The sequence below is a fragment of the Ruditapes philippinarum genome, unplaced genomic scaffold, assembly GCF_026571515.1.
Source record: "Ruditapes philippinarum isolate M1 unplaced genomic scaffold, ASM2657151v2 ctg108_1_1_1_1, whole genome shotgun sequence".
In the NCBI taxonomy this organism is placed as follows: Eukaryota; Metazoa; Mollusca; class Bivalvia; order Venerida; family Veneridae; genus Ruditapes; species Ruditapes philippinarum.
Genome location: NW_026855637.1, coordinates 234,208 through 378,386, shown reverse-complemented (window position 1 = coordinate 378,386; position 144,179 = coordinate 234,208). Strand labels below are relative to the sequence as shown.

The window sequence follows — 144,179 nt, the reverse complement described above, 5'->3', positions numbered from 1 at the left end:
CACATCATCGTATCTGGAGGACGATGCAGTCTACAGTTTCCATACAGTGCAAACGCTATACATGTATTACAAACAAACAAACGAACGAACGAACGAACAAACGAACGAACGAACGAACGAACTTACAAAGAAAGAGATCAAGCACAATACATTTTTTTTACATCTGCAACACATTTTTTTTCTTCAAATTGCTGTAATAAACCAAATTTTCAATGAAAAAGAACGAAAGGTGTGTGTTTGTGTGTGTGTGCGTGCGTGTGCGTGCGTGCTTTGGCGCGCGCGCGTGTGTGTGTGTGTGCGTGCGTGTGCTTGAGAAAAATCTTAACATGTTACTATGATACTAATAAAAGCGAAATCGATCATTGTTTTCAAGTAGTTTTCTTGTAGTTTGCAACATTATTCGAACTAAACATATATAGGATCAAAACAAAAGCATATCATTTTTTTGCTAAACTTTTTCAAATTTTAAGGAAAAGCGTTGAAAACAACAGGAATCCAGGCATAGCATTTGCAGCATATCATAAAGGCGACTTGGTGTTTGATATGTGGGGAGGGTACGCCGATTTTGAAGCACAAAGCCCCTGGAAGAATGACACTATTACGCTAGGATATTCTGCAAGCAAAGGTGTTGCCGCAATAGTTGTAGCTAAAATGGTAGAAATGTAAGCATGCATATTAACTAACGCAAACAATTCAGTAGAACTACAATAAATCAGGTTTTACGCAGTGAAATGACGACGGACATTTTAATTATCGCTGTGCATAAAGTACAAATTTTGTAAAGGAGGTAATTATATTTGATTGAATAATGCTAATATTTTGCTAGTAAAAATAAATGTCATTCCGAGACAAAATTCAATAAAAGGATACATTCAAAGCGTTAACATTATTTTTATATACGATTGCAGGGGATATTTAGACTATAATCGCCCAATAGCGCATTACTGGCCAGAGTTCGCTCAACAAGGGAAAGAAAACATCACTGTAGAAATGCTAATGAGTCATCAGGTAAGTTGGTATCGAACCCTTTACCTGTTGAATTTGTGCAATGGAGTAGCCCCGCCCTGAATTCGGAACCGCTCATTCAAAGTTTAAGCGATCCTGTCCCTAAAGCCTCTATCACATCAGCCCTACGGCAGTTGTAGGAACGAATTCTGACAAAAATGGCTGTGTTTCGTGCGGGAGCCGCAAGACATTTGTACGGATTTTTTAAGATCGCAAGGTTGCCGCAACGTCGCAGACAGATTTTTCAACATGCACATTATTTCTGCGTTTTTTGACAGCTATTGGACGCCTCAAGACTGTCGTAATATAATCTTTCGACAGACGCACGATTTCTAGAGGTTCTCATGTAAAAATGTTTTGCGTTTGTCTTGCGAAGACTGCAGGTTTGCCGCACGAGCATCCTGCGGCTACCATGGCCGTAATCAAATGACATTAGGTGATATATCCACAAATCTGTCTAGATTGACTGCGAAATTGCCTGCGACCTTTCTATGGCACATATTTCTCTGCAAATCGTGCGAACCAAATTTCTTGTGGTTGATGTGATACAGGCTTTAGACATTCATGGTTAACTATCGATTTTAGGGAAGATACGTTTTCAATGTTATAATAAATAAAAAATCTAACGACTAAATTTCAACCTACTAGAACCGAAAATGTTTAGCATTCACCATGCACCAGTATAGGGTCAGACCATCTCACACATCCATACAGTCTGACCAGGCTCTATACTGTTTTTAGCTCATTTTAAGTTGTTTTTTTAGGTTGAAAACCCATTAATTTTGAATGGACTGTTCCAATTCAAAACCGTGCAAATTAATTACAAACAATCAACAGGCTAATGAGTAAATCAATGATGTTTGAATAATTAAAAAAATAATACATACTTTTTCTACCTAAAATACAATAAAATTATGAAGTGCTAATTTTACGGATAAAAGTTCCTATTATGTTAGTGACAAATACGGTATTACATACGGAAGAGCAGGACTATTTTTCTCCCTTGGTTCCTATCTTAGCTTTGCATTGCGTTGTATTTTAGAAACGGGAGCTGATATGTTACTAAGGATGTGGCCTTTTTATGTAAAAGTGATGTTTTCATCCGTCATTCATGAAAGCTAAACTGTTGTTGGTAAAATAACTAATAGAAGTTAAATTTAGTAAATTGTTTAATATTAGAATTTGTATGTGAATAGTAAAAGGAAAACTTTGTTGCAGTAGCTTTCTAAGGCGATGTTTTATGACACGAAAAACGTTTGAAAATAGTTCTCGCTAGACTTGTCTGCTGGAAAATGACCAGTTACTAATAAACAGAAAAAAAGACTTTACAAACACATCGTGTTGCACTTAAAAGGGTTATACATGCATAACTCTGATTTTCATAAATAATTTGGATGTCTCACTTTAATTGTAAAGGCAGGACTGGCAATTATTGACGAGTCTATACATTTGAGAGATATAAAAGAAAACCCAGAGAAAGTTGAACGAATATTAGCACGACAAAAAACATCCTGGCCAGCAGGTAATGCTAAAAATTTCTCATTAAGCCTAAAAATGATATCATATTTATTTTCCAAAAGCTTTCATTTTGGTGTCCCCGTTATATTTTCCAAAACAAGTTTACTTATTGGCCATATATTTGAGCCAATTTTAGTTCCTTTTCAGTTTTGGTTATAAGTACAGTTATAGCGAATAAGTACTTTTTTATGGCAGTCAAAGTACCACTATTTGCTATTTTATTGCAAAGTAGTTCACATTCAATGCTATTTTTCTCATGTGAGAAACATTTCGCATTTTCAAATTTTACTTAACTTTATACATTTCAGCCCTTTTTATTCTAGCTCACATCTCCCCATCATTGTATACAAAATAAAAATTTATCACACACCCGTGTCGATTTTGCGACTCCGTAAAAATGGTATTGCACGGCCGTGCATATATTTTGACGTGACGTCACTAGCGTTAACAAACATAGTGTAAAGACGCGCTAAATCAATGAAAAATGACTCTTATTTCACTTTAAACGGTCTTTATTTTGGGTATGTGATAAATAGAATATTAAATTCGTGTAAGTTCATTATTGAATTTATTGCACTCAATAAATTCAGTATTGAACTTACACTCATTCAATATCCTCTATATAATTTAAAGAGTTTAAAATAATAATAAAGAATGTATACTCCTCATGTTTTTGAAAAATGCTAAGACTTAAAGAACAAAAACAATAATATTATTTTTACTTTAAGTCAAATCTAAAATTTTAAAGAAAGAACATGTTAAAGATTATGATTAGATGATTAGTACCCATACAAATATTATAAAAATATCATAATGTTATAATTTTGACGAAATTTGAATAAGATAATTTGATTCATCTTCATCTATTTTTGTTCGAAATATACTTGTAATAATTAATGTATTGATAAATTATAAATACATTTCATGTTACTTTGCAGGCCAAGCTTTAGGTTATCATACGGTGTCATACGGCCCATATGTGGACACTTTGGTAAGGAAAGCAGATCCAAAAGGCCGAGAAATAACTAAAATATTTAAAGAAGATATTGCAGATATACACGGTACAAATACCAAGTATTTTTTAAATCTAAATACAAAAGAAATCGTTATTTTATATTCTTAAGTTTCATGAATATAGAGCTTACATGATCTATCTTACTCATAAAAAACGGAACTAAATATTGGAATGTTTTTAAAATATATGTACACAGGAACGTAAGTTAATTTGAATTGCACATGTCCTGTCATAACAAGCCTTCTTTTGCTTTCTTAAAATAACAGAGCAACTTACTAAACGATACGATCGAATCATACATCGGTCTAATGCATTCACAGATACGCTGGCATTAAATAGGGCACATCTTACATGCATTCTTTCCATCTACAGGTCTTGACATGTGGATGAATACTCCAAACGACCAGTTTTACCGAGCTGCACGAATCAATCAAGATCCAATTTGGAAATTCTTATTGAAAGCATTTATGGTACCTAAATATGCCAAGATGTTTACCAACTTAATTTTGTTTCCAAAATCAGTGTTTGCACGTTCTACACAGACTGTGGTGGAACTTGCTGAAGTAAGTAAAGCATGCTTTATTCTGACTAAAGATGTCAGACAAGTCATCATCTATGCCTTAGAAAAAAAAAGAAGAAAAAAACAATAAGTAGACATTTGGAATATAATTTTCCGCATTAACATTAAATCCTACGTTTTTAGTACTTAATTATGTTGATTCTAAATTATCTATCTTAAAAGAGTAAGCCACGCCATTTCTGTTTTCATGTAATATCTTGAAAGCATGTACACGCTGGTTTCCAGACGGTTAAAATAGAAACTGGTCCGCTTTCATGAAGTTCAAGGCGAAAGCGGCCACTGATTGGCTGATTGAAGAGTCATAAGTAGGTGACCTCCTCTCAGTCACCGTCAAATCTGCACGTAAACATACTATTAGGAAGACCTTTAGTCTTAATTTTGTGCATGTTTTAATTCTTTTATTGTATGATTTTTTTTTTCATGTACCAATAAAATTGAAGTTATTCGTTTATACAGTAGGGTGAACGTGTCAGTTTACACGCAAAACGCACGTTGCACGCTATACGAACGCACGTTACACGCTATACGAACGCACGTTATACGCACGCAAAACGAAACGAAATACGCAGACGCACGCAAAACGATATACGCTAAACGAAATACGCTAAACGATATACGCACGCTAAAACGCACGCAAAATGAAAACGTTTCTAAACCTTTATTAAAACATCGTAATAATTTTAAGTTTTTAACAACTTTAGTTAGATGTAGATCGTTAAGCGATAAATTTTGATTATCATATAGATCTATATGGTAGCTAGAAATGTATTTTAAACGAGTTTATGTAAGAACTGAAATGCACTCAATCTAGCACCGAAATTAATTATTGTCACAGCCTCAACAAATGATTTTTAGAAATATTTATAAGCTATCATGCGCTAATATCGAAAGTAAAATAGTTAGGGTAACGTGTTCCTTTTTATTCGCAATCGGATAAAGAACTATCCCTTGCATTCACTACGTAATCTCTACGTATTAGTCCAACATGGCCGACTTTGAAAAATGCATTGCAATGTTTCATAAACATACAGTGCTAACAATTAAATTCAGATGGATTTATGAGGAAAATCTATATATTAAGTGAGGCTGCATCATAAACAATCGAACTATATAATATTGAGTGTAAAATTAAGGAATTAACTATTTTGACAGAAGTCACGAAAACAGATTAAAAACACTGGATTCTACAACGGATAACATTAAGGGAAATGGATAACATTAGAGGAAAAGCGTCCAGAATCAAGAATGATTAAATTGCTGGCACAATACGTAGATTTAAGTTGATGTCCTGTATGTTTCATTAGGACACCACAATATTTACTGTCTTGTCGCCAGTAAAAGCTTCTCAAAACGAAAGTGAAAGTAGAAATAAACAGTGAAATCACTAAAAAAAGGTAAAATTTCTAGGGCATTACAATATATGAGTATAGATCTATATAAATATTAAGAACGCAATTTTATTTTAGGTCTGAAACTGTAATCAAGAGGAAAAAGATGAGGAAAATAAGGAAACTGGATAAGTTATTGGATTTACAAAGACAGCACAACAGAAAATAATCTTTCATATCACTTAAAATTGAAATTTATTGACATGCGCTTAATATGTAATATGAAATTAGGCAATTAATGCCTAATTTGAAACTAGGCAAAGCCTATGAACGGGGAAGTTGTTAAAAAATCCTTTCATTCTTTCCGTTTTAAAGGTGTCATTCGGTATTACATGCACTGCTTGACCGTTTTAACTCGGAACACTCGACGATAATTATTAATATGAAAAGTTGAGAATTGTTCCGTTATCTGAATACCCCGCCTTTTATCATTGAGTTAGATTGTAAATGTCGGCGCCAACCTAGAACTGACACTGAAAATTTCATTCATAGGTATAGAATTCTATATTTTTTTTAATTGTTTTTTAATTGAATTTTCTTTTAAATAAACACGTGTAGTCTATAGCCGGGCAAGCCAAGGCCCGAAGCGGGCCCAGACTTTGACTTCCCAGTATAAACGGGGAAGTCATTAAAAAATCCTTCATTATTTTCGTTTTAAAGGTGTCATTCGTTTTACATGCCCGCTTCCGTTTTCACACTCGGAACACTCGACAATTATTATTGATACGAAAAGTTGAGATTTGTTCCATTATCGGAATACCCCGCCTATTATCATTGAGTTTCATTGTAAATGGCGGCGCCCGACTAGAACTGACACTGAACATTTCATTGATAGGTATAGAATTCTATATATTATATTTCTAATTGTTTTTTATTTGATTTTCTTTTAAATATACACGTGTAGTCTATAGCTGGGCAAGCCAAAGCCCGGATCCGCTTCGCGGGCCTGGTCTTTGACTTCCCCGTATTAATATGCTTATCACACACCGGTGACGATTTTGCCACTCAGTAAATATGGTTACAGTATTGCACATCCATGCATATAATTTGACGTGACGTCATTAGCGTTATACAAAGATTGTGTAAAGACGCGCTAAATGTTAGCGTTATACTATAGGCGCGTTAATGAAAAACTACTCTTATTTCACTTTAAACGGTCTTTATTTTGTGTATGTGATACAGTAGGGTTAACGTTTCAGTTTACACGCAAAACGCACGTTCCGGAAAAATTGCACACACGTTACATGCTAAACAAACGCACATTACACGCACGCTTTATGAAACGAAATAGGCAGACGCACGCAAAACGAAATACGCTAAACGATATATGCATGCTAAAACGCACGCAAAATATCCTTATAAAATATCCTTATCATATAAATTTTTAACAACTTTAGCTAGATAGTTTAGTGATTTGATTAAATGATTAGCTAGCCATTCATGTATTTTTAAACGGGTTTATGTTAACTAAACTTATCTTATGTCCCAGGTTAGAGCTGTAATGATATCAATCAGCGAATGCACTCAACCTGGCACAATATTATTTTTTGTCAGGCAGCCTAAACAAATGATTATTGAAATTATAAGCCATCAAGCGCGCTAATACATGCATTAAAAAATTATTTAACAGGGTCGTCTTTATGCACATTTCTGAAAAAATAACTTTGCTGTAACCAGGAATGTCTTAGATAGATAATAATTACTGTACTTCGACACCGCTTCTGGCCTAAACAAAATAAAACAAAATGGTAGTAACTTTAGCAAATCAGCGATCAAATTATCAAATCATTTACATACAGGCGAACGAAATTAATACATGACCTTTTTAAACAAAGGAAAACATACATTGCAGACCGGCAGCCCAACATATTTTCCAGACAAGGCTAAATCTATATGTTTCAGGACTTTACACCTCCTGGACGTTTCGGCCCTGACAGTTTCCACCTCAATTTTTAACCACCTTTTTTCAATTTTATAAATATATATAATAAATACCATGCATTATGGGTTATAATATATTCTAACATGACCCGCATTTACCCTATTGAACATAGAAGAACAGAAAGTGTGTGTTACTTATGCAATAGATGCACAGTTTGACATTCTATATTTAGACATGTGACGTAATCATTATACACGTGACGTAACCACAAAAAATCTGACGACTGCTGAAAAATAAGTACGGAAACAAATCTGAGGTGCAATTTGCTTAACTATCAAGTATCAAGTATCAGCAACATTTATTTGTTGATGTCGTGATAGAATCGAAATAATATATCCAAATCAGTGATTTTATCGCTTGATAACAACACTGGTTTGTCATTTGAATGTGCATCATTATAATTCTTCGCATCCGAACATTGCATCCAAACAGTGATGTTATTGAGCGATAAAATCACTGTTTGGGATATATTATTTCTTAAATATATATATTATATAACATACTTGCAAACATGATTGATATAAAAAAGATTTTCGGTGATAATACGTATAATGAAATTTATTTATAAGGCATTATAGAAAATTAGCCATTATTTCTTAATTTTCAATGAAATTTGTTGGGATTTTCTTATATAAGTCAATTTGATTTAGGTATAACTTAATATAATAATACTATGTTGCTTATTTAACTTTGATTCATTTACCATGAGGTTATAATCAGGTAATGTTACTCCCATTTTTAATGAATTTAAGTGTGTAAGTTTGTATAGTTATACATCATAGGAAATAAGCCATAATTTTTTGAATATTCAATGTAATTTATTGAGATATTCTTATTTTAATCAATTAGATATGCTTGTTAATTAATATAATAGATTTATGTTGCAACTTATAATTCTGTTTCATTTCCTAGGCTGTTATAATAAAGGTAAAAAATCCCCATTTTGTAGTGAATTGGTGTTTTCTATCTTAAAACAGTAAGGTATCTTTAGGAAAAATTTGCAATAACTCTTATTATTTTTGTACTGAAATTTGGTGGGACTTCCCTTACTTTAGTTAATTAGATATCGTTGTTAATTAATATGATAGATTAATGTTCCTTTTGTAGCTTTGTTTAATTTCCAAGGCTCTTATAATTAGGTAAAATTTTCATATTTTGTAGTGCTTTAGTGCATTATCTTGGACATTTAGGCATCTTAGGAGTTTTGCCATAATTCTCATATTTTGTAAATGAAATTTGTTAGGACTACCTTATTTTATCAAATAAGATATGTTTGTTAATTAATATAATAGATTTATGTTATATAAAAAAAAATCTGTATCATTTCCTATGAGGTTAAGTTTAAAGGTAAAATCACCTTGGTGTATCAACATTTTATGTGGCACTTTTCTTTAATAATTTGGGGTCCACATAGAATTTACTTTAACATTATTTGACATTCTTTATTATTGAAATCTTCTTTTTTTTAAGTCATCTATTTAAAGCTTTTAATTAAATAAAGTTAATTTGGATTTGACATTACTTTTCACAGGGATCTTGTATTATGCTCTTTTTAATGAACTGACCTACCTATGAAGCATAAATTGACATTGTAGGAAAAAAAATTAAAATTACAATCAATTGAAATTGTTACAGGTCCCAAAAGAATATACTAGTATGCAAAATGGTTTTTTGTAAATTTATATAAATACATAGGTGATATTAAGTATATTATAGTTAGAATTTTATCAGTTAGGAGGTTTATAAACTTACTTGAGGGAAGTTAAACAAGTGACTTGGGACTACAGCAATACCTATTCTTACTCAGCTGAGAAAAATCTTCAAAGAATTATATGGTTATATATGGATAAGTTATATACTTTTAAGTTAGCAAAAGGCGACACAGGCTCATCTCGGGTATCTCAAAGGGGTATTATGTTAAGTAATGATTACGGATTGAATAAACCTAAAAAGTGATTTTAAAATAATATACAGAGTAAAAATCAAGAAAGCTTTATATGTTTATCAAAGTGGGTTATTTTTTTTTATGGACCTCATATAAAGATTAAGATATATTTGAGCCCGCGTCACGATAAAACCAACATAATGAGTTTGCGACCAGCATGGATCCAGACCAGCCTGCGCATCTGTTCGGCTATCTGGTGTTACATGTATACGGTTTGTAAGTGAACAGTAAAAGCCCAGCTGGCCACATACAAAATATAGTAGTCTATGCCTTGATTATGAGCTGACCGAAATGGGGGAATTTTGTAAACTTTAAGGGTGGCTTAGCCTGTCCGTTGTGATTACATGTCTAAAAAAGCGCAACATGGTATAATTTTAGCCACCATAGAATTTTTTATCTAGAAAAATATCTAGCTATTTTTTTATTTGTACAAAATATAGAAATTGTAACAATGTATAATTAAGTAAATGTTTCACTATACATGTACAAATAATGAAACTACTAAAAACAAATGTCCGTACAGCTGCAGTACGGTATTTAGAGGGTCACGGGTTCGAGTCCATGTCAGAATGCACTTTTTTCTCACCCTGTGACTGACAAACATTTGTATAGCCAGCTAGAATTAATTCACAATGCTAAGTAACCCTGGGAAATTCGAAGAAATATTTGCATATACAGTGAGGTTTATAACTATTCAGTATTTAAACAACAAAAACGTGTAAGCGGCCGAAATAGCTCAGAGGAACTCAAGAGCCGCCGAATCGTATTCCGAGTGTCAGGGGTTCGAGTTCCTGCCCAGGCTGTTTACATATCGATATAAATCTGTCAGAAAAAATAGGAAGGAACTGTCTAAAAATAATTATCACCCTAATATTCATTCGTCGATAGGATTCCGGACAGTCTTTGATGAAAAGTCAGAAGTATGAACTTGTTAAAGGAGGGTGGGGTGCTAGTCTGATTACTACTGCGATGTTACAAATTAACTTTAAACTTTAATGTAAAATATCACAATAATACTTCTTTATATAATATTTCTATTCTTTGACAGGGACAAAGAACATCTCTTACATGTTAAAGAAACAACAAATTTACATAATAGTATCTATCTAAGAATATTCCTTTAATTACTTGTCAATAGTAACAGACGCAAAACACGTACTTTTTAATAAGCGATTAGACGAACGCAGACGCACGCTAAACGTTTCTGGGAATAAGAAACGCACGCTTTCAAGACGCACGATATAAACGAAAAACGATACACGAAAAACGATAAATGTTAAACGCTTGTAAACGATGCACGCTTGAGAAAGCGTTTCAGCAAACGCACGTTGCACGCTATACGCACGCACGTTACACGAAAAACGGACGCACGAAAAACGCTATTTTTGACAACCGAAACGTTCACCCTACTGTACCGGACGAGATATCCGGAACACTCTGAACACTTCGATGATAGGTTGGACATAACCAGTTCATTCGTATCTAATTAACGGTACAAAATACCTGCATTTACTCATTTACGAAGTCTAAGAAAGATCTGGTTTATGTATTGAAAATTTTATGCTTGTTATTAAATAATTAGGGCTTTGACACCTAATTTCATATAATACCATACACCAAAAACCATATCCCAGCAAACACCCGACGTTGACACAACGTTGGATCAACGTTGAAAATTGGTCGCGACGTCGGCGACCTTCACACAACGTCAAACCAACGTTGAAACCCCGACGTCTAACAAACGTTTCATTTTGACGTCGACTCGACGTCGGATTTTGGTCGGTAATCTGATAATCAAAACAACAACAGTGTCACGTGGGTGGCTACCGTACGATATTCGATAGGTGGCGCTCGGTAAACAAATAGCCGCAGATCAGTATAATATATATTTGCACTATATTTTCTTTTTAATAATAACTTATTTCCTCGAATTAGTCAAAGAAGTGTTTAAATAATTGACAATGAAGTTGTAATCATTTTTGTGGGCTTCATTTTATAGTGGTAAATAATCTAGTAAATTCGAATTGGAGTTTTATCGGATTTGAAATTCAATTGTATTGGCGGACAAAAACGACAGATTAACAGACAAAGTTGTGTATTCCAAACAAATAGAAAAGGTAGGCAAACGTGATATATTGTTTTAATGCTTATTTACCGCATGTTTGCATGTATTCGACGGTTAATTGATCATTGTAAAGTTTGACTCGTAAAACTTAAAGTCACATGATTTCGCGAGATAAATAATTTCGTTTCCTCGTTAGAGCACTTTATTATTTGCTTTAGAACAAGGACTAAATCAATGGTATGAAATAAACTAGCAATTGAAATCAATGAAGGTTAAATGCAGTACGTTAATTAGACTCTCATTATTCAAATGCTGGCATATAAAATTTCCTCTTATTTCTTATCAACAAGAATTTCCCTTATATACACATGTATCAGATAACTGTAGGGTCTCAAGCACAGTTTGATTTTGATGTTTGTGAAGTTCTTAACTACAGGTTGTTAAATTGAAGTATTTTACCCATGCATTATGAGCATACCACGTGTTTCTTATATTATGATAATGATTCATGGCATTTAATACATGTAAATGATACAACTTTGGTAAGATATATCTAAAACCACATTGTTTTCGACTACTTATCTTTTCATTAATGTAATCAGACAACATATTATCAGTCAGTAAACACATTATCAAGGTTATAAATCAATAAAAATAACAGTTTGTTAATTAGCCTGCTTATCAAATATAGTGAAACAAGTTATATGCTCATATCATAAAACGTTTGTACCCTCAGCCAGTCTGTCCTTTATACTCTTAGCAGATCGGATCATGCTGGGCAGAGATTATATCTATAAAAATGACAGTAACATGTGAATTTCTTTGATGTTGTAGCATTTGTATAACTTATAATAAATATAAAAAATATAATTTTCATATTAAATTTTGCGCAGGCAAAAATCATAATATCTGACTAAATTTTCAGGTCATACTTAATGAAAATAATTAATTAATTAAACATTTTATCAGGTTGTTTTCGTAAACGTGCTTTGATAATCATAATATTGTTTTGTCTTTCAGTAAATATCAGAGATTGTGAAAATTATGATAATTCAACAACTGTCGAAAGTTCAGAGGAGGAAGATGAAATTATTAAGAGGAAAAGAAAAACACACACAAGATTTGTGACAGGTATATTCAAAATATTACATTGATCACGAAGCCATTTTTATCAAAATCAATGGATATATAGATACATGAAACTACATGGTTTAAACTAAATTCTAACACTCACGTGATTTTGTCACTATAGACAAAGAAGGAAAAACACTAGTGTTAAACTGCCAATAAACACCCGTTAGGGACTACTTGTATATGCGCTGTTATGTTTTCACCCTCGATTGTATAGTTTACAAAGCATTTTAAAGCAACAATTAAAAGCATTTTTATTTAAATTTTCAGTTCGTATAATGTTTTCTTTTCATACAATACCGAAATAATATCTCACATACACTAACGCCACATATTAGATCCATATCAGCTAATAAATATTTTGACAAAACGGCGCCAATCCGTAAGCAGCGTAATGACGTCATCCTAAGTAAACAACTCATTCATAAACAAGCTGACGTTATTTTCATACATACAAGAATGATAAATGCGGCACTGATGTAAACACAATACGACGTAAGTTTTTAATGTTGAAAACTTGATAAAATAACGTGTTTTTTCTTATTATTTCTTTTGTTTAATACTTTCTCTATCTTCGCAACCGTAGGATGCGAAAATCGAACAGCGTTATACGAAAATCGGCACCGGAAGTTATTTCCGCTTGAAAAATAACATTAGTGATTTTCCTTATTTTATAGTGTTAGAATCGAAATAAGATCGGCCTGAGAGGTGTATATCGGCTATTTAACACCGGTTTTGTCGTTTTGATGCGACAAAATTAACCACTCAGGCCTACGGCCTTCGTAGTCAATTCCTACGCATCAAAACTCCAAACCGGTGTTAAATAGCCGATATACACCTCTCAGGCCGATGTTATTTCTTAAGTAAATAAAAAAAATTAGCCTCTTTTGTTAAGGTAGTTGGATAGTTTTGTCAGAATTTCATTTAATTGTAATATATAAAATGGATTTATTTCTTGCAATTGTAACTGATTATTTGATTAATTTTTAAATTTCAGATAGTATGAATGATGATATCTCAGGTTGGAGACGGTAAAGGTTCAGATTATGATATGCTTAAACTTTAAAGTATGCCCCAGATCGCCATAGTGGAGGTGGACGAAAGAAGAATGCTAATTACGATATATGAACATTGCTATTTGTAGTAATATCAAAATATTCACAATATTGTTCCATTTAACATTGAGATAAAAAGTACAAAGAAAAATATACAAAGAAAAAAAAACAATCAGTGAGTTGGATAGATGATTGAAAAATCTCAACATCAGGATGATCGGTTCAGTCGGAAATAAGACTTTGTGCTATAAGAAAAGCATGCATGAATGTTAACCATAAAAAATGTCAGTGTTAATGTTTATGAAGAATTTTGTATATCTAAAACATGATTATTTGATACATGAAGCGTTATTTACGTACATACTGTCAAGTTTAATAGTTTCGAAATACATTATGTTAATGTTACATTTGTTATAGTACCACATTTATTGTTTTGTACATGTTTTGTTTGTTTGTTTGTTTCATTTTACGCCTTTTTCCAACAGTATTTCAGTCATATAGGCGGGTAGTTTCCTAACCATCGTAATTCGTGTATTGAAAATAAATTGTTAAAATTATTTAAAGAATGCTTATTTGTTTACCCTACTAATAAGCTTAAAATGAAAAAAAAATCATATTCCAAAAAGTTTGAAATGAGGTTAAATCATAGTCAGATAAGGTTGGATTATGGTCAGATAATGGTCAGAAAAGGTTGGATAATGGTCAGATAATGGTCAGAAAAGGTTTGATTATGGTCTAGATAATGGTCAGAAAAGGTTGGATTATGCCCAAATAATGGTCAGAAAAGGTTGGATTATGGTCAGATAAGGTTGGATAAGGGTCATTTTATGACGTTGTATAGACGTCGGATTCTGACGTCTAAAAAACTTTCAAATCCAACCTTCTGCCAACGTTTACCAAACGTCAGGGTCTAACGTCAGTACAACGTTGGTACAACGTCTTTTGTTTGCTGGGATACAGTCGTACAAATGGCTTAATATATATTCCAGTTTAAGATAGTGTCACTTAAAGCAGATAGAAAACTGCTTAATAGAATTTATTGGAACTTTGCATAGTATTATATTATAAGGTAATAGAATAAATTTAGCTTAACCGAGCTCAACGATCTCGGTTTTGAGTTAAATCCCCTTTAATTTGACAATTTTGCTTATTTCAGGGGCAGGTAATTCACAATCAAGTTATACAACGCTTTATTTTTCTGTTTTTTATACAGCCCATTTCTGTTCGAGTTACAAACTTACAAACAACAACAACGAGGAAAAAAATAAAGTCGGTGACACGCACTATGTTTTTTTCTTTAAACTATTTTTGTTATCAAATTTAAGATCAAGTAAGTGAATTTAATACTCTGTCATTTGTGTGTCTATCTAGCCATCAAAATGTTCCCCTTTGAGTAATAGTTAGACGCTAAAAAGAAAAACAAAATGTTTAAATAACTAAGAGAGAACGTACAGTGAAATAGATACGATTCGGATAACTTTCAATGTAAAAAATAAGTATCTTTACAAAGAGAATATTGTTATGAAAATGACAAACAAGTTTTAAATTACACTAAAGCACATTTGAAATGTTTAAGGTAAAATGTATTAACAAGAGCTGTCTGTCAGTCAGGGCACTCGACTATTACATGTATAAGTACATGCATTTGCCTCAAACATTAGGGAGTTAACAAAATTTATCTGCGAACAACAGGCCGAAGAAGACTTTTTTTTAAAAATCATTTCAAGATGCTTACCTTTTGCTTTTATTAAAGTTGATCGACCGATACTTTGGGAATGAAGAAACCAGCACTGAAAAATTAAAACAAACAAATAATCACAAAACAACAACATAAACAAAACAAAACAAAATTAAAACAACAACATCATTTGCATGATGCGTTTCGGATTATGTCTTGTAAAACATGTTCGATATTTTAAGACAATGTCTAGCACATGAATATGTCAGTAAAGATAAAGGTCAATGCCATTGAAAAAATATTGCTTGAAACAAAAAGTTCGCTGGATTGTGGAACAGGCACATTTACCACAATGAAGGATACCATATTTTGTTCGCTTTTTGCAAATTGCGTAACACCATATTCGTTCGTTATTTTTTATAAGTTGCTAACGCCATTTTCGCTGTTTATAAGTTGCAGCTACCATAGTCGTTGCTTACCGTTGCTGACACCACATGCGCCGTTTATAAGATGGTAACACTATATTTGTTGTTTATATAGTGCTAACATCATATAAGCTTGCTTGTTATAGGTTGCTAACACTATGTTTGCTCTTTTAAATACGTTGTTTTCATTATTTTTGTCCGCGATTTTAAAGTTTCTTACACAATATTCGCTGTTTAAAAGATGTTAACAACATATTCGTTGTTTATTGATTATTAACATCATATTCGCTTGGCTTCCTTGTTATACTCGTATAACTTGTTTTCACAATATTTGCTGTGTATATGTTGATAACACCATGTTCGCTGTTAATAGGTTGCTGCCACCCTTTCTGGCAACATAATCACGGAAAATATGTAAGCAAAAGATAAGTACCGAATCTATCGAAAATAATGTTATTTCATATTCGTTAAATTTCAGGCCATATAAGTGCGGACTTTCTCTTTTATTCCCCTCTGACAAACGGGACATATCTCTAAAGGATTGGCACATGTCATGCATAATTCAAGGTGTGCGCATGGTAAGAATAAAGCATTGACAGTATTCGTGTGACATTTCATGCAATAAACTATACTTCTAAGCCGTCGATTTTCTTCTAAAAGTGATTCTGAAAAGCAAGCATTACATTTTAGGTGTTTATGTCATATAAGAAATAAATACAATCAGGCAGAAATTTTCATTTTGCAAGAAAATTCGTTCAATAAATATTATGATATTTCACAATTAATATCAAATTAACAAGTAACGTATTGTTATATTTCCTAATTGATATGAAATAAACAGCAACCCTCATGTTTCAATGTTGTATTTTGGTAATTACACTAGCTACAATTTGTTAAGTTTTAGAAAAATATTAAAGTTAATCATCACTTTAATCATAAAGAAAATATTAATTAAGATACGCCAAAAATATTGAACTTAAGAAATCAACCAGTCGCACTTGATGATTGTTCATTGTTTCTTTCTAGAATTTCTTCTATCAAATCTATTAACTTCTCCAAAGTAGGTCCATTTTGGCCTGCAATTATAAAAAAAATACAATATGTGGATAACCTTGAAAGTGCTTCGTTAAATCTGATTAAAAGACGCTTTGTATCAGTAAACATCATGCTCTTGAAGAAAATTCAGGTTTTTTTCAAATTTTTAAAACAAAAACCATAATAACACCACACCTTCATCTGACAATGTATGAATAGCTTCTTGTATAACATCCTCGCCATAACCCATTTCAAGACACTCCTCTATATGTTGACTATCCTTAGTACTTCTTGCCATCAGCACCGTACCTCTTTTCAATGAAAAATTTAAGATACTTTATACAATCTGAGGTGTTCATAACGCAATTAAACATAATCGCGAAAGTAGCATAATTATTTGCTTTTCTGAGTGTCCATATTTATGTCCAAAGTTGGGATGTAGCCCAAACATTGATTGAATGAATAAGGTTCAGATATGTTTTCGTGCGAATGTGACAATTTTTCAATTCTATAACACACACATATTTCTAAGCAGGTGAGTTTCACGTGACATTTCCTTCAAAAATGTTTCATTTCTCATCACGTTTAAATAACGCAAAAACAATAACTCTATAATTAGAGATTAACAAAAATACCGGACGTGATATTCGGAAACACTCTGAACACTTCGATGATAGGTTGGAAATGACCATTTCATTCGTATCTAATTAACGGTACAAAATACATACATTTACTCATTTACGAAGTCAAAGAAAGATCTGGTTTATATATTGAAAATTTTATGCTTGTTATTAAATAATTAGGGCTTTGACACCTGATTTCATACAAAACCATACACCAAAAACCATATACAGTCGTACAAATGACTAAATATATTCCTGTTTAAGATAATGTCACTTAAAGATCCTGTATGTTGTAATTCATGATGTAACAAGACTTAAGTGACATTTTATATATGTGTATTATTATTCTTCTAAAACAATTCCAAACATCCAAGAATATGTTAAATATGTACTGCAAATGTTAATACGCATTATAAGTAATCATTTACATGTATGAATTCATTTTTTTATTGAAAAATGTGGCTTGAAAATAAATTTGTAGTTACCTCCCTTTATTTAATGAAATGTAAATTTGATAATCTCTTCACAAAAATGCTGATTGGAGTTACAGGATTTTTTCATTTACTGTTTGTAAAGTCAGGATTAGTGCTATTATAGAGTAAAATTGTAACCGAAAATGTCAAAACTACTTAATGCAGAAATTTCTTAAACACATTATATATACGATACACTACTTTTAAATGTTTCGTTGAACTTAAATTTATGGATTTTTAAGCTTTCCTCTGTCACTGATGATTAAATCCAGATTGAACAGAACATGATATCAGCAATAATTAGAACACTGTATGATTCTTTACGTTAACTTTCAAAACTAGATTTTTTACAAATTTCCTTTGGATATCGATCGATTCTCAACCACACACAAAAATGCATACTTTGCTTGATTTAAGTAATGCTGATAAGGTAAAACATTTTATACCACTCAAATAAAATACGGTCATTTATAAAATTATTGTAATTATAGCACACTACTGTCGTAAACATTAACTCTAATTTATTTACCTATTGTAATCTTTTTTTTTAAATATTTGTCATGTAAAAAAAACCATGTCAAACAGACGAAATTGCAACCGATTATGGTATTATCAAATACTTGCATAGATAAAAGCTATAAATCATTTGAACAACTTGGCGCTCTTTCAAGAAAATAAAAATATATTTACAGATAGATATTTACGTAGCTAGGTGGCAAGTTGTTAGGTGGCTAACATTAAGCAGCGCTGAAATGTTTTCAAGGTTATGAAATGAAGGCGTATGCTAGGGCTGCATATGGAGATTTTGCAGCATTTGTATTCAATTTATAATTAAGACTTTAGAATAAGATCATAGACAAGTTTCAAACAAAAACCTAATTTTCAGGTTTTCTCCCCTCGAATTTGAAAGTACTGTTTATTTCAAATGCAGAACATTCATAAGACTAAAGTTAAAGACTTATTGCATTTCTTCTTTTCCGAAGCTGACTTCCTTTTGAGTAACTGTTCAAAATTTCAATTAATTGGTAATGCAAGTAATCCTTATTGTATCCATTTTATTTTCCTTTGTTAGTGATCATGTGACATTTGTTTTTATTGACATTAGGATATCGCTTATCGTTAAGCCCTTGACTAAAAAGTGTCTTTCATTATTTAAATGACATAATTATCATTTCGAAAAATGCTAGGTATCGCCGCCCAGTCGCGAATTCGATTTTTGTCCGTGAAATAGACTCCTTCCTGAACAAAAGTTTTTTCTTCCCCCTCGGGAGCCTACATATTTCGTACATGAACATAGTATATCAATTCTTTATATAGGTAACTCGACAAAATGTCGGATGGCGGGTCCCGTAGGCGCCCCTTTTTGAGGTCTTTAGTCGTCCATTTTATCATGCGGTATTAAATTCTCTATTCTGATTGATTTAGGACTGATGGTGAACGGATAGGAATGAACATATCTGGTTACAAATGAAACGGCGACAAAACACGATGTTCAGGACAAATGTTTTCTATTCCAATCATATTATTTTTTCTAATTTAGCTTTAATTTACTTCACGACATAGACTAATAATATCTGTCATATTTTGCGGTTCGGATCGGAATATCCGTCCCGAGGTGACCCGCCCATTGGGCGGTAACGAGGCTTGCCGAGTTACCGCCCATGGGCGGGTGACCGAGGGACGGATATTCCGATCCGGACCGCAAACATATGTCAGATATTTTTTCTTGCATATTCTACCATATTCCATTATACTTTAAATTCTTTATCTTTATTTTCAATGAAAATTAATATCATTACAACCATAACTACTTTCTTACAACGGCGTATGAATTACAACTTCATTCATAACGGTAAAATGACGTCATCCTAATCGTGCCATTGTACAGCACGCGACTCATCTGGAACCCCCCATGCCAGATGAAATTTCCGGCATGGGTAAAACTCACGGAAACGCCAGTCTGATATGCAAGAAAAAGAGTTATGTCCTTCGGGCTGAAGCCTTTGTAATTCTTATTCACTTAGCAGGCTGATTAACACTTCCTGGTCAAACTCTGGCGTATTAAATACTTACTTTTCATATCTCAATGACGATGTCAATACTACGGTATGAATACTTGCTGTCAAAGAATAGCATGTCCATGAACAACTGGCCTTTGGATCAAATCCATCCTTTCCCCTGAACATCAGTTATTACAAATCATTTCCTTTCCGTTTTATCAAAATGCCAAAATCGCATCATCATATACGGTATATGATATAAATGTAGTTCTATACAATGAAAAAAGCAAATTATAGACAAATATTCAGCCTTTTATGTGTAAATTCAAATAAAGACCTCGAACGCAATAGAACGTATACACAGAACAAATATGATATTTGAGTCTAACCTACGCTAAAAACATATCTTGTAAACAAACAGTATTTAATGCTGAAAGTTATTGAGTAAGTTTAGTAATAGAAAGAGCATCGAAACAAGAGGCTATCTGATTTGTATGAGGGGACGTAGCCGCCGAGTTTTTATCAGATTGCCGAGTGTTTTGATGTTCTTTCTTTTTTGTATCCTAGTCAAACATAAAACCACACATCCTGTTGTCATAATATTAAACCCCAGAAAAAGTAACAAATGAACGAGCATCTGAATATGATATTTCCATCGCTTTCCCTTTCTCTGTCGTCACAATAAGTAAACTCCAGCTAAAATGAGCCAAACAATGGGCATGCCCTGGAGTGAGGGTAACTAAAACCTGCACTCCAGTTAACGCATTGTGCGGGTATATGTATACGAATTTATTTTGACACATTTTCAACAGAAAGGTCCCCAAACTATGATAAAATTCCAAGATATCGAGTAAAGGTTCACCTAAATCAAAAAATGGTAAACAGGACATTATTAATATAATGATTGTATACTTATCGTAATGGCTGTAGAAACAGAAAGAACGTAATGTCTACTCTTAGATAATGAGACAATGACCCATGTCGTACTGAAGTCTGTCGTAGTTCCAAATTGATAGGACATGAAACCATATTTAAGTCTCTGTATACGTCTGTACTTCTGGCCAAAGATTTTAAAACCATCACTTTTACAGATACTCGCGTTACCGTAATGCTCGATCTTGCTATAATGAGAAACTTTGGATGAAATACTAAAACTAAATAATTGGACAAACTCACTGGTCTATATTAAACTCAGTTACGTTTTAGAAATTGACGTATTTTTATAGGTGAATTTGAAGTTTTGTCTCTCTTTGTTTGTCAATACAGATAAGATTAGGCGCCAATAAATCCTTGCTAACATAGCATCTGATGACAACACGAAACTGATGAAAGGTTTTAATTAATACATCTTGACAACCTACGTTTAAAATGTAACAAGTATATTAACCCTTATCATGGAAACTGGAGGCGTCCGTGGCCAAATGGATGGTTAAGGTCGCTCGTTGACTTCAAATCACACGCCCCTTTCCGGTGTCGAGTAGCCTTGAATTCGTTCATATGGGGAGCTATCCATGTAGCTCACGGAACGTCGATGGTGTTGTTCAGGTGCCCAGTCGTGCCTGAAGTAATGGACGGATGGATAGACCTTGATTAGACTGCACGGGTATCCCGGCTGGTGTTGGTCTGCATCAGTTACAAAAAGTTAATCAAGTATGTTCTAAATAGACGTTTACAAGTTTTTCTCGACGAGAGCAAAAACCCACATTTATGTAAGCAAATATGTCCCACAGGAAGTTCTTTTGTTTATGCAAAATTGTTTACTAAACGCATATACATGCTATTTCAACATTGATCTTCATGAACATAAGTGAACAAGTGTCTGCAAATCGGTAGGCTTTGTCATAAAGTATTAAACTTGCTTTTTATTGGTGTATGAAAATACTCAACACTTAATAAGATACAAAAAACTATTTAATACACTATAAAAGGTCAAAATATATATTGTGATAACTACATTCTATTTAATAAAATATTGTCAAAGTATTTTGAAAAGTTAATTCAAAATATTGCATTAAGATTTAGTGTTGTTCAATAAAAATAATAAAATGTAAATGTATGTTTTGAAACATGAAACTAAAAATATATGTATTTGCCTCAAAGGTTCGACCAACTGGGCTGCAAAACATTATCTTTGAGTGTTGACAGCAAAGTTTGCAAAATGAAAACACCGCAAAGATAGTAAACATTTCTAAACATTACAACATTATTTTGCTGACTAATTATTATTGATTTGTCTGTTCAACTTTTCCTGCTTATCTTTGAAGTCCAAGATCATAAACAGTTTTTGGTGTTATATTAAACAAGAGGGCCATGATGCCCCTAGATCGCTCACCTGACTTATCAAACTCATCCAAACAATTACCTAGACAAGCATTCTGACCAAGTCTCATGACAGGTGGGTCAAAAATAAGACCACTACAGTGTTTATCCATATTTGAGCAGTGCGACCTAGTCTTTTACCCAGGTGACACATAATCAAACTTGACCTAGAAATCATCAAAACAAACTTTCAGACCAATTTCCAGGATACTTGGATCAAAACAGTAGCAACCAGAGTGTTAACAAGATTTTTCTATTTTTAGCTCCGGTGACCTAGTTTCACATGCGATTTCGAACTAATCCAAGCAATTACCTAGACAAGCATCCTGACCAAGTTTGATGATAATTGAGTCAAAAATGTGACCACTAGAATGTTAACAATGTTTTTCCATATTTGGGCGGTGTGACCTAGTTTTTCATCCAAGATGACCCATGTTCGATCTTGACTTAGAAATCATCAAAACAAACTTTCAGACCAATTAACAGAATATTTGGATCACAACAGTAGCCACTAGAGTGTTAACAAGATTTTTCTATTTTTAGCTCCTGTGACCTAGTTTTTCATCCGAGATGACCCATGTTCGAACTCATCCGTGCTATCACCTAGACAAGCATCTTGATCAAGTTTGATGATGATTGCTGCAAAAATGTGACCGCTAGAGTGTTAACAAGGTTTTTCTATTTTTAGCTCCGGTGACCTACTTTTTCATCCGAGATGACCCATGTTCAAACTCATCCGAGCTATCACCTAGACAAACATCTTGACATAGTTTGATGATGATTGATGCAAAAATGTGACCGCAAGAGTGTTAACAAGATTTTTCTATTTTAAGCTCCGGTGACCTACTTTTTCATCCGAGATGACCCATGTTTGAACTCATCCGAGCTATCACCTAGACAAGCATCTTGACCAAGTTTGATGATGATTGATGCAAAAATGTGACCGCTAGAGTGTTAACAAGGTTTTTCTATTTTTAGCTCTGGTGACCTACTTTTTCATCCGAGATGACCCATGTTCGAACTCATCCGAGCTATCAACTAGATAAGCATCCTGACCAAGTTTGATGATGATTGATGCAAAAATGTGACCGCTAGAGTGTTAACAAGGTTTTTCTATTTATAGCTCCGGTGACCTAGTTTTTCATCCGAGATGACCCATATTCGAACTCATCCGAGCTATTATCTAAACAAGCATCCTGACAAAGTTTGATGATGATTGGGTCAAAAATGTGACCACTAGAGTGTTCACAAGGTTTTTCTATTTATAGCTCCTTTGACCTAGTTTTTCATCCGAGATGACCCATGTTCAAACTCATCCGAGCTATCACCTAGACAAACATCCTGACCAAGTTTGATGATGATTGGGTCAAAAATGTGACCTCTAGAGTGTTCACAAGGTTTTTCTATTTTTAGCTCTTGTGACCTAGTTTTTCATCCGATATAAGCCATGTTCGAACTCATCCGAGCTTTCAACTAGATAAGCATCCTGACCAAGTTTGATGATGATTGAGGCAAAAATGCGACCGCTAGAGTGTTCACAAGCAATTGTGGACGTACGACGGACGACGGACGACGTACGACGGACGATGTACGACGGACTACGGACATTCACCGATCCTAAAAGCTCACCCTGAGCAAGCTCAGGTGAGCTAAAAAAACAACACACACACACAAAAACAAAAAAACAACAACAACAAACAAACCAAACAAAAAATACAAATAATTTTAGTTACAGCTGGTGAGTTATGAAAATCAGATTTATTTATTTGATTTATCATTTAATTCATTTCATACACATCTGAGTTGAGCAAAATAGTTCACATGTAATAACATGTAATAATTACGTAAAAAGTCTTAATTTTAGTTTCTATAACTTGACTCATTTATCTTTAAAATAGTTAGCAACAATGAACGCAAATGGCAAACTTATATCCTAGATATACTAGAGGATCAACAAGACCGGCTTTAGTCATAACATACGAAAACGAGTAGTTTTTATAAACAACGTGATTGTTAATACATGGTTACAACGTGATTTATTTGTTTATGGCGTTTGTCGTTGTCATGTGCCTTCTCGCGACGTGCACGCACCGGATTGATGGAGAAGTCGCAATGGTTAAGATAGAACCAAAATGTACTTGACTTGGTTGCCTCTTTTATGGCCACTTGCAAATATGACAATTAAAATGTCAATTCAAGTAAAACATCTTTTCTTTTAAGACTGAATTGAACAGATTGGTTCTTTAAAAAAAATAATTCAGTGATGATTGAAAACGTGTAAAAGACCATTCGTAATACCTTTATCATTTCTCAAGTACCTTGATATCAAATTTGAAACCTTAATCATATTACTCAATACTACAATGACAATATCATCAGGAAAGTTTGTTAAACATTAATGAACTTATGAAAACATGGCATACCATTACTAAGTTCTTCAAATATGAATAGCTTAGCTTAGATATGCGCATTGTGCTCAAAACGTACTAGGTATATTTCAAACTGTAAGGCAAACATACATGTCAATAATTTGCTTTGATAACGTATGAGTTGACAAATTGGTACTGCGATGACTATACATGTGTTGAATACGAGGTAAATGAAGATAAAATAGTTTTATTTGTTAAAGCTGCATTTAATAAATATCATAAAAACAGAAATAGCGACATTTCAATAATAAATTGAGTTTCATATCGACTCCAGATCTTATTTTGGTGTCCAGACAACCGAAACGAGTTTTTAAGCATCAAACATTAAAATATGCAACCTCCTTGTGGCGAAAAGGAAGTACAATTTCTGTTTGCAAGAGAAACTCCGCCTTCGGATAATCCGTACATCAATATTGAATCAACAAGCAAGACTATAAGTAGCAGTCCTAACATAACAGTATATTTCTGCATTGTAACGGATGTTTTCATACAAATTAAATCTTTTTTAATGAGATGATTACTTTTTTTCTTAACGCCAGGTCTAATGCACCTTGAAGCTTAAACTGTTTGCTGTGTTCGGGATAGCAACTTTAATACTGTGACGTAGCGCATACACGAGCGGATAATAGTTTTCATGTGCGTGATAAAATTCGTATACCAACTTTAGTGTTACTGTGGGGTTTTCCGTTTAAAATTGTAATTTATGAACAATATTTGATGAGATTTACAACATACTGTTAAAAAGGTTAATAAAACTGTAGAATGTTTGGTTTTTAGGCCGACGGCTCAATATTTTTAAATATTTATTTAATGCAGCTTTAAGGTGTTATTCATAACATATAACAGTCAAGATGAACTTTGCTATGTATTCATGTTTCCTTAACTAACTCTGCTTTATGTTCATGTTTCCTTATCATTGCCGGTTTAACACATATACAAGTGTCATACACATGTAATTAAATAATAAGGATATAAGCAAAGCAGTATAATGTCTGTAAAGTATTAAGAATCTGTTTTGATATACGGTACTCGTCAAACCTCAGGCCATAAAAGTGCGGATTTTCTCTCGAATCACTCTGTGACAAACTGGACACGTGTCGAAAGGATCTGCACATGTCATGCATAATTCATGGTGCGCGCATGGTAAAAACAATGCATTGACAGTGTTTTTACGACATATCATGCAATAAACAATACTTTTAAGCCGCTGATTTTCCTCCAAAGGTGTTTCTGAAAATATGTATATCATTGCGTTAATTATGTGTCTCAGAAGAAGAAGTCGAATACAATACAACCTAAAAGTAACACGTATTACAATGTATAATATTTCAGTGAAAGCATATTTGACAATTAATATTAAAATTAACTTAGAAAAATCAAACAATTGTAGTGTTCCTGTCCCTAAAATATTTCTGTATTGTAAACATAAAAAACATATTCTTACTTACCATTTGCCATTGATGTTTGTCTATTATTCGATTTCCTTTCTCTTATTATATCTATTAAATCAATAATCTCCTCTACTGTAGGCTTCTCTTTTCCTGAAATAGATAAAAGAGTTACAATTCATTCAAATCGTCTTAACGTGTAAAGCAATCCAATCCGTTTTAAAAATGTAATAAGATTTCAGTGAGCATTTGTTTACAACAAAATAAATGTTTAAAATAGGAATTTCTTTTACCTCGATCTAAAAGTTCATTTATAGATTCTTTCATAATGTCTTCTTTGTAGCCCATTTCCAGTAAATCTGTTTTATGCTGACTCATAATAGCTTCAAAAGCTGATTCTTTAATTCTTAAAAGTTCCATGGCTGGAGATATATCTTCTCCACCACCGCTTGCTCCGAATTCCTTTCCAATGAAAATTGAACAATTCAGACTTATGTTATTGGATTAGTTTGTCTTAAGATAGCTAAATGTATGCGCCATTGGAGAGAATATTTGTAGCAAGTACAGTTTAGTTGAGCATTACTGCCTATTATATGTTACTGATATAAAAATGTTACATATGACAGTCATTTCAGTTCATGTATCTTTATGTATCATATTATTAAAATGGGGTAGAGATTAAACGAAATTCAAACAAAAACAATCATATACATGAAGGTAAAATGAAATGTTTACCACTCTGATATTAACATGGAAGATGGAATAAACCTTACATTAAAAATAAATCAAAACATATTAATATGCTTTTTTATGCTAAAAATTATTCAGACTTGCCTGGTTTTCAACAGACGCCTGAACTAAAGCTATAAATTGTTCTCCCTTCTGTTCCAAAGCAAATGGACAAGCGGGGAACCAACGACAATGTTCTGTCCAAGGATCGTCTTCAGCATCCCAACGTCGTAAACCTCCATCACAAGCAAAACAACGGACTTGATCTTCGCAACCTACGCGTTTGTCAAACGAGAGAATATTGTCCATAGATTGACAGAAATAATGACTCTGATCGAGGCAGACTTTTAAAAATAAACCTTTCTTTGATATCATTAATTAAACCTGCTGGTATAGATATACAAATATAGACTATAAGGCATTTATCTAAGATAAATCAAATTGAAAAATAATACAGCAGATGTAATGAAACATAAGTGAAGCTTAATAGAAATGCGTTACAAATGTCATTTCAGATTAGAATTTATAATTGAAACTACCAAAAGATTTGACCATAAATTTTACTTCACAAAATAATTAAATTCTTGTCAATGTCGCTTTGGTATTTTTTGATAACATAAACTAAATATTAGTATATTGTCTTTGTCTTACCAGTGTAATAAAGACCTGCATCGGCTAACTGTTGTGGAGTTTGTATCATATGTTCTGGCCAGTTTGTAAAGGATCTAAGACGGGCTTCTAATGTTTGGTATTCAGGGTGTCGGATCTCAGATCTCGTTACTGTCCCGTTTTGTCTTTCTAAAACGACATACATTAGAAATGTTTGCTAGAAGAATATATGGGCAATGAATGACAAATTTGTATTATTGAATTTTCTTTGCTTTCTAAAACGAAAGAAATTTAAAACGGAAATAAACGATTAGTGAATTTGAACTGTTTTTTTAACATCCACCATAGGGTACTTCACTTCACAAATACTGTTTTCGCAATTGGGGCATTTTGAATAGACATTTTATCGAGACTGGAATTATACCAAATTGAACGTTTTTTTTCCGTGAATTATTACTGATAGCCTTTTAATAACCTAATTCTAATTAGCATTCAGTAAGTCGTCATACAATATTCCTTTTATCCAGATATACGTTAATTTTGTTTTAAATCTATTATAAAAGATAAATAATAAACTATCATGCCATCATTTTACACCATCGAAATTATTTTGATTACATGATATACAAGATGGCATGTAATAAACAATATTATTAGTAAAAACATAATTCAAGTTTTGATGACTACAAATAATTTATTTATAGAAAAGATAAGAAAACATAAATGCTTGATTGGTAAAAAATTGCAACTAGCCCAAGTTAAATTCCATACAGATATCTATCATTTTCTCAAAGAAAATATTTGTGAAACGTAGATTAAGCAGTCGATATGCCATTTAATAGCACTCTTCTTTATTTTGCGATAGGGAAACATCAATTATTTTTTGGTTTGCCCTATAATGAAAATGAAAGCCGCACAAGATGTTATTATGCCAGTAGAGAAAGATGTATATGACAAAACCTGGCTTTAATTTTGATTTAGAGGTATTATTTCGATGTAATTTTTCATTGAATATCAGTTGAAGATCAGTTAAATCAATTTGAACTTTGATAAAAAAATCAAAGAAGTAACATAGATAGTTAATTGGAATATAAATATTGATACAGATTCAGTGAAACAATGCATGGTGTACTTACGAGCCCATTGTTGTTGACGATTGTATTCAGGGTCAATAGCTTGAAGACGTTCCTGAAGTATATACAATAAGATTTAGAAAAATAAACAGTTTAAATATCAATTAATTGTTTTTCAAAAAACGTTCTCTCGCACATATTGACTTTTTTTGTAATACTACACAGTGACATAACGACAGTTACCTCCATCAAAACTATTAATAACGAGTCACTTTGATAAATTTACATATATGAGTTAACATAAATGTTAAAATAAAGACAAAATTTCCCTCACCTTGTACCTTGTCAGAACTTCCTCACCTAGAAGCTCTGGGAGAAAGGGACAGTTTTTAGAATGCCGAACATGCTCTAGCATTGGATCGTCATCTTCTGAAAAGTCTTTGAGTCCGATACCACATTGGAAACAACGAACCAGATCACTATCATCTGATATGTACATAAATATTGAATGTATAATGTTTAATGAAACATGTACCATATTCCTTGATATGTGTAAATGTATGAAGTTTTAATAATGTTAACTTCTATGTCATTGTGTCACATACAAATTGAAAGATAAACAATCTCACTTACAATGGCTTTATCAGGAGATACTACCGGTACTTCCTAAACAATATATTCTATTATTTACATTTCATGTGAGATAAAAACTGTTATGGCTTTTATATTTCAATTTCCGGAATGAAAAGAACTATAAAGACTGCAATGTAATAGGTCGAACTTAAAAAAGCGGGTTGGTTACGTCTAGTATTAAGAACAATTTTTTGCATTAATTATTTACAAATTGCAACCACTGACCTCAACAGACTAAACATATTTCAACAACTACTTACTTGTGAAGAAAAACCCAGCTTCACTAAGAGTGGTTGGCTCTGGACGTCTGTGAGTCCATCTCGCATATGACACAAGCCTCTCAGCGTAGTTGTCATAACTTGGATATTTTGCAGAAGGTCGTGGTCTTCGTTGAGGTGTATTATTTGTTTCTCTGGCAAGAAGGTGTGTATTGTTAAGTCCTAGGGCGCTATAATTGTTACGATAATGATGTATACTTGATTCCTGACCAATAACAAACGTAGTACCACTATTAAAGGGAAGCGAATGATCAGTGGATATTACTTGTTCACTGTGAGATTCGTCAAATCCGTGCTCATCACTTGCATGTACTGGTTGATTATATTGTCCATGAAATGATGGACCTATTGGATAAATCTTTTTTATTTCTCGTGGAATAAGACACGGTAATTTTTGAAGCGGAGTAAGATATTGAAAAAGAATAGGAACTTTTTTTAGGCTGCGAAATATTTTCTTTTTTGTATTCGTAAGCGAAAGTTTTTCTTCACTTTTTAACCACTTTTCCTCATCTTTGATTTTACGGAAATCGATTCCTTTGCTCTGACAGTTGCACTCACGTACCATAGGTCCCACGAAACTTTTTGTTTCACAATTTTCGCACATGTCAAAAGCTTGAGTAATATTTTCTGATCTTGTTAGCTCATCAAAATTTACGATCGTTATAAATGCTTTGATTCGTTCTTCGTGTAGGTGTTGGAAAATTGATCCACAGTACAGATTATTGGGTATTATCTGTATCTTTCCCATTTCATTTCGATATGTTATGAAAACTTCGTATAAAGCACATACATCGTGCATTTCTGACAAGTTCTTTATATGCTTGTCTGGAACATTTTCTAAAGCCGTCCGATAAGTGCTATGTTTGTTTAGATAAACAAAAATCTTACCATTGTCAAAAAGAACAATACCGTCCTTAAATCTTTCAGTTATAGCTTCAATAGATATAAGAACGGAGCATTTATCATTATTGACTGCTATAACTTCAACAATGTCAACTGTTCTTGGCTCTGCTTTTGATTTTGAATCGCAGTTATTATGCAATGATCGAGACTGGCGACGTCTGATGGAACTATTTTTGTTCAACGTAACTCTAGACATTCTGCCAATCCAATCGCGCTGACATAAATTTGTTTAACTGTAATATTAGTTTTGTGTCACCATCTCTTCCCTTTTGTCATTTTTCCATCCTCATACATCTGCTATAAACATAAGAACAAGATTATTTTTTCCTTAGAAATTAACCATTTAATTCGATTCATTTTGTGTTAGTCCTAGTAGTTAAAATGGACACATATTTGTGATTAGGGTAACTATTTGATTTATCTCCTGAAAATATGAGTAGTTCAATATCTTGTTTATATCACCCTTTATTATATCTTCAAACAGGCTCTATTGAAAGTAAAAAGATTTCGATATGCTAACCTACCTGCTTCATTACATACATCAATTATGTATGTTTATTTCAGAGAACAATGTTTCAAAATTGTAGCTTTTTTAACATATGTTGCTTTAAGAGAAAGATTGTTTCAAGTGAAATAAAATCACTTGGTTTCAAAGTATCAGGTTGAAAAATTATTCTATTGCAGCATGTTCAGCAAGAATATCAGTATAAGAATTTGGTTGTGTTTTGTAAACAGTATATTTACAACTGAATATTTGATACATTTTTGATGAAAAGAGAAGAATTTAATTTCAATTTGACTGATAAAAGTGGGATGTCCATGGCCGAGTGGTTTATGTCGTTGACTTCAAACCACTTATCTCTCACTGCTGTAGGTTCGAGCCGCGAAAGATTCTTGGATTCTTTCATGTGAGGAAAATATCGAGCTAGCTTATGGAACGTCGGTGATTCTACTCAGGGGTCCGTGTGTGCCTGAAATAATGCACAAGGGCACCTGATGTCTTCCTTTACCATTAAAGCTGGACAGACGTCTCACGACCTTAACCGTGTTGGTGCAACGTAAAACAACCATTATCAATAGCCGTTTTGGCTTTAGGTTTTATGTTTCACACCGAGACACTTAATATTTTTCTCAATATTTAAGTAGTTAATAAAACAGTGTGGTAATGCTATGTAAACAGACAATAAGGTAAAATTACAACCAATGTTTATATAACCTTGTTATGATCACATACAATTTATCAAGGCTTTTTTTTAAAGAAACATTCTTTAAACCTTTTATACCCTTTTTGTTTTTTAAAGATCTACCGTATTGATTTTCCTTTTTGTAACTGTGCAACATATGTCACCTGTTCTATATGTTAAACTTATAAGCTATAAATTCATATACGAAAGTTTATCTTAATTTCGTACTTATATACATGTTAGGGTTGTATTTAGATAAACACTCTCAACTTATAAAACCTGTTACGCGTAAACCCGAAAACCTGTCTATTAATAAAAACAGCAAAGCAGTATCACATAACCTAGCTGTATTCAAATATTTCTCTGTGTGTTGTCCTTGTAAAATATTTATACGTGTTTGTCGCAAAATGAAGTGATCAATATTGTATAAATTCAGTTTATACAAATCTAAATAGCATTTGAACAGTAAAAATAAATTAAACTGTTTATTTCCGAGTCCAAAGCTCCTTTAACGTGCATTTAAACACGAAAATGTATAAAAGACAAAAGAACAAAATAGACTAAAGCAAAGGTTAGGCAACAATGCGTGATATCTGTAAAATTTTGTAAATATATGACGCACTTGAATATTCAAATCGTCAGATAAAAGTAAAAAGAATATAAGTAAAATAATTATTTAATTCCAAAATATATTTTTGACATGTTGCTTTATATGAATTACTAAAGTTGTAAACCGAAACCAGTTCATGAAATAAAACAAATGACAAAATAACTTACCAAGACATTTTTAAAAACAGTTAATTTACTTCCTTTTTGATATCGAGAAATGCGCAAGTCATTACCAGCGTGAAATTGGATCATACCATGTGCAAAATTAAAATAGCATGGTCTTGTTTTATAGTATGTTGGATTGGCGTCAGACTTTCTTTCGCATGAAGCAGTTAACAGAAACTTAATGTTTTATTTTATTGTATTATTATGTTATATTCTATTAAAGTTTGTGAAAGTATTGTTACTGTATCAATTTTATAAATGATTTTATCCACTATAAAATAAAGTACCTTAATGATGATGTAAAATTATCCTATGAATGTTTAACATTTAGTTTTATAGTTCATAACCAAAATGAAGTAATCATACGTTTGAAAACAACCTTTATCTATTTGAATGAATTGTTTTAGTTGTTATAACAATATCAGTTTTGTTTATATGCATACTCATTGAATTCAGTTTATTGTTTGTGGTTTTGCAATATCTATTTACAATGAAATAATTTTTGAACTTGTTTCACTTGATTCCTTTTTTTTTTTTATTTTTAAGCTTGATTGTTTATTTATTGATTGATATAAATCATTTCACTTTGCATGATAACATATTTGATTCGATTTTTATACTCGGTTATCATGACTTTGTAAATGTCAACATTTCCTTTTCATCTTGCACACATAAATAATTTATATTTCAAATTTAGCATGACCTTAAACTAACCCTTGCCACAGAACTCGTTTCCCAATTTGCGTGATTAAAATCACAAGGGCCATTAAAGTATTGTTAAGGTTTGTTAACAATACGTCAAAAAGTGTTTTTACTGAATACGTATACAGTTTAAATGATATTCAGCGAAAGCTTTAAGAAAACGCAAACGCCCTTACGTTTGTTTTAAAGCGATCATATCTGCGTGGATATGGACCATAAAGTTTGAACAAATGCCATACTTTATAACATACCGTTTTATATATTACAACTGAACATATTTATACACAGTCACACAGGACACTCTTTTCAATATTTTAGGCAATGCAATGTAAAGAGATAATAAGAGATAATAAGAGATAATAAGGTAATATTACAACCATAACCTTGTTATGATCACATACAATTTTACAAGGCTACCTTGTAAAAAAACATTTAAACCTTTTTCTAAAAGATCTAAGTGATTGAATTTTATTACTGTGAAACATTGGTCAAAGTTTTATACACTATAAATTCATCTACTTATTTAATACTTGTGCTTTTATTTAGATAAACATTCTACATTTATAAACTTCTTTCGCGTATACTAAACACTTTTCTATAAATCAGAACAGCAATAAAAGATAACATAACCTAGCTCTATTCAAATATCGTCAGCAAACTAGCCTTGCATGATAATTTTTTTTGTCTGCCACAAGTTTTTTTTACAAATATTGTCTAACGAATCAAATTAGTATTTGGACGGTATAAATAAATCAAACTGTTTATTTCTGACTCCAAAGTTCCTTAGACACACGAAAATGTTTGAAAGTTAATAGAACAAGATGGTTAAAACAAAGGTTAGCAAACAGAAAGTGTTGTCGGTATCATTTTGTAAATATTTTTACAAATTTGCATTCAAATGCTCAGAAAAATTAACTGTAAATTATTGGGTTAAGTTCCGAAACATATCCTTGACATGTTGCTTAAGTTTATATCAATTAATTTGAAAATGAAATCAGTTTGGAAACATCATATAAAAAAATAACTTACCCGGACATTTTGAAAACATTTTACACCTACCTGCAATTGATTTACTTTCTGCTAGATATATTACCAAAGTGAAATCGAAACTAACAATGTGCAAAATGAAATAAATCAAGCGGCACGGACTTGTTTAATTTTGTGATGGAATGACGGCAGACTTTCTTTCGAATGAAGCAAATAAATGTAAGTAGAAAATTAACGTTTTTTATGAACAGTTTTGTATTTTTTTTCTTGTTTTGTAAATATTTCGCATAGTTTGCTATAAAGTTTTTAAGTTTAAATATCATAACTTAAGATACTGTCTTACCTTAATGTTACACCAAAATTGTCCTAATAATGTTTTAACATTTCAATTAAAAAAATCATAACCAAAGGAAGTACATGTAATCATTATTTATCTTTTGAATGATTTTTATTGTTTTTACAAAATCAGTTTTTGATAATTCATTTATTGTTTTGAGTTTTGGGAATATCTGTTAACGATACAAATGATAGATTAAATTGTTTCACTTGATTGTTTCGTTTTAAAAAAATGATTCATTGTATCAGTTGAATATATTTAAAATAATGTATGATCGTTGTTGAGCCGGTGCTTTTATTTATAAGCTTGATCGTTTATTTATTTATTAATATAACTCATATAATTTTGCATGATAGCATACTCTATTTGATTCTGATACTCCGTTATCATGATTTTGTTAATGTCAACATTTCTTTTTCATGTTTGCACACATAAATAATTTATATTTCAATCTTTGCATGATTTCTGACCCTTGCCACAAAGCTCGTTTCCGAGTTTGTGTGATTATAACCACAAGAGTCATAGAAGTATTGCATTGTTAATTTAATTTCGTAAACAATACGTCTAAAATTATTTTTACTGAATACGTATTTAAAACAGAACAAAGTTTGAATGATATGCAGCGAAGACTTTTACAAAACGCAAACGCCCCCACATACAAGTTTTGCGATCATATACTGCGTGGCATATGGACCATTAGCTTGAACAAAGCCAACTTTATAACATACCTTCTATCATTATTAATTGCACATTTGCCAATAATATTGTCAACAAAAGCATTACGTCATTCAAAATGACATGAGCAAATGAAGCGTTTTTGATCAGTTCATGAGTACATTAAAACTATCTGACATGATTGTATTTCTATTGAAACCTTAACAATTGTACGAGCAGTCTTAAATGAATGAATTTTAAATCATTTAACAGATTATTCCACAGTAACTGGCAATGTATAATCTTTGTGCTATCGAACAGACAAGATCATGTCAATGAGTCACTCTTTATCGACAAATCGCTATCAGATATTTCAAGATGTTAAAACTGCAACGATTTTTGATGTTTGTCGCTTTTAAAAAGATAATTTATTGTCATTTGCGTAAATTAAGTAAAATGCATGTCTTAACAAGTCTTTAAATATAGAGACATGCAATGGTACATGGCTAATATCTGATTTTTTTATATTTACTAACTCTTTCGGTGTTTCTTTGTTTCGGATAAAAAACACACTTGGAAACTTTTCTCATGGAAACTTTTATTGTATGAAAGTAAAGTACATGTATTTAGACTGAATAAATATGGCACGTTTTAAACTTATTTGGATTGATAGATTTCAAATTTATTACTTGTAAAAAATACCAACATATTATGTTTAAGTTAAAACAAGTCTGTAAATATCATTATAATATCGATATCATGGCAATAATATCGAAATCTTGGCAATAAAAATCAACTTTCTATTACTACACTTAGTCATGTACTAAAAGTATATTGTGTATTTTAGTAAGTCTAGTATTTCATTAAGGTAATATTTTAAATATAATGATTGTAAAAACGATTAACTATAAATTTTAATGTAAATTGTTCAACATACCTCTATATTTTTCCTCTGTTCTTAACTATAAATAGACATTATATCATTTGCACAATAAAACCATGATTGAAAGCTTTATATTTGTTATATTATGTATTAACACAAAAATTTAATCACTTATCTATATTTTATCTTTCGTTCATGTCACTATAATTTACAAGGCGTGTGTAGTTTACCCTCAGAAACACTACATGGGGCCAGATTAAATTTTCATCCATCGCATCGCTCATGTGTTAAAAAATCTGTAAACAAAGTAATCCCTCGGACGCATTAATCGCAACAAAATTACATGAAAATTGCAGACTTGGTTTGTTTGAGTCTGTAAATGAGTGATAATGAATAAGTGCAACATCCAATTTACCAGTACTGGTTGCCTTCACTTTTAAGTATAACTGATAAGCTCTGTACATACCAGAGTCGTGGAGTGTTCTTCTATTGTAAAGTCAAATTTTTGATTTTGAATGCTTAATAATGGTGTTAAAGCATGTTGCATATTTATCATTTAAAGATTCAGTAGCTTTGACGGTGAAATAGTTTTCCATTACAGTAGCAAAACATAAATACAGTAACATAAACAAAAGGATAAATGTTTTTTCCATACAAAATACTGAATCATTATAACTTTACTAATGGTTAAAAAAATGGTTAAAGCGCCTTATATCTGCTCAACAGCCTAGATAAATAAAAAATCTAAAAGCACTAGATTTGATTTGGTCTTCAGATGATGAAATACAATGTAGCGTGTAATTTTAAAAGCGTTCATTGATAATTCTTGACAGAGGAAACTATGACTTGACTTGTTTTTACTTCCTAAAACCAACCTGGTCAAATGCTTTTACAATCTCGTAGTGAAGGTATAATATACTCCACGTTTATATAATATCGATGTACATTTTACTGATCTCTAGTCTTTTCACTTAAAAAAGCTAAGGTTTTTTTAAAGTGCATTCACTACAGACTGTAAATAAAAATACACATAATAAATAATCCTGTCGTTTCGTATTTCATTTGTAGGAGACCAAATGAAATACAAAATTAGTGAATAAAAACAACAACAACAACAACAAAAAAAAAAAACAAAAAAAAAAAACAACAACAACAACAACAACAAAACTATTGCTGAGCAGTGCAAAGGTGTTACTTTAGTTTAATATACCACTTTGCTTTAGTTTGATTGTGTAGAAGCTATCACATTAGTGAACATCTCTCGGATCCGTTTTTGGAACCAACCAGTCCTAAGCAGTGAATGTTTAGTTTCTCGTTTATAGACACAATTTCTTGTTCAAGGGAACAATTGCTTGCCCCTGACGTGGTTTAAAAATCATGCGTCAGCAGTTGTTATATTGTTTATCCGACGTGTGAACCAGCCGGCCAATCCGCCACTTGTGTTTTTAAAGACGTTTACTATTTGCTTTGTTCGGATCAATACGGAACCCCGAATTAAATGCAGCTGAATACAGAATTGTAAAGATATATGTGAACAATAGTCTTCTAATATAAATTTATCCACAATAGTTGGAGCAGAAACCGTGTTCCGGATTCTTCGGAATAATGTAATTCAAAATCTGGAAACAAAGTGATCTCGCGGAAGCATTAATCACAACAAAATAACATGAAAATTGCAAACTCGGTTTAATAAAGTCTGTACATGGGAGATAATGAATAAGTGCAACATTCCTCAGGCCCTCTCGCACCAATTGTTGGAGTAGGTTATACTTGGACTCATATCCTAAATTATGCATAAAAGGTGACAGAAAGAAGAATTTTAACACCCTTCAATACATAAAATACAACCATTACAAGTCGTTTACACGTTGTTGCGATGAATCATGATAGCTTAAATATGTGTTTAGATATTCCCAAACCAATTTTCATCATATAGAAACCTTCGAATTGTTATCAAATCAATTGAACCCAATAAAAATTTGCATTAAGTTTTAGCGAAAGAAAATACTATTTTAATGTTACGCACAAACAAGTCAGACAAAGAACAGTTGCCAAATTTTCTTTCTTTACGTTCATAAAATATCAAAAGGTATATCTTGTCACTGAAATGTATTTATGTGAGCCACTTTTGAATTCAAGACATGTGAATCAGTACAAACAAATTACAAAAGAGCGAATCACTTTTAAATTTTAGATAAGTGTTAACTACAGATTGGTGTCACCTTTTAAGAAAAGTTATGTATTTCATTTGGCTTTTAAAGTGTTATGCATTATAGTAAATTATGTCTACGAAGTTTTACGTAATTTCATTCAAACCAATGTGCTGAACACTATGAACGATATATCAAAATGTTAAAAGAGGAAACAATTTGGTAGTTTTTGGCTTTTTGACAAAAAGGTATATATTGGAAAATTAATCTGATGTTAGTACAAAACTTCATATTTATATTTGTTTACGTTTACTATTTAGATAGACAATCACAATCATTGAAATACATGTTTGTGGGGAATTCCGGGCACTTGTCTATAACTAAATGCTTGTACACAAAAAAGACATGAATTGTAAATCATCCATTTTGATGAATATGTAAACAAAATATATAATTTCGTTAAAAATATTTTGCGAATATTTTCAACAAATAACAAAGAAAGCGTTCCAAGATAATTTTTTGTAATAATTGTTTGTAAGAAATACAGATCTAAATGTATAAATGTATTATAAAGATTAAAACAACAAATCAATAACAAAATGTGAAAATTAAACAGACAATTTATGACTTCAAAAAGTAATAACAATAACCTACCAAGTCATTTGTTAAAAATCTTTACAATACTGACACAGTTTTGATTTTGAAATACGTCAGTTGTATTTTTTAATCAATACAAACGTAAAATTTTTATGCGCCATAAACCATATTGAAAAAAATATATCAATTTTCATTGCGTCGTAGGTATAACTGTTTTGATATTTCAAAATTCTTAAAGGGACTCCACTGAGGTGTTTTGACATGATGGGACTAAAAATATTTTTTTCCAGATAAATTTACCATTTGATGTAGGTTTAGACCACTAATCTTTGTGCAAAATTTCAGATCATTCGCGCACTTCGTTTTATTAGAATAATTATTCATATTGTAAAAAAGTGACCAAATATGAAAAGCGTTTAAACGCTTTTCACTCAAATCGGGCTAAGAAAGGCATAAAAATACGATTTTCAATTTATTTCAAAGTATATTTCTTAACTATCTTTGCATATATATCTCTTTTTAAAGTCCCCTAGCCTATTTATGTAAGAAATTTAAATGTTATGTTTATAGGCTTTATTCCTCAGTAGAGTCCCTTTAACATAACCTATGGTATTTCTTGTTTGTGATATTTTTAGCTTGTACACTTGGCTTTCCTAAAAGACGATTATATGATATTAAAACAAAGCAGTTTACTCAGCAGCTTAATAACAACTCGTTCCTTAAACGACATCTATCAGCATACTTAGTCAAAACAAAAACAAATAAAGACGTTTAAAAATATCTTTGAACACACCACTCGAAAATGAAGCATAAAAACCCGTATAATGTCGAAATATGACCAATATATGTTTAATTCAGCGTAAAAGAAGAACATGCAATCAAACTATTAGTGTTAATTGTCTGGATGCATAATGCAGTTTTGATACCATAAATGATTATTGAATACTCCATGAATTATTGGAGTTGGCCAAATAATTGAAAAGGAAATGTAATAATTGAAATGTTGATCAATTCCCTACACTATTTAAATGGTTTTTGCCTAGTTTGGACAATGTTTATTTGCAATTACAATTCTCATTGAAATACTTTCTGTTAAAATTCACACACACAAAAAAAGAAATAAACAAAATCATTTGTACCAAAGAAATATTTATGGGAAGTTGATTAGAATTCTAGTTTTCACCACTCCCGACAACAAATATATTTCTCAAAAATGTGTATTAAATACTTATTATCTTATAAGTACATACTTACAAATCATTGTTATTCATCTTCTGATATGTAATGCATTTTACTATAAAAATAGGAAATATTTATACATAGAAAAGAATGTGTAATTTAGATCTTGTAATTGAGAAAGAAGTTTAACTTGCCTATTCGTCCAATGCTATCGTATAAGGAAGAAAAGTTTATGACTATGTAAACATCCTATCTTACAGAAAATTTCACACTAATTACCTTAGTAAAATATTATATTTAAACATGTAAATAACTTGAATAATTAAAAAGAAATGTCAAATTCGATCTTAGGTTAATGGAACACCTCATTCAATAACTCCCTTATGACTTGATCGTTTCAAACCAGAAGATAAAAATAAATCAACGAGAATTAAAGGGATGACTATTACCAAAATCAATAGAATAAATGATCTGTTTATAACTATTTTCAGCATTGAATCTGCATTAGTTTCGGTTTTCATGAATACAAAAATCACCCGTATATTACGATTTAGATAAAAAAAACCCACACTTAAAAATACAGATACAGTACAAATTGTATTAGGTTTTAAGGTAAACTAATGTACGGGTTTCCCAGTTACACATTCTAAATAATGATAAATCACTTAATCGACTTTTTACTAAAACATGTAATAAGAAAACTTGTCAATACGTAAACAATACTATTTAGAATTAACTTTCTTTTCTTAAAAAAATAAATATGTATCAATATGTATTCATTTTATGGTGTTGTGTTTGCTACATCATCAACTAATATATTCTTAGTTACCGTGAATACTTTTATTATGCCTTGAAATGACAGCTACTAAATTAACATTATCTTTTAAATCAACTTCCTAACAGTGTGACTGACTCAATAAATACCAAAGAGACTATAATTAAACCTTTAATATCAAAGGTTTTGTAAATCTCTCTTTATTTTTGCTAATTCTTAACTATTTTCTGTCATATAATTCGACAAACCTTTTTTGGGTTTTCCTCATTCCGTTCAGTACATTTTTATTTTAAAAATAGATCTTATATCACGTATAGTCAATACTATTGAATAGGTATGGATTGTTTTAACATATATTTTATATTTTCTAACATTTAATGAATAACCATACAGTAATACATTGTATCTTACGAGTTATTGGAAAATATCCCAACATTTTAATTAACTTAAACTAAATATTAAAAGTTTTATTACATTGCAATATATATTTTTTACCTTTTGAGACTGCAAATATTGCAAGAAATTATATAAATGCGCAAGTGACTCACGTGACTGGTCGCCTTCACAAACGACATCATATTTATTCAATGTAAACAACGGAGTTGAAATGCTTTTTCATTGCATGATTTGATTGTAATATATAATGAGTATTATTTAGCGATTTCAGCGGTTCTTAGTGTACCTTAAAATTCACGTGTACCTAAAATAGTCTATATGCTCTAAGGTGATAGAGATTTAAACCCATAAATGACATAATGCGCTAGCATGAGTCACATTATATATCAGTGTACTTAAACAGTAATATCGAGTTTAAATTTGGTAATTTACTTGTATCTATATATTGATTGATCATTGGGATTCCAGTTGAAGATTAATTTTTTGCACATAGAAAATTCCACAAAATGCTACATGATACTACTTTAGTTGGTCAAGGCGATTTAAAGCAAATGTTGAATTTCTTGTTATGATCTCTAAATGATTCATGACCAGCAAGTATGTCATATTGTGTTTGTATTATTGTGCATTCAGTCATTATATATTGTAAATTATGAATGAATTTATTGATACACGAAGAGCAGTTTGCCGATAAAATAATACAAATGAACGAAGCGCAAAAAGGGAAACATTAATTTGATTACTAAGAACAGTTGTTATGTTACATTTCTTTCTTTTCTTAGGTAAACTGATTCTATTTAATTTGTATGAAACACAGGTTCTTTTATAACAAAAACAATTTCTGCACCCTACTAAAGCACCAACAGCAAGTATAATAAACTTTGAAAATAAATTTCAGCACTTGATCATTGAATGTTATGATCACGAAAAAGAGCTAATTTTATTTATTAGATTAAAAAGTAGGGAAATTGTTAAAATTGTTTCATTTGCTATTTCATTTAAAAAAATGTTTCATAGTATCAGTTAAATCAACATGTCTAAAAAATCTATGATCGATGGTCAGCAAGGGATTTATATTAAAGCTTGATTATGTATATATAAGGGAACTGTAAGTAAGTACTTAAATAAACTAGGGGCCAATAAAGCTACAGGCTTGGGTTGTATACCTGCGCGTTTATAAAGGATAGTGTTAACAATATTGCTGAACCCCTTACTCATATACTTAATTTGTCTATTATTACTGGTATTGTTCCAGATGATCTCAAGTCTGCCCGTGTTGTTCCATTGTTTGAAAAAAATAATAAGACTGAACCTGGTAATTATCGATCAGTGTCTATTTAAGTGTAGTGTCCAAGGTTCTTGATACCAAGTAGAGAATTACTTATCAGAGAATAACCTACTTTATACCCATCAGTCTGGTTTTAGACATAGATATTCTACTGACACTTGCCTCATACACCTTACAGATTTCATTAAATTTGAAATGGATAAAGGTAATTATGTTGGTATGGTCCTTTTAGATTTACAAAAGGCGTTCGACACTGTCGATCATAATATTTTAGTCATGAAACTTGATGCTATGGGTTTTTCTAGTGATGTTATTCACTGGTTTAGGTCTTACTTATCTAGCCGTACACAAATGGTCAATGTCTACGGTGTACTTTCATCTAGCGCCAATGTAACTTGTGGGGTACCCCAAGGTTTGAACCTTGGCCCTCTCCTATTCTTGATTTATGTTAATGATATGGAGGCTGTGGTTCGTAATAAATTGTTTCTGTATGCTGATGACTCAGGTATTTTAGTATCAGGTAAAGATATCCAATATATTACCTCTCAGCTTACTGATGATCTCAGTAGTGTGAGTAAGTGGCTCACTGAAAATAAATTTCCATACATCTTGGAAAGTCAGAGTCTATTTTATTTGCGTCTAAACCAAGTCTTAGGTCATGTGATCAACTAAATATTGTATGTAATGGTACTACAATAACATCCACCAAATCTGTTAAATACTTAGGTGCTGACCTAGATCAATGTCTATCTGGTGAGTCTATTGCCTATCAGGTAATTAAGAAGGCCAATGCAAAATTTAAGTTTTTATATAGAAAAAGTTCATTTTTAAATAGGTATACTAAACATTTTGATTATGCGTGTGCCTCCTGGTATTTAGGGTTGAGTCAAAATCTAAAACATAGACTTCAGGCAACACAGAATAAGTTGGTGAGGTTTATACTTAATCTCGTCCCCGAACTCATATATGGGGGGGGGGGCTCATTTTGAGGAAGTTGGTTGGTTACCAGTACATCTGAGGGTAAATTTCCTTATTCTTGGTCATGTACATAAGATACATAACAATAGTGCACCTAGTTATTTAAATGAGCATTTTCAAATTGCAAATGAGGTACACTCTTACTCCACTCGATTTAGAGATAGTAACAGTTATTCTCTTCCAAGAGTTAAGGGTTTCGGAAAGAAAACATTTGTATTTAATGGTTGTCAGGAATGGAACACGTTACCAACACATCTTAGGTTCATAACAAGTCGTGATAATTTTAAAAAATCTCTTAAGGAACATTTTATGCAATCAATATCTATTTAGTCATTTTAATCCAGTCATCTTACTTAGTTTTTATTTATATATTTTTTATGTTTAGTGCATATTTTAGTAGTACCTATTCATTGTCAAACATATTTGTCATAATTATGATTATAATACATGTGTGATAAATTTTGTGATGGAAAAACTTATGTGCAATTATTGATATTAGAAATTGTGATTGAATAATTTATGTGCAATACTTCATATTTGTAATTATGTTGCCTTTCTGGTGTAATATGATCAATTCTAAGGACCACAATGGAAATAAGTCAACTTATGCCTTCTTTTTGTGTCATCCTTGGTATTGAATATTTGGCATCAGCACAAAACAATGGCATGCACTTTCATGCATATCTCATGATGTTGACATTGAATTTGTAGTTGTTTTATGACATGTATTTTTTACCGGAATAAAATTATATAATAATAATAATAATGATATAACCGATTTCTCATAATTGCATTATGAGACACATTTCCAAAATTAAACGGGGCAATAAAAGTACGCGATATCATTTTCAAATTTCAATTCGGTATGTTTTTACTGATAAAATTCTAATTATTATGTATCAAAATGGTTACAACAACACTGGAAAACTCTTATATCAACAGAAATTTAATTTTGAAAATTTCTGGTACAGAGAAATGATATTTAGCTTACAAATGCATTTGTTATATATAACCAACGGATTGTGAATTATCTACCGCAATTTACAAAACACTACCTGAAATTGAATCCCAGTTTTCTTTACAAAGTGTATGGGTGAAATGTTTATATCAACATTATTACTTTAAACAGTATCATTTAAGCAGAGGTGGAAGTATGTAAAAACGCAGGCATGAGAGATACAAAAACGGGATAACTTTAATCTATTGTTAGTACAAAACTTCAAATTTGTATTTGTTTTCGTATTTTGATAGACAACAACATTTAAATTAATATTTTTTGTTGGGAATTCCGGAAACTTGTCTTTATCTAACACCAGAAAAGCAATAATCAGTCGTACATAATAACTGAGGTCAATTAGTCCAACAAAAATACAACTTTGTGTTAACATTAATTCTATTCACAACAATTAAGAATATCTAATACATGAAACATATTCAACTTAATTTTCATTCTTTGACACCGATGCTTGTACGCATCAAAATTATGAATTATAAAGACACATACTAATTCATTCATTTTGATGAATATGTAAACAAAATATATAATGTCGTTAAAAATCGTTTGCGAATATTTTCAACAAATGACAAAGAAAAGCGTTCCAAGATAATTAATTGTAAGAAATACAGATCTATAGGTATAATTGTATTATATTAAAGATTAAAAACAACAAATCAATAAGAAAATGAGAAAATTAAATAAACAATTGAAGGCTTCAAAAAGTAAAAATAATAACTTAATAAGTCATTTGTTAAAAATCTTTACAATACTGACCCAGTTTTGATTTTGAAATATTTCTTCCTATTTGTTTAAGGGGAACGTCCGTTTTATTTTGAAATCAATACACAGTTTGAAAATGTAAATTTTAACCGTATAATAAACCATATACTTTTCATTGCGTCGAGGTATAAAACTGCAATGTTTATCAAATATTTGATAAATAATCACTCAGGACTAACTGTTTTGATATTTTGAAAATTTTAACATAACGTACGGTATTTTTTGTTTGTGTTTTTTAACCTGTACACTTTACTTTCTCTACAGATGATAATATGATACTGAAACAAGGCAGTTTATTCGGCACCTAAATAACAACTTGGTTTGTAAACGACATCTATCAACATACTTAGTCACAGCAGTAACTTATCAAGATATTTAAAGAAATATAAATCCATTTTTAAAAATACCACTCGAAAATAAAGCATAATAAAAGCTGAATAGCGCCAAAATACGACCTATATATGTTGAAATCAGCGTAAAAGTAAAAAATGCAATCAAACAAACAGCGTAAATAGTCTTACAAATTTATCTGGATGAGTAATGTATGCTGACTTTTTGTTATGTTTATTTTCAATTGAAACTAAATATAATTCATATCGATAGATATTGTAAAAAACAACAACAAAATATTGCAAATACTCATATAATATCAACTTTCTGTTAAAGTTCACAAGAACTAAATAAACAAAATGATTTGTTTTTACCACACCCGACATGAATATATACGTATTATCTTATAAGTTCATACACGCATGAAAAGAGTTAAGTAAAGACGATATCAGTCGTTTCCGCTAGAAGATGAAAAAACAAAACAACACTGAATGTTGGCAAACAAGAATAAAGGGATGACTATTACCAAATCAATTTTATCTGTTTAACGATTTTTAACATTGAATATACATTATTTGCCGTTTTCTTGAAAACAAAAATCGTCGACATATTACGATTCAGATGAAATACCCACACAAATACAGTATATTTGAATTAGGTTAAGGAAAAAATGTACGGGTTTCCCAGTAATACATTCTAAATAATTATAAGTCACTTAATCGAATTTTTACTAAAACATTTAAAATACGGTAAACAATACCATTTATCATTAACTTTTGTTGAAAATTGATTTCAATTTGTATCAATCTATACTCATTTTATTGTATTATGTTAGCTACATCATCAACTAATTTCTTTAGTTAGCATGAATACTTCAAATATGCCTTGTAATAACAGCATCTGAATAATTTACTTTATCTTTCAACTCCTCTTCCTCACCTAGTGAATGACTAAAAAAATACCAAGGAGAAAAATAATTTAAACCTTATTTATCTGAAATTAGGTTTTATTAATCTTCTTTCATTTCTACTAACTTTGTCATAAAATAATTCAACTATCTGCTGTCCTTTATCGTTTGTTAAAAATATATTTTATATCACGTCATACATACATAATAAAGTTTGATTCATAGATTGCAAAATAAAAAACCCTTGAAAGGAGCAGTAACATTGATATTAACTTTTTACATACCGTCTGTTTACATTTAGAATAATCATGTTGTTATATCTTTAAGTAACTATCACATTATAAATACCATGTATAAAATTTTAATATAGAGAAAAATATAGAGTCATCTAACAATCGATAACAAACAATTGTTGCACACAAAGTAGCAGAATGAATTATACATTTTTGACTTTTTCAAAAAAAACATACTGATAGGAAAAATAAAACAAAATTGATTTTGAAATTTGTCTAATTATTTACTTAAAAAGATCTATACATATTATTGTAAAAATAACAGTTAAACGAAAATTGAAATGTTTGTGGTTAAAAGAATTTCGATTTTGTCAAATCGTGTATATAGCAAGAAAAATCACAAGCATAATTCTGTGTAATGAAAAATAATGTACGTATACTAAGAAATCTAACCATTAACACTCATAACATAGCTGAACAAATCAAAATATTTGAACTTCCTGATTATTGACGGTAATTTAATGTATTTCGTTATGTCATACATTGTAATCTACCTAGATATTTAACTTGAAAAAGAACAGTCATCCCGCGCAACCGTGTGAAAAGTTTGAAAAACTGCCAAACTTTTTATATTGTACAACTATCTCGTTAAACGGTAAAAAGGCAGTGTATACCTCGTGTAGGGACAAATTGGGTTTTCCTACGAAAGACCTGTAGGGCCATTCCAACTTCTCGATTTCATCTTCATGAATTCACAATTCACAATTTAAACTTCTTGAATTCCCGTTTTCAACATGAATTTACGATTTCAGCTTCATGAATATTCGATTTCAACTTTACGAATTCACGATTTCTACGTCATGAATTCACGATTTCAACTTCACGAATTCGCGATTTAAACTTCATGAATTCACGATTTTAATTTCACGAATTCATTTTTTTGAATTCACGATTTCAACTTCACGAATTTACGATTGCAACTTCACGAATTGACGATTTTAATCTTATATATTTACGATTTCAACGTCACGAATAAACGAATTGAACTTCATGAAGTCACGATTTGAACTTCACGAATTCACGATTTAAACTTTGTGAATTCACGTTTTCAACTTCACGAATTCCCGATTTCAACTTCACGAATTCACGATTTCAACTTCTTGAATTTTAGATCTTCATTGAATTCGCGAAGTTGAAATCGTGAATTCAATAACTTTAAACAGTGGATTCATAAAGTTGAATTCATGAATTTGAAATCGTGAATTCGTGAAGCTGAAATCGGAAATTCATGAAGATGAACCGGGAATTCATGCAGTTGAAATGTCCCCAACGGTCTTTCGTAATTTCGTATTTCTGCGTAAAATGTTGATTATTATTTCCGCATTGTGAGGGGGCGGATTTATCTTATTTTGATTACATAACTAGTATAACAGTAACGACTTATCAATTACTAAAGGATTTAAAACGTAAACGGATAGCTGTTACATCGAGTTTAAGAGATTGGAATATTGATTTATATGATAAAACTTTTGACTGTAGAGGTGAAAGTGTGCAAAAATTGATCCTAAGAAAGGTACGTATATAGAGATATTAATTAATTGTGTGGATACACGACTTGTGAGAATTTTTTTTTTAAATATTGGGTATACATCTTAAAAAGTTATATAAGACAAATTAAAGAACCCATCCGCAATCATGAAATTATTTCTTTTTATCCATTAATAGAATGCATTTTCTTGTCTAATATTGATTTTGTAAAAAAAAAAAACTTCGGGAGGGCACTATATTAGCGCGGAATCACTCTAAATGATATTAAACATCATTAAAATAAAAGTTATGCTATAAATTTGTTAACGAAAAGTGATTTTATTACCTTTACTTCGAAGGTAAATGCTGTGTTTTCATTCTTATAAAATAGATTAATTTGACGGTAATATACATGTACAAATCTAGCTTGTCTATTGAGTTAAAATATTACTTTCGGGTAAATACTTTAAAACATTTTTTTGGTTTTAAAAGAAAAAACTATTGCATTTTTCTCTCGCTGCTGTTACTTTTACATTTTGTTTCATATTCCTTATCTGGCAAAGTCCGGCACATAAGATTAAGATAAAACAATTATTCATAAAAATAAAAACAATAATACTATTGCACCGTTTAAATGGGTTTACTTCCTTTATCGTTTTATGAATAGATTGAAATATCTACGACGATTTATTTGCCCACGCAAGTAAGATTTATATTATTCATGTTAATATACGTCATTGTTAATATGAATACAATTTACTTTTACATCGAAGGAAACGATGAACCGCAAGACAGTTATAAATTTCGTGGCAACATTGTCTTCTTATTTTTTTTCTCGTAACCATAGATAAACGTTTGCTGTTTTCTTTTTATCATCTTTTTAAGAATTATATTTCTTTTCCGTCATATATCATTACTACATGTGCTATTTTTTGCATAGCCTACACATTAACACGGTGTAACTGGATAAAAACAAAAGACAAAGCTATGCGACGATAAAAATATGATACATTGTCGACGATTTAGTGCTATACGGAACATTAAAAAAAATTTCGTTTCAGTTCAAGGATTTCCTTTTGTCTTCTCTTTGCATGATAAGAGCTATTGTAATTAAATCAAAAACACACGTAAACCTAAAGTAGACAATAAGCTCTGCGACGATAGAGGACTATAGCGCATAACTGACATACGGTTTTAGCATGTCTTGAATCACACGATATATGAGTATCCTTTACAGCAATTATATTTGCAATTTACGTGTATCTATATATAGATTTATTGTTGGGATTTCAGTTGATTACTTGCCAATTTTTATAAAAAAAAAACATTATAACGTATCAGTTGCACTAGAGCTTTATTATCAGAATAATTAATTACTTAATCATTATCTCTAAATTATTCATCACCATTGAAATACAAGAAAGTTAGTCTTACTTTGTGTGCCTTATTATTTATTACATATTATAAAATATGAATGGATTTATTGGATGCATGAAATAATAAAGTTTTTTTAACGAACTGCAATAGCCAATATGTTAATTTGTTTATTTAGAACAGTTTGCATGTTACACATATTTATTTTCCAGGTTGACTTGAATGAAACGGAGGTGCGAAATAAGCAAAAACAATTTCTGGACCCTAAACCAGCACCAATGACTTCAGTGCCACACCACCTTTAGAAATTATTTTAAAAGAGTTGCCTTTTGATTGTGATTAAACGCAAAATGGAATAAGAATTATATTCATTGCAAAAGAGCGCATAAATAGACCAACCTTGTATTGAAGGTTTAAGCAAGGTCTCGACTGATAGAAATCATATCACATAGTTATACGCTAAATATGTTGCTAAAAAGGGACTGCTATAGTTGAGATGTTTTGCATTTTATGTAACTAAGGAATATATATATAAACACATATAAATATGACTGACAAGTCACATGAAACAGCTAGCAACGTCCATACTTGGCGTATATGGCTTCAGTTGTCTTTTCTATAGAAAGAAACGGTGTCAGGTAATTATCGTATCGGATCCTACATTTTGTGTTATCATTCTAACGAAAAAAACAACGAAAGACATACTGGTACATAACTGGTTTTATTAAAATCAGTAATGATGTCAAGATCGTTTACCGTTAAACCCTGGTCTTATCATCAATATGACACTATTTTTAGTAGCTGTAGTACAACGAGACAGAACAAAAATGTGTCCTTAAAACATAAAAGATATGTGCAAATACCAATTGAAGATGTGCGGAGAAAACTTACCGAGAGGAGCATCATATCATATGAAACAGACGAACTTACCGGTCAGCATCAAATAGCCTATAAGTCAATTAGTCAGTCAAAAGCTATTCTGAAGGATGATCGAGAAAAAGTTGCCCTTCCACGTAAACACTATCACAATATAGAGAGTTTTTTGTCTTCATTCGAAAATCAAGATGATAAAACCGTTACTTGTGAAGCACATCCTTTCTTAGAAAATCTTCATTATAAGTATAATAATCCCCTTTATCGGAGTTGCAGTCAAACAAGAGACCCTCCAACATCATATTGTGAGAACATTGAGGATCAACAGAACTCATCTGGAGTTGTAACTGAAAATCCTCTAGCTAAATACAAGTATTATCCTGAGAGAAAACGTTCATTCGAGCGGTGTATATATATTGCAAAGCCAGACCAGGACAATCTTAGTAAAGCTGGTTTCTTTTACACTGGTAAAGTTTATGGACTTGTAATATATATATATATTTATATTTAGATTTATTGAAGTTTAATTTCTTAACCACTTTGAAATTGTAAACTCGGCTTAAATCTTAGTAAGAAAAAACGACATTTATTTCAATATATTATCCTAACTCTGCGTCGATTGTTTAGTAAATTAACAAGATTTAAAAACACACTAAGCAATTTATTGATTTATAACACTAATTATATCAAAGTTTGTGGTAAAGTTTATTTCATCCTCATTTTAGGAGCTAAAGACAAAGTTCGTTGTTTTAGTTGTGGTATTGGACTCAAAGATCTTACTGTCGACATGAATCCAGAGGTAGAGCATGTCAGGCATTCTGATAACTGCTCATTTTTATCATATCATCTTGGTCAAAGGCTAACAACCGTAAAGGTACTTTATTAAAATAGTTCTAATCTATTGTTTTCTCTCAATGTGACATGCATGTGTTTTTTTATTACATTTAAATAAACATTTACAGAATATTTTCAATTAAATATTTGAATTATTTTTATTATAATTGGATATCGTAGGTGTAGTTTACATATGTCAGAGAAGTAAAAAATAATAAGACAACGTGGTGTGATACATAAACACATGTGTCGTTTTAAAATAAGGGTTATTGTACGAGATATGGCAAATTAATAATTACTCTTTTTAGACGGATCTTTGTAAGAGTGATGCTGAATATTACAGAAAATGGCAGTATAGTAAAGGTATTTTATATGCTATGTCATGCAAACTACATTTGCTTAAAATATCTATTCTTTTTCATTTTTATTGTATGGATTGTTTGCTGAGTAAATGTTAATAGAACTTAAAGAACTGTATTTCTGTATTTTTTTCAAATGAACAGCACTTGATTGTTGCAAAAAATTACACTTTTGATGCGAGGTTTGTATTATATGTCTTTTAGATTGAATTGTAAGTTACTATTAAACTAGGAGTTTGATAATAATAACAAATAAGTATAAATCATCATTTGTCACCAAAAGAAACTAAATTTATTCTTATCAAATAGCATCAGATCATATATTTCAATTAACTACTTCTATAGACAAAGATAATTAATGTATTGGGTCCTTATAAAACAAAAATACTGTTGTGTTACTGATCTAAATGGTATGTTATTCATTTATGAAGAAAACCAATGTCCAATATATGATTCAAACTTTGAGAAAATAAAAGACCGGATTGCATCACTTGATAGATGGCCCCTTGCAACATATGAACATTCAGTGGCTGAAGCGGGATTTTATTACAGTGGTAAGCTCTTTGTCTAACACAAAAGATTGAAAGCTTAAAGATCTTTTATAGTATATAAATGTAGTGTTACAATGTTATTCAAAATTATATATCAAGCGAGAGATCTGCATCGTCATGCTCCTTACACTGTTAATCTAAACTAATCACTTCTGTTTACCAATTTTTGGCAAACACCGCATATGTAAACAGAGCTGCATTACTGGTACTGGTACTGGTACTGCAGTACGCACTGCAGCGATTTTGCAAGTACTGGTACTGGTACTGCATTACTGTCTTAAAAAGTGGTACTGCTACTGCATTACCCAGTACTTTTGGTTTTGATAAAAATTAAAAATAGCATCAATTTTTCTCATAAAATAAAGCTGTAAATTACATTAACTACATGTATATCTTATTTTTGTGAAAAAAGTAAGTTATCAAATCTAAAGATAATTTGCTGCAATATCCTTCAAATGTTAACATAGTATTCGTCATAAAAAGCACCAAAGACTTTAAGTAAAAATTAATTTAAGATAAACAGACTCAATAACTCTTTACCCTAAAATATCCTTATTAAAATCTTTTATTACTTTGTATTTACTAGTAAAAGAGCAAAATGTTAATGTTAATTAATTTCTTCTATTCTAAATAATCCCATTTCAAGTGAAAAAAGTGATATTGTTAGCATCATAAAAAGTTGTTATTTACTTTGGTATAAATTGAACAGAGGTGTGAAGGTGTGAAAGGCAACAAAAGACTGTTGTGTTTTAAATGAAAGATGTTTGCATTGTATTTATACAGTTGACTGGTTACTGAACAATTAGATATGACATGAATATATGTTGTAAATATTGTTTGTAAAAAGGATGTTAAAACTATAAAGTTATAAATATGTTATTTAACTTTAAAGTAAATTATGATTTTATTTCTTTGCTGAATGATATTTGCAATTATTTGTTTGACACTGTATTTATTCAAACTTTGATGAATATATAAAAGTAATGGTACTGATACTTAATTACTTCACCAAAAAAAGTACTGGTACTGCAGTACCGAGTTAAAATCTAATACTGGTACTGGTAATGGTACTGCATAATTTGCCAAGTACTGGTACTGGTACTTAAGTACTACATCCTTAGTACTGATGCAGCTCTGTATGTAAATTGTCTGATATATATTATTATTTATTTGATACAGGTTTTGAAGCTGACGTTCGATGCTATGCATGCGACGGTGGGTTTCGAAAGTTAAAATCGGTAGATGATTTGTGGTTGGATCATTGCTTCTATTTTCCATCATGTCTTTATTTGGAATCAAAAGTTGGACCGCATTTTTTAAACCAGGTTAATGAAATTGCAAGCGCCATTCACCTGAAGGTAAAGGCAATAACTTTCAAGCTAAATAGATACTAAACATAATGACCATTATAACTGCTTTTCTCAAAAATGTTTCTCTATGTTGTCTTATATATTACTCTATTTCTGCACATCACATGGGAGATAAAAGTGTAAACATGTAAACAGCAAAACAATTAACAGGTAGTTTTATCTTATTACATCTTTATACTCTTTTTTTATAGGAGGAGAACTTGATAGCAACAGGTGGGGCAACAATGCGTGAAATGTCTTCTGAAAACCATTCATATCTTAAAAGTCAGTGTTTGGAAATGGGATTCCAGGAAAGGGATGTTGATAATGCTCTCACCCAGATGGTTATAAGAGGTTTATATATATATTTAACATTAAATATAGTCAGAGAGATAATAATCAAGCACACTTTCTGTTACATGTAAATTATTTGTTTCCGTATACATAAACGTATTTTTTTTTATTTCAGTAGAAAAGCGGTTTAAAAGATATTGTCTTGCCAATGCTTGGTATTAGTACATGTGTTTCTTTTGGCTTATTATTGTACTATCAAATATATGTCGTCATAATGCATTTTTAATATGATACGCGTACTTAAATTTGTATCAATCAAGGATATCTAGACATTATTTTTTTCAAATAAAGGATGTAAATGTCAATAACTGAATTTCTTAACTCAAATTCAGGTTTATGTTTTTGTTTTTATTTACAGGGTACAGGCACAACATCGGGCCGTTGTTAGAGTTGTTAACGTAGAAAGGGAACTGCAATCAACTTGGAAAATATTGTTAAAACATTGATTTCAGTTTTCTTTAACATAAATCATAGATTTAAAATTTGTATGATAAAAACATTTAAACCAGTAAGTAATGAAAGTGTGCAATACACATAAAATATTGCATGAATGTCTTTTCTGCCTTGTTTCCTCAATATTGAAGGCTCAACTCAACTTAAATCAACAAGAACAACATTCACAGGTAATATTTCTTTCATCAAAGGCTTTATCAAATACTTTCGAAAGATCATACTCCAGGTAATGACTTAAATGAAAAAAATTGCTTTGACATCCAGGGGCAACGAAAAAGTCGATCTTTGTCATGACAGCTATGAGTAAGCGATTAAGCTAGGTCCCGAATTAAGTCGTTTGTTCTCGACTTCCTGACACATGTTTTACTTTCATAGTTGATAAGTCAACTGCAATCGTCCACCAACTTACTGGTGCGAAAAGCCAATGCTTTCAGAAAGATTGGTCCTTCGCATACACAAATTAACTTAGTACGTAGTTTGGTAAATATTTCTCAATTTGATAATTTGTGAATATGCCAGTGGTACATGTTAAACAGCAGAATAATAAAACATAGAAGGCGTTTAATTAAAAAAATTGTAGATAATTTAACATAGTGAATATTTATTGCTTAACCGTCAGTATATGTTCAGTTAAGTGTAGCAGATTAAATGCGTTAAAACTGCGACGTTTAGTTGAAAAATAGCATGCGTAAATAATCAAAAATATTTTAACATAAAGACATGCACAATTAAAACATCACACTATATGGTTGGACACTTGAACAGTAATCTCACGTTTTTTTGTCTTAATATTGTTATATTTGTTGGATTGCATTAATTGCAAAATAAAACAAACAAATACATATACAATGTACTACCTTTCCTTAGACAGTTCCAAGCTTAAACTCAGATATGCAGATATCAGATATTTGATTGATCAGAAAAAATGTATATATATAAAATTGTACAATTATGTGAATCGATGATATTGGAAAAGCAGAATTAATTAACAAGCCCAAATATTTTTTAAAGAAAGTTTATTTGCACTAATCGACAATGCTCACACCATAAAAGTGCGAATTTTCTCTTGTATTCCTCTGTAACAAACAGGACATTTGTCAATAGGATCAGCACATGCCATGCATACCTCATGATGTGTGCATGGTAAAAACAAAGCATTGACAGTGTTCGTGTGACATATCATGCAATAAACCATACTTTTGAGCCGCTGATTTTCCGCAGAAGGTGATTCTGGAAAGAAAATCAACTATTGTTCTAACATGAAATAAAGACCACCTTTAAAGAAACAATTTAACTGTTTAATCAACTTCTCTTGATTAAGAAATTGATGATATAAAGTTAGCAGTAATTGTTTTATTTAGTACTTTGTGTAATTTATTTGCTGTAACATTAAATGGCAATTATTTTAAGAAGCGAACATACTGTCTCCAACGAAAACACAATATACAAAAGGAAACAATTAAACCTCAAAAGAAATCTCCAGTTGTTTTGCAAATAACCATTTAATTCAAAATATCAAAAAAATACCAACCGATTGCACTTGCTGTCTGATTTTTAATACAATTTCTTTCTCTTATTACATCTATCAAGACAATTATCTCCTCAAGCGTTGGTTTCTCTTGTCCTGTAGTTGAATTTATGAAATTTTTCAGCAGAATTATAAATACATGTAAAATATTTTAGTTAAAATATTCAACGGAGAGTAACGTTATTCACCAGCCCAATATTTGAAAAATGCAGTCAAACAATCATACAATTACTTTTCAAGACAGAATAATTCAAGTTGGGTGCCCTGCATGAACGGGAATTAGTATAATATTTGAATATAATTTCCTGCTAAAATTGATTAACTATAGTTTATCTATTCACAAGACAATAAATTACCTCGATCTAAAAGTTCTCGAATAGATTCTTTTATAATGTCCTCTGTATATCCCATTTCAAGACAAGTTGTTTTATGCTGACCCATTACAGATTCAAAAGCTGATTCCTTTAATCTTAGCAGTGCCATCGCTGATGTTATATCTTGATCCGCATCAGCATTTGCACCAAAACTCTGTAAAGGATGAATTATCGTTACAATCAAATTTCAGTTAAATTATCATGATGGTTTTGCACAAGACGAAAGAAGCAACCTTCAGTATTTCAGTATTTAGTGCGGCTCATTATCTTACAAACGTCAATCTAGACGGGTTGCTAATTGACATACATGAATTATGTAAACCATTTTGTTAGGTGAGAATAAGCGTAACGTTTGTCTTTTTGCAAAAGTGTAGGTAATTTACTATACCTAACATAATCGCAGGAGATGAGAAAGGTAAATTTCCTGGTACTACTAAATTTAATATTGAACAGAGAAAAAAATGCATAGATTAGCTACAGGGCAACCTCAATAATAAAGAGACGTGTATTTCAAAAGAAGATTTTTTAACCATTTTAAATCTTTATATGCTAATGAAAATGTATATATGAGTGATCATGTGGAAGAAGATATATCTCAAAATAATAATGATATTAATATTGAAGAACTTGATAAAGATTTTACTGTAGATGACATTATAAAAGCAATATCAGCACTTAAAGTAGGTAAAAGTGGAGGAGAAGATAATTTGATTGCAGAAATGTTTATAGAATGTATATTTATTCTTGCACCTTCTTTATGTAAGCTTTTCAATTTTATTTTCTCTTCCGGTGAATATCCCGAACCCTGGACTAAAGGTTTTATTATTCCTGTTCCCAAATAAGGTAATTTGAATGATGCAAACAATTATCGGACAATAACTCTGACAAGTATTTTTTCTAAGCTTTTTTCAATTTTACTTGATACACGTATACGTAAGTGGGCTGACTGCAATAATATATTTACTGATAATCAATTTGGGTTTATAACCGGTAAATCAACTGTAGAGTGTGTCTTTGTATTGACATCTATCATTAACAAAATAATTAAACATGAAAAAAGAAAAAAGGTTTTTTTCAGCATTTGTTGATTTTCAAAAGGCATTTGACCTTGTTTACAGAAATGGAATTTGGTATAAAATGATAACTTATGGAATTTCTTGTAAGATTATCAAAATATTGCAAAGTATGTATAGTGAACATTATGTGTTCGCGCTTCTGGGTCACTAACGGATTTTTTTGATTTTGGGCGTTAAACAGGGAGAATCCCTTTCTTCTCTTCTATTTATATTATTCGTCAATGATATGAATGATTTTATGGAGAATGAAGCAGTTGATGTTTTTACTCTTGATGAATTGCAGATATTTTTGTTATTATTTGCCGATGATACCGTTTTATTTTCTCATAGACAGGAAGGTTTACAATTACTTCTTAACAAATTAAACCAATATTGTACTGAATGGGGACTTACTGTAAATGTTGATAAGACTGTCACAATGGTTTTTAAAACCGGCAACAGGAATGATAATGTTGAGTTCTTTTATAATAATGAAAAAACTAAGGTTGTACAAAAATTTACTTAATTAGGTGTCACATTATCAGCAAATGGAAGCTACTATCAAACTAAAAAGGTATTGTCCCATCAAGCGACAAAGGCATTGCATTCACTGAATTCTCTTTTTGATGTAGTTAATCTTGATGTTACTGAAGAAATTAAACTTTTTGAATCAATGGTTTTACCAATATTGACATATGGATGTGAAATTTGGGGTTTTCATAATAGTCCAGACATAGAGCGCGTTTATCTTAAGTTCCTTAAACAGATTTTAGAAGTTGGTCAACAAACAACAAATATTGCCGTTTATGGAGAATTGTGTAAATTTCCATTATCAGTCATTCGTAATATCAGAATAATAAAATTTTGGTCTAGAATTAGGAAAACCCCAGGTACACATATGTATAAAAGTATGTATTTAAAAGACTAGAATGATAATTTAGTCAATGCCTGGACATTAAATGTAAAACGTTTGTTAAATTCGCTTGGTTTACAGTATTTGTGGGATCCAAACTTAGTATTAAATAATTCTCAAGTAAATAGTATTATACAACGTATTAAAGATCAAAATATGTAAAATTGGTTAGCTGAACTGCGTGTATCTAGAAAATTAGAAGTTAATAAAGAAATTAAAACTGATTTTGGTTATGAAAAATATCTTAGTATCATAACACATGATAAACATAGAAAATCCCTTTCAAGATTTAGATGTTCGGCTCATAGATTAGCTTTAGAGGAAGGTCGCTTCGGAAATAAAGATAGAAACAATATATTATGTGTGAAATTTAATATGAAAGTTGTTGAAAATGAGTATCATCTGTTATTGGTATGTCCATTTTATTCTGATTTAAGAGCACTTTATTTACCAAGATACTATTATACTTGGCCAAATATAAACAAATTTAAAAGTATAATGACTTCTTCTTCTAAAAACGTTATAATAAAATTAGCTAAATATATTCACTTATCATTTGAAAAAAGAAATACTGTCTAGTTTTCTGTTAAGATTTTTTTCTCATTATTTTCAAACAATATTATTCTGAAAATCAAGGTTGTTTTTTTTGTGTTTCACTGTTATTTTCCTGTAATTATGTAGCTATGTTAAATCCATCACCATACTTTTCTGTACTTAAATATTATGTATATTTTGTACATGTATTTATTACAAAAATTGTAATTGTATATTCAATGTTTTATGTTAAATTATAAACCGCCATTCATAAACTTTGGCGATGAACGTGTAAAATGTTTATGCCAATAAACTCTTTGACTTGACTTGGTAGTTAATATTTCCTACTTTTAACTAAGCGTTTCCGGATGGATTGCATCCGATTAACAAGAAATATTGACTTGTAAAGACAAATTATTTGCAGTTACACAGGCAAAAAATGCATTTCATAAAAATAACACGCATAACATTGTGTCCTTTGTACCAAAAAAGAGACCTTTTTTATAACTGTACAATATTATAGTACTCTATTAAGATTCATAGGTTGAATAGATACATATATATAATAATTATAGTGTTATGTATTATAATTTCTCGCTTTGAAGCTTTGTCTTATTCATTTCATACCAAACGAGTATCTGAAAACTTATGTTGCCACAAAATGTCGAGTATACACATACAGTGAAGATTTATTTGTTATCGAATGTGTCATAAATTATAACTATCGCTATTTCATAGCAAGTAATAATACGTTTAAAAGTAACTCGATTCTATACGTAACACTGATATCACATTAAACGTGATGAAAAATACATGCCTGGTTCTCAACAGAAGCTTGTACCAGAGCTATAAATTGTTCTCCCTTCTGTTCCAAAGCAAATGGACAAGCCGGGAACCAGCGACAATGTTCTGTCCAAGGATCGTCCTCAGGATCCCAACGTCGTAATCCTCCGTCACAAGCAAAGCAACGTACCTGGTCTTCAAAACCTAGTACAGCATAATAATGTCAGCGAACTTTCGACTTTAAAAATTATGATGTTTTTTACATAAGCATTGTTTTCATAGAGGCTATTTGAAAATGTATTTTATACTGTTATGTATGCTTCTTACAAGCGTGATTGTGTAATACTATATGGATAACGTTCACTTATCTTATATTTCAGAAATACAGGTTGAGGTATTAATAACCATGTCAATATCAATTTGTTCTTGTTTATATTATTCATTTTCTTTGTTTTTGTATTTTCTGATCAAAGATCAGGAAATACAAATCAGACATTCAATCTCTGACACAGCGCTTAACGACAAACCTAACAACAAGGAGGTCTCAAAACACCTTATAACTAGCGATTTAAAAGAAGGAAATATTTTTATTTTGTTATACGGATCCAACAAATCACAACGCATTTAAAGTTTAAAAGTAGGATTGGCTTATAGAATTGTCAATAAATGCACAATCACAAATACGCGGATGAATATGATTTTAATCAATGAAAGTGCTATTTTTAGCGATGTTGATTACCGAATACTTCAGACAAATCTGACTGTCGCGTGTAGTGGAATATATACATGTCGGACTGTTTTGACGAGAAGATGTTCGCTAAGTAATTTACATCAATGTTAAACAACATGTTTATCGTGAGCGAAATATCTCGAAATTAATAAGGATTACCACCCGAAATGCAATGGAAATACTAAATTTAGAATTACTTGATTGTATTCAGGTTTTTTTTCTCGAATAACTTCCCTTTGGTGCAATTGGGTAACGCGCTCGTTTAGTGTGTGAGAGGTCTGGGGTTCAAATCTCAGTCGAGGCAATTATTTTTTTAAGTGTCTTTGTCAAGGAAGTAGCCACAATATGCAAGGATAAAGTGTGGCTGTCATAAAAAATGAACATAAATGATTTTTGATGCAACTCTAGTCATGCAAAATGCCGTATGTATCAAACTTTAATGCCCTGCAAGATGAATTTTAGTACATGAAAATAAACTTATACAGAAAAGAGCTTGCAGCCCTTTGATTTTGTACAGTATTTGGTACGCAACAAAAAGCATTAGACAATTGTACTTCTATGTACCAATGTAAATACGATTAAGTCTATATTTATTTGAAGTTAATTGATCTTTTACCGGTGTAATAAAGCCCTGCCTCTGCTAATTGTTGAGGAGTTTGTGTTAAATGCTGCGGCCAGTTTGTGAAAGATCTAAGACGGGCTTCTATTGTTCGATACTCTGGGTGCCGAATTTCTGACCTCCGCGGTGCTGAACCACTTTGTATCTCTATTATAGAAAACAGATATAGATGTTATATTGAAATAAGTGAGTTTATTAGTTCCAGACCAGGTGGTAGTCTTTAGTTGTTATACAATTTTGATGTAACAAATGTATTACCCTTAATAAATGATGCTTTATTTGCATCTTTATGAATATTTTGATAGATGGGTTTTTCTTTTATAAAACAATACCATTATTTTTTTTATCATAAAATTTTACTTATGACACTAAAATATATTATTATAAAGAGCTGACATTATTGTTATTATATTTAATTAAAACCTTACGTGTCCATTGTTGTTGGCGATTATATTCAGGATCGGTTGCTTGAAGACGTGCCTACGATATAATTTAGATATAGTTTACATACATGTTTATTATTATAATGATGACAATACGTCAAACAACAATGTCAATTTTTTTCGTTTGACAGGTTTTGCATGTATTTGGTATAAAAATGTCACAATTACTGTGCAATTTTAATCTAAGCAACTTTAAATAATATTAAACAAATTATGTTTTAAATGATCAAACGTGATGTAGTTCAAGAATGTTTCCATACCTGATAACTAGCTAGGCCTGCCTCACCTAGAATTTCTGGAAGAAAGGGACAGTTTTTAGAATGCCGAACATGCTCTAACATTGGGTCGTCCTCTTCTGAAAAGTCTTTGAGCCCAATACCACATTGGAAGCAACGAACTAGATCGCTGTCATCTGAAAATATATCAATTTGTAAATGTTTTTCTTTCTTATTCTTACAACTGTGTACAATTTAGGGATAGTTTCTTAAAGTTTTCTTTTTAATCTTTTATAATGTTGCATGAATGTGACACACGGTGAAGGCATACATTTAGTATACCCAATTCATTTGACAAGATAAACTGATTACATGTATTTGACAATGTTCATAAGGAAAAAATGAATTGCAACGCTCAAACGTATTGATCTTCAGTAGTAGGGTACAATCAATGATTCGAAAAGACAAATATTTTTGATATAATAAAACTTGGCGACCTACTTGTAAAGAAAAATCCGGCTTCACTCAATGTTCTTGAGTCTGGACGTGTGTGTGTCCATCTTTCGAATGATAGAAACCTCGCAATGCAATTGGCATAATTTGGATGTCTAGGCGGAGCATGTGATCTTCCTTGTGCTGACTGTGCGTTGGAATTATTACGGTTATAATAGCTTCTAGACCCTTGATCAAGACCATAAGAAATGTCAGCTTGAAACATAGTTGAATGGTCGCTGGAAATCACTTGTTCACCTTCCGATTCGTCAGTTACTTGTTGCACCGGCAATTTATATTGATCGGTAAACGATGGATATACTTTAGCAGTTTTACCGTTTGGTGTCACCTGCTTCGGAAATTTCGGAATATTTTTTGAAAAACGAGTTGTTGGAACTTTCTTAATGCTGTTGAACAACTTCTCTTTTGTTAGTTTCAGTGAAATATTATGCTCTTTCTTATCTTTCGTTTTACTTGCATTGCTATGAATTTCCATATGATTGCATGATAATAATGTAGGTGCAGATTTTTTTTCTTTAGAACAGTCTTCACATAAGGCATAAGATTCATTATGGCTTTCCCCTTTGATAATATCGTCAAGGTAAATGATCGGCTGTGGATAAATATCCATTCTTTCACCTAGTTGTTTGAATATTGATTTGAAATAAACATTTTTCGGTAATATAAGAAAATTACCTTTTGTATTCCGATAAACCAAAACAGTTTTGCATGTACTGTACACTTTAAACAGTTCAGAAATGCTTTTTTGTTGACTTGATAATGTGTTTTCTAATGTGTGTAAAAAATTGCTTGGCGGATTTAAAAAGATATATGACATTTCCAAATTAAATAAAAATATTCCCCCAGGAAAACGTTCAGGCAACTGTTGAAGAGAAAACAATAGATTTTCAGGATTTAACTCTCTGGAAATAATTTTAAGCACAGTGGCACGGTTTTCTCCAGTTCGTTTTTGACATCTGTCAATAGATCTATTAGTTCCATCATTATGTTTGCTTTCTGCCCTCTCTATTTTACGCAAACTTCTATTTTTGTTTATCGAACCACCATACATTTCTTTGAGATTGACTAGTGCTAATCAAATAGAAATGTCTCACAGAATATAAAGATAAAAATAAAGGTTATATCTCGTAGTCAATTATCTTTTCCCTGTTATGCTTCCTTTTATTACTTTTTCTATATGATTGAGCAACTTGTGAATCTGCAAATAAGTTATAGACATAAATTATAAAGGTAAAATTTAATTTCAGATTAAGCAAATGATCACGAAAAGAACATTTAAGTATTTTGCTTTACCTTTAGACATGTATGTCATGGCATTAAAAAGCCTTTCATTCTGAAATCTTAAATAAAATCATTTTGATAATATATTACGTACGATATGCAAAATACTTTTGATCACAAATGCCATGTGTGATATTTATGAATAACATGTTTAAGTACACAGTTAGTTAGACATACTTCTTAAACCTAATCATTTTGAGATAAAAAAAGTTCTAGTTTTCCACTTTTGTGTTGTTTTACATCAGAAACATTAACGTTCGAACACGTAAAATCTTATTTATAAGAAAACGTAATATCTCAAATCAAAACAATTGAAAAGGGAGCAAATTTATAGAATTTGATCGAACAGAGACCATAAAACATTTATCTCCCTTACCGTTAATTAGGTCAATCTCTATAGTCAGCTGACAGAGTTAATCTTGTGAAAGATTTTACAACCATAACAAATGAAATACTAATTTCAAACGAAATATTTCTACAATTTATTTGAATTTTAACAATGAAATGATACGTTTTAAAGCATTTATTTAACTAAGATAAACTCTCAATTTATTACCCTATTCCTTGTTGTTTACGTTTTCTTCACAGTATATTATTATTTAGATTTACTTTAGTTTGAATGATAGTTTACTGTAGTTTACTGTAAAGTTATTAAATATGAAGGGCTACTCTTTTCTTTATAAATCAAATTGCTTACCGAAACCGAATAGCCAAACTTTTCCTTTGTTAAAATCATTATTACTTCCTGTTTCGTATTTACGTGTACAGTTGTTATCTGATATGATCTGAGCAAGCGCTCAATTGTTAACCAGACGCAGTTTATTTATTTACATATAGACACTAGCGTAGCGTACAGAATAAATAATAGAGATATAATAATAACTATCAAATAATTGGAGATAAATAAAAACGAAAGCATCAATTTGAGATATTTTTCAATGTAAGATTAACATAATACACAATGAATCTATTGAGCGTGCTTGTTAGTAAGGAAAATAAAATAAAGGATGTATCGAAACATCGTTTTATAAATACACTGAATGAAATAATGATGGGCTGGTATTGACTATTGATTCTCAGTACAATATGTTGTTTTTATCTCAAAAGAATATTATGCTAGTGGACAAGAGGTGTTTGGTTAAACAAGTAATAATTTGGTTTACAGCTTTAAATCGTTTTCATCAGACTTCTATATTCTTAACATTTAAAAGGAGAGCACTAAAATCTTTTCCTTCTTTGTTCAAATGCTACTTAATCCATAGTAAATAGTCGTGATAGTATAATCTTATGTCAAATGACTGTGAAGGTTTATTTATAAAATAAGGTCGGTTTACATTAAAAATATATTTTCTATACCAAAGTAATTCCAATAGGCTTGACCTTAACATGATATCTGTTTTTAAATTAGCCGACTGACGTGACAGTCAAAGTTAGGATATTTCAAGTTAAATCAGTCAAATTATGTATGTAATATCACTCAGTATTTCTGAATTCGTAGCTAAATGTTTAAATACTGACGATTACTTGAAAGTATGTACGATGTCTGGCTTGTGTGAGGTGAGCAAAATGATAATAAATGATATAAATAAATACTTAAGAACACAATGCCTTTTTAAACAAAAAATACATATACTTGATGGAAGAAAGAAGGCTTAACTTTAGATAAATTGTTCATTTTTATTTGAGAAATAATTCTGAAACCTCGAATTTGCTTGACAACAGGTAATGTGACATGCTTATATGTACATTCATTATTAAATGATAAATTTAATTTTCAAGTTTATAATGCATACTTATTAAACGAAATAAGAAAAAAATCCTCAAAACAATAAATATCAACATAACGTTTGTGAGGTTAATCGTTTGTTGCCATTTTAGTACAGTTTCCTTACTTTGTCTTAATTTTGCGATATGGAATTCAGTTTTTATGTTCAAAATCTAAATTTAATTTGTTAATCATTCAGTCATTATCTAAATCAATTATTTCATACATTGTTCGGTAAAAAAATGAAAAAGAAAAGAAACTAGAAAAAAAACAATAGGACAGAAACAAAGAGAAGAAAAAACAAAACAAAACAACCCACCCTAAAAACAACAATAAAAAACAACAACAACAACAAAACAAAAAGAAAAAAGAAAAAGAAAAAAAGGATCAATAACAACAATAACAACAACAATAAACAAACATTATTTATATACCAGTATTAAAAGAAAATAAACCTTTACCTATATATGTTCCAAATCTTAATGTTTGATTCAGTGAAAACTTCCTGTTTCGTCTTATGATTACAAAATCTTTTATGCACTACACAAATCTTGATAATTACGGAGCCGTGACATTTTCGACATTTTTTCTCCGGCATTTAATTCGTTTTTATGAAATCATAATTCGTCATTACGAAACATTATTTCGTTATTATAAAATAATAATTCGTTATTACGAAATGTTAATTCGTTTTTACGAAAAATTAATTCGTTTTTACGAAATATTAATTCGTTTTTACGAAATATTAATTCGTAATTACGAAATATTACTTCGTTTTTACGAAATCTTTAAAAAACGAACATGCTATATTATTAATTTCTTTCATTATATACATTAGTAAAACTAAAAGGGTGGGGGGAGGCTCCAAATTTTCACTAATCTAATCAATTTTTAAAAAAAGTATATTTCCTTACAATTTATGTATGGGCACCGTGCGATCATAAAAAAAACATAATATTTTATTTCAAAACTCAATAACATCGACAAAACGATGGATTTGAAGCGCAGGACCCACATTTTAACAAAATTTTCCTAGCGCGTGTACTATCACGGCTGTGGAGGCAACGCTATTGACAGGCAATTACAAAAGTGTTAAGAAACAAAGCACTATTTATATTGCATTTACATGCCTTATAAGTTTCGAGGCCTTCATTATAAACATTATCAAAAATTTAACTCGTTTTTACGAAATATTATTTCGTAATAACGAATTATTAGTTCGTATTTACGAAATAACATTTCGTTTCTACGAAATAATATTTCGTAATTACGAAATAATATTTCGTAGGAACGAAATAATATTTCGTAGAAACGAATTAAATTTTCGTAATTACGAATTTATATTTCGTAAAATACGAATTAATAATCCGTAATTACGAAATAATATTTCCCAATCACGAATTAATATTTCGTTAAAACGAATTAATATTTCAACGAATTAAGTTCCGGGAAAAAAGTGTGGAAAATGTCACCTTAGGGGCTCTGTAGATAATAATCAGCTAACTTATATTATTATTTTTCAGCTGAAATTTAGTTCTATACATGACAGAATACATAGAAATGATTTTATTGTTTCAGTCCATCTTATATCAAAAATAATTACATTTTTACACAAACAAATCAAAATAAATAGGAAATAAACGAAGGCGTCTTTGTCACAGCCATATTTTCACAGTGACAACAGTACAGGTTCCTTCCAGGAAGCAGATATTTGAGTGGTTAAAATTAGTTCCAAACTGTCTATAAACTTAAACAGAACAAAAACTAGTAAAAACTAATTTTAAAAATTGACACGAGTTCAAACTCAACATTTTAAAATGATAAGATACCCAAGACTACTATACCAGTAAGCAACAACAGTGTCATGTCCAAACCCGTAGGAGATAAATTATGTCCCATGTGTTTTAGCAATAACATGGTAGGCAATAAAATAGAAACTAGCACTTTCCCGTGTCAACACACATGATAAAATATGATTTTAAATATTTTGTTCTAAAAATAATATTTTGAACTGAACTAAATGACTTATATTAAAATGTATATTCTTAAACACATTAAATGACATAGTCATCACTTATTGTCATGGCAACAACAAAAAACTATATTTTTTTCACTGTGTAATCCGATGCTTATTTGAAATGGTAAAATCTGTCGATCGACTAATGAAACTATTTTGCACTGGAGACTCAACATATTATAGTTATCTACATGATGCCAAAACGTACAGATATTGCACTAATTAAGACAATACAAAAATCCACTATGTGCTAAAAGAACTTCTTACGGGTATCTTAATCCTCCGTGTGAACACACCACTTTGAGAAGCTCAGTTTTGGTCGTTTCTTTAAGACTATTATATTGATTAGTATTAATCAATTATATAAATCTGGCGTGAGAACTATTTATAACATTTTACTCATTACATTCTTGTCAGCAGTGTATTATGGTAGGTGTATTACAGCATCTGTGTAAGTGCAATTGTTTTAACAATAAACAGCTTCTTTTAATTGCACTTATATCAAGACTAAGTTTTACAAAAGTAATAAAGCGTAGCTTAGCACGTGTATTTTTGACAAGGTATTGACCCAAGTTATTCAAATTACATGTAACGTTATATCAGAGAAATTATTGATAAACAATGACCAAATTTTAATTCTTTAGAATATTTGTCTACCTTTCCATTGACTGCGATTTTTGACCCACGTAACTCTATATTAAATGCCACCAGCCTTCGGGAAAGTAATAAATAAATAAACTTCGGTTTTGCCCTTGCATTTTATTTACGGCGCAAAAAGTGGCCCGGACTTGCTAAGTGTAATTATCTCAAACTCGGAAGTAAATTATGTCAAAATTGATTTTGTTCAGAGATAAGGCACAAACAATAGAAATGTTTTAATGCATTAATCAAATAAGTACTCAAATATAATGGTAGACAAATATTAACTAATAATAGGTTTTGACAAATTTCATGATGAATAATTCATATAAAAATTAATAAGCATAGATCAAATACCACTCTTGTATAGAAATTAGAAAATAGATAAACAATTAACAAATCAAATGGAAAACTTACAGTACAAAATAAGATATGTCTGTCTGACATATAAAGAAATAAACAAAAATTTAATCTTTCAGGAGTGGACCTAAGATGCGGAAGGACACAAAATAATTACTTACCCTTAAAGGGAGACACAGGCAAAATTCTAATTTCTCCGTTTTGAATTTTTCATTCGTTATTCTGTAAATGTCCTCTAATTGAATACAATAAACTGTCACAGGAACAAAACTTTTCACTTTATAAAGAATAAAATGGCGCTTTCCTATCTTGACACACGCGGGTCAGGTTAGAGCGATAAGATTTCACAATAGTTGTCACAGTGCACTCTAGAAACGTTAAAGAACATGTCAAATGAATGACTTGTTTCAATCATACAATATCCACAATATCTGTTATTGTAACTTCCAGGGTTTGTTCATGTTACATGACTTGTTTTAAAACCACTTGGTGATTCTGTCAGCGTCTAAATTTTGTTCAACATGCACATATATATTTACGCTTCAAACGCAAAATATATAGAATTTATACAGAAATACAGGGTTGGGCTTTATAAAATGTCGTTCTAGCGTGATTGGAGTACATAGGATCATTTTAATATTCTTGTAATTAATTTGTCTGAGTATTCCTTTAAAGGACAAATGTAAAATAAAAAACATTACAATAATAAAATTTATGTATCATGTCGAAAATAAAGATTTACTTATTTTAGATTTACCCCACTTATTTTTATCACACTTAATCGGAAAATAATGCCTATAAACTGATGCTATATCTAATATGATAACGTAAATAGCTTGTCCGTTACAGTGAATTTAAAAACCTTGGTTACGCACACCCGGTGCAGTGCGTAAATTTGCGCTGACATCAGGCGCTTTATGACTCTTATATATTACAATTTGACACATTTAGATGCAAACATCACTTGTTAAAATATCCTCGCGTTAAAAGTATATCGTCGGAATTTCTCGAAAATCGATCTAAAGGAAACGTATGTAAAAAGTAAGGCAAGAAACTGTTTAAAAGTAGAAACGATGATGGATATCAAGTTCTAGGAATAGTTTTTATTAGCATAAGCGATAAAGAAATGGTGTTAGAGAAATGGAGAATAAAATAAGGGAGAAGCAGAAATTAGAAATTTTCAAGGACGTTGGTGACATCAATCGCCGAGACGTTGAAACAGACAGTCGATTGACTGTGGACATTGTCATAGCTAAGGGACGATGCAGTCATCTCTAACTAATGATTTTAAAATAATAATTGTTAATGCATTAACTACATATATAATATTCTTGGATAAAAATAGTGTGTATATTATTTCATTTCTTTACGTAGTAGTTTTATGGTGAAATTGTGTCAACAATATAACAGTCACGGTTCAAAACCGGCTATACGTTTTATCTATTTTAAAATATTGACACTTTTGTTCTTAGTTAGTTGTATTGTTCTTTTGTTTTCTCGTATGTATGATATATTATCATTCAGGTAATTATATTATGTAAAACAAAATATAGCTATTGCATGTGAGCTTTGTCCAGCAATCAATTTACAGAAAATGACAGAAGTTTGCTCATTACAGGAACTCTTTAGCATCATCAATCTATTACAATGCAATATAATACCGACTTGAACATATATATATCGCGGTGGATCCACTGCCTCTATATGTATGATCAACAGCAACAAGATGTGGAACACGTATTGGCCTACTTCATGAATGAGTAAAAAGCTGCTCCGTTAAAGACAATACGCTGGTGACATTGTTAACGTCAACTTTTAAAGTTTTACCGTGGGCCGCATTGCTTTACATGTACACGCCAATAACATCATAACTTTTTTATTTGTTAATATTTCTTGTTGGTAATTTTTAATCATTTAGGGGAAAGATTCCAATTTATGTCTTTTGTGGTTTTTTTTATGTTAATGCTTTAAACAGGTAAAGAATCATCTACAAAGTCCGGTTAATTTTTGATCATCCTTCGTGTATCAACGACTCCTTGACCTTAGTACAATGTCTAGACCTTATTTGATAGTCAACACGAGTGAGAGAAGAAAGCCGAGCACTCGGAATCTTCAAATTTATTTTAATCTAATTGCCAACAAGAAGCAATAATGTGCTTCAGAACAAAAGCGACTTGTAATCAGTTAATAACGTTTGTTACATTGATAATATGCACAAATCTATCTTAATAATCATTCCCATCCAAATTTGACTGAGTAATAACTTTAATTGAAAAATACCGAGGCGTCAATCACTATTAATATAATATTTGGTTCGAATCCTACCTATGCCTAGAGAGAAAAGTAAGCCGCCTTCTTCAAGTTCTATTTCTCATAAATAATGGCAAATATTTCCATTGTGCGCTATTGTGTCGTGTCAGTCAGTCCGTTCGTGTCCGCCCTTTAAATCCTATACCCTTGCAGTATTTTCTTCAAAATTCAAATACTTACCAAAACAAGGCATTGTGCAGAACCTGTGTACATGTAGCTGCTTTGCACGTTCAATATCACTATTGAAGGTCAACTGTCTGACGATTTTGTGTTGCTTTCTGTATGAATCCCCTACCATTTGATAGATCAAATGACTTTTCTTAAACTTAAATCCAATGTTTTCTTTGAAAAATAATACACAATAATGTAGAGATTCGTAAATGTATTTCGTGGACGCTTGCCAACGTAAACAATAAAACATAAAATCCATTTTATGTCATTGTAAAATATACATCTGATATTATATAAGATATTTATAGTTTATACGTTGCCTTCAACATTGGATTTAATCATTTGAGCATTTGCCAATATAGTATGTTTACAAACTTTGATGTATTATGTTGGCTCATAACATTTTAATAAGGTATTCAAACGAACATGGTATACGAAACTATGATTTATTTTTCAGGATATATTAAATAATGGTGGGGGACTGTGTTAAATCATCAATATTAAATTAAATTAAAATGCATGTGTAAGGCGAAACATTATACGAGTACATTTTATTCAGCAGAAATTTGAAAAGGTAGGTTTATATTTTTTATTTTTCAGTTTGTTATAAAATTGGTCTAAAACACAGATACTTTTTCGTAAAATATATAGATACAGCATAATTATGATTTATTACAAACATCTCACAAAACCTTTGTATATGGACAAATAAATGTACATCATTTTACATTTGAGTGTTTCTTTTTCAGCCAAAATAAGAATTGCACTATTGACACATTTAGTTACTGATAACAATCAAGTGTCAGTTGAAAGTTTAAAACACTTTATACAATTTGAATAATATTGTTTTGTCTTGTGATCAATCATGTATTTGATTTTTGTCATCAGGTGATGCAGTTTACATGGAGAGTTGTACATGGAAACATTGTACTGTGCAACAAATAATCAACGATATCATATTATAATTAACAATGTCAGCAGCACAAGTGTTCGCTGAATAACGAAAATGATTTAGTAAAAAATAAGTAAAGCCAAATTGTAAGGCATTTAATACACATGAACAGATCTCTAAACTATAAAATGAATAAAACGGTACTTGAAACGCTCATATCAGAAACACATGGACAGTTTCAACACAATTTATGTAGAAACATCGTTCCAGAACCAACCAATGCCTACATTTGTCCAATTCCTTACGATCACGACTATACTTTACCTATTTGTAAAGTTGTTAACAATGAAACATTACCAGCTCCTGCTATAACAATAAATGATTCAAATATTTTTGATGTTGATAATCTGTCGTCAAAAGTTCCCTCTGAAGTTCAATATGAAAGTTATAAGGATCATGATAAAAGGCTGTTGACGTTCCAAAATTGGGGAGGACGGAAACCAGATGCAAAGTCTCTAAACCAAGCTGGATTCTTTTACACTGGTAACATGTTAATAAATATAGTGTTTTTTTTTGTTTCCAATAAGAAACTTTAAAGAAAGTTAAATCTATAGTTTCCGATAGTATTTAAACAATGATATAATAATTTGTACATACCATGATAAATTTATTTCTATTCAACGGTCCACATGTTTTAGAAATGTAAAAACATTTTTAGCTCGACTTTTTTTTTTGAAAAAAAAAAAAAAAAAAAAAATGAGTAGAGGTATTGTTATAGTCCTGGTGGCGTTGCCGTTGCCGTCCGAAAACTTGTACATGGATTATAACTTTTTTAAGTTCTTGGTGTATTTTCTTTATACTTGGCCACAACAACCCTTGGGACAATACCTTGCAGTAAACTATACTAACATTGACCTTCATCTATAAATGACCTTGATTTTCAAGGTCAAATGTCCAAATTGTGCTTGTTCTTGCTATAATTGACTATAACTTTGTTATTTTTAAATTGATTGTCTTCAAACTTGACCATAATAATCTTCAAGGATATCCCTTTAAATAAATCAGACTAACTTTGACCTTCACCCATGAATGACCTTGACTTTGAAGGTGAATTTTTTTATTTTTTTTTGCTGTATCTGGCTGGAACTTTGTCATTATTGAATGCATTGACTTCATATTACAACAGAACATTCTTAAGGACAAGACCTTTATGTATATTAATCTCAAAAATGACCTTGGCCCTTTTATGACCTTGACCTTCAACGTTAAATTATTGAATTTTCACTGATTTGTGCATTAATATATATAATTGCGTCTATATATAAATATGTATACATATCTATTTTTCTTCTGTAATACACATGCGGATATATATTGAAAGGATTTATACTTTGACAAAACTAATGTGACAAGACAGACCTGTTAAAATTATAAAAAGGAAATACAAGATTTGTTCAAATGTTTCTTTGTTTGTTTTTAGAAAAAGTAAAAAGTCGAGCGTTGCCCCCGCCCGGCGGTGGCTCTTGTCTAAAAGCAATTTTAGTTATAAGCTCGTACAATGTAAATTTCTTCCCTATAGTGCACTTATTTCAATTACAATAAAAAACTAAAGCAAGTCTCTTTACTACAGGCGTTGGAGACACGATCCGCTGCTTCACGTGTGGCATTAATATTAAAGACTTTGCTGAAGATATGAAACCAATCAAGGAACATATTAGACATTCTGACCAGTGCCCATATCTGCTGATTCTTCTCGGTGAAACTAGGCTTGAAGAATGTAAGGTAAATGTCAAATGCAATGAATCTATCAAACTGATTTATTATTAGTTGAACTACGTAAATCAAAATGAAATATACAACATGCATTATTTTCTTTATTCAATAATTCAATATTTTAAAGACTTTTTGACAAAATCACATTTAAATAGCATCTTATATATGTAAACCTATTTTATTTAGCAATTAGAACCGGAAAAACATTTCAATCGCAGTGCCTTGTACGTACTGAACCTGTTGGGGCTCAGATTAGTTTTTGTTCACTGCTTACTTTCCATTCCCTCCATATTCCAATGGTAGCACTTCCTTCCGTGTTTCTCAATATGATTTACAGTTTAAAATAGTGATAGCATTAAACATTGTATGTATTCATATTGTTTGATAATTTCCATTTCTTCTCCATCTTCCCTTTTTGTCCGCGTTTTGTGCGATGCATTCCGAGTCCATTCCGGTGTTAAGAAATGTATTCTTGCTAGAACGTACTTTTTCTGCATCTTCACTTACAGAAACACCTTCGTACCCACGATAGTGAATACAAAAAAAGAGTCACAAACTCTAGGTAGGTTTGCTACTGTATTCAGGTACGTATATTAATATACGTACCTGCTGTATTGAAAATTTGTATTTCAATGTATTCAACGTGTTTCTTTTTTCACTTAACAGTTTATCTCCTTACTTTTATTTTGTTCAAGCTTTGTTTTTTTAATTTTGTTGTCTTGAAAAACTTATCAGTCTTCTAAGATGCAATATATTACTTGTTTGTTTTATATCTGAAAATAGGTTTCGTTGCACACAATCGTTTCAAAAAAAAAACTATGCGCATAAGGCATTGTGTCTGATAATGATGTTATTACTTTTTACATGAATACTAGTATATGAATAAAAAGTTCTTAACATTTTACATTTCATTTCATTGTAAAGAAACAAAGCAAAAAATTTTGTCATCCTTTTTTCCCCAAATTTGGAAGCTCAAAATTTTCTTCTTTTGCAATTTGGGCGTCTAAATTAAATTTTCTTTAGTTCCAAATTCGGGATTTTTTTTTTCCCAGGTTCTTTTTTTTTTTTTTAAAAAATCACTTTTTAAAACGTTTTTAATTTTTTACAATTTTTTGTTTTAACTTATTTTTAGAAATATGTTATTTCCAAAATTTTATTTTGACTTTTTAATATCTTTTCTTTACAAAAATTTTCAATACATCTGGAAATCCATTTAAAAAACCCAATTTAAAATACTTTATAGACTTCCTTATTAATTATTTAAATTCTTTTTTTTTTTATTTTTTCGGGTTTTGAAGTGGGGTTTGCGTTGTTTTGCTTGCATGGCCGTTTCCAAAAAGTTAAAAAAAAATTGTCAAATTGAAAAAGGGTTTAAAGCCCACTGCTATTTTTTCCCCGGGACGGTCCAAAATTAAGGGAAAATAAAAGAATCGGCAACGTTTCATCAAAAATAATTCGGGAAAAAAATTAATATTTTTACAGCTGGGGTTTGGTATTTAATCATTTAAAAAGAAAAAAAATGGTACTTTTAAATTTAAATTTTTTTATTCTCAAATTTTTTTAACAGGGTTAAAATAATGGGCATATAACCTACCAAAGCCTTGTAATTTTGAAAAAAATACAGCAAAAACCCTTTTTTAGGCCCAAAATAAATTCATAAAATGAAAAGCAGTCGTGTAAATAAAGGGTTTTAACCCAATAAAAAGAAAATTGTAAAACATGCTATAATAAAATAAATTATTTCCCCGTTAGGGAAAACATAAAACAAAAAAACACAATAATTTTATTTTTATTTAGCGGGTTTTAATTGCAAGGGAACTTTATTATTTTCCCAACAAACTTAAATTGCTAAAATACATTTTTTCTAGGAAAATGAAAAAAACGGGTTGGGGAAAGGGAAAGTAAAGTCTTTTGACGTTGGAAAAAATTTTCAAAGAGCTTTTAAGAAATTTTTTTGGATGAATTTAAAATTACAAATCCCTTGTTAAAAAAATTTGTTTAAAAGGGGAAGCCCGTTTGGGTTTTTAGGAAATTAAATGTTTTAAAAAATTTTTTCCCAAAACCCTTTATAAAAATGAAACATTTTGGGACATTTTTGGGGCTACGGAAAGGAAGAAAATTCTAATGTTTTTGGGTTTATCCCTTAAAGGGCCCAAAAATTTTAAATTTTTGGGTTCATTTTTATAAAAATCGGGTACATATGGTTTCATACTTTCATCAGTGGTAGGGTTTTTAAAGGGTTCTTTGTTTAAATTTGGGTTTTTTAAAATTTAAATATCAACAAAATTTTTCTTTAATAGGATTTTTTCAAGGGTTTGGTCCAATTTTGATGTTTAAAAACGGGATCAATCAAAGATTCCCCCCCGGGTTTAAAGCTGGAAAGAAAAAACTAACGGGTAATAAATTTAACTGGTTTATCACTTGCCCGTTTAAAATTTTGAAGTTTAAAAAGGGGAAAATTTATTCTTGGGCTTTTATTTTATTACCTTTTTTAATTTTATAATTTTAAATTTCATAAGCCCGAAAAATATCAGTTTATTTTTTTGCAATTTTTTAATTTTTTTTTCTCAAAAAAGGTTAATACTTATATTTTGAAATGTTTCTGAAAAAAAACTTGAAGCTTTTTACTGAAATCGTAAAATTTAATTTTTGGTCAATTTTTAAATTTTATTTTTTTTCCCTTTTTTTTTGGGCAGTTATCGTCAAATGAAAATTTGGAAACATTGAAAAAAAGGGTTTTCTTTTTTAAAGTAAAAAATTGTAAAGAACAAAGTTTTGCTTTGATCCTCCCCATGTAGGCATCCCCTTTATTGTATGGTTTGTGAAAAATTTCCAGAGATGCCCAAAAAGTGGGGTCCATCAAAAAAAAAGTGAAATAAATTATAAGTTAAAACGAGCAAACAAATCGTTTGTGAAAAAATTTTTTCGGAAACTTTGAAAAAATTTAAACCCTATTGAATAAGATGGGTCCCTTTTTTTAAAAAAAGGTTTTTAATATTTTTATTTTTAAACAAAATACAGAATTTTTTTTAAAAACTTTCCCTTTGAGGCCTGTTCGTGCAGGACCGAACATTTGAGGGCTTTCTTTTTCAGACTGCCCCGGCAATTATACTTTAAAAATCAAAAAATATACGTTGTATTTCCCTATCCCAAACTTCTTTTAAAAAAAAATTAAATATAATTTTTAAAAAATTTGTTGTAAAATTTCCCCCGCTTTCCCAAAAACCCAAACGTAATCGTTTGCGACCAGCATGGATCCAGACCACCCGGGCCCACCCGGGCGCAATTGGATCAGGATCCATGCTGTTCACTTACAAACCTTTTTAAAATTTAAAAACTGATACCCAAACACAGGGTTTTCCTGACCCAAAAACTGGGGGATGCGCAGGTTGGTCGGGTCCAGGGGGTCCCCAAAACCCAAAACTATGGGGGTTTTTCATGACGGGGTTTTCTTTATAAGGTTTAAAGAAATTGCACAATTTTTTTTAAATCTTTGTCTTTTTTAACGAGCCCATTTTGTCACGGACACTTTTAAAAAAGCCCATGGGGTATTTTGGGGTTTGTTTTCTTTAAACACTTGTTCGGGCCCATTCACCTGATAAAAAGGATTTTTTCCCGGGGTAAAAAGGTTACATTTTAAATTTAAATTCCCGCCCAAAAATTAAGTTTTAGGGGCCAAAAAAAAATTTTTTTTAAAAGGGGTTTAAATAAAAACTTAATTTGGGGGCAAAAGTTTGTTTGGGGGGTTTAAAAGATCGAAAACACGCTTCAAAGAAATAATTCCAAACGTCAAATCAGTGAGAACGTCCGTCCATTTGTCTGTTCGTTAGTCGTATCGATTTCCGCTCAATTACTTAAGACAATTAAATGTTTTGTAGGAAAAAATGTCTTAACCAGTGGACGGCCACTATTAATTAAGCGTTAAAAAGGTCAAATGTCAAGTACATAAACGTCAAGTTAAAATGGTCGCTAAAAATACTAGGTATGTGAATAAAGAATAAAAATCATTAATTATTCTTTTCCAAATCAAATAATTATTCAACATTCTCAAAGTTTATATAAATTTTTCAAATTGTCATAAAATTTTACTTGTTAGCTCCCCTAGCGTACGGCAGTAAAATTAAATAAATACACAATATGAAATCAAATAATTTTGGTTATACTCCTATGTTGCTGTTTTATTGTTATAAGTTAAACCAGTAAGTTTTGAATAAATTAATTTATTGTGTTTAAATGAAAAAAAGGTAGTATCTTTATTTTAAAAATTTTAAAAAATTTTATCCCAATAAAATTAAACCCCATAAACATTGTTTTGGGCTCAAACGTGCAAAAAAAACTTGTTTTAAAAAAATTTTTACTATTAAGTAGGGTTTTTTTTTTAAAATTAAAAAACAAGTACCCCAAATTCAATATTAAATATCTTTCTTCATGTTAAATGTAAAAAAAAATTAATAAATTTCCCACCAAATTTAGTTGACCAAAAAAAATTTAAAATGGGGAGGACTGACATTTTATAAAAATTTTTGACTCCCGTTAGGGCCTGCGTTTTTAACTGTTTTTCCCGGGGGAATCGCATGTCTATTTTAAACTTTAACCCTCCCTTTTTTATGATAATAGTTTTTCCATTCAGATCATATACCGCACAAAGTTTGTTAAAACATGTATCCGGTAATTTTAAAATCTTATGTAGTCGAAATAGAACGAAGAATAAAAACATAAATCAAATGCGATTACACACCGGTTTGTATTTAACACGATAGATTTGATATACTTTCTTGAAATCATTTAAAATTATTGTAATAGAAATTCATTGACTACACTTGTGTTATTGTTTATTACACCGTGCAACAACAAAAATATTTTTTTACATCCATATAACTCACATAAAATCTAAAACCAGTTCTTAATGTAAAATGTAATTAAATTAAGAAAAGGGCGGTGTAATCTTCATGCAGGATATAATCAATGTCACGATGACATCACGTGGGTAATTGTCCGTCACGTATCAATCACATAGACAGATAAATGGAGTGAAAAAATAGTTGTTCAAGTGACAAAGTGATTTATTATATTTATCATTAAAGGCACATTATGCCTCAGACACGAATACTTGTTTTAATTCTTTAAAAGAAGAACATGTTTTTAGACAAATGTTAGACGTTTGTTACCTTACAAAATAAGCTAAAAGAAGCGATGAATGTGAAATAATTTGTCATAAATGTAGCAAAATCTAAACAAAGTAGTATTTTTACTTCCATACAAAATACTAATTCTCTATAACTGTACTTAAAGTCAAACAGCAACAGATGAAAAAGACGACTACGGTAATTGGCCAATGAGTAACTTTTGGATACTATATAAGTACACTTTTTAAATTAAAATCTTTTGAGAAATAAAAAAAAGCATTTCTTAAGCATAATGGGCCTTTAAATAAAACTTATAAAAGCGTTCATAACGTATTTAAGAAATAAATCAGCCTGTTGAAATATTTCATTGTATTCAACATTTTTATCAAGGAGTAAAATGTACATGTATATATTTATCTCCTATGTTGCTTACTATATGTTGTTTATTATATGTCAAATATCTTTTGTTCTTTAATAACAGTACAGACAATATGTTTTGTAAGTGAAGTTTTATAATACAAATTAGAAAAGAAATTTATGTTGCCTTATAAAGATATATTGATTATAAAATTTTGAACCGCCGCGTTGTCTTTGTGGTGCGGTACAACGTACCTTGTTGTAAAATGTGAAAATAAGTTGAACAAAAAAAAAAAGTAACTGAGCATTTTATGTTTTTAGCCACAGAAAGCATTAGTACACAACAAGGTTAATGCTCAATTTGGTTGGGCATTCAAATCTTCAGAAACACTGAGGCGCATTTTAACCACAAGCCCGTTGGCAGAGGGATGTAATAAATCCGACATCGTATTCTTGCTTAAAAGTACACATCTGCGTTTCTTAGCTGTTTTTTTTCGTATAAAGAAATCGGATTTGTCATACCTTTCACGTGCTTCTGCAATGGCATTTGAAAATTATATGTTTCAATGATAAAAGTACTGAGGTCGTCATATCAGTAAGGTCACTCATGTTAAAAAAACGCAAAAACGGCGCGCGCTCTTGTTATTTTATCCGTTTTCTGTTTCGTAAAAATATGTTTGCATGCGCAGTTTTAATGCAAAAATTTCCATTAATACTCTATAAGTTTTTAAATGATTGGTTTCAAAATACTAATTTAAGCTCGATTGCGAAATAACTTCTTGCAAATTAAATTGATCATTTTCAAGTACGCTTCCTGGAACCAACCTGTACTGGTATCATATGAGGAAGTATGGTGGTGACACGATGTAGGGCTCCAACCCATGATCCCTGGATTAAGAAGCAGACACCTTAACCACAAGGCCACTGCTCTCCTTAATTGATTGATACGTATATTGAAATCTCAGAATTTAAAGAATCATTAAAAGCGTTTGCATTATATGGGTAACATTCCATAGGTAAATAATGTCTGTTCTTTTATTTTTCTGGAATTGTTTGCTATAACGACAATAATATTGTACCAAAGCGAATTGTGTACTTAACTGACTTGGAAATTTTAATATCATAGGCATTGTAGTACATGAATTACTTTATACTGACCGAAACATTTGCATTGTACTACACAAAAAATTAAACTAAATTAAAGAAAGAAAGAAAAATGTCGATCTAAGTAATCAGGTTATTTAACTTTTTGCATTAATCAAATGGTTCAAACATTCATTTCTTTTTAGAAAAGAAACATACAACAAAAAAGATTTTGCATGTAATGTATTGTATTGATTTTTGCACTATAATTTACAATGGTTTTGTTACAATCAAGATTCATTAAAGTGTGGTGTAACTGATCGATGGGGTAAGAAAACAATGATTTCCCTCTACTTACTTTCTGTGCAAGTGATCCATTTCCTCAAACATTCATAATTTACATTTTTTTTGATCTTACGTTAACGCCGATTTTTAACTTCATACGTAACTACGACCGCTTTGGATACACATCACATTTTCCCATTCTTTTCGCACCCATTTCGTTTGAAGCGGAAAAAATGGATTCTTTAGGAATTCTTATATGTATCTGCGCCTTGATTGGTGCCATTTCTAGTCAAGGTAAGAATTTCACAATTATTAATAATTTTATCTAAGCAATACTAAAGATATTATTTTTTTCCCATCATACGTAATGAAAAAAAAACATACTAAAAGAGTAACCACTGGAATGGCGAGGCAAGTGCCATAGAGTCCATCTATTTGTTAATATATGATGCATATCATTATCATTAAAAAAATATTTTGTTCACGAACTTAATTAAAAATTTTGCAGAATACGCGAAACGACCAGTAGTATAAAACCCAACCCAAACAGAAAACAAACAAACAAATATACAAAACCACAATACTAAAAATAATTGCGTATTACTTTATCGGACTTGGTCGCCAACAACCACCATTTTTTTCAAATATATATCTGTTAGCATGATTTCTCACATTGAAGAAAAGTAGCAAGAAATTAGTATTATTCCGCTTAAATGTAATATTTTACCTTATATAAAACATTGTCGAATACAATAAATTATCAGTTGTTATTGGATTTCATTTTAACATTTTAACTTTTCAATGAAGGAAACCTTTTTTCTAGTATCAAAGGCACATTATCCCTCAGAAAAGATTTTTTTCATTAAAAAAGGACAAACATGAGCTTTATAACATGTAAATAATGGATTTAGAGAATGTAAGATGCTGATCACCTGAAAGAAGCGCTCGATGTAATAGAAGTAGCAGAATGTAAATAAAGTAGTGTTTTGACTTCAATACAAAATACATCACTGTAAAAGTACTAATTGTCAAAAATCAACAAAAGCAAAAGATGTTAAGGCAATTTATCAATCGCTAACCTTTTGGACATTAAAAAATAAACCCTATCGGGAAATTAAAAATAAAAGCATTCCTGAGGCATATATGACCTCTAATAAAAGATAATTAAGATAGTAGGCGCCTTGTATTTTTCTGCTGTATGATTTAACACTATCTATCTATTACTAATTTATATTTTTACTATTCAGGAATGCCAGGTTTTATGGGAGGACCAATGATGGGAGGTCCTGGTGGATTCTTGTCAATGGGCGGTCCGTTTCGACCTAGTTTTACAAGTGGAGGTTTTGGTGGGCCACCAGGATATGGGCCAAGTTTTGGAGGAGGAGCATTTCGCGGAATGAGTGGAATGACAGGTGGGTTTGCAGGATACAGACCTTCAGTGGGAGGTTCAATGATGTATCCAAGCGGTGGAATATCTAGAGGTTTTGGTGGCCCGGGCTTTGGAATGATGAGCCCAGGGTATGGATTTATGGGACCCTCGGCATATGGATCAATGAGCCCGGTACCTGGATCGATGGGTACACCGTTTTCGGGTCCAACTTCAATGGCACCGCCAAGTACTGGTCCTTATTATAGCAGCGGTTTTGGGTTCCCAAGTACATCCGGTGCAGGGCATACAGGAATGGCGTCAGGAGCCGGTGGGATGCCATCAGGATTTGGGTATATATTTTTGTCAAAGCAGCATAGTCATTCGTTGGAAAGTTTGGTTATTAAATAATTTTGAATGCGATCTGAAAGCGTCCGTCTAGACAAGAATCCCGTTTTTTGAACGTACATAAATTGTTTGACGTGTAATTTACATCCCTATGGTAAACCCTAGGCGTTTATAGGTTATTTTTAATACGATTATAATACTTCTTAATCCGCCGATACGATGCCGCATGAATGTCAGTCGCCATTAAGTTGTAGTACACACCCTAAGAACGCACTTAGGTCAGAAATAAACGGCGTTTACTGAAAATAGCAGTTAGGTCACCTTCTCGTCAAGTGTGATAGGGGCATACTAATTAGAAGCAATAATTTAATTTTAAATCTTCTTTAACAAGTCCCATGAGACTAATTATTTTATTTAATTATTTTGAGTTGACATTTCATTGTATTTCTTATCATTTTGGATAAGAGAATATAAACTAGAATATTGTTAAACTTACGAAAACTCATTTATCATTTTGTTTTGATGTTCATATTGTTTCGTGTTTTAACAACGTATTCAATTTACAGTGTCGGAGCAGCTACAATGGGTGGAGGGTCTCGCGGAATGAGTGGTGGAGATGGAGGGATGGGGCACATGTCTGTCGGTGGACCAGGCGGAATGACTGGTGGAGGAAGGATGGGTGTAGACGGGCTTGGAGATATGTCACGTGGAATGAGTTCTATGAGGGGTCCTGACGACACTGCTGGTATAGACAGAAGAATGGGTTCTATGAGTGGCGGTTTTGCTGGTATGGACAGAGGAGTGGGAAGCATGAGAGGAGGACCTGGTGGTATGGGTGGAGGAATGGATCGTATGATGGGTGGTTCCGGTGGTATGGGTGGAGGAATGGATCGTATGATGGGTGGTTCCGGTGGTATGGATGGAGGAATGGATCGTATGAGGGGAGGTTCTGGTGGTATAGGTGGAGGAATGGATCGTTTGAGGGGCGGTCTTGGAGGCATGGATGGAGGAATGGACAGTATGAGGGGCGGTGCCGGAGGCATGGATGGAGGAATGGACCGTATGAGGGGCGGTGCCGGTGGCATGGATGGAGGAATGGATCGTATGATGGGTGGCCCTGGTGGTATGGATGGAGGAATGGATCGTATGAGGGGCGGTCGCGGAGGCATGGATGGAAGGATGGGTGGCCCTGGTGGTATGGATGGAGGAATGGACCGTATGAGGGGCGGTCCAGGTGGTATGGGTGGAGGAATGGATCGTATGAGGGGCGGTCTCGGAGGCATGGATGGAGGAATGGATCGTATGAGGGGCGGTGCCGGAGGCATGGATGGAGGAATGGATCGTATGATGGGTGGCCCTGGTGGCATGGATGGAGGTATGGATCGTATGAGAGGTGGTCCTGGTGGTATGGGTGGTGGAATGGATCGTATGACCGGCGGTCCTGGTGGTATGGGTGGAGGAATGGATCGTATGATGGGTGGCCCTGGTGGTATGGGTGGAGGAATGGATCGTATGATGGGTGGTCCCGGTGGTATGGATGGAGGTATGGATCGTATGAGGGGTGGTCCTCGTGATGGAATGGACCGTATGAGCGGTGGTTCTAGTAGTATTGGTAGTGGACTGGATCCGCTAAGCGGGGGTGTTGGTGGTCCCGGTATTGCGGGATTTACTGGTTCAGACGCAATGAGGGGTGGAATGCATTTAGATTCTGTAAGCAGTGTATTGGGAGCGGGTGGTGATGCTGGCATGGGAATGATGGTTAGAGGCACTGAATCATCGAGAGATAGATCAGGACGTTTTGGCATTTCTGGAGGTGACGGAATGGGATCTATAGGTGGAGGCATTAGTTCTTTTGACTCAACGTCAAGGGCAATGTCCCGAGGATTTGGTTCACCTTAGTTTATCAAATATAAAACAAATCTGGAAGTGTAATCGAACGATGGCAGCCATTATTTCACACATTGTATTAAATGAGAATAATTATTTAAGTGGGAAAGGTTCTTATGTTATACAAATGTATATAACAGATTTGGACGCTGTTCAAGAAACACTTGCAGATACATTTGAACATACAGAAAGCATTTTATAATTAGCATCCATTTTGGTTGCGAATTTACTTTTTTAGTTAACCATATTACAAGCTTGTGAATACTTATTATGATAATACTAGATTATTCTAAGATGCATGAACTTTTATTCTTTCGCGTTTTATGTTTTTTCTATACAAACACGTTTCTTTTACAATTGTAGACGCAATGCAGTTACATTTTGAAAATAGCCAGTGTTAATTTTACGCGTGTGATTGATAGAATGGAGATATACATTAATTAATATATGAGCCGCGTCACGACAAAACCAACGTAATGGGTTTGCGACCAGCATGGATCCAGACCAGCCTGCGCATCCGCACAGTCTGATCAGGATCCATGCTGTTCGCTTACAGACCCTATAACAAGTAAAGAAACTGATAGCTGGTCTGGTCTGGATCCATGACATCAACCATAATCTTGTTTAACAGACTTTTAAAGAGTTTGATATATACGATTTTTACATATTGTGTTGTACATAAGATAAGTTGAAAACAAAAGCACATTTCTAAATTTTATCCCACTGTATTCCCGCTACGTAGGGCCACAAGTACGAAAATACGACAAAGTTATTTTGTGTGTATTTGCCTGGCGCCCTGATGAGCAAATGTACGACAAAATGATCTAAGTCATAATGTTGTTATATTTTAGTGTTCTTATTGTTATACCTTGCGTATTGATTCTATATAAGTAAAAATCACTGTTTGTTAAAACATTTTCATGGATTTATTTTATTCGATCATTTCTAAATTGCTTAACGAGAAATACCTAGCGTGCAACAATGTTGCTTAACTGTTATTGAATGATTTTAAATCTTTTATTTTACGATTTGCTTAGATTTGTTTGGTGTATTTAGGTGAACTTTGTTTTTTGGTAAACTAATCTGTTTAAACATCTAAGTTGAAGATGGATGTTTGTGAAGTTGTCATTTGTTTACTGTCTCTGTTATTGTTATGTCTCCTACAGAATAAATACGTATCGTGTCCTTCAAAACTTTGTTGTTTTGTTTTTTTTAAATGTTTTTTTTTTCAGTTTATATTGGTGTCTTAAAGGCACATCAAGCCTCAGAAATCCATATTTTTTGTATTCTTTAGAAAATTTCAAACATGTTCACTAATGTTTTAATTATGAATTAAGAGCATGTTAGGTGTTTAACAACTGACGGAAGTAGGTTACACATACAGTAATGCGTCGTAAAGATAGCAAATTGTATACAAAATGTTCTTTATGTGACTTCCAAACAAAATACTAATTCACTTTAATTATTTTAAAAGTACCAACAGACCAAAAGAAGCAAAAGATAGTTCATCTATATATGGCAGATGCATTTTCCTAAAAACTGTAACAAGATACAAAAAATAAAAGGATGTTAAGTAATAAAAATGATAGCAGTTCTGAGGCATAATGGGCCTTTAATGATTCGAACTCAAATAAATGCGTAACAGCACAAGGTTTAAAAGCGGCCATAATGGTCATTAAAATTAGCTTTGTACAAGAAAACACATTTCAAACTAAACCCTCAGGTATGACAGTAAGTTCGAGTGCAGTGACATAGTTTTGCACGACAGTACTTTTGCCATGTATTTCACAACTGTGTAAGGTTTAGAAATATCATACTTTTCTCTTATTTAAATCGGTGTACCTTAAATTCGTCAAAGTTTTCATAAATAAAGTGAGTGATGAGAACTGTCTATTTGACATGCTCTGCTAATCACAAAAAGAGAAAATCTATGTGTCAATGTACTTGTAGTCTTTTTTTGTTGACAGATCAATCATATGAAATCACACCATTAAAGTAGGTCTATTTAGGTTAAACAGCCAACCATTAGATTTTGATGAATTATATAAATGATATTTGAGCCGCGTCACGACAAAACCAACATAGTGCGTTTGCGACCAGCATGGATCCAGACCAGCTTGCGCATCCGCGCAGTCTGATCAGGATCCATGCTGTTCGCTATCAGTTTCTCTACTTGTTATATGGGTTATAGGGTTTGTAAGCGAAAAGCATGGATCCTGATCAGACTGCGCGGATGCGCAGGCTGGTCTTGATCCATGCTGGTCGCAAACCCATCACCCATGGTTTTGTCATAACGCGGCTAATTTAATTGTTGTTGAACATTGTGCTGTATTCTATTGTGCGTTGTTTCTCTGTAAACAAAAGAATACACTAATGAAATATACTTCTTTTAAAATCGTTTAAGACTGGGTCTCTAAATGGAAAAAATCGAAAAAGTGAAACGCACCTGTAATTAGTACATGTATATCACTAGTTTTTGACGGGTTATACTACCATATATATATGCTTGTTTGTTAATATAGCGGCGAGGGTTATATTGCAAAAAACCGAAACAACAGGCCATATATCCATTCAGAAATACATATTTATAACGAATTTATAATACAACAAGCAATTAATAAATAAAATTATTTCTGACAGGCTATATGGCCGTATATAAACTGATCGGTTTATATTTCCAAACAACCGTTTATATAGGGCCATATAACCTGTCAAAAATCTTTATAACTAATAATATAAACGTCAAGATTTTCCAATGAAAAGCAAAGTTACGAAAGTGCGGTTTTATATACACGTATTGAAAGGTGCTATATCCTGTCAACAGACCATCGAGACTACCTACAACAACATTCTTACGACGCTAAACAAATATTTACATCAAATAAATGAAACATATCAAAAACAAGTAAGTGTAAAATAATAAGTAATTATATGATGGAGACCCCCCCCCCCAAAAAAAAAAAATAAATAAATAAATAAACAAGACAACAACAAAAAACTAAACGAAAAGGTATTATTATTATATTATATTATATTACATTATATTTATTCTGAAAATTCAAGAAACCCAAGTACTTACACTGAAACGTTGGTTATCAATTATTTAATTTTTGTAAAAAAATTGGACTTGTCACGTGAAACGATTCTGAAAGAACATGCATTTATCTTTCCACCCTTTCTTTAAATTTTGTCAATAAGATGGCATAGTTTATCTATTTCAAATAATCTTGAGGCATACAACAGAATACAACGGAAACAGCAGTGTAAACTAAAACACTTTTATAAGTTTTAGTTACCTCCCTTAGTTTTCGCAAATCAGAACTGGACTAGACCGGGAAAAATATAAAAAAGAATGAAAATGTATCTGAATGTGTACTATTAAACTGATTTTAATATGTTTGCTTTCATTGAAAATAAGCGTGATTTCGTACCTTAAAATCTTTTCATATGTATCAGCGTGCATACACGCTTTTGAATTTCAAACACTATTTATAGAACTTACATCTTAAAAGATTATTGATTTTCAAAGTTTATTTATTAACTTTAATATCTACTTTTACGATTTGATGATGATGTACAACAAAAAATGAAAACATGTCTTTGTGTATTCGCTTTACCATATCGATCTGTGTACTATAACTTAAATAGAATTTTTTCAACCATTCAAAAGATTAGTTGAATTTGGTTTATATCAGCGTTTCATTATAAATATTAAAGGACAGTATGTGACCGATATATAAACGTTAAAAAATGGATGTTTACATCATATGCCTTAACGCAATATAATGGGTTCTAATGCATCAACACAAAGGAAGGTAAATACAGTTGTCAAAACTTTTTTTCACTAATATTTAAACATAATAGCTAAGAAAAACCGGTGCATTTACATTGTTAGTTTGATGTTTTTTCAGACGCGTTGAATGATTATGATGAATTTCAGACGCGTTGAATGGTTCTGATAAATTTCATCACGATGATGAATTTCAGGCGCGTCAAATGGTTATGATGAATTTCAGGCGCATTGAATGATTATGATGAATTTCAGACGGGTTGAATTGTCTTGATGAATTTCAAACGCCTTGAATGGCTATGATGAGTTTCAGACGCGTTAAATGATAATGATGAATTTAAGACGCGTTGAATGGTTATGATGAATTTAAGACGCGTTGAATGGTTATGATGAATTTAAGACGCGTTGAATGGTTATGATGAGTTTCAGATGCGTTGAATGAGTATGATGAGTTTCAGACGCGTTGAATGATTATGATGAATTTCAGACGCGTTGAATGAGTATGATGAATTTCAAACGCGTTGAATAGTTATGATGAATTCAGACGCGTTAAATGGTTATGAAGAATTTCAGACGCGTCTACATTGTCAAAGACAAAAAAAGACGTTTATTACATTCGTTTGAAGCGAGATTGATTATAAAAACAATATAATTTAATTCATATTATGACAATTGCAGCGTTAAGTATATATTTTAGGTTTTAAATTCATACATGCTTATCTAAGTTTTATATATCTATCCATCACTTACTCAATACATGTAACATGTAAAATAATTAGAAAACAATTATTTATTAATTTCTGTTAACAAACGAGTACATTGTATTATATTTGACATACGAGGGACGGTCAGAAAATATCCGGACTTTTCATGCTCCTCTCTTTCCACGTGCAGCTATATACATACATTATATATTGGTGAAAACTACATCCATTCGCCAATAACGTGGTCAGTTTATTTTCAATGATAGTCGTGTATACACAGTATTTTGCCCTCTGATATATGATAGGTGTTTCGTCTATCATGGACTCTTTGTTAGAGGAATTACGCTGTGTAATATAGTTTCTGGTTGCAGAAGGTGAAAAGCCCTGCAACATCTTTCAATGGCTTAAAAAAAGATTTTCTGATAAATGTGTATCACGTTTAACCTTCTACAACTGGGCTTCTCTGTTTCGTGAAGGCAGAACAAGTGTTTGTGACAGGCCTAGGACTGGGCGGCCAGCTGAGGCGGTGACCCCAACAATGGTAGCAAATGTTAAAGCTTTTGTCAACAAAAATCGTCGAGTAATTTTGGAGGAGGTAGCCAACAAGTTTAGCATCAGTAAGGCATCGGCACACAAGATTTTACACGAACACCTAGGCATGAGCAAGGTAAGTGCGGTAGGCAGCTGTCCGCAGATCAAAAGGCAACCAGAGTAACCAATGCAAAAGAACATTTAAGTCGTTTTAATCGTGAAGGAGATAAGTTTTTAAACCGCCTTATCACTGGAGATGAGATGTGGGTTCATTATTCCGAACCTGAGACAAAAGCTCAATCAAAGCAGTGGAAACGAGCTGGTTCCCCACCTCCTCAAAAGTTTAAGCTGTCTCCTTCGGCTGGCAAAGTCATGCTTGTTGCCTTATGGGATTCACGAGGAATGATACTTACTCATTGCATGCCAAAAGGTCAAACTGTCACCGCCAAGTACTATTCTGAAGTAATTCTGAAAAATCTCAGAGAAAAGCTGAAGCAAATACGTCCCAGGTTAGCACAGAAAAATGTCATCCTTCTTCACGATAACGCCCCCTCCCATACCGCCGCAGCTACAGTGGAGGTTATAAACTCTTACAAATGGAAATTGTTGTCTCACCCTCCTTATAGCCCAGACCTCGCCCCCTGTGACATTTATTTGTTTCCAGAACTGAAAAAATTGCTTGCTGAAAAGAAATATAAGACCAGGGCGGCTTTGATATCTGCTGTTACAAAGTACCTAAAACATAGGTGTACGTCATGGTTCACAGCGGGAATACAAAAGCTCCCACGAAGATGGCAAAAGTGCGTAGACGTCGGTGGAGAATATTTTGAAAAAGAGTAGAATTTTTTTTTAAAGTGTTGAAGGGGTTTCGAGAACAAGTCAAAAGTCCGGGTATTTTATGACTTAGAATCATTTTTTTTTCACCCCTTTTACATTTTATAGTATGGATACAGTACAGTCCCATAGAATTTACGTAAAATAAAGAGCCTTAAAGATAAAGTACGTACGTGTAATTGCTAACGTCTCCCTTTTTGTTTTGCTATACACAGCCTCCGGTAGGTGGCGCCCCTAAGCAGAAGCCAGCTTTGAAAAACAGTACACTTGGAAGATCTGAAGCAAACGGGCGGCGTTATGATATGGTATTTTGTTATCAGTTTTTATATTCAAATGTAATGCATACAGATCTTGCTCTATAAAAATAAAACAAACAAAAAATGGAGGGAAATGAAGTGCTGTTAATAGATGTTCGTATGTTAGCACGTTACATATATTGCAACGTATATTCTGAATAAAATGATACTTTTTATACACTATACATTTGCAAATATCAACTAAAATAATATATATACGACTACACATGTACAACATAGCTGTTATATCGCGGAATATTCTGCCCCATTACGTAACATGACGTAATGGTTAATAAAGCGTAAATATACCAATGATTAACAAGCAAGCGCTTTCAAAATAATTGATGATAGATACGGAATAAGACGAAGATGGTCGACTTTCCTATGAGTTTATTGACATATAGAGTACATAATGCTCCAATTTGATATTTGAAAATACTGATAATTGCTATACAGTCTTTTTTAGATGTACACACAGAGGAGATATATTACGTTATTAACTTTACACACTATATGTTCACACAGTATGGATACATAGTGACGTTTAAAAAATATGCAGATTTTATTTAAAGAAAGAAACAAAATTAACAAGACAAGTATTTTACACAAGATGAGCAAAGTATATTTCGAAACATTTCTTAAAATTAAACTCACTTTATTTGACTTTAAACATAAATACTCGCTTTCATATATTAAACAGGGTAATGAGCCGTTTGAAACAGAGTTGTATCGCCCAGACAGGCAAGCGATACCTGAAACACTCGCATCTGAAAATGAACGAACGTACCCGGCTACTTTACCGGAACAGCCAGGAGCAAGGACTGTTCCACGAGTTCATTACGAAGAAAAGGAAGACGTTCGGACGAACAGAGATGGTATGATAGGTGACCGGAACGACCCAGGGAGACCAAGTGGTAGGAGGCATGGATGGATGAATGATAGACAATGGCAACAAGGAGATAGATTTATGGTAAAATGTCTCAGATACCTGATTAAGAAAACCATAGAAACAATTATTTGTGTAAATTGCCTAAAAACAGGAGTGTTTTAAAATGAGCAATTAAAAGTTTACTGAAAGAAGTAACAATTAAGAATATGCTCATCTATTAAAGATGTAAACAAGCAATTCATGGCTAACTTAAATAAACAAGAAATTATTTAACTTAGTCGAAGAAATTTATAGTAACTTTTCCAAAGTGTTTCAGTTTTGCATATATTTTTTGATTAAAGGATATAGATGGCGGTGCTTACAGGCGACTCCCGTACGGTACACAAATTCCTTACGACGAGCGATACTATCCGCGTATGCCTAATAGGAGGCCATATCGTCCAGTAGTCCCACACATCTATCCAAGCCGTGCTCTTCCACCACAAATTTACCCTGTACGTCCACGTCGAGCCCCATATGTGCCTCCTTACAACACTCAGATATACCGATCACCAGTGCCTTTTGTCGATGAGCGATATCGCCCTGCGCCTGTCTGCAATGATTCGTCATGTGACCTTCCACAGGCCATTCAACCTGAACAGCCTCCTCCTTACCACGCTATAGAACCAATGGCATACAGGAGTAATCAACAAGAAGAACCAATGTCATATTCCATACCGCTAGTCGACAACTCTGTCCCTTTTCAAAATGACGACGAAAATGGTGGACTAACTGAGAGGTCTCGCATTCCAGAGGAAGATGCCATTGTTGAAAGTGATCCGGATCGTGAAAGTACGTTGAACATTATGTATTACGACTTGTTATTGAACAACTGAATTAGAATTCTAATAAGAACCATATTAAGTTTAAACATATTATATTTATCGGTTGTACAAGCATGTATCATTTTACATCACAATATACATGTATATGTATTGGAAATCAAGAATTACACTTATATTAATTCTTTTCCATGACGAAGTTTCGTCTTCATTATTTCACTTCATATGATCAGTGCATGTTTCAAATTTTAATATTTTTGCAAATTCACAAAATTTCGAAAGAAAAGTATTATTTGGTTTAGACTTTCGATTTATTTTGCTTTTGCCATACTTTACTATAAATAAATAATAAAATACATTTGTGTCTTTAAAATCGAAGGCTCAGCTATCTACGCGTATTCTTATCTACTTACTAATACATACTGTTTGAAATATACATGTTCTATATAAGTTATATGACGGAATATGTCTTTTAGGGATTGTACAAAGTCTTCTGGATTCAAGCATACAACAGATAAACGATCAGAGACCAGCGACAAAAGAATCAACACGAGAGGTAATTCTTAATTGATTTTTATTTATTTATAAACAAAAACTCACGGCCCTTAAGGGCATAAGAGTGAACAATCAAACAATACAACAAATAAAAATACAGACATGACATAGAAGTAAATATAACTTAAGAATATCAGGAAATAGAGAAAAACAGAATCCCTAAAGAAAGTCCAACACAACAAGATTGAAAATGTTGCAGGCTCGGTTTGATTGAGCCTGTTCATGGACGGTACTGGATAGTGCAAGTTACCTTCCACGACCCCAGCACCGGAAGATGATGACTTTATGAAATTTAAGCATTATTGCTTTAACAATCATTGCTGGATTTAAAAAAAGTATTTCTGTTATCAGTACACAATAAAGTCTGAAAATTTAAAATACTAGGAAACCTTGAATAGTAATTACTGATATACTTGTGTCTTTCATGAGTAAAATAACTACGATTGAAATTATAATGGAATTCATCACCTATTTCTTGCTGGTTATAAAGTGAGCAGGTTCGATTTTCCCTTTCAATACCAAAATAGCGATATTTCTCTATAGGGAGATCAGAATTGAGACTTCTAAATTTACAAAGAGTAATTGCTAGATTATTTGATAAACATTGTAAATAAAGTTCTAATTTAAATTGAGTTTTATATATTCTATAATCTAAACACTCAGCAGAATTGAAAACATCACTATTCCATACCACTTAATCGTGAAGTGTATTTAGACCAACCATGTTTTCAACTAAATACTAGTATGCGCTAAAGATTGTGTCATAAGTATCCTATCCAACAATCTGTATACCGTTGCGTCCACAATCTTTTTTTAAAATTATCTTAATTTCATTGCTTTGCCCAAATAGACTTATGACATCAATCTTTGAAATACAAAGTTTAGAGTAATCATGTGCTTGAATTCGACGTGTAGTTCGTTTGCCATTGTTTTAGCTTTCGTAGCAACAAATTATTGTCCCTACTTTACATTTATCAATTTTCCACAAAAGGTGGTCGCATTTGTTGTGAAGCATAAACATATCATGTGCATTAAGTATCTTATATGAGTTTAATTTCATATTAGCTTATATTCTATTCGCTAACATGCAAATTTTAGGCAATATTTCTTGGAAGAATTCAATGCAAGTCTAATATATGAATGTATAAAATGGACACCGCGATATAACGTGAAAATATATGGTCCAAATCACTATTGCGTGGTAGCTATATTTGTGATGAAGATTTATGCAACAATATTTTATTGTTTATTATTTTAGGTAGATGATGATGAATACATTGGTGCAAATCTAAGATTTTATCGCAACCAGATAAGATTCAGACCACATGGTAATTATTTGCATTTATGTCTGTGAAATGTTGTTATTTTAATATTACTTATAAAAAAAAAAATAACGAAGAACTATTTAAAATTGACTGTGATATATTTGAACGCACGGAAAAGAAAAAAGAAGACGTATTGTTGACACACGAGAAAAAGCTTAAATTTCTCATAGAAGCGTCTTTTCAAATTAAAACTTCAATTATTAGTAATAACACTGATGACGAAGAATATAATGATGAGATAGTTGTTACTACAACAAAACAAGATAAGACAACTGCAAAAAACGGTGGTCAAGTAAAACGTGCGAAAAAAGTTCAAAATGTCAAAAGTAAGCCAACAAAAAAAACGCCAACATTTAGATCCATGGATACAAATACGCAGAATACCCGTCAACCCGTGAAGCCTAAAACTTCGATTGAAACATCGTGCCCTTCTTCATCACCGGAAGTAGAAGTTTCAAAAAAACTTACAGGCCCCGGGCACGCGCAAAACCTACGCAGAGGCCATAAAGCACGGGGCGCCCCAAGAAAACAATTCGCTGAAACTCCAGAAAACCCTGGAATTATTAACGAAGATGGTGACGGATCTACTAGCAGTGACTCCAACCGGAAACGCCGGCAGAGACGATTTATCAGAGTGGCAGACAAGAAGACATGGCGGACACTCAAAAGGAGGCTTCAAAAGATACAGAAAGGGAAGCAGACAGTCATGAATTTATCTTCAAAAAAGCTAAGTGACGATGATTTTATTCTTTTAGGAAAGGGTTTAAAGTTCTGCCCTAAAATTAAGTCTCATGATAAAATTAAACTTGCTGAAGATACTTTCATGTTTCAAAGAAGATTAAGACTCAGAGAATTTTTTAACAATTTAAATGAACCTTGTGAAACTAATTCTCAAAGTGATAGTGAAAAAGACGAATATTCCCAACACCCATTTTTCAATAAAAATGAATCGTCATTCACCCCCACCGCTGGAAGAGATGTTTACTTGGACTTTTACATTAATGCTATTACGGAAGAAATATTGCAATCCAGTATCATTAATAAACACAAACGTTATAGTAATATAACCAAGTCTGAAATGGAGTCGCTACGTAAACTGTCACAAGATAAAAGTATAATTATAAAGAAAGCGGACAAATCGAACACTATCGTTATTATGAATACTGACGATTACCGACGGGAAGTTTTACGTCAACTCGAAAACAACAGCTACTATGAAAAATGTACGGAAGATCCTACAGAAATTATTAAATGTAACATATCGGAATGCATTGATAAGATTAAAGAAACAAACGACTGTATTTCAGATGAATTTGATGTATTTCCAACGAACATACGTACACACCGTGTTTTTATATCTTACCTAAAACACACAAATCTCCAGACTTCACACTGCCATTAAAGTATCCGGGTAGACCTATTGTGTCAGGATGTAACTCACCGACAGAAAATATTTCAAAGTATCTCGACTTTATACTTAAACCACATATGCTTAGATTGCCATCATATGTAAAAGACACCACAGATTTCATCAACAAATTACGTAATATTAAACTACAAAGCAAAAACACATATTTGGTAACACTAGATGTCTCTTCACTTTATACTAATATACCACATACGGATGGAACTGATGCGTGTTTGTTTTATTTAAGACAAGGAAATAATAACAGCAGACTTTCGTCAGATGAAATTGTTAAACTTTTGAAACTTATTCTTGAAAATAACTACTTCAAGTTCGGGGATGACTATTTTCTTCAGAAAATGGGTACCGCTATGGGAAGCCCAGTCGCCCCGCGTACGCAGCACTTTTTATGGGGAAATTCGAAGAGGAGTTTTTGAAAGATAGTCAGCTTAAACCGTCATTGTGGCTTCGTTTTCTAGACGATATTTTTTATGCTTTGGGATCATTCTCTTGAAGAACTTAACACATTTATTGACAAAATCAACAATGTTCACCCAAGCATTAAATTCACCACACCATATCTCAACAATCTGTTTCGTTTCTTGATGTTCAAGTATCAAAAGGAAAATCGTACGAACTTCAAACTAATGTTTATGTAAAGGAAACTAACAACCACCAATATCTTGATTATACATCCTGTCATCCAAAACGGTGTAAAGACGGAATACCCCACAGTCAGGCTAAGCGTTACAGGAGAATTATATCCGACGACGACGTGTTCTCTACTTCACTGAGCAAACTACGAGAATTCTTCATAAGTAGAAATTTCCCTGAGACGGTTATAGATTCAGCGTTTCTTCACGTGTCACAGATGTCACAAGAGGATGCCTTACGGCCACAAGATAAAGAAAAGAAAAACGTTCTTCCATTTATTGTGACATATAATCCGTCCTTACCTAATATTGGAAATACTATTCATAAATATTGGGACCTACTAAATCTGTCAAAAAACGAAGGTGTTAAAAATATTCACAATAACTACACACCCATAATTGCCTATAAACGTCCAAGAAACTTACAATACTTTTTAGTTAGATCCAGATTGGATACTGACAGTGACTTTACATCACATTCTGGAGGTTGTTGTAGAAAACGCTGTTCTCATTGTGTTCGTATTAATAGTGGTACGTCATTTTACAGTTCAAATACAGGAGAGATATTCGACTTACGTCAACATACTAACTGTCAAACCAAGAATTGTTATATATTTGATAACATGTAAAAAATGTAGCATGCAGTATGTTGGTCAAACCAAACAACCTGTGTCTAAACGAATGAATAGCCATAAATTTGATATATGCAATTTTGTAGATCCTGCATTCTCCACTAATGTTGCAAATCATTTTAATAAGGACGATCATAATTTTACCGACTTTTCATTTATGCCCATAGATGTTGTTTACAATACTTTAGATCGTTTGTGCAAAGAAACATTTTGGATTCATAAGCTAAAAACTCATTTTCCAGAAGGAATGAACACAAAGTTGTTATACTCAATTAAATAATTCATAAAATATCAATCCACGCTACAAATGCTAGAATTACGCCACATAGATATTCGTTTTTTTCCTATTATCATTTTTTATAATTAAACCCTATAGGAAATATTCGTATTTATTAATCCGATATCTATTGTGTCGTTTTTGTATTTTGATGCTTTGTTTGGTGCACTTATCTCTTTTATCATGAATTGGAATTGTTCGTATTTGTTCGTTTTTCCGCTAAAGTGGGCGTGACGTTAATTGTAAAATTACGACGTCACGTCCGTTGATATTATTATTATTTATTTACCTTGAAAAAGGCATACATTTGCCGAAACGTTGGAAAAATAAAAAATGATATTATACGTGTTATTGCTGTGACTTTATTATTTTAATATTACTTATAAACATTTATTGTAAAATGCGATTTATAAATTTTCGATACCGTGTAACGTACAGTCTCCCCTTACTTCAGGAAACCGAATTGACTAAGTAAATCATCAGACAATTTACAAACATTCAGGAAAAGAGATTTTATATATTATACCGAAAGCAAGTAAAACAAAATATAGAATAAAAGAATCAATACATTATTTGTGTTAATCTTTTGTAAATGAAAGACAGTATAAAGTGCAACATTTCTTACTCCACTTTGCATGGGACCGTTTTTCAGATTACTTTATGAGATAAGCACAGGTATACTACTAATACACATAAGATTTATAGAATATGTAAATGTTACGTATGTATACCGTCGTGTACACAATTTCAATATATTCTTGATATCGAAAACATTTCAGATCAACAATGAACAGTTTCCAGTTAAAAGTCAATTATATTATATAAGTTTTTAAAGATAAGATCTTAAAGATGTATGATATCATAAAAAGAAAGCATTATGTGAAATAAAAATATCGACTAAATTTGTCAGATTAAACTGTCATTTTTTTCCTGCTCAAAATGATTAACTCACCTGTATTTATTTCAGGAGAAAAAATAGATTATATTCATAGATACTGGTTCGGAAACTATACTCTTCTGGAAAATACCCATACCTATATACAGTGGTAGGTTTAGTTTATACCCATAACCATACACCATATTTTATAATATTTTTTTTAAAAAGAGAAAATTGGTACAGAATAACTGGAATCACTTGAAATGTCATTATCTGCAACGTATGACTTACTAGGGAAGTTATGGAGTCCAACATTTGATTTATGTTTGATTCCATCAAGTAATCTTTTAAATCATTCCATTGTAAAATATTTTAAAATGACAATTTTATAAAACTTAAAATATGTCTATATGATAAATAAATACAGATCGGATTTCTTATTTCCGGTCTAAATAATAGTTAACTATTCACAATAAATGCCTTGATTAGCTTTATCATACAAAAATAATACTTATATTACATTATAAAAAGTATTTAAACGGTTACAAAAATGGGCCCTGTCATTAAATTGAGAATAATAATATTGTAATCTTCTTTATATAGGTTGTTTCCGTTGTACGAATCAAGTAGAGTAAACCCAGATGCGGTTCCTTTGAGAGCTCATGAGGCTAAGGTTTGTGTGATTTTTTCCCTAATTACTAAGTCTCTCAATTACGTTTTTGACAACAATAGTAACGTCTTATCATTAGTAACTATTTGTATTATTCCTTTGATGTTATAATTGTCGGTCAATATTCACGATAATTTTTATAAATAATCGCGATTGTTCTTCGAATAATGAGTGTTCACAAATAGTCTCGAGCTCGACGTAAGTCATAAATCACGATTTTTCATCAGTGGTCCAATAGTTATGACTGTTTGTTTATCACGATTGTTCGTAAATGATTACGACTGTGCATAAGTATTACGAGTGTTAGTCAATAGCTAAGATTGTCCGCCAGTTACTACTTTTGTTCTTCAGTAGTAACACTTGCACGCTAATAGTCACGACTGTTTGCCAGTAAAAACGACTGTTTCGTCATTTATAACGAATGTTCGTAAAATATCACGATTGTTTGTAAATAATCCATAATTGTTCGTCAAAATTTACGATATTTGTGAAAAGTCACACATTTTGGGAAATAATCACAATGAAGTGTAATAGTCAACTGTCACGACTGTTCGTAGATAAACACGCTTGTTTGTTTGTGTTCATTAACTATCACCATATGATAATGAAATAAATAATAATTAGATCTATTGATGATAAAAGAAGTTTTTTATTGAAAAAGAATTAAGTCAATTAGTATTAGATTTTAATCTTAATTTTGAATATGAAAGAACAGGTGTCTTATGATGACAATAAAAGTAAGTGAGTCAAATCAATGTGCTTACATTTATTTGGCATTTGAGCGTGGTGGAATCTTACACACAAGACATGTTGAAGGATCAAAATCATTATGAGTCTGGTTACTTTATTGTATTTTTTAGCATATAAGTGATGATGAAGAGACACGTCATAGATTTGTGACGTCATATATGATGATGCTCGACTTTTACGGGTTTTGCATGTCTGATGAAGAAACCGGGAAAATAGAAAGAGGAGCAAATTGGAAAAATAGATTTGAGAATTTACGGCGGTAAGCTACTTCATATATTGTAAAAAAAACTTACATTCATGTGTACGTTTATCCTTTTTTTTATATAAAAAGTAAATTATGATTGATTGATAGCCAAATTGATCATTGCAAAGAACAATGTTCACTAACCATGGATTTAAGCCCAAGATTAAGGCAAATGGAAGTTGGACAAGTCCTTATACGTCAAGAAAAAATGTTGAAGAAATCATTTGAAATAAAATAAATCAATAAGCTTGACCACAATTTATCAGGATAAATGCTTCTTACGTTTCTTTACTATCACACAGGTCGTCTTACAACCAAACAAGAATCACAAGAATTTTGAAAAGTCTTGGAGAATTAGGCCAGTCGAAACTGCAAAGCCCTTTTGTAATAGCACTATTACATGAAGTGTTTGAGACGAAAGAACTATCTGGCATACCACCAGCAACTATACATCACTGGTTACGTGCAATATCTGACGATTTTGAAAGAGATTATGTGTTTAATCAATTTAAAAATGGAATAAATAGACTCGGAGACGAAAGAATGAAGTTGAAGCGGAAGGATAATACAAAATACTATTTTGAAAGACGGAAACCTCTGATGCAGAAAGATGAACAATTTCAGTTTACGACCAGGAAAAAGCCAAAGATATAAGAATGCTTAATATGATATATTAATCTGTTTTGAAATTGTTGGATATGGTTTTATTTCATTAAAAAGTAAATTATATAAATAACTTTAAGCCCTCGAATTAAACGAATGTTGACGGCTGCAGTTTACGTTTCTCATTTGTTCTTCCAAATGTATATGAGATCTGACATGGCCTGAATTATTGAAATTATTATCGTTTTCGTTATATTATCTCATCTTTCAACATTCCTTACGAACAGACTCGATCAGTTGTGGATTTTTTTTTACTTATTGCTATTTTTTTCACTTTATATTGTAATATTCATCTGGTTCAAAAATTGAACTCGGAAATGGTTAAAAACCGCTGTTTATGATGCTTTGGAACTTCAGCTTGCATACTTGTATATAAATAAAGTAATCCTCCTTGGAAAGACGGAAATTAAGTGTCATAACATATTCGAATAACCATTATATCTAAAATTTAGTTCAACTTGACAGCTTAAAATTAGCCTTATTTCAGGACAAAAATCATTCTAAACAACGAAATAAGAACTGTATTGCATTTTAAAACATATCATTAGAAATAAGTTGATGTTGTGTGGAATATCCAATCATTTTACTTTGATGATGCTTTAGTCTTTTTTAAAAAATGATTCGACATTGAGAAAAGAGGTAACTCTGCAATGCATATTTGTAATTCTTGCAGTATGGACGAGGGAGTAACCTCCCTTCAACAATGGTACTTTTAGTTTCTTGTAACTCAGAATAATACATGTACAATGTCCGTACACAATTTATCTTCTAAAATTAGCATTATCTTAATTTGCATGACAAGATGTGACACTTTGTTTGTATTATTGTATCGACACGATTGTATGCAATCTTACTTGATTTCAGTACGGTTGTAATAAGTCATCCGTACAGACTTACATATCTTGTCATAAAAACACAGTTTATTTTTATTTTGTTTTAGTACGGTCGATTACACGTTTAACGCCGTTAATACAAGTAGGTTTTGTTGTTAATTGCGATACTCCTGACTGTACCCGTAGGTAGTTTTGATACAAAAACATAATACGAAGTTGATTAAAGCCCGTCTCACACAGAACACACGGCTTTTACGGTTTCTGGATTCTGTTAGATAAAATTCGGCAATCAGTTTCGGTGGTAACAAAATACAGAAGATAAACATTTTTAAGGATATATATACTAATTCATTAATTCTTTATTTGTTTTGTTTCAAAATATTAAACGTTGAATCTAAAACAAATTCAAGCATTGAACCGCAAAAAGTAAAACTACAAACATAAAAAACATCAATTTATTTCTCAAAACGCTTAAAATGTTCTTTTGCTGGATAACAATTTATTGCACATGGTCTTATTTTGCAAGCGAATCTAATTTTGGGGAATAAAGAATAAAAATAATAAATACTCAAAATGTCTGTGTTTTATTCCCTTTTTAATATCTATTGCAGTTCAGCTCAAATCAAGTCTAAGCGATTTACTTTCTCTACCAGCCTCCCAAAATACCGCTACTTCCATAAGTTTTGAAGTAACACCTGCATTGATAGGTATTGTTCATGATCCAGCATTTGGAACTAGCAAGTTCGCATTTGCCTCTTATGTAACCCTTTTGTTCGCACCTCTTTTGGCACGTGCTCCAAAGCCAACCTGTTGAACCGGAAATCAAATGAGAGCAGCTTGACCATTTATGACAGTCCAAGATAAACGCATCTCCTAATGGAAATACAAAGATCATCACCAGAACGGCAACGATCGAACATATCATCAGCTTGTTCATATTTGGTATCTGGAATAACGAAAATATAATAAAAAAGATGATTTATTGTATTTTATAATCTCACATTCTAGCATTTAGAAAATAAAGATTACATATGGCTACAGAATAAAAGCAAAGACTTAGTTATTCATGTCTTATTCAGACTTATCCAGCTGACTCAAGTAAGATTGTTTTGCTTTGATGATTAAACCAGTCTATAAGTTATTAAAAGTTCTTTTGAAAAAGCAATTACTTCATCATATCAAAATACAAAATATGATATATCAAAGGTACCAAGCTTGGTTAAAATTATGGCCAAGTAGACGACTGAAGAGTAACAGTCATTTTGGAGACAGAACACGCAAGCATTCACTGCCTCCTTCTCATCTCACATTTCAGGATTTTTTTTTCAGAAATATTTAAGATGTCGTGATTGTTTCAGCAATCCTTTTAATTCTTATCTCACTGATAAAGTGATATTGTTTTGATTTCGATTTTTTTTTGTAATTTTAAGTTTTGTTTTTTTTTGGTAACATAAAATGAATAAGCAATATAGTTATTCAAATTATAAAATATAACATATCAAAAGTTTGTTTGATTGGGTTTACGTCACACCGACATATTATATGTCATATGGCGATGTTCCAGCTTTACTGGTGGAGGAAGATCTCAGGTGCCCCTCCGTGCATTATTTCAGGCACGAACGGGCACCTGAGTAGAACCACCGTCGTTTCGTGGCTAGCTGGGTAGCTTCCTCACAAAAAAGAATCCGAAGACCCTGTCAGGATTCGAACCTACAGCGGTGAGAGGCAAGTGGTTTGAAGTCTACGACCATAACCACTCGGTCACGGACATATTAAAAGTAAGGTCTTCTAAACCTCTACCAGACTTTAAAGCTGCACGCCTCCAGATGAGCCAAAATATTTTGAAGAAATTCAGTCTTTAGAAAAATGTATTAAGATCTTGAGAAAATTAAAAAGATTCATTATTTAATTAATTATTTACATGTTGTGTGCGATTAATGACTGATACAGAATCAATCACTATAATTGTGCTGTGTTACTAACGCAAAATCAGGTATTTATGTATATTTTAACCTCTTTTTGGTAATTTACGTGGATTGTAAGTGCTATTTGCAATGTGTAAATTACTTTCTTTGTTCACTTCCCAGTATTTTACTTTTAAATACAATTTCAAAATTTTGTATGAAAATTAGCATAAATCTGGAGGCATGCTGCTTTAAAAGTGCAAACGGCTGGTATTTGACCTATTCTCGATAAATTGTCATCTCTTCAAAACATGTAAAGTTTTATTGAAAAAGAAAATTGTAGGTATGGTGTAGACTGTTCTAATGCATCTATCTAATTGTAAAACATTCAAACTATTTCCTTTTGTATTGAATTGACTTGTGTTTCAACCTATTAAACGCATCATCATTGAAACTTTATTTGACTTGACGTAGTTTTCTGATTTCCTTATAAACAATTCAGTCATATCATCTTTTCAACTGAACTATAATTATTGAAGAAAAAATCTAGATATTGTTTCAAAATGTACTTACATCTCACAAAGATCCAGAATATCCAGTTGGGATATGACAATTTGGTTCAGATGCTTTTTATAGACAATGAATTTGAACTTTGACCTTTTAATTATTATCCAATTACTAAGCATCAATTTTAGATGAAAAATCTCGTAGTCTAATGCTGTGTTTTCAAATATCGAAAGTGTACTTCGGCTTTAAACAGTGCTATTTACTTATATTGTATACAATGTAATTTCAACTCTTATTAGAAAACAAATACACCTGTATGTTTGATGAGAAAGTACATGTACTATATATATATGACAAAACAAATTTGCATTGGTTAACATAAGTCACGTTACATAATTCATAACATTCCTGATGTTTCTCTACACATGATAGAGCAAAAAATATCAGTTGATCACAAAATGCTGTTGCGTGCAAAAATAATTTAAGATTAATTTAGCTTTAAGTTACTTTAAACTCACATGCAATGATAAGTTCACCTTTTATCTTCAGTACTATCTATTCAAAAGTCACAAAAAAAGAAATAAACAAAGATAAAAATATCGGATAACATAAGCTAAACAAACCAACAGAATCAGAAATATGCATTTCGAAACATACAAAATAAATGTATCTTTATAAAGGCCACGCCCATTTGCTTAAAACGTTTTTATTTGCTTTCATTTGCTTATATATTTCAACAACAGAATATAAAGTATAAATATATACTTTCAATGTAGCGTTATAACCTCTTTTTCAGTTATGATATAGACTATGTGGTGTCCTATGTGTGCATTGCGTTAAACTTCATAAAGGTACCTTTTAACAATAAGTAAATTAGGTTTTTTTGTTCTGATTTAGAGGGTCATCCCGCATATAATAGTATATAATAAGTATATGTTTGTTATAATGAGGTAGGAATAACATATTTTACAAGAGCATTTCAACTTCAATAATTCACAATTTTAGCTACGTGAATTCACGAATTCAACTGCACGATTTCACAATATCAAGTTCACGACTTTAAATAGTGAATTCACGAAGCTCTAAATGTGAATTCATGAAGTTGAAAGCTTGAATTTCTGAAGTTGAAAAGATCGTGAATTCACGAAGCTGAAAGCGTGAAATAATGAATTCCGTATTATATATTTTGTTAAAAACTCTACACATATTAGGTTTTAAACAATGGCAGGTTTTTCCTTATAGACGGGAGTACAATAAGTATTAGATATAGGAAAGAAGCCTTTTCAAGCATAGTTTGTAAACTTTTTGCAATTAAAAATATTTAACAATTCGATGAGCAAAGTAAATCTTTATTTTAAAAAAAAACCTATGAGGCTGTAAAAGATAATTGCGTGTGAATAAAAGGTGTTTTAACTTCTGTTTTTGTGACCAACCAAATAGTGGTTAGTTTCAGTTACTCTTATACATTTAAGTATTATTTGTTTTTAGGTTACATCATTTTGTCATCACGCACAAAACATCCTGGTTAGGAAATTTTAGTTACGTGTTTTTGTAAAAAATGTTTTAAATGAATGCGATATAGATCATTCTTCAGGTAATAATTTATCCTTACGAGGAAAGAGGCATATTCAAAAAGGCAATTATTTTGATTAAACAGATTATTTGTCCCATTTATGTGCAAGGATTGCTAAAATTGACTATTTATACTGCTAACTAGAATTTATATTTAGCACCGGTGACCTTGACCAAACTGACCCATAACTTCATCTAAAGGAAAAAGGTTTCTCAATTTTATGTTCCTATTAAATATAAAAGACGTTTGTCGATATAATAAGGTTACACCTTCAAAAGTATAAACAAATCTATTTTAGGTGACGTTGACCTTGAGTTGTATTTTCCTTATCTATACCTGTGTCAGTGGCATCCCATTTTACACATTTACTAATAAATACTAAGAACATGATCTGAAAAGTGATACAACTATGGCTCCCATTATGGCCCTTTTCAGGATTTTGAAAAATGATATGGTTAATCTCAACCGCAAGTTGGATATATCTGAAGTCCAATTTACACTAATGGCTTCAGAATTGTCACACTTACTTATCAATACAAAGTACATCATCTGACAAGTAATATATCTGTGCAATCTACTGTTCCCAGTTATTTCCCTTATAATCACTTTTTTAAGGCTATTAAAGTTGAATTGCCTTAAATTTCTATTATTTTTTTCATTTATTTAACGATATAATCCATAATTGGTAGAAGGATACCTTCAACGGTCCTTAGATTTTTTATGGAGTAAGGGGTCATTTGGATTAAGGCCAAGGTAACTGGTGTTAAAAGCAAATATATATATTTTTGCTCACACAGCCTTTATTTTTAAATTGATATCTTTCGGGTTTGATATGAACATGTCTAGGGAGGTCCTTTTTTCGGTTTCAGTTAGGGGTCATTTAAAACAAGGTGAAGGCCACTAATTTCAAAAATATATATTTTCACAGATGTAATCTTTTCCAAATGACAGATGTATTTTATGTTAGTTTCATAAATTGAAAAGTCTTCTACCTTAAGATAGACTTCGGGGTCAGTTAGGTTAAGGTCATTAGTGCTTAAAAAAAGCCCAATGGTACAAATATTCTGGAATAATCTATTCAAATGGCTAAATGAAATAGTTATAAATGTAACATCTTTAACATCTTTCTTGCATGCAAAAGATAAAAAGCATCATATATTTTTCCTTCTCAAAATATTACATTTATACAAGTAAATTAAAGAAGCAAACTCCAGACATAAGTATCTTCAAAAGAAAATTATTAAACAGATTAAAAATTGAAAGATTTGTTGCATTACAAAATGATACATTAGAAGACTTTGAAAATTGCTGGATAAATCAAATTGTTTGATCTAAAAAAGTACATGCAGAGGGAAAAGCTACCAAAGCTGTTTATTTACTTCCTTTTTCATTCTTTGCCATTTTCTTGTGTATTTGTATAAGTGAATGAAACAGAATAAACTTCTAAAATGTCAACAAAAATAAATAAATTATAATAAAAATAATTATAATAAAAAAAAATATAATTTTTTTTTTTAAAAAAATGATTAAGCTAGCAATATAGTCACTTTTAACAATCCTGGCACATAAACGAGAAAAACAATTTATTTCATCAAATTAATTGACTGCATGAAAATGTCTCTTTCCTCGTAAGGATAAATAATTCCCCCCGTGGAATTGTTAATACCGTTTTAAATATGAATACATCAGATGTTGTGCCTTAAGAAGACCAGAATTATAATATATTACACTTTCACCCACGTATTTATTAAGATATGTCTTTCATTTTTGGTAGGAAGATAACTTGCACGGTGTTCTTTCTGTCGGGCAGTGGATAACGGCCAAGGGTTCCTTGTTGATCTTGTTTACCATATTTTGCTTTGCGACGCCTTCTTTCTTTGGATCGAGTTAGGGGTCAGTTGGATCAAGGTCACCAGTGCTAAAATAGTTTTGTACGCTACGTTTGTACTTTTTAAATTACAGCCTTTGTTTATGGACAGATGCATTTTATATTTTGCATTTCATATATTTTTCATGATCTTATTCCTTTTGATTGAGTTAGTTGTCAGTAGGTAAGGATCAGGGTTGCCAAAAATATATTTCTATTTGCTTGTAAAGCCTTCATTTATAGACCGCTGTGTCGTTTTTATTTGTTTCACACTGTTTTAGTGACACTCTTGTTGCGTCCCTTGTTGTTTTTGTCTACGGTAAGTATCTTTCCTTTTGCCCCTAGCTTTATTTTTTCAATTTGCTTCTTCCTTCCCCGAATCTCAAGTCCCTTTCCTCTGTGCCCTTTGACTTTGTGGTACTATTTTTCAATCAGTTATTTTCTTTATTTTCTTTTTCGGTTACTATTATTTCTTAAGGGATTCTGCCTTGTGCCCTGTCCTGTTTTTGTTTGGAGTCCTCCTGAGCTTCTTGCAACTGGTTCTTGCTGCTGGGTCGTGTGGGGGTTGCGTTCATTGAACGCCACCTTTCCTTGTTGATCTTGTTTATAATACATGTATTTTTTATTTTGAAAGAACATACCTTGGATGGTCCAGTGTTGGGAATAACAAGGTCAAGGCCACTTTTGTTAACAATAGATTTTTATACTTTTCTTTCTACAGACTTTGTTTTCTTTTTACCAAATTAATGTCTGATATTTACAAGGAACATACCTTAGATGGTCCTTTAATTTTGGATGGAATATGAGGCCAAGTAAGTTTAAAATTTTTCAATTTTATCACATTGCAATGGCATGCCAGCTTTTTTTCACAATAACAAAACGCCATGTTCTCTGTCAAGGAAAATAACTGTATACAATTGTTTTGGTAATTTTTCCGTAACTGAGTGAATGGGTAAACATTTTTTTAATCGGTACTCGAATTTATAAAACAAGTACTTTGTCTTTTAAACAGTGTAATTTATGATTTTTACAATTCGCAGTCCAACCACTTTTTCTGAAATCAATAAGAAGTGCGCCAATTTTGTAATCCATATGTCGCTGATTTGACCCTCGGGGGAAACATAATTGATATCCGTCGTTGAGTTAATGTTTTCTCTCTCTCATCTCACTGATTTAGAAATCATGTGAGATTAGTAGTCGGTCATGTGGTTATTTCTGTGTAGTAATCCTGGAAAGACAGTCAGATGGATGGACCGGCAAGATGTAACAAAAGGATGTTAATACACAAATATACAATTTCAAAAGAACAGAACTATCAAGATAAAAAAGAGAAAGATTATATAGGTATAGTGATAACGTGTCTATGAGCTACCAATTATGATTGTTATTGTACTAAATTTGTCGCTAAAAATTGCCGAAACTCACACGATAGCGTCTTATCATTTACATGTAATTATTTGTTTAAGCCTTTCTATTAATGGCGTGAAGCAAGCGTCTGAAAAGTGTCAATTTAAATTAGAGAAATATTCGTTGTTCCCCAAAGTCTCTCAGAATAGCAACCATTTTTCGATTTGTTGGTTAGCTAAACTGAAAACTATCTTACTACATAAACTCACTGACTACACTTATGGTAATATTTCTGATATTATCAGTTACAGAGCAGACAAGCCAATTTTCATCAGTGATTAGAAGAAACTATATCCTTATCTTAGGCTTACAGAAAACTCTTAAATTTGTTTAAGTGCATTATTCGTTCTGGAATAAAGGCAGTTATAATTGAAACCATTTAGATAAGACTTGCTCCTTTCAATTCTCAAGCATCTTAGACACATTGAATCGGCTCCAATATATTATTATCATTAAAACTATTACACGGCCTACTTAAACGAATACGGGTTGTCATACAATATGTAATACCAGTTAACTTAAAAAATATCAGATTGAAGGATCTTGAAAAACATGATCATTGCTGCTGAATGATCTTTAATGACTAGAAATACAATATCTCTCATTAAACGACTTTTACGGCTTCGATAGTACAAAGAAGGCTGATGTAAAAAAATAATGATAGCATGGCATTCTACATGTACTTATTCTTATTACACACTACATTTCACCTGTTCAAGAAAAAGAACTGTGCTAACCATTCTAATATAATCAAACTGTAACACTTTAATTGACTGCACTATTATAGTAATATATTCGTAGCAGATTTTATTGGCTCTTCAAAATTATTTTATAGCGATAACAAGCACCATCTTCACCGCGAATAACGTAAAAATATCTTTATTTAAACAATTATTCAGATAAACAAGGCTTCCAGTAGCTCAAATATCATGTTTTTGTTTCTTTAAAGGATTGAAAATATTTTGATGAAAGTTTTATTGCGAGTTGAAATTATTTCCAAGGCGAGAATTGTTCCATTGTATTCACGGATTCAATGTTTACATTTACGTGCATTTCATGTCTTGGATATATATGAATTTAACTATAAATCGATTAAATGCAATATCGGTACAAAAAAACTGAATGAAATGTCAAGCTTTTTTTTTCATTTGCAAAGTCTTCGTTGTTTCACATCAGTTTACAGTGTACAATTTGAACCCTAGCCACGTAACACGATACTACGATAGTGCAAATGAAATTGGCGGTGGCACGAAAATAAATACTAATATTCGATAGTTTGGTGACAAGATAGTTAGGTTGCTGTCTTGCAAATAAAGTTAGTAACATTGCGTTTTTATTATCTTCTCAGACCCTTTCAAAACCGTGCTATCGTACCATTCTATAGTGACTTTACCAATGTGCTGTCGTACAATTAAAATTACATTATTGTATCATCCCGTTCTTTTTCAAAGTGCCAACACATTTGGACCATCGTACTAGTGCGTTTTTATACTTAACCTTGTTTGTTTACAACAGCAACAGCTTTTCAATACATATATAACATTAAATATGATCGCCTTATTGATACTTTTGCGTTCGATTGGATTTCTCTTCTAAGCTGTTCTAGTCATTATATTCTCTTCTCGAACCGGGCATATGACGATTGAAACGAACTTTCGAATAATTTACAGTTGCAAAATCCTCCGTGGAATTAGTGTACATGATAGATCTACTAAATCTTTATTTTACTTCTACTTTGTTTTATTATGAATTCCTATTCAAAACAAATTCCTTTTTGATTAAAAAATCAAATAATGTAAGTAATATTGTTTAAATCTAAGCTGACAATGGGGAAAAACATTGCGGATTAAAAGGAACTGAACTAAAATTATTGAGGACGAAAAATGTTCTGTTTGCGGTAAGTAGTAGCTTATCCTATGCAAGGTAACAAGTTTGACCTCGGCCGCGTATCTTTTTAAAGATACTTCTTGTTTATTATATAGAGAAAATGTTTGTTCCTCAGACTACATAGTGTATATATTTTGAGGACATTTACAGAATATTTGATGAAAAATTCAAATAGATCATATGTAAATTTTGCCTGTGTCTCCCTTTAACTGATAGCTGCTGTAATGTTTTAGCTGGAAATACCAATGATGTATACATGAGCATTGAAGTCGAAATACTCCGTTTTGACTGTAAAACAACAACATTACTCTTTACCTCATTACTGCAGTATGGTTCACAAAAAGCTTGGTAGCGATATATAATCTCAATGAAGTTTAATATCCCTGTCACATATTTTGCTTTGTACTTTTAGAGAACTAATATAAAATCATCAAACCTTGAAGCAACATTTTATTTTTGTTCATTTATTTTTTTTACGTGAAGATGTGTGTCTGATGCCATGTTGAAATACTATATAAAAATGCGTTTGTTATAGACTTCAATGACTTTAGCTAAGTACCATATATGTGTCTGAAGTCTTATGATAATCATGTATTAAATGGAAGAAGATTTTGTTTTCGACGTACTCGAAAGTTTTAATTAACAATTAATCATCCAAGATAAGACTTAATAATAGCATGTTGCAATTTTCATTGTATTTCATTAACATGGTAAAATAAACGGGTGTTCGAATTTCTCTTGTCTCTGTTGTTTACACCGCTATTGGTGAATTTGTTACAGAGTTGTAAAAGGAGAAGAAGAAAAAGGAAAAGAAAGAGAATAAGAAGAAGAAGAAGAAGGAGAATAAGAAGAAGAAGGAGAAGAAAGAGAAGAAGAAGAAGAAGGAGAAGAAAGAGAAAAAGAAGAAGGAGAAGAAGAAGAAGAATAAGAAGAAGAAGAAGAAAAAGAAGAAGAAGGAGGAGGAGAATAAGAAGAAGAAGAAGGAGAATAAGAAGAAGAAGGAGAAGAAAGAGAAGAAGAAGAAGAAGAAGAAGGAGAATAAGACAGAGGAAGAAGAAGAAAAAGAAGAAGAAGAAGGAAAAGAAGAAGAAGAAGGAAAGAAGAAGAAAAATAAGAAGAAAAAAGAAAAAATACTTTGCAATATAAAAGAAGTAAGCGGTGTGATATAAGTTTCATCCTTTGGAATCATTGATTTCAAGCCCTTGAGTGTTAATATTGAATACGGAATAAATAGAGATTCGTGCAAATTTCCGGATATTTCATTAGTATAATGCATTAGTATTATCTTAAGGCGATTCTAAATAATCAAGGACTTGCTGTTAAACTTTTGCAAAATGAACAAGGTAGTGCTCAAATTTCAACACACCAGTCATTTTTGTTAAAATTCTCTCATAGTTCAACCTTCCTCAACATTCCTCAACATTCCTTCCTTCTTTTGTTCACTTTACAATATTTTACTGTTTAATACATGTTCAAAATGAGCAGGAATATAATTATAGGCGTGCTGCTTTAAAACAAACATTGCAATTTCCACTACACATTATGATATTAACCTGGTAATTCAGAACGTGAACTTTAAAATGATTGAAAGCAGCTTTTTGTGATGTCTCGGAGCTCTAGTTTGCTGTTTCAATAGGAAATTGTTTTATATAAAAGTAAAGTAATCCTCAGGGCGCGGGGCAAACTTTGATCTCAGGAAACCAAAGCCCGTGTTCTGCAAATCGTCTCATTATAAATAATATTTCTGCCACAAATAGTTTTAATTTCTTTCTATATGATCAAAAGATACAGAGCGAACACGAACTTTTTAAATTTATACAAAATAAGTAATTGTGACTTTGACTTTGATGTTCTCTGTAAATAGTCTCATTATGGTTAACAATTCTGCCAAGTTGTTTCAATTACCTTTATACCGGTTCAAAGGATACATACCCGATACGAAATTGCTTACAGACGGACGGACGGACGACCATTACGTCAAAATATATTCATAAAAAGTATGTTTCTTATCCTGGAAGAACTCCAGTAAAGATTTAATTTAGCTGTAGAATATTTCAAAAACTCTGATTTCATTGAACATGAGTAAACGATGGTGTTATAGCTAAAGCAAATGTAGATTTAAATAAGTACACCATACCACGTGGGTCAGCAACCGCCATTATAATAGCATCTACCAATGTATATCGAGTTAAAAATGCTAATTATGGTCACACGTCCCGAAAGACAGTCTTACCTTGATCATTTAGGGAAGTTTAGTGTCATTTTATATTCGAATATACATTGAATCTCAAGCATAGTTCTGCACATGTTGACGGTGGAAAATTAGCAATTTGTTTAAGTTTTCACTTGTTCGTCCAACATGTTGGTTAAAGATGAAATATCATATTCACTAAACAATTGTATAGTAATAAATGTGGAAAATAAGGAAAGACTGCTAGTGTTCCATCATACAAAGCATTATTACAAGAAGTTTCTTCAGAACAAGATTATCAATGGTTTCTTATTACTTTAGTTGTAATATGTAAATAATTTTATATACTATGGAATGGGAAGAGAGGTAACTTTGTAGTGCAAATTGGAAATCCTTGCAGCATGACATCAGGAGTTATCTTCCTTCCCCTTTCTTATTTTACAGTCTTTTAATTAGCATGGTCGAACACACAAAACTAATACTTTGTAAAATTATGTAATTGACCTATTTCATAATTTTGCTGTCATATATGGATGAATGTTTAATAAAGAAAGATTAATTTTATTTTCATTGATATAGTTATTATATAGATGGAGAATTAATAATTACCGTTAGTATATGATTATGAGTATGTGTCGAAAGGCGGGGGGGATATCTTTACTTTTATGGTAACACGGTGCATATCCATATCTTTGCGAAATCTGCTCAAACGGTACCCTCTTTGCACATGCACAGGTCATTCTCTGCTAAAAACAAACCAGCGATGGATAACAATCCAGTAAAATTTCATTGTAATAAGGAAAGGAGGTATGACACGTGGAATATAAATATAAAACACAAACATAGAATAAACATAAAAAACATAAAACATAAACACAAACATAAAATAGCATCAATTTATTTCACAAAACGCTTAAACATTTTCTTTTGCTGAAAAACATTTTACTGCACATGGTCTTATTTTGATAGTATATTTAATTTCGGAAAATAAATTAAAATAATAAAAATAAAAATGAAAAAATTAAAATGTCTGAAAATATCTGTGTTTTATTCCGTCTTAGTTATCTATGGCAGCTCAGCACAAGTCAAGTATAAGCGATTTACTTTCTTTTCCACCAGCCTCCCGAACTACCACTACCTCCAGAAGTTTTGCCGTAACATCTGCATTGATAGGCTTTGTCCACGTACCGGCAGTTAGAATCAGCAGATTCGCATGTGCCTGTGCTGTAACCCTTTTCTTCGCATTTGTCTTGGCACGACGACCACACCGGACCTGTTCCACCGGAACTCCACCCAGAGCAGCGAGACCATGTTTCCCAACAGTCCAAGATAAATGCATCTCCTCTTGGAAATACGGAGCTCATTACAAGAATGGCAACGATCGAACATATCATCAGCTTGTTCATATCTGGTATCTGGAATAACGATGAATAAATTTCGAAAATATGATAAAAAGTACGATATATTGTTATCTTACATTTTAGAACTTAATAAAAGAAAAGAAAAAAAGTTTACATGAGGCTATAAACTACAAGCAACGATTGAGTTACACTTTTTTAAGTAAGCTTTCACGCGCTGCCTTAGTTAAGTAAGATTGTTTCGCGTTGATATTATACAGCCTATAAGTTGTTAAAAAGACTTTTGTAGACAACTACAACAAAACAGCAATTAGTGCAGTGTTTTATTTAGCAATTAAAAGATTTATTTTGTAAAAAAGTTCATAATTGAACAAGCAATATAATTATTAGTATCAAATTAAAATAAATGATATCAAATGTAAAGAGTCTGCAAACGACTCTATACTCGTGACATATCAACTGTTTTCAGCATAAAACAGTTAAAAGGTAAAATACGCTTTCTTAAAAAAAGACAAAAGAAAAAAATGCACTCAAACAAAGATAATTTTTGTGTAAAGATTAATCTGAACAATTTCTTAAGCATCTATTTCCTTTTAAAAATGCACACTGCAATACTTCTAAATATTCCTATCGTATTATGCGATCTGTGTTTCAAAAACAATAAATTTTAAACTAAATGAGACCTTAAATAATTTTACGATTTTCTTATAAATAGTTCAATTATATCGCCCATTCTATTTAAGTATAATAATTTATTTCGTATTTACATTGGTTAAGTATAATCATTGTTTAAAATAAAATAAACAACGTACTTACATCTGACAAAGATCCAGAAGGCAAGTAGGTTGGGATATGACAACAACTTACTTCGGGCGTTTTTTTATAGTCCAGAAGTATGAACTTTGACCTTTTCATTATTATCCGATCAAGAAGCATCTATTTTGGAAGAAAAATCAAATTGTCTAAGACTGTTTTCCTAAAATACTAAAGGGTACATCATTATTTTAATATGATATTGAAATAAAAAGAATAATAACAACTCTGATAAGGAAAAAATTAAGATCATATGTTTGAAGAGGAAGTACATGTATACTATGTATGTGACTAAACCTTTTTTCATTGGTCAGCCTAGAGTCACTCAACATAATTCATAACATTCTTGCTTTGTATGACTTTGTTAACTTTTGGTTGAAAAAGAAAAATATCAGTTGATCAAAAAATAAAAAATTGCGTGCAATGTTTACATAAACATTTCTTTAGATTGTAAGGTCACATTAATGTCTCATACAAAAGCACTCTACCCTTTTATCTAAAGAATGTCAAGAAAACAAAAAGACAAACATAAAAAAGATAACAAAAATAACCTAAACAAACCAACAATCAACATCAACAAAAAAAAATCGTTCATGAAAACAAAACAAAATATTTTTCGTACATGTACTTTTTCTTACTTTAAAAGATATTTGAAATTCCCCTAAATAAGGTTAAAAATACCATAAACAGGGTGGGGGATCACGTAAAATTTGTTTACGGTAATTTACTGTCATCATCTGTTCTGATTTTAAGAAACGCCCTACATATCTTAGTTTATACTGCCCTCACACATACCTCGCGACCTTACTGCGTCCTTACTGCGACCTTGCTACGACCCAGGACGCAGCACAGTCGCCATGGACGCAGCAGGGACGCAGCGAGGTCGTAGCGAGGAACCCAAGGACGCACAAGGTCGCGGACCGTCGGCGACTATTTTGAACATGCACAAAACAGTCGCAGAAACTCTGCGTTCTTGCTGAGTCCTGGTTAGGTCGCAGTGGAGTCGCCATAGTCGCAGCAGCATCGTAGTAAGGACGCAATAAGAACGCAATAGACGTAGTACACTCGTACTAAGGACGCCGTAAGGTCAGACTCAGAATGAAATTTACTGGTAAAAAGTATTGTTTTTATAGACGTAGCAAGAACGTAGTAGTGTTGTCGTACAGTCGCAGGACAGTCGCCGGACAAACGCAATAGTCGTCGTAGAGTCGCCGTAAGGACGCAGAGAACATAGCACAGTCGAAGCTGGGTCGCCGATGATCGCCGTGGGGTCGCCTTGGGGACGCAATACAGTCGCAGTGGAAACGCCATGGACGTAGAAGGGTCGTATTGAGGACATAGAGAAAACGTACTGAACACTAGACTGCAGAGCTCCGGACCGTCTGCGAGAGAAATTTGAAAGAAAACCAACGATTTTCGAAAGAAAAATGCTATTTTACTAGTTTTCAGGTCGCAGTAAGATCGTGGTTTATGTGTGAGGGCACTTTTAATAGTATACGTTACATGTAGTTGTAATGAAAAATGAATAACATTTTGTTTTTCAATTTACTAAATACGTTGATACACAAGTTGTAAATATTTCTTACAAAATTAGCGGAACCTTGTTTATTAATTGACGTACTTTGATGTCAAATTCTTGATATATTTATAAAAAACATATAAAATATATATTTTGCTAAAATTTGATATTTGAAAAAGCTGTTAATTGCTATAAGACTCTGTTTAAATACACAATAAAAATCTTTTGAGTACACACATAGAAGACAAATGAGCCGCGTCATGACAAAACCAACATAATGGGTGTGTGACCAGCCAGGATTCAGACCAGCCTGCGCATTCGCGCAGTCTGATCAGGATCCATGCTGTTCGCTATCAGTTTCTCTACTTGTTACAGGGTTTGTAAGCGAACAGTATGGATCCTGATCAGACTGCGCGGATGCGCCGGCTGGTCTGGATCCATGCTGGTCGCAAAGCCATTATGTTGGTTTTGTCAGGACGCGGCGATATTTCGTTTTCAACTTTACACATTTAAATTTAAAAACATGGCAGTTTTTATAAGGTAGAACCACATTAACTTTACCACTTATATAGTAATGCAGCCACTCACACACCGTGAGTGCATTCTCGTATTCAAATTTGTAATAAATACTGAGAATGTCCCAGATTGTAATACATGTTTTAAAGGTTTTTTTAACCGTAAGATAAGCATAGTATATCTTTAATTTAAAGAAAACCATTAAGTTGTTAGGCTTTTGAAGATAATTGTAAAATAAATATATTTAAACATCTGTTTTTGTGACCTTTCTATTTAGTTTTAGTTACTATTATACATGTCAGTATATTTTGTACTTAAGTTTAATCATTTTGTCAACACGCACATTACATCCTGGTAAGCTCATTTTAGTTCCGTGTTTTGTGAAATAGGTTTTAAAGAGGAATGGTCTTCAACTGAACCGAGCATTTAAGCATTTTCAACATTGCCGCTTTGGTCATTTTTAAGGATTCTGTATTCCCCTGTTTTAATTAAAATATAACACAATGTTTTTATTTGATGTTTTTGAGTGGATGACTGATTTATCCGTGAAAATTATATTAATTTGATAATTTCACAGTGTAAGTTATCAAACTTTAATTTAATACTTTTCAATGAAGTGGCTACTTTTTAAAAAACAAATTCCCATGCGGTACATTAATTTTATTTTTGCTTACAATTCCGACATTGCCAGGCATGTTTAAGATCAAACCAAAGATGAAATTGATTAATAACTTAAATTTCAAACGTAATAAAAAGAAAATTAAACTAACTTCTATTCATTCAGTTTACTAATCACACAAACATCGTCTCTAATTTCATTTTAACAGTCTTAAAATACACTTCTGTCCACATACAAAATTGATGTTCATGATAAACACATTTTATTTTTTCTTGCTGAAGTACACAACTTTAAAAATAGCGGTCGCTTACGCTTCAAAGTCCGGTCTATTATAAATGCGAAAGAGTAAAACAGAAATAAGCTCGGCTTGGTGTATCTTTTTTCTTCTAGAACTGTTTGCTTAAATTATTAAAACGATCTATCATTCTTTTTTGAATAAAATAGATAACATAATCACCATTTAACGTTGATTTTTGGAATACAGCATGAAACTTATATTATTTCCATTTGAAGCATAATTCGGGCAATTTATTGGTTATTTTCCGAAAATGTTAGACATCAAAGCACCAAGTTAATGATATACATGTACATGTCATTGCGCTTACTAAGCACCACTTCAGAAATATAAGTTACAAATATACATTGTGCGTACTGGTCAAACCTTAGCTAAATTGGCTGAGGTTGTCAAAAAAATAATTCAATAAAAAGTGGCTTTTTATTGTTATCAGTTTAGAGTTATTAATACGGTTGATTTTGGGTTGAAAAATTTAAATTCAGCAAATTTGTAACATTAATAGTAGGAACACAACATCTAGGTTGATGCCTTACATTGCTTCCACATATCATTATTCTTGCATTTTAAAAATAAATTCTATTGGAAAAGCGATGTCGTTGTAGCGTGAAAATATCTAATCAATGTAAGTGCAACTTTTTTATTCAATTTTAATTAAAGAAACTACAGAATAACACGCTCTCCAAATTTGTTCACTCGTTAACATACTCAATAATGCAACACTGAGTCTACGGTTTCAATGTTACATGTTGCCGTAAGTATTCATTGATCTCAAGGGTTCCTTTTTTCTCAGAATGTTTTGAAACAATCGTTTCCAGAACATTATTTTCATAACGCTACTACACTAGTTTTGCTCCAAAATTTCCAATAAAACATGAAGTTTAAGAACAAACGGATTATGCATATAACTACATATTTATACAATATATGAATAAACTAAGTTAAAGCAAATGGTTGCCATTTCAGTCTCAAAGTCAAATATGTTTAAAAGTGACATTATGCTTATCCAAGTGGTGCGTGATCAAGTAAAAGTACATTGTGCTATAATTGTGTTCAATTGTATATTTTACTGTGACAATCATAATCAATGATACGTTACTAATGGAAAATGTTGTAAATATTGTTCACAATGTATCGGTAACGTTCTTTTCTGATAAAGAGTGGGGCAGTCTTTCGTAATTTAGGTCATATTTATATTGTATCATGAACAGGCCTCATGATCAACTTTTAGTTATTCACTTTCTTCATAGTCATTTGAAAATGCATTTGTTTTACTTATTTAATTATACAGCATGAAGAAGAAGAATAAGAAGAAAAAGAAGAAGAAGAAGAAAAAGAAAAGATTATGTCACTTTTAAAATTTTCAATACTTTAAATTTATGCATATATTTAATTTTATTACAATTTACTTTCTTGTCTGCTTAAATATTCTATTATCAATAAGGAAATGAGAGCTGAAAGTTAAATATATATATATTTCTTTTTAATTTAAATTAACATTAACAGGCTATTCATACTTTTATTTTAATGGATTCATCGTTAATTTGTTATTTTGATTGACACGCAAGACATAGAACTTATTTGTGAAGCTATCATAAACAACAATCCTATAAGAAAAATTGTTCACATAATGCAAATCAGATTATACATATTAGTTTTGTGTCATTTTTTTATTCTTTGTTTTTCTGCCATCATGTGATTAAATATATATGACAAAATACATAATGTTAATTCTAAATGACTATTAATTGTGTCGCTACAATTGAAAGTAATAATATTTTAAGATAACCATCTTTATTAATAATGCTTTAATTTGACCTTTTAATAAATTTAGTAATACAATTTAAGGACTTTGGTTATTTCTGCAATTTCTGCAATTCAACATTGCGTAGATATCTGCAAATCAAATGCACTTGTCATGTCTCTCATGTGATGAAATTCTAAAATAGCAATATGCCAACGATTCTTCAAACGAGTTCATCGTCTTCATATGAACTATTGAAAAATGTACATTAAATTGCAATAAGATAGAAGCTGAATATCAATATAGTACAGTGTATCATCGCAGTTATAGCTTTACATGTTACAGAGAAGATTTATAATGAGATATATTCATCAACGACAGCCTTATATCTATCTTCATTTGACAAGATTAACGCTCTGTAGTCGTAGCCTGGAACAACTAATGAACAACTAATGAGCTTTTTTCAAGTTTAAATTAGTAATCATGAATCTTCGGACGGTTAGTTAAAATGAATTGCAACAAAACATTAGAAACTAAAAAAGTATTTTATCAAAAAGAGGTTCATTTATTCTTTTTTCCGCTGTTTACACCTATCATTATATATTCTGATAAATCCAACTGCATGAAAAGCATTTGTTTCCTGTAGTACGGTGTAGTTTGGTGTAGTGCATCAGTATGTAAATACATCTTCATTGTTTTTGATATAATTAGCATGAAGAAACTCCTGTACACGAAAGCACATAATTCTAAGTTCATCATCAATATTAATTTATTTGTAACAGTTTCTAAAAATGCACGTCTTAAAGCCATACTTCAAATTATTTTAAAAAAAATTCAATGAGGAAAACTTGAAGAAAAATTCATAGACTCCTAAGAATAAATATAGCATTTCATTTTAATTCGTTTCTTTCTATAGAAGACACATTTGGCAAAAGCACGAACATTTTAGGTATGAACAAATTGTTTGCAAATGGCACTCAAAGAATATAATTTTATAATATAATTTTCTATAGTTCCCATTATGTTCTGAGACTAATGTACCAAAAGGTATTTTCCTTTGAATCCAGGATAGAGCTAGCCCAGCTTGCAGTCTGGTCAAGTTTCGTCTAGATATTCGTAATATCAATTATGAAAAGTTCTAAAAGTTGAAACTTGAACAAACCTATGAGGGTTAATTAAAGCTTAACAAAGGTTCTGACTAGCTTCGAATGCTGATATAGTCACCACACATTTTTAAAACCCAAACCCCAAAAGTTAGTATTTCTATAGCTATACTTTATTCCCCTTTATTATTTCAAGTCAATTAATAACACAATTAACGCCTGGTCACTTCCACAGTTGCATTATATTCAATGTACACACATTTTCTGCCTAGTACACAAAATCTATCTTTCTGCAATTTCCAGGATTCCTTTACTGATAAGAACAAACACATGGTTAATTATTGCAGACATTGTATGTCCTTTGGGGCCATTAATGTTTTTTACGTACATGTAATTTGAATACTGTGTCTGCTCTACAACAGACAAACCAATTTCCAACGCTTTTTGCTTTCTCGTTTTGCACAATCTTCTGCCATACATGTAAATGCATTAAGTATTTAAAAGCAACACGGAAGATATGATATTGTACGAAACATATGATTTAAAGTAATTAACTGTAACTCAATGTCGTTCTTTTGCCAACCGGAACGTTTATTTTTCCAAATGTTGCACATGTGTCTTTAAATATTGCATCAAAATATTTAGAGTACTTGCGATGCTTTTCACGTGAAGGAATACATGTGAAATAATTTGTGATAAAGGTTGCAAAACGTAAATAAAGTACTTTTTTACTAAGATACAAATTACCAAATTACTTAAACTGTACTAATTGCCAAAACGCAAAATAAGCTAAAGATGGCTAAACTTTACGATAAATGAGTTACTTTTTAGAAACTATAAAAGGACAATAGAAATAAAGCATGTTCACATGAAAAGAAGAATATGCATTAATATTTCCGTTTGTTTCATACTAGTAATTCCTTACATGTAACTGATGTCAAAATGCCACTATAAATTATTGTTGATCTCCCAACTTTGAAATGGACTACAAACTCCTTCCCACTTATAATTAACGCCTGCGCAATTTGCAAACCGTACATACATATTCACATCGTCCCTCCCGGTTGCTTTTATTACAAGTGGATTGTTTCCACACAAACGTCAAATTACGACATTTAGTTTACTTTTTCTTCGCGTCTACGTTAGTAAATTATGAAATACTCTGTAAGAATACGTTGATGTGTTATGTCACAATCTTAAATGAATGACATAAAGTTTATACTTCGATAATAAGCTAAAAACCATGCCAGGTGTTGTAGTTGATTGGCTGTAGATTGGAAATATAAAACACATTTGTAGCCGAAAAACGTAGAAATCATGACATAAGCCGGTTGACAAAATTTCGTAAAAAATATAGTAATGACTTATTTCCGCAAAATTTGTCATGTGCTTAGACAAATTGGTTCTTAAAATACAAATAGTATGTTTTTATTTAATTTTACCAATGGAATATGGTGCTATATCAGTCATATTTATTTCATATTTGTAAAAAATAAACATTAAATATGAATATGAAAGTGGGCAGAGTCAAAACTCATTTATTTTTAGGGACTTCTTCCGCCATTTTGCTTAAAAATCTGATCAGGAAAAAACATCTTTTTGTTGAATTTTGTTTTGAAAACTATCTAGAATGATCGAAAATGTTCCAACTAAGAAAATAATTCTAAACACCAATTCAATTCAATTCAAATTTTATTGCATTCTTCGACAAAACTTTGCCTTTGGCAATACATACAAAACATACATAAATCACTTGAAATATGACATACATTCAATACATTCAATACAAATACACAATGTTCACACAAAATGCAGAAACATATCAAATTTACAATTCTTGCATTGTTTCTAAAACACTAGATCTTAATGCGAATGCTTTATCTAAAAATTTACATAGTTGCAATATTCTACTTTTATTTCCTGATGACATAATAGAATAGAACTTATTTAAAGTTGGAAAAGATACATGTTTTATAAAAGATTTTCTCAGTTCTGAATATAAGGGACAACATAATAAGAAGTGGTATTCTGATTCAACATTTTTATACGGGCATAATTTACACAATCTGTTATTTCTATCTGTTCTCATATATCTACCTGTTTCTATTTCTAAGGAATGAGAACATAATCTAAAACATGATAATTGTTTACGTAAATTGTCATTTTTTACAAAATTAAGATATTCCTCGAAACAAAACTGTGTTTTATATTTCTTATAGTAGTCAAGCTTTGGCATATTATCTATACAGTCATGCCACTGTTGTAAAAATTGATCTCTTATTCTCTGCTTAAAAAACATATTATAATTGACATTAACTGCATAGTCATAAATAATGTACGGGAAGCCCATATCAGTAATAACAGAGTGAACGCGTTTAGCCCAGCATTTATCATTCCCATTAATACATTGGTCTAAATAAATATGGTATACACCAATATCTTTAATTGAGTCATCTACGCTATACAGACGATTAAAGAGTTGTTTACGTGACGTCACAATGTAAGCTAAACATCGCGTGTAAAACAGGACGCATCTATAAATTATCAATATATTACTGCGCGCTGTGTAACACCGCACTTTGGGGTCAAACGCACTTTGGGGTCCGACCCCAAAGTGCGTTACGTACTTTGGGGTCCGACCCCAGAGTGCGTTACGCACTTTGGGGTCCAATTTTGACCCCAAAGTGCGTTAAACAGGTACATATGCATTTTTTAACATCAGGCAAACGACCGCACTTTGGAGTCATAGAAAATTAATGTTCATTATGTTTTAAATAATATATTGTAGTCAAAGTCAATGGTAAACAAAAAATCAGGTATTAAATAGACACAAACATGTGCCCTGAATTATAGTAGAATCAATAGGGATTTTAATGGTCTTGATTAGTAAGTGAAGAACTTTCACCAAATAAATCACCAAATAAGGAATTTGTATCAATTGTTAAGCTTAAAATATTCTTTTTTCAAATTTTCCATTTATTTTTCATTGACTCCATTGTTTTTAGCTAAATGCATTATTTTCCCGTTTTTTATTTACACATTTTATAGAAATATGATAGTCTTAGCATAGACAAAGGTATAAATTCTGGGAAATCTTAGTAAGACATTTCAGTGAAAAATGTGCCTGATAATATGTTGAAAGAGCCATTTATTTAGCTAAATGTGACATATAAGAAACTTGACTAGGTGTAGATGCGACTTTAAGTAGTAGTCAGTACAGGCAGCACTAAAGATATCAACCATTTAAGTAGTCGCACATTAAGAGCGGAGCTTCAGAATAATGTAAAATTCTCACTGGGGGTATAGAGGGGATTGTGGGGTATCGATCCCCCGAGGGTTAAAAATAACGTTTTAAAGGCCCATTATGCTTTTATTTGTTTTTCTTAAAAGCTTTTTTATTTTGATGTTCTTCTATATTATCCAAAAAATACACATTGGCCAATTACCTGAACCATCTTTTTCATCTGTTGCTTTTTGGCAATGATGAGTACAGTTTTAGTGAAATAGTATTTTATATGGAAGTCAAATACTACAGTGTTTTGACTTCTTTTATGACAAATAATTTCACATCTATCGCTACTTTATTCAGGTAACAAGCATCTTACATTTCTCAGATACCATTATTTTAACATTATAAAATTCATGTTTGCTCTTTCTAAAGAAGTATGTAAGATTTTCCATAAAAAAGCCTCTGGCGAACGGTTGTTACGGAGCTTACAAAAACCCTTTAGTTTGTTGATAAGCTTAATAATGTATTTGTAAAAATCACTATTTATAGTCCGATCGAAAAACTTGATGTTTCACCAGAACATGGCAATAGAGTATACATATATATTTATAGTTCTTTTGAAAAAAAATATTAACTGCATTTTATTTCATTCCCAACATATTTAAAATGGGGCTCAATATGGCACCAAAAGTTATCAAGTATATGACTGTACTGTAAATTACAGTACCTCATTTGCAAATGCCATTTGCAAATACATGTACCAATATTTTCATTTTTGGAGGTATCAAAAAATAACAACACTTTTTAGTATATATATAAATATATAGTCCGCGATAACCCAAAGAAAGGTTCTGCATATTGTCTCGATGTGGTTAACATTTGTCACAAGGTGCCTTAAAAGGGTTTCGGAGATAAAAAGCGGACATGAAACCCAAGTCTTTATCCTTTGACCTGAAGGTGTGACCCCGACCTTGAGCCGGCACACCTGGCATATAAGTTCTGCACATTATCTGGATGTGCTAAAGAATTGACCTTAGTTTCATAATTCTCAATTCTCAGGGGGTGGGGAATAATGAGTGATCACCAATCAACAGCCCTTTCCAAATAGACACTAATATAATAGTATATAATATAAAAACAATAATTATATAAAATACATATGATATAAAAAATGGGCCGAAAAGGGTCGGCCGAAACCAGACTTGCCCGGCCGAAAACGACTGGGCCGATTCCAAAAATGGGCCGAAATGTGACCAAACCACTGTGCTAGTTTTATACTCACCTATGGGCTGTTATGAGATTTGAAGGCTGTTTTTATTGGCTAAAATATGTATGAAAAACAAAAATAAGATATGTACGAAAAACAAAAATAAAATATGAATGCAAAACTAAAAAATATGTATGCAAAACTGAAAAATTATGAATGCAAAACTAAAATAAAATATGTATACAAAACTAAAAACAAAAAATGCAAATGTCACTTTTATGCCACCGTAATTTTGTTATATGAACACAATTTTTAGATATTTCAAGTGGTAAAATTAATGGAACTTTTATCACTTAAGCATCATAAAGTATTAACCGCCATCTTGAACTCCACCTCAAATATTCCAATGTCGCAGATAGAAAATAAGTCAGAACTCAGTATTTAAGCAGAACTCAGATGACACCTTTAGACCTCTTGAACCCAAAGTGCGTTGATATGTAGCATATTAACGCACTTTGGGGTCAATTTCTCGATTTTAACCCCAAAGTGCGTTCGACCCCAAAGTGCGGTGCGAAGTTCAACGCACTTTGGGGTCGGACCCCAAAGTGCGTTTGACCCCAAAGTGCGGTGTTACAGCGCTGTACTTCGCGACCATTTTAAAAATGAAATTAAATAAAAAGTTTTTTTTTTCATTTTTCGTAAAAAAAATGGCATATATTTTCACTCAACATGATAATCCACATATTGTCACTCGCCGTCCCGGCTTGTGAAAATATATGGCATTTTATCATGTTGAGTGAAAATATATTCCATATTTCACTTAAACGAAAATATATCCTCTTAATATTTTTCCTAAAGACATATGCAGACCAAAATGCTTATTTTAGATTATTTTTTTTATGTAAATCAAAAAGTTGTATTTGTTCTTACGACATTCTATGTCTTTTGTAGGGCCACATGAATGTTTATCTTATTCACGTAGTATAGTGTCTACTCTATAAGAGACAACTCCAATTTTCAACACAGACTAGATTATAGCTTTATATCTTTTATATTGTATAAAGACTAAAAACAAACACCAAAATATAATTATTAGTTTTCGTTTAGTGTCTGTGATCATAGAAAAGAAGATAGTATAGAAGAAATAGATTAATATTTATTTTTGCTTCCTTATTTCCCGCAATCTTCTGACAAATCTTAATGGTCTTGTTTTATCTGAAGTTATAAATAAAATTATGAGGCAGAAAGTGGATTGTTGTGAAAATTGAAATTTTGATATTATTCTCATATTATTCAAAGTGATAGCATATACTTTGTGATGATAAGAGCATTTAAAATAAAAAATGACATTTTGAATTTATTAATTTAATAATAATTGTGATAAATAAATTAATCATTGCAAATTTTTATGTAACAAAAAGTTTGTTCTTTAAATAAGGCCATGCGATCATATTCTTAATTATTCTTTAAATAATCTTTTAAGCTAAAATTGAATCTTTCTACACATTATATCTGAGCCATCAATTTTGTTACTAATGTTTGTTGTTTCGAAGCAACTAAAAATGCCTATATTCTTTATGATGTTAGATAACTTAATGACGCGTTAATCCGAGTTTATACATGATACAATGTTATCTTTCGCATATCAAAGGTAGCTTTAGTGGATACTTTGAGTGAACACTTTTTACAACGTATGTTTTGATCAACATAAATGCGTTCTTAAAAGCAAACAAGACATTCTCTTGCATACATTATCATGAGATTATCCGAGAAACTATTGTAATATTTCTAGAATTTCTAGAATTATGAACAAAAGCTGTACTCGAATATGATTTTGATACATGTTTTATCTATTCATTATAGAAAGTTTTCCTTTCTGTTCAATTGTTATATTGTTACCGAAGATTATGCAAAATATGTTCTTACCGATTCATATTGAGTCAGTATTTATGCAAAACATACGATTTGATCCAGTAAATATAAAAAAAAAATATATATATATATATATTGTTTATTAAAGTTTCGGCAGAAGATATGCGAAGAAAGCATTGAAAGCGCTACCGAATTTACATAGAGTTTGTTATTTCTTAAACATTATAATTTTATCTATTTCAACACTGCACAAGGAACATTTATCACGTTTTAATATATATTTATCACTTAAAACTGGTATGTTTGTCAGTGTTTCTATTTTAATTTATATATATTTAAGTGATAAAGGATTCCCGAAGATTTGTTTGTAGAACCGTCTGTGAAAAACTTCACAACCAATTTGTAATGTTATGATGAACTAACATGTTGGTTTTCATTGATGATAGTTCTGTTCGGGTGAAAGTTTGTTGACACATCTTCAACATCTTCTTGAAACGTCACATTCTAGATCAAGCTAGTGCAAAAATCGAAAAAATGGGGGTTGGTATATGAAGATCCAATACGGATTTAAATGCAAGACAATATGGATTTGGACAAAAAGTAACAATGCAATACGAAAATAAGCTAAAATATGCAATTACAATTCAATTCCAATAATTATAAAGTTACAATAAAAACGCATATGAATTTACAATATAATACAAATTTTAAGTTTCAATACAATAAAATATCAAAATAAAGTGACGATACATTAATATGTTATAATGAAATATGAATATGTAGTCAGATCTATAAAATTATGTGTTCGTGAAGCCTAGCAGCCAAGCAGCCTAGCAGCCTGAAGTTGGCAGTCTAGCAGCCTAGCAGCCTAGCAGACTTGCAGCCTAGCAGCCTAGCAACCTCCAACATGAAAACCGTCGGAAATGAATCGGTAGCACCTACTTAGACCATCATTTCAACGGTTTTCATGTTTGTATTATCCTTAGTTTTCTTTAGGCTGCTAGACTGCCAGGCTGCTAGACTGCTAACTTCACAAATTATAAAAACAAAAACAAAGTTCAATATTTAAACAATAAAGATCGCGATACTGAAATAAGACGTGGGACGGTCAAAGTATGTGCTACCGATTAATTTCCGACGGTTTTCATGTTTGTACTATCCTGATTGGCTACTAACTTCACAAATTTCGAAGCGTCAGAATGAAAAAAAATATGTTAAGATTAAGTTCAACATCTTAAAAAATAAAGATCACGATATTGTAAAAAGGCGTGGAATGATCTAAAGAAGTGCTACTTGTGTATTTCCGACTGTTTTCATGTTTGTACTATCCTTAGTTTTCTTTAGGCTGCTATGCTGCCAGGCTGTTAGGCTGCCAACTCCAGGCTGCCAGGCTGCTAGGCTGCCAACTACAGGCTGTTAGGCTGCCAACTTCACGAACATTGTTGTCGCTGCAATTTGATAAATCTTGAAGTATGTAAAGCATTTTGTATGCTTTAAAAAATCCGGTTTAATTCAAATAGTAGAAAATTGTAAAACATAAAATGTATCATGAAAATAAGGAAATGAAATTTTCAGTTTTGAATCGATGTATATTTCAAGCTCTGATTATGGTAATAATTTTATTATACTATAATTTCTTTGGTTTAAACATATTTATTTAAGCTCAATTTCGAAACAAGTTCTTGCAACTTATATTAAACACTTACATGTCCGCTTCCTGGAACCAACCAGCAGTACTGGTGTCGTAGTATGAAAGATCTGGTCGAGGACCCGTAAATAGCGCTAGACCCATAAATTACTGGTTTTAAGAGGTAGATCACTTAACAATAAGGGGCACAAACCGCTCCCCTATAAATCAATTCTTTTTTTTTTTTTATATTTTGTTGTCTGCTTTGATAAAAATTAAAGCTTAAGTAATAGAAAGAGCACCGAAACACGAGGCGTAGCCCCCGAGTATAAATCAGATTGCCGAGTGTTTTGGTATTCTTTCTCTTTTTTATCATAGTCAAACATGACAGCACGTTCCCTGTTGTCATAAAATGAAACCCCAGAAAAAAATAATCAATGAACGAGCATTTGAATATGATATTTCTGCCGCTTTCCCTTCTCTGCCGTCACAATATGTAAACCCCAGCAAAAATGAGCCAATCAACGGGCATGATCTGGAGTGCGGGTAACTGATACCTGCACTCCAGTTACCGCACTGTGCATGTATATGTATACGATTTAACTCTGACACTTTTTCAAAGAAAGGTCCCCAAACTATGATACAATGTAGGTTTATATCGACGTGGTGACATAATTACTTCTCTTGTACACTAGTGAAGTTGAAATGAAAGTAGGGCATTCTTTTGTGTTATTTCTAGGAAATGATACAGTAATGCATTTTCAATATAGTCCAGATATCCTTTTGCGACTGTCGATCCTATTGATCAAAATGAAATGTTTTAGTTTTTTTTTGTTTAAATCTTGAATATTTTACGATAAACTCATTTCCTTATGAAGAAAAGAAAGGAAGTCATAATAGTTTTTGATTATAAAATATTGTTTTAATATTTCTGCAACGTTTTATTCACCAACTTATTTTTATAGTTCTATATAACTGTCATTTTTAAAAAATTTCAAATAAAAAAGTGCCAGTAAGGTTTATCTAATAAAAAATCCAGTAAAAGTGAGATAATAATTTAATCAATGCTTATTAAAATAAATATGTAACCAAATATTCGTTATTTCCAAAGGTCGTATGAAACTGGTAAATGAATAAATTATCTTTTAAATTTATCATTCCATTAGAGATGTCACCGATATTGTCCTGTTAAAAATAATATTTTACAGAAAATGGATACCAAATACAATTCTCTGCATATGTTATAATTGAGCCGCGTCACGACAAAACCAACATAATGGGTTTGCGACCAGCATGGATCCAGACCAGCCTGCGCATCCGCGCAGTCTGATCAGGATCCATGCTGTTCGCTTACAAACCCTATAACAAGTAGAGAAACTGATAGCGAACAACATGGATCCTGATCAGACTGGTCTGGATCCATGCTGGTCGCAAATCCATTATGTTGGTTTTGTCGTGACGCGGCTCATTTATCAATAAAAAAAGGGGAAACATTAATGCATTAAGTCCTTCGAGATATAATGAACGTTGATTCTATACTCTCTAAGGTATTATTTTCAATTAAACTAGATGTATTTCAAAAATAATAGCACATTGATTGTATCATGAATAGTTTACATTTCAATTTTTTATAAGAATTTGCGCCTAATATATATTTTAAATTGACAATGCAATTAATATGAGTATTCTACCGATGGAAATGCAATTTCTGTTTTAATATTAATGTGTTACTCATCCAGATTCAATTTTCAGGATATACAAGCTGATGATTCTAAAACAAGATTCGCATTTCATAAATAACGAAAATAAAGTTTAAATCAAACAAGCCAACGCGAAGAACTATATTTTATACAAGGCAATGCAAAATAAGAGCAGTATATGCACTACTATGGAACGCCGTGACTGTCTTATGTAATCAATGTTTTTGTTATCTTGTGAAACGATGATATTTTTTTTACTGTCAAAACGTACTGGTCGGACCTGTGGTCAAACATATGTTGTTTGTCAGAGGTATCGTTATCAATTGGGAAACAAATGTTAAGCCTTGTAAGGATATATAACTTGATGTCATACTCATCAAGTAATTTCAAAGTTAAACTTGCTGTTTTCAAATATCACATTGAATTTGTACAATGTTATACATTCGATTTTTAAAGTTCCATGATATTTTTTGACAATGTTAATATGGTTGTCTGCACATGTCAAATGAATTGTTTACAATTAATGTGTTACTGATCAATCAGATTCTTTAGACAAGCATGATGATTTAAACACAGATTCGTATTTCAAAATGACAAAATAAATGTTTTTCAGAAGATACGGCAAAAATATTGTATAAGGAAATCAAAATCAGAGCGTTATACACTTCAGTCACTCAACAATATATTGTACAGTTGCTTTTTTATTTATTTCCATCTTGTAATCAATGGGCTTCAACATGTGCAACAAAATTGCACAGTTAAATGAGGTTTCTATACATTTTTGGTGTCCTTTCAGAATTATACGAATTTGTCACATTGATTTTTAATTGCCACATTCTTTGCTGTTATCTCAAGAATTTACTTCCGATATTTTTATATGCCTGTGCATCCTCGCAGTCAGATCAGGATCCATGCTGTTCGCTTACAAACCCTATTACAAGTAGAGAAACTGATAGCGAACAGCATGGATCCTGATCTGACTGCGCGGATGCGCAGGCTGGTCTGGATCCATGCTGGTCGCAAACGCACTATGTTGGTTTTTTCGTGACGCGGCTCATATGGATCTTTAAGGTTGATGATAAACCGTCTGATTTTCTTGAATCCTAATTTTGGAATGATATTCACAGATATTTTTAAAATTGGCAAAGACATTTTGGACTTGGATCAATATATATGTTCGTCTTGACCCTGTAAAGCAAGTTAGCTTTCTTCTTTTGTGGTTTGTAAAAGCATTAATAATAGTACATAGATATGTATGAGTATTATATTTGAATGTCATGAAAGACATAATATACGACTGATTGAGGCAGAACAACGAGTTCAATTATAAAGACATTAATTTGCTTAATCTATAAAATATTTCAAGAGCGCAAGTACTTGTATAATTTGTCTTATTTTTTCGCTGAAACTTCGTTAAATTAAATTAACTATTTTGACAGAGCAATGATTTCAAATAGAAAGAAATTTATTCGCAAAACTATAAGATGTTTCCCAAGTGTGCAAATATCTTCATGATTGTATCAGTAGACGATATATGTGATCTGATGTTGTCGCATGTTCGTGAAGTTGGCAGCCTAGCAGCCTGGCACCCTAGCAGCCTGGAGTTGGCAGCCTAGCAGCCTGAAGTTGGCAGCCTAGCAGCCTGAAGTTGGCAGCCTAGCCAAAGAAAACTAACAATAGTACAAACATGAAAATGGTCGGAATTACAAAAGTAGCACTTCTTTCGATCATTAAATTAAAAGTCGCAAAAATATAGATTGGTCTTTGTCATTGTCGTAGTCGAAGTTCTTCGGATGATATTTCGCCAAGTTAACCCTTGCCATTAACAACAACATATTACTTTAAAATTTTACTAAAATTCATTTTTATTGGTTAGATTTTTATGACCCTTAAGTGCGGTCGTTTGTCTGATGTTAGATATTGCGTATGTACCTGTGTAACGCACTTTGGGGGTCAAAAGTTGAACCCAAAGTGCGTAGCGCACTTTAGGGTCCGACCCCAAAGTGCGGTGTTACAAGGCATAATGATAAATCGTTAGATTAAGAAAGTGTTTTACTAAAAATTAATCTGGATGAGGAAGGCGTAATGGTGATAAAGTTATGAAATGCAAATGATCTAAACACAAATGAAAAGTTTTCTAAACACAAATGAAAAGTTTTCTTTGTTCACATTCACGTTATTAATAACCAAACCCAGATTAAATTACAGGTGAACATCATGGTTCTGTATACCAAACATGTCACTAGTGAATTAATTGTAATGGCAATAAAATATTGACTAAATTGGTCTAAATTTGTATTTATCACATTTTAATGTCACGGGTTCACTCTTCGGTATAGATCTCATATCTCGCAGCTAATAACCTGGTCTGTGAAAACTATAATTTTTATATACACCTGTCTGATGGACATGGGTTCATTGGAAGGGATTGAAACTCTGTAAACAAAGATATATCAAAGATACATAAACACAATTAATTTGTTGTTTTACTAAATATATCTGTGTACTATACACAGATAATGGTTAATGCAATGAAGCATGGCAATTGTGTTCAATGTTAACGGGTCACATGTTTGAAAGAAAGCGATTTATTGTTATTATGAGATTTAATTAGTATATAATGGGACGGATAATCCGACGATTGTGTAGGAAGTATACAGGTAATGCACGATGTAAACTAATCTAGTATATGCGTAATGAGCTAATAAAGAGAGTTTATAATCTGAATGAGGCGTAATGGTTATATACTCATCATGAAACGTTATGAGCTAGATAAGGCGTAATGAGGTACATAAGGCGTAATGAGCAAAAAGGATACTTAACAAGCTTGTAGGCGTAATGAGCTACATTCGCGGGTTACCATATAAGAACGTTTAGAGTTAAATATATGTATCTATCTTCCAATAACAATGTCTGACCCCTAGCGGGAAGATATACATTTTAACTAATGACCGACAAGAATCATGAAGAGAGTCTGGAACATGTTTTTTATGTATATTTTAGGTGGAACTAGAGTGTGGTGTAGCTCGGACAGATACTCTTAGCAACAGTTTCCATCCCAGCCGAACAGTTGTACTTCACCAACAACACCCATTACACGTCACTGGTTAAATTCTTTGCAGATGGTACTTTCTTTTAAAGAAATAAGTGGCAAGTCCCTTTCGCTAAAAACTGGTACGTTTCGCTCTTTGTATTATTCACATTGTCGACAATTACTCAACTATACGCAAGAGAGCTATCTGAATAATAATGTTACAGTTGTAACAAATTATTATGTTGTGTGTTCATTTTGTTTTCGTGGTAATCTCTTTGGCTAAGCTGGTGGGCTTGCTGACTTCGAACCACTTGCCCCTCACCATTGTGGGTTCGAAACCCGTCATGGACTGGATTCTTTTATGTAAGTAGGCTATCCAATTAATTTCCTAAGGGTCGGTAGTTCTACTGGGGTGACCGCGTGGGCATAAATTCATGCACATATGGGCATCAGACATTAGTCTCTGTGAAAATTTGGGCTAAAAATAGTTAATCATTCAAATTTCACTTAAAGTGTAGCTGTTCTTGCATTTTGTAAACTACAAAAAATGTTTGTATATATATGTGTGTTTTTGTATATTATATGTTTTTGTTGTTGTTGTTGTTTTTATTATTTATTTATTGATTTTTTGTGTTGTTTCTTTTTTTTGGGGGGGTACTTATCTGGGGGCATGCCGCTTTAAGCATGTGATAATTTTGAATATGGGATAATTTTGTGAATGTGATATTTTTTTAGGGTGTTCATTTCTTTATGACTGATATTTACTTCTACCTAGCTGAATTAAGATGTGTACGTAATGGTACAATGTCGTCTGATTACGTCAATATCAAGATGAAAGTTGACAGCTGTTACACAAAGCCGTCTGCTAACGCTGGTGCAGCGTTAACGTTCCAACTTATCCAAAATGGCTATAACTTCTTTGCTATCTTTTTTTTCTCATTTAAAACAATTGAGCTGGAGCACCACACTAAATAACGTATTTCCGGTATATACCGGACAAGGTGCTTGAATGATTAATTGCTAAAATCTCGCACTTTCATCCGACGAAATGCACATAGTCTATATAAGAAACGTGTGTGCAAAATTCTTGATCATTCGCTCAGTCCGTTTATCAAGGATAATTTCCTTAATTGTAATAAACCCCAAAATTGAAAAGTGTTGCAAGGCTTTTCACTCAAACTGGACTATGAAAAGCTCAAAAATACGAGTTTCAATGTTTTTATTAGTACATTTATAAATTATCTTTTGCACATCTTTTTGTTTCATGTGTCCCGTTGATCTATGTAGGAAATTCAAGTTATTTATTTTTAGACTTTTGAATTTCAGGGGAGTTCCTTTAAGATGTCTAATTCATCATTTCACGCAGATTTATATATATATAAAAAAAAACAGTTTGAAATGTAAGAATCGCCGAAAAAGGCGATATTTTTCTACTTTGTGACCATGATTTCTGCAAGCGTCTAGAGGTACTGCTCCAACACTGTAGAGAGTTAAATCCCTTCTTTTGTCTATTTCATACCACATGACACAGGGCTTTAAAATATCGTCAAAAAGTCTTATAATTTTGGAAAACAATATTTTGCGATTTTCTGATTCTCTTATATGCTACTAAACTTATTTTCGTTTGGTTATTTTCAAGGTGCGTAGTTGATACTTACACCAGACTCTTGTCGCAGGGGAACCTCGAGACCAGATTCGTGTTTACGGCGTTCGAGTTTCCCGATAGTCGAGATACAGTTAACATCTATAGTAACGCGACTTATTGTGACGTCAGAGACAAATGTACCCAGCTGTGCCACGGCTCACCATCACTTGTTGGCCGAGCAATTGGCTCATGGGGTTATGATGACAACAATACATTGTATGATAAATATATATAAAAAAACACCATTATGATTTATAAATGTGTTTGCTTGTGTGTTTTAAATTAGACCAGCCTTGTTTGTGTCTTGTGGTGGCCGTAAAAGTCCATTCATACATTTTATAAAATGTTTTTGAAGCTCTTGAAGATAGTATTTAATAATAGTGATAATACATAATGATGATTATGTGTAAATTGAGCTAAAATTCAACAATGGGAAGTTCACTGTACAAATATTTTCTGTATGTTAATAATTTACAATTCAGCAATTTACATGTATTTAGTGTATCATTTTATGCAATTATATTGTTGTATTTATGAAGCAAGTCAAACCCTAATGACGTTTATATACATGTAAATACTTGTACTTAAAATGCTCTCTTTAATTCAAACGAAATCAGTTCATAATTTCTGTCGCAGTTGTTTATTAAATAAAATATCCATTAAATAGGCATTACTAATTTGGGGATTTATAAACCAATTTTAATATTAGAAAAAAATGGTACATTTGTACTTAGTCCTGGAGTAGCAATGTCTGGCTATACATCTTACTACCACACCCACTCACTTTTATTTAGGACATTATCATTTTATTAAACCCATATTCCATGCATAATAAAAAACTAAAAAACTAAAAACTGTAGTACAGACTCTGCACAAAATCACCGTTCTGGAGACAAAGATTTTGGTTTTTGCCGTAGTGAGGGCGTACTAATGAGACGTATAACATAAATGTTCTAGTAAAACAAATCAAATGTAATGTAACACGATATTGAGTGTAGTATTGATATTTCATAGATTTTATTTTGTTATTTCAAAGAAATATTTAATAATTTTAAGCTTTATCTTTACGCCTAATTTTACTGCTTAAATGAGGCGAAACACGTTGATGAGGCGTAATGTTGCAGCGTAATGCGGTGGATGATGTTTAAGTGTATTATTAAGGAGACAAAATAATTTTGATGCGAAAAGGGGTAATAATGACGGGAATGAATAATGAGTTGAAATGGGGAAGAGTCATGTGTAAAAAAAGAGGCGTAATGAGCTACTTGGTGTGAATTAGTCAGAAAATATGTAATATGCACACGCAATGACATTGACCTATTCGCAATGACATTGACCTATTCGCAATGACATTGACCTATTCCGATGGTCATGCTCACAGGCGTTAGTCAATCAAATATTTTACATAATTGGCCTTAATAATATATGTATATTTAGATACTGTATAAGACCCCCAATGGGCTTTCGTTCAGTTAAGAAAAAGAGTTTGTTTAAGGAACGTATGTGGAAATTTCAGCCTTTTTCTGTTTATTTCGTAATCGTGTTTGTATACATGAATAGAATGGACGTCGAAAACGACATGGATTGAAAATATTGGCATTTTGTGAAACTTTTCCTCATTTCTTTAATATTTGAGGGATATTAATGAGATAAAAAGCTTTAACGCTTGAATTGATCCTTTTAAATGGCGACGAAAAGGAGATAACTGTGATCTGGTCGTTTCTTGCAGCAGTGGTCTTGTTTGTTCGGCATGATGTTTTTGTTCTGTTGGAGACCGTATATCTTATTATAGTATATAGCCTATATAGAACATAAAAAGTTTGTTTCAAGCCCCTGTGGTCATGATGCATGCGATTGTAACCTAAGTATTCGAAGCAGTTCACTCTTCGACATTCTGCCCCTGACTTTAAAGACAAGCTTCTGTCTGCTTTGTTCAATAGTCTGAAATGTAATACAAGATAGAATTAAAACAATAACAAGTGCAATTATATGATCAGACGTAATGCTATGAAGCGATCTTATAATGAGTGAAAGTAATGTTTGTTACGTACTATTAATGAGATGTGATAGTAAGGAGGAGTAATGATGATGATGAAGCTAAAGATAGTGGGATATAATGAATTTAATGACACGTGTAAAAAAGACAAAATGAGGTAGGTGATATGTTATAATCTAGTTAAGATAAAGCGCATAGTAATATCAATATGATAAATAATTTAGCCAGAGTATACATTATCAGTTATTTTACTCAATTTGCTTAAAATACCCTTTTCACTGCGATTTATTATTACCCCATCTCGCATATTATGTTCTGCTTACGCCTCATTACAACATACTATCTTTATTAAGTGTTTAATAGTCTTAAGACAGTATGATGTTAATGGTAATTATTCAAGAAAATATCATAACATGGCGTTCTGATGGAAAGATGAAATAAAATTGGCGTTATGGTAATTCTTAATGGTCATTAGGCGTAATGTTGACATGGCGTTATGAAAAGGCGTAATGGTAATAAGGCGTAATGGTGACTTGGCGTTATGAAAAAGCGTAATGGTAATTAGGCGTAATGTTGACATGGCGTTATGAAAAGGTGTTATGGTAATTAGGCGTAATGTTGACATGGCGTTATGATAAGGCGTAATGACGAGAATGATAGTTAATACAGAAATGAGTTTAGTTCGATTGTTAATCAGTTTATAAACGCACACTTAATCTTGTTCTTGGAACCAACCAGTACCGAGCAATGAGTGTGCAGTTTTATGCTCAAGTAAACAATTGTTTGCCTCTGAAGTGGCTTTGACACACGTACGATTTTTTAATTTATACGAATTTGTTTTAGGTCGATTGCATTGGAAGCTATAAGTTAATGTTTTTCTCTGATCATTTAGCGTTATCGTTATGTTAACGTTCTGGTTGAGACTTAGACTTTTCAGAAATGATAAAAATGATGATGATGAGATTTTCCCCCACATAGAGGTGTTGCGAAAGTATTGTATAGAAACGGGCATTTAATAAAAAATCGTTCAATCTTTGTCTGAAGAACATGTTTCAAAGTAAATTGTACGACAATGCCTGTTCATCGTAACGCCTATTCATGATTACACCTTGTTATAATTATAATTATCATTATTCGCCATAATGTCTCATCATTCACAAGTACGCATCATTTATTAATAGTACGCTTTTTTCGGGGGGCGGGGGTTACGCTTTAAGTGTTTTAATTGCACCTCATATTATACCTCCTGATTCGCTATTGTAACTCTTACTCACAATAAAGCTTATATTCCTACCATTGTGCCTCATCAATATAATGCCTTATTATTACCACACCTAAAACTTATCAGTGTCACCTCATTATTGAATCTATCATCAAACATTTATGTTATTTCCTAATTCGCTACACTCAAACGTATAAAATATGGAATCTCTTCTTATATACAGAATATAAAAATTGAAATCAGAAAAGTTCAAGGTATCGTTTTTCACTAACTAAAGAATCGTTCTCCAAAATAACGAACATCCTGGAAAAGTAGTGCATCTTATTCTTGGAACAAAATCTGAAAAATATAAACTAAATTAATTAACAATATTTTAAGTTAAATTCAAACGTAACCAAAACGTAAAAAACTTGACTGAATTAATCAAAAAATGCATCTTTATAATATAATTTACCATTAATACATTTTGTATTTATTAATCAATTATATACCTTGCAAAATTATTCTGCAGTTGTAAGAAAAAGCTTATCCCTTTTTTAAAATGGACCAAGAAAAATTATTATTACACCTAATTATTTGTTAACCACTTTATAACTCATCACACACCTTTTTATCCATATTACGCCACTTATGTCCTTTTAAAGCCTAATTATTAAACATTACGCTTCAACGTTTCATAAATCGTTGTAATTTAAAATGACTTCCTTGACAATAATCTCATAATATCACGCCTCATTATTTGTCATTCCTCTTCATAGCTCATTATTATACCTTTTTATCCATATTACGCCACTCATGTCCTTTAAAAAGCCTTATTATTCACCATTACGCTTCACAATAAATATTATGCCTCATTATTTTTCATTCCCCTTCATAACTAATTATTACTCCCTTTTATCCATATTACGCTACTTTATGCCTTTTACGCCTATGTATTTACCATTACGCTTATTTATACATATTATGCCTCATTATGTGTCATTCCCCTTCTTAACTCATTATTACTCCCTTTTATCAATATTACGCTATTTTATTCTTTTTACGCCTATTTATTTACTATTACGCTTCATTATACATATTATGCCTCATTATTTGTCATTCCCCTTCTTAACTCATTATTACTCCCTTTTAGCCATATTACGCTACTTTATTCTTTTTACGCCTATTTATATACCATTACGCTTCATTAGACAAATTATGCCTCATTATTTGTCATTCCCCCTCTTAACTCATTATTACTCACTTTTATCAAAATTATGCTTCTTTATTCCTTTTACGCCTATTTATAAACCATTACGTTGCATAATACAAATTATGCATCATTTTTTTCATCCCCCCTCTTAACTCATTATTACTCCCTTTTATACATATTACGCTACTTTATTCTTTTTACGCCTATTTATATACCATTAAGCTTCATTATACAAATTATGCATCATTATTTGTAATTTCCCTTCTTAACTCATTATTACTCCCTTCTATCCAAATTACGCTACTTTATTCCTTTTACGCCTATTTAATTACCATTACGCTTCATTATACATATTATGCCTCATTATTTGTCATTCCCCTTCTTAACTCATTATTACTCACTTTTATCAAAATTATGCTTCTTTATTCCTTTTACGCCTATTTATAAACCATTACGCTGCATTATACAAATTATGCATCATTTTTTTCATTCCCCCTTTTAACCCATTATTACTCCCTTTTATACATATTACGCTACTTTATTCTTTTTACGCCTATTTATATACCATTAAGCTTCATTATACAAATTATGCATCATTATTTGTAATTTCCCTTCTTAACTCATTATTACTCCCTTCTATCCAAAATACGCTACTTTATTCCTTTTACGCCTATTTAATTACCATTACGCTTCATTATACATATTATGCCTCATTATTTGTCATTCTCCTTCTTAACTCATTATTACTCCCTTTTATCCATTTTACGCCACTTTATTCCTTTAATGCTATTTATTTACCATTACGCTTCTTTTTTTATATATTATATATTACGCTTCTTTTTTTATATTACGCCTCATAACTTCCTTTGTCATTATTACACTTTTTTAACGTTATAATACTCATGTTTGCCCTATCTGATGAGAGAAAACTGTTTTAATTTCTGAGGCATAATGTGCCTTTAAATACATTTTCAAAATTTTCATGAAAATTAACATGAATCTGAGGGCCTCCTGCTTTCAAACATTGCTATTATTGTGATCATCATAAGTATGCTAAATTTGAAACCTCCTTCAAGTTTTTATTAATGTTTGCGTTTTCCGAGATTATCAAAGAACACTAAATGTTAAGGACCAAAATGGATAAACTTTTCTTCCTGATTTCATCTCTTTTATCTACCTATACCCTATGTAGCTTATTAACACCTTTATTTGGAACACCTTTTTCACCTTGAAATTACGTCTCTTTTTCACACAATATGCTATAAACCTCCCTGGTCTTAGTGAACCCGATCGAGCTCATTACGCCTTTTTCTAACTAACCACCTTACCGAGGAAAATGCATAATGATGAGGCGTAACGAGCAATATTAGGAGTAATGATGTGGCGTTACTTATTATTGTATCTCACCGTCTTTACGTATTGTCATCATTACGCTTCATTACTTTACTTTGACATAATGGTTTAATATTTCTTTACCATAACAATTTAACAATGTTTGCAAATCAAAACATTCATTATACCCTATTTGAAATAAGTTTGAGGCATTCTTTATAAGGTCTTTAATAGTCGGATATTGTCGAGGAGAAAATGCTTTAAAACGCAGAGTTAGAGCGCTAAATAAAGAAAGTCATTGAAGTATTGATAATTAGACGTAATTATTATGTGGCGATAATAGGGAGGCAAAAAGAGTTGAAATTTCAACGAGACGAAGTCTGTTTACGGAAACATTTCGTTGTCACATGACATAAACGTGGAATTTGGATTAGAAAATACTTAATGTGAGAAATATTACTGCAACATGAATTTCGCATTTGTTAACCGAAGATAAAAAGCAAAGAGCCAAAACTGCTAAAGGCCTCAACAGACGGTAGGATTTTGAAGTACAACACCAAAGATGTACAGACAAATCTTAATGTGTGAAGGCTACTATTTCTTGATTTCGGAAACCTTAAGTCTAGATGTAAGGGATAGGACATGTTCTATTTTGAAAATCTTGTTGTACAGATTTTTACAGACCTCCCACAATGACAAGTAACAGATAACCAAATTATCTCCTGATAATGGGTGTAATGAATGAAATTCCAGAACAATTAGGGCTAAAAGGTAAACATAGTAGTAAGATGGGGTAAAAATGATGTTGAAAAACTCAAAGACCCAAAGTTGTGTTATGTTCGGATCCCAAATTATTCCGAAAATGATTATGTCACGGTATTGAATTGTTCTCTAATTAGGGGAGGGGAGGTAGTTTGTAGGCGGCCAGATAGCTTAGTCAGTAGAGCCGCAGTACGGTATTCCGAGGGTCCAAGGTTTGTGTCTTGACCAAAGAAATAGCAGTCCTATTTGATATCTATATATATTCGTTTCCTGCAAAATTGAATATATTAAAACTCAGTAGTAAGTAGTCATCTTGTACGAATATGAGCTTTATATTATACTTGTCTTTCGGAATCATTGATTTCAGAACTTTTAAGTGTTGATGGATCACCCTTTTGCTAGATTTTTAAATTTCACAACGATAGGTGTTAAGTGCCGTGTGGCAGCTATAAAAAATTGCCCCGTTCTTCACTTCAGTCTGGTCTTTCGAATCATTGATTCCAGCACTTTTAAGTCTTGAAAAATTGAGTACCGCTCAAGGCGTTGCTAGGGGGCGTTAGGAATGTTGCACGTTTTCATAATCCCTCATGTACAGACTCAATCAAACCGATTCAATATTTTACATAAAATTTTGTTGTGATTATTGCTTCCGAAATATCACTCTTTTTCCAAATTTTTTAAATGTTTCAAATTATTGGAATTATCAATACATATACAGATTCGTTGCAGAATATTCTCCTTTTGACATTTTATTTAATGAATCTAGAAGCATGTCTGATATTGATTACGTTTTGATAATAGAGTTTAAATCTTCTCTAGAGTACACATATGTGTCTGTTACAATTTTTATTAAATCTATTATGTTGTCTTGTCGTCTGATGTGTATTCCTACGAAAACAATAACTTCACTTGACATTGCTATCGGAGCAATACAGAAAGATTAATGAGTATTAAAGACTGATATACATTATTAGTTCCCACTGAAGTTTGTTTTAAACCAATGATACATTGTTAAAGGAAACATATCATTGAACCAGACTGTAACAAAATAGTTATATATTTTTTGTTAGAAATTCGAATAATGGATTTAGATATACTATGCATATTATTTAAAAATAAAGCTTCGAATTCCATTTTAAATAGTGTTTATGAAAGTTAATTTTAACATTAAAGATTTAATAACCTACGTCAATCATGTTATGACTACATGTTGCACATAAAAATGTTTTGCAACGGAAACTTCCGTATTCTTATGATAATTGTTTGTTGGTGGAAACGTTTATCAATATTTCAATATTTAGTTCCACATACGATACAGCAAACGTCATATGGCGACATCGAAGTAATGGTAGCAAAAAGGACTTACGAAATGATGATTTCTTTGAAAATTGTCCTATGATTCGTTGTACAATTAATTGTCACGTATTATCTGATAAAAATGGATTATCTTTTAAGTATACATTTTCAGTTCAAGGTATAATGAACCCTTGTAACCTTCCTGTAACAACACAATAAATTGTTGTTTATTGAATAAATGTACAAAGTACATTCTTTGCATCTAACTTGCATATTTATAATGTATTCAAAGTTGCTAGGATACAGCGTTCATTAATTTAAGCACATCAACATTTTAACGCTTTGGCCTTTGTTATTTTATGACATTTCTTTTATCTTCCTAAGCCATAAACATGTATGGAAATATTGTCTTATTCCATTGGACACTACCGTTTTAGATGTTCTAGAACAGTCATCAAGTTAAATAAAACAACATTGATCATTTTTATACTTTTAACAACTGGCATTTGCAAAGTAAATCAAATACAAATAAGGACATTAAACAAATATCAAACAGAGATAATTTTGGATACCTCTAAATCAGAATAAAGCAGAGCAACGCTGTTGTTTATTAAAAGGAAACAAAACAAGCAGTGTCTGTTGTAATTGCATCATCTATCAACTAAAATATATTAATTAAAAAGCTATTCTTCAAATATGTAACTATTTACAGCGAAACTAATACGACTTGTTAACATTGCAGACTATGATTAAATATTCGTTATTATTTATATGCAAATAGAACAGGATCAAAGCACAGGCCTTAGTCTTGCATTTTAATTTTTTAAAAGTATCTAATACTTTCTTTTTTGTAATACTACTCCTTCTGATAAAATACACATACTGTGATTTCTTACTGGTTATGTAATGGAATTATAGTTTCCTTCTGAGCCTAATAGAAACAAGCTTTTAAAACATATGTATAATCGTCATGTTTTATGGATAAATGAAATATTCAATAAAAGCAGTTTTGATAATAGTAATAAATGTGATTTACCTTCCTGGAATTGAAGTCTTTAGTACTTATAATTTTCATAACAATTTGGTTCTATCTTTCGTCTAGAAAAGTCACGCAAACAATCCATTAATTAAAAGCTATTAAAACTAGGGTTAAGGCTAACGTAAACCATGCATGGTCAAAATAGTGTTGAAATGTCATTTATATGTAACTAAGAGATTATATATAATAAAAATTAAAAAAGCGATACAGAGTTGTTCCGTTCAATTCTGTCTATCAATTCATATTTCGTGCTTGCTGTTACAATAGAAAAACATGAGTATGCGATTAAACTAGTTTAGAATTGTAATTTAAAATTGCTGAAATATAAAATTAACCATAATTCCGATTAAACCAGCCATAGCAACTTGTATAAAACGACGCTCGCCTTCACGTCCGTGTAGTCCGACTGTCTCTATTCGATTGCAGTTTGTTTTTGTATGTTGAAACCCGTTAAAGTTTATATGAATGTTCCAAATTCAAAACAGGCAAAATCTATTTTGGGTTCAGTTACTAACAATTTTCGACTGCTGAACCGTATGGATATACAGTGTCCAAGAATTTGTTGACATAGGCAAGTTATGACACCTACTTGCATTTAACACAACGAATATCAGACTTGAATATGTTAAAATTGTTTATAGATTGATGACTTGTTTAAATTGCATTGACTCTCTGTCAATTAATGATCGGCAATATTTTTCAAGAAATATTAATACGATAATATTGTGCAGCCATATAAAATTAATTTCCCCAATGCAAACGATGTCAAGACATAAGGAATGAATAATCAATCTCACAATGAACTTAGGACTATATCTTGTCTATTTATAAAGTAAAAGTGTATTGATATGGCACCACATAGGAGATTGGTGTAATGCAGACAGCACATATTCCGCAACTTGTAATATCTCATCAAATATGTCTCCAAAAATATTCTGTTTTCACAGAAATCAAAATAAAAACTACAAAAACCTTTAAAGTAATTCGTGCGGGATTTTGCATCTTTATAATATAATAACTTTGATTACAAAAAAGAATCTATATATTAAAATGTTTTTGTTAGTATTTTCATTGGTATTTTTGATAAATGAATATAATAACAAACAAATTATTGCAAATTGCACACATTTCTATATTTGTAGTATCTATGGTAAGCTTAAGAAAATAACCCATTTGCAACTTGTCTGCGTTGAAATGAATACCCCCATTGACAAAAAATTATGCAATTTTCTAGTGAGTGTTTACATAAGAAAATCTCCGTCAGTCTGCTTGCATTGGTTAAAAGTGACTACGACTAATACAATTTCTTAAATTACTCTTAAAATGTTCTTAAGGTAATTGCTTGGTCTCGCTTTTAATTTAATGAAAATTACCTAATTTAAAAATGTATGTACTCATACTTGAATTTTTATTGATCTTACCAGATTTTTATTATCTTGGAGCTTATTCATTCCTTTGACATTGCTGCAATGTTAATGACAAGGCTTGTGCAAAACAATGACAGAATACAAACATAAATAATTCGACATTATACTGGGAAAAATGAAATGGTGTTTTATGAGAGCA

The 144,179-nt window shown here is 31.7% G+C and overlaps 8 protein-coding genes across 8 annotated transcripts in view; 5 read left to right on the top strand and 3 right to left on the bottom strand.

The window, feature by feature from the left end:
- The window catches only part of LOC132743975 (beta-lactamase domain-containing protein 2-like), a 15,667-nt gene extending 1,950 nt beyond the window's left edge, over positions 1–13,717 (top strand). The window contains exons 2-7 of the mRNA XM_060732574.1: positions 471–662; positions 909–1,008; positions 2,422–2,527; positions 3,462–3,584; positions 3,911–4,101; positions 13,658–13,717. Coding sequence (XP_060588557.1) covers positions 471–662; positions 909–1,008; positions 2,422–2,527; positions 3,462–3,584; positions 3,911–4,101; positions 13,658–13,717 — 772 coding nt within the window. The remainder of the gene's footprint in view (positions 1–470; positions 663–908; positions 1,009–2,421; positions 2,528–3,461; positions 3,585–3,910; positions 4,102–13,657) is intronic.
- Positions 13,718–24,447: 10,730 nt separating this feature from the next.
- Positions 24,448–30,504, bottom strand: LOC132743983 (baculoviral IAP repeat-containing protein 3-like). Its single transcript, XM_060732581.1, has 8 exons — positions 29,319–30,504; positions 28,760–28,911; positions 28,489–28,540; positions 27,395–27,541; positions 26,849–27,018; positions 26,308–26,476; positions 26,075–26,167; positions 24,448–25,856 (listed from the first exon to the last, which is right to left on the bottom strand). Exons 1-8 carry the CDS (start codon positions 30,433–30,435, stop codon positions 25,666–25,668), a joined length of 2,091 nt encoding a protein of 696 aa, XP_060588564.1. The 5' UTR covers positions 30,436–30,504; the 3' UTR covers positions 24,448–25,665.
- Positions 30,505–47,774: 17,270 nt separating this feature from the next.
- Positions 47,775–54,748, top strand: LOC132743982 (baculoviral IAP repeat-containing protein 7-like). The gene is made up of 8 exons (XM_060732580.1): positions 47,775–47,943; positions 49,484–50,611; positions 50,870–51,018; positions 51,287–51,341; positions 51,769–51,891; positions 53,068–53,246; positions 53,450–53,591; positions 53,950–54,748. Exons 2-8 carry the CDS (start codon positions 50,008–50,010, stop codon positions 53,991–53,993), a joined length of 1,296 nt encoding a protein of 431 aa, XP_060588563.1. The 5' UTR covers positions 47,775–47,943; positions 49,484–50,007; the 3' UTR covers positions 53,994–54,748.
- Positions 54,749–55,043: 295 nt separating this feature from the next.
- LOC132743980 (baculoviral IAP repeat-containing protein 3-like) lies at positions 55,044–63,838 on the bottom strand. Its single transcript, XM_060732579.1, has 9 exons — positions 63,730–63,838; positions 61,740–62,949; positions 61,284–61,435; positions 61,009–61,060; positions 60,578–60,727; positions 59,266–59,435; positions 55,929–56,100; positions 55,576–55,668; positions 55,044–55,274 (listed from the first exon to the last, which is right to left on the bottom strand). Exons 2-9 carry the CDS (start codon positions 62,800–62,802, stop codon positions 55,084–55,086), a joined length of 2,043 nt encoding a protein of 680 aa, XP_060588562.1. The 5' UTR covers positions 62,803–62,949; positions 63,730–63,838; the 3' UTR covers positions 55,044–55,083.
- A 6,409-nt stretch (positions 63,839–70,247) lies between these two features.
- On the top strand, positions 70,248–73,525 carry LOC132743974 (putative inhibitor of apoptosis). The gene is made up of 4 exons (XM_060732573.1): positions 70,248–70,868; positions 71,183–71,729; positions 72,817–72,968; positions 73,469–73,525. Exons 2-4 carry the CDS (start codon positions 71,351–71,353, stop codon positions 73,523–73,525), a joined length of 588 nt encoding a protein of 195 aa, XP_060588556.1. The 5' UTR covers positions 70,248–70,868; positions 71,183–71,350.
- Positions 73,526–79,950: 6,425 nt separating this feature from the next.
- LOC132743979 (uncharacterized) lies at positions 79,951–84,597 on the top strand. Its single transcript, XM_060732578.1, has 3 exons — positions 79,951–80,104; positions 81,058–81,529; positions 82,091–84,597. The coding sequence occupies exons 1-3, from the start codon at positions 80,044–80,046 to the stop codon at positions 83,421–83,423; spliced, it is 1,866 nt and encodes a 621-aa protein (XP_060588561.1). The 5' UTR covers positions 79,951–80,043; the 3' UTR covers positions 83,424–84,597.
- A 2,478-nt stretch (positions 84,598–87,075) lies between these two features.
- Positions 87,076–99,968, top strand: LOC132743971 (uncharacterized). The gene is made up of 10 exons (XM_060732571.1): positions 87,076–87,226; positions 89,486–89,575; positions 90,267–90,536; positions 90,797–91,286; positions 91,753–91,832; positions 93,090–93,159; positions 97,091–97,169; positions 97,604–97,673; positions 98,531–98,679; positions 98,967–99,968. The coding sequence occupies exons 1-10, from the start codon at positions 87,197–87,199 to the stop codon at positions 99,316–99,318; spliced, it is 1,680 nt and encodes a 559-aa protein (XP_060588554.1). The 5' UTR covers positions 87,076–87,196; the 3' UTR covers positions 99,319–99,968.
- A 12,410-nt stretch (positions 99,969–112,378) lies between these two features.
- On the bottom strand, positions 112,379–113,816 carry LOC132743970 (hydramacin-1-like). Its single transcript, XM_060732570.1, has 2 exons — positions 113,671–113,816; positions 112,379–112,911 (listed from the first exon to the last, which is right to left on the bottom strand). The coding sequence occupies exons 1-2, from the start codon at positions 113,788–113,790 to the stop codon at positions 112,597–112,599; spliced, it is 435 nt and encodes a 144-aa protein (XP_060588553.1). The 5' UTR covers positions 113,791–113,816; the 3' UTR covers positions 112,379–112,596.
- Between the last annotated feature and the right edge of the window lie 30,363 nt (positions 113,817–144,179).

What these genes read in the sequence shown, in the direction of transcription:
- LOC132743970 (XM_060732570.1), bottom strand. Translation starts at nt 113,790, where the DNA reads ATGCTTCTTGATCGGATAATAATGAAAAGGTCAAAGTTCATACTTCTG. An exon ending in CTTCTGGATCTTTGTCAGAT is followed by an intron (nt 112,912 to 113,670) that starts GTAAGTACGTTG and finishes TCGTTATTCCAG; the next exon opens with ATACCAGATATGAACAAGCT.
- LOC132743971 (XM_060732571.1), top strand. Translation starts at nt 87,197, where the DNA reads ATGGGTTCTAATGCATCAACACAAAGGAAG. An exon ending in ACGGGCGGCGTTATGATATG is followed by an intron (nt 89,576 to 90,266) that starts GTATTTTGTTAT and finishes TATATTAAACAG; the next exon opens with GGTAATGAGCCGTTTGAAAC. An exon ending in GATAAGATTCAGACCACATG is followed by an intron (nt 93,160 to 97,090) that starts GTAATTATTTGC and finishes TATTTATTTCAG; the next exon opens with GAGAAAAAATAGATTATATT.
- LOC132743982 (XM_060732580.1), top strand. Translation starts at nt 50,008, where the DNA reads ATGATGTCAAGATCGTTTACCGTTAAACCCTGGTCTTATCATCAATAT. An exon ending in AGCTGGTTTCTTTTACACTG is followed by an intron (nt 50,612 to 50,869) that starts GTAAAGTTTATG and finishes TCCTCATTTTAG; the next exon opens with GAGCTAAAGACAAAGTTCGT. An exon ending in AAAGGCTAACAACCGTAAAG is followed by an intron (nt 51,019 to 51,286) that starts GTACTTTATTAA and finishes TACTCTTTTTAG; the next exon opens with ACGGATCTTTGTAAGAGTGA.
- LOC132743979 (XM_060732578.1), top strand. Translation starts at nt 80,044, where the DNA reads ATGGATTCTTTAGGAATTCTTATATGTATCTGCGCCTTGATTGGTGCC. An exon ending in TGGTGCCATTTCTAGTCAAG is followed by an intron (nt 80,105 to 81,057) that starts GTAAGAATTTCA and finishes TTTACTATTCAG; the next exon opens with GAATGCCAGGTTTTATGGGA. An exon ending in GGGATGCCATCAGGATTTGG is followed by an intron (nt 81,530 to 82,090) that starts GTATATATTTTT and finishes TTCAATTTACAG; the next exon opens with TGTCGGAGCAGCTACAATGG.
- LOC132743983 (XM_060732581.1), bottom strand. Translation starts at nt 30,435, where the DNA reads ATGTCTAGAGTTACGTTGAACAAAAATAGTTCCATCAGACGTCGCCAG. An exon ending in AGCTGGGTTTTTCTTCACAA is followed by an intron (nt 28,912 to 29,318) that starts GTAAGTAGTTGT and finishes TGTACATATCAG; the next exon opens with ATGATAGTGATCTGGTTCGT. An exon ending in AGGCGTCTGTTGAAAACCAG is followed by an intron (nt 26,477 to 26,848) that starts GCAAGTCTGAAT and finishes TTCATTGGAAAG; the next exon opens with GAATTCGGAGCAAGCGGTGG.
- LOC132743980 (XM_060732579.1), bottom strand. Translation starts at nt 62,802, where the DNA reads ATGTATGGTGGTTCGATAAACAAAAATAGAAGTTTGCGTAAAATAGAG. An exon ending in AGCCGGATTTTTCTTTACAA is followed by an intron (nt 61,436 to 61,739) that starts GTAGGTCGCCAA and finishes ATATATTTTCAG; the next exon opens with ATGACAGCGATCTAGTTCGT. An exon ending in CAGGCCTAGCTAGTTATCAG is followed by an intron (nt 61,061 to 61,283) that starts GTATGGAAACAT and finishes ATTATATCGTAG; the next exon opens with GCACGTCTTCAAGCAACCGA.
- LOC132743974 (XM_060732573.1), top strand. Translation starts at nt 71,351, where the DNA reads ATGAACAGATCTCTAAACTATAAAATGAATAAAACGGTACTTGAAACG. An exon ending in AGCTGGATTCTTTTACACTG is followed by an intron (nt 71,730 to 72,816) that starts GTAACATGTTAA and finishes TCTTTACTACAG; the next exon opens with GCGTTGGAGACACGATCCGC. An exon ending in CTAGGCTTGAAGAATGTAAG is followed by an intron (nt 72,969 to 73,468) that starts GTAAATGTCAAA and finishes CTTCACTTACAG; the next exon opens with AAACACCTTCGTACCCACGA.